The sequence below is a fragment of the Crinia signifera genome, chromosome 4 (assembly GCF_055691185.1).
Source record: "Crinia signifera chromosome 4, ASM5569118v1, whole genome shotgun sequence".
NCBI lineage: Eukaryota > Metazoa > Chordata > Amphibia > Anura > Myobatrachidae > Crinia > Crinia signifera.
In genome coordinates, this window is record NC_139220.1 from 16,493,451 (window position 1) to 16,637,629 (window position 144,179).

The 144,179-nt window shown below is 46.7% G+C and overlaps 2 protein-coding genes across 5 annotated transcripts; both read right to left on the bottom strand.

Moving 5' to 3' along the window:
* Positions 1–12,245: 12,245 nt before the first annotated feature.
* Positions 12,246–92,486, bottom strand: PACSIN2 (protein kinase C and casein kinase substrate in neurons 2). 4 transcript variants are annotated; one of them, XM_083181238.1, is made up of 11 exons: positions 92,333–92,486; positions 51,174–51,308; positions 33,744–33,900; positions 32,172–32,407; positions 30,260–30,415; positions 29,663–29,838; positions 27,477–27,597; positions 26,121–26,245; positions 18,645–18,752; positions 15,635–15,825; positions 12,246–14,478 (listed from the first exon to the last, which is right to left on the bottom strand). In XM_083181238.1, the coding sequence occupies exons 2-11, from the start codon at positions 51,231–51,233 to the stop codon at positions 14,366–14,368; spliced, it is 1,443 nt and encodes a 480-aa protein (XP_083037364.1). In that variant the 5' UTR covers positions 51,234–51,308; positions 92,333–92,486; the 3' UTR covers positions 12,246–14,365. The 4 variants fall into 4 exon arrangements, with proteins under 4 accessions (XP_083037364.1, XP_083037365.1, XP_083037366.1 ...); XM_083181239.1 differs by lacking the exon at positions 92,333–92,486 and adding an exon at positions 70,409–70,584; XM_083181240.1 differs by lacking the exon at positions 92,333–92,486 and adding an exon at positions 68,838–68,856.
* A 21,645-nt stretch (positions 92,487–114,131) lies between these two features.
* On the bottom strand, positions 114,132–142,132 carry TTLL1 (TTL family tubulin polyglutamylase complex subunit L1). The gene is made up of 10 exons (XM_083181242.1): positions 142,000–142,132; positions 139,871–139,987; positions 138,623–138,831; positions 136,795–136,975; positions 134,960–135,094; positions 134,037–134,145; positions 129,212–129,355; positions 121,975–122,061; positions 118,398–118,561; positions 114,132–114,633 (listed from the first exon to the last, which is right to left on the bottom strand). Exons 2-10 carry the CDS (start codon positions 139,981–139,983, stop codon positions 114,504–114,506), a joined length of 1,272 nt encoding a protein of 423 aa, XP_083037368.1. The 5' UTR covers positions 139,984–139,987; positions 142,000–142,132; the 3' UTR covers positions 114,132–114,503.
* Between the last annotated feature and the right edge of the window lie 2,047 nt (positions 142,133–144,179).

Genomic DNA, 144,179 nt, shown 5'->3' on the forward strand with positions numbered 1-144,179 from the left:
AGAAGATGCCTGACGCCGCGTTCTTTAGGTAAGAACGAGTCCTTTCCCTGCTGCCGCGCTGTCACGGCGTACAGGGAATTTAGTACCTGACCTCCCGGCCTCGCCGGACACACGCTTATAAGATACAAGCAACTGGGGGCGTGTGAATGCCTCTGGGACCGTAACGCACGCTGCATGCAGCTGCGGTGGACCCCCAGGGATTCCCTGGTGGCTGAGTCCAGGAGGTGCCCTGCATGCAGCGCCGACCTGACTCACCCCAGCGCTAGTAGACAAGCTACAAAAAAATAAATAAATAAATAAATATATAAGAAAAAATCTTCAGTCTCGTCAGAGAGACGTGCCAGAACCTCCTCCGGACACTTTTTTCCAAAGACTGGAGTCTGAGGGGGAATAGGAGGGGAAGTAGCCAGCAGGACAAATTTTCTTAAAGTGCCGGCTCCTCCAGACCACATCCCAATCCCCATGGTATAAGGCAGTGTCCCCTGCTGGATGTGGGAGAAAATAGTATACCAGGATTGGCGGGTGCCAATCCGGTGCTATCAAGAGTATGGTTACCACCGTTCCCTGCGAATGTGCTGTAGAATCCGAGGCAAGAGCGGAAATGGAGGGAAGATATAGATGATAGTCCCAGAAAGAGCATCTATGGACACTGCATGTGGGTCCCTTTTGCGTGCACAATACAGGGGAAGCTGATGGATGTGTCGAGACGCCATCATGTCTATCTGTGGGCACCCCCACCGATGTACCAACCTCTGGAATATCTGCGGATGAAGACACCATTCCCCATGATGGACGTTTTGTTGACTGAGGTAGTTTAAGTAAAGAAGAAATAGAAGAATTACCGCGCTCCGAGACTGCAGTACCAATGGTCACCCGGGATTACCACTCCCAAACTCTGATACACAAACACTGGTGGTGACAACTATAAATGCACGGTCTCACTCACCTGCTGTCACTCTATATCTTCCCCCTTGCGGATATAGAGTGACGGGCAGGAGAGAGAGACAGCGCATTTATAGTTGGCACCACCAGTGTTTGTGTGACTGGGGTAGTTTGCCTAACAATTGTCCACACCGGGTATGAAAATAGCAGAGATAACTCCGGCGTGGACCTGAGCCCAGAGAAGGATTCGACTGACCTCCTTAATGGCAGCGTGTGCCTCCTTGCTTGTTTATGTAGGCCACGGCGGTGGCATTGTCAGACTGCACCTTGAACACCATTTTCCTGAGTAGAAAGTCCGCCTGAAGCAGAGCATAATACACTGGTGCTGCTTTCCGCCGCTGCTGGGTGTGTGGACAGGACACGCAGTGCAGATCTACTTGTCTGCGGTCCCGACTGGCTTCTGATATAGGCAAAGATAGCTTTCACAAAATGTCCGCCCCCTTACAGCGGACACTATTTGAGGATGCTAGAAGAGCCTCCTCTAGCATTCTCAAAAGTGTCTGCTGTAAGGGGGCAGACATTTTGTGAAAGCTATTTTTGCCATTATCAGGAGCAAGCAGAAGGAGAGCCGGGACCGCAGACAACTTGAAATAGATCTGTGGGTCCCGGCCACACACCCTGCGACGGCAACAGCAAGCAGCGCCAGCAGGGTAAGGCACGGCTGGGAAGCGCATCAATAGCCCCGCAGATCCCCGGCGCCCACACATGCTCAGCACCTCCCCGCAACCACGGGGCTATTGTTATGCCACTGTCCAGGACATTGATTGACAGCCGAGACTCCTCCGGAGTGTTACGGTTTTGGGTGTGAACCCACAGCCGGGACCACTGTTTATAAAGGTCCCCAACCCTACACTAACTCTATTGCCCTCCTCGGACGAATAACCATAATCTGCTGATAGCAAGGCTTCACTTTAAGTCGCCATGTTCGAAGGAGCGTGTTAAGCCCGCTCCAACCCCGATGCAACCAGGTCTTAAGAGGTGACACGATCACGACGATAGTCAGAGGTAAAGTCAAGAGGAGGCCTAACTAAACTGCACTATCTGAGAGGAACACCCTGCTCAACGGCACCAAGCCAAGGACGGGGAATGCGACCCAGTCGCAGACACAAAATAGAGATGGACCGGGGTGCCTCCAAGAAGTGGTGGGATTCAGCCGGTTCGCACCGGTTCTGCAGAACCGATACCTAAGGTTCTATCGGTTCTGCAGAACCGTTTGCTAATGGGCGTGCCATCGGCCTGGTAGAGGCTGAATCCCACCACCAATGTCCCTCACACAATCCCATTGCGTGGCTCTATTGCAGGCAGCAGTGCAAAGTGCAAACCTTGAAGCACTTCCTGCTGACGCACTCACCGGAAGCTGCTGAGGGAGAGAGCTCGTGTTAGGCGTGGGCTGGCCTCCAACACTGCAGCCGCCCTGCCTGAGTCTCCCTGAGGAGGAGAAAAGATGAGCTGCTGCCGGAGTGCAGCGCAAGGTGACCTGTCCCAGGACTGCCGAGAGCTGCCCAGAGCCTGCCTGATGCTGTGGGACAGTCGGCCCCACGTCTGAGGTATGAATGTAGCTGAAGTGTGAAACTACTGTGACCTGCATAAGAAAACGTACACAATGGTTTCACTTCAGCTCCATTTACAGAACATTCAAATAACATATTTTTTTTATGAACCCAGTACCTCTGACATTGCACCAGAGGGGTTGCCGCTGAAAATGGCAGCCTCACTGTGTGCATTTTCTTACACAGATTCACCAGCCTTAGCAGCTGTGATGAGGCAAACCCCCTAGCAATAAGCATGTAGGCAAGTGGCACTTTTGTGGCAATGGGCATCATGGTGTGACATATAATGTGTATTGGGCATCATGGAGTGTAGCACAATGTGTAATGGGCATTACGGCATGTGGAATAATAATTAACAATCTAGTTTTGTGTACCTCCTTTTATTGTTCTTGTATGAGTAATTAATGCATTAATTATTAAACTACCTTTCGGTACGTCTTTTGGTATACTTAAAATGGTCATTAGGACATAGAACCGGTTGTTAATTTATTTGAATCCCACCAATGCCTCCAACTAAACAGAGAGCACACAGTAATCAACAGTACCCCAAAACAAGAACCCAAACGATAATGCAGGGTAGCCGACCCTCCCGGAATTACCGGGAGGATCCCGAAAATCGGGTCCTCCTCCCGGCCCCCCGGAAAGGTGGGCAACCCTCCCGGATTCCGGGGGACCCCCACGCCACCCCCCGATTGCGGCGTCTTCCCCATACCTTTTGGATTGAAATCGTCAATCCGCGGGTGTCAGGGGAAGGGGCGGAGCTAAAATTGCGTCATTTTAGCTCCGCCCCTCCACAGAGATCCGTGTATTGGGGTTTTTTACCGTCATGGGGGCGGGGCTTAATGATGTAAAGCTCAAGCCCCGCCCCCCGACCTGCAGCTGGAAGTCTCCTCTCCGGGCTTCTCCCGGAGAGGAGACAGAAAAAGTCGGCAACCCTGCGATAATGTGAGTTTCTCCACACTTGAGAGAACTGAACCAGGGAACAACAAAGGAATAAGGCAACTTGACAGAACTTTATAAAGAAAGAACAGAACTAGACTACACTGGAGCACTTACGTGGCCTGTAACAGGCACAGCAGGACCATGGGACCTCCAACAGCTCAGGATGTTAAAGAGTAAGCTGGGATAGACTGGAGCAGACGGACAGGATTCTGGAACAGAGTTGAAGCAGCCTGAACCAGCAGAGCCAGGAAAGGCTGCACTGGACTAGAACATGGAGAACAAACGGAGACCAGCAGCCGTTTGGTGAGCTCCTAACTGAGCAATAACCTGACATGTGCCCAACAGGAAACTGTAACTTGCAGCTACCTGCAAAAGGAACAGGGAACTATCACCGGCAGGGCAGTGCTGAGGAGAATGCCTTAAGAAAGGCTCAAGTGATAAATCACCTGGGAAAGATCCAGACAGCTCCCCAGTTCTAATGCTGCACCTGATCTGGGTTAATGAGGTCATTACCTCCCAGGCTTGTACATAAATCAGCTCACAGAAGATTGAGCTGCAATGGCACAGACTCACCACCGGAGGACACCAGAGTCCAATACCAGAAACAGACCACAGAACTGACATGACAGACTTGAGCCATAACAAATGGCTCATGACGCAGAGTCCAAAGACCCTGGAAATGGTGACCCATTGTGACTGATCCCCAGCCTTGGAGACTGTCATCCATAGTAAGGAGGGTCCAGCTGCAAATCCCAAATCTCTTGCTCTCTTGTAGGTTCGGGGAATTGAGTCACCACGCTAGAGAGGACCGAGCTTGTGGAGATAGAGACACTTGATGGTGTAGGAAAGAGGAGAATCCAACCACTAACAAAGGAGGCAGAGTTGAAAAGGTCGAGACCATGCATAGGTGACCGTATTGTACTGCTTCTAAAGCGGCCTCCATCTTTCCAAGAAGACATGTGCAAAGAAGGACTGAGACCTGTCGGTGTTGCAACACCAGACAAACAGACTCCTGAAGGGATTGTATCTTATCTAGAGACAGGAAGACTCGTTGGAGGACAGTGTCCAAGATCATCCTTAAAAACACTAACCTCTGAGTAGGCAAAAGGTGAGAATTCGGGAGATTGAGCATCCACCCATGAGTAAACATGGTCTCCCGAGTCAAGTGGATGTTGTGCAAGAGAACCTCCCTGGACGACGCCTTTAGTAAGAGGTCACCCAGGTAAGGTATAACGGTCACCTCCTGAGCTCTCAGTATCTCCATCATGGTTGTCCATTACCTTATTTAAAAACTTGGGGTGCAGACATGAGGCTGAATGGCAGGGCTTCAGATATACATGCAGAAAAAAGGAAGACATCGGAAGAAGCGTCTACGAGATAACTGAACAGATTCGTGAAGCGGCAGCCTAAAACTTAACAGATCCCCTGTAGTTGGATAATTTCAAGGATTTTGGCGACCTGACTAGCCAAGGCCTCCATAGCCTTGTTGACCCAACAACCCACCTGAGCGGGACGTTGTAAGACTCCTGCAATGGTATAAATGCTCTTAATGGTGCTCTCTAATCATCTGTCAGAGGCACCCTTAAGGGATGAGGCTCCCGGGATAGGCAGAACGGTCATCTTAGACAGTCTAGAGACCGAGGGGTCTACGGATGGAGGTGATTCTGACCGACACAGTGACAGCCTACATCAGCTTCTGCGAGGACCTGTGCGTGCCAATCAAAACAGCACGCACCTTCAACAACAACAAGCCATGGTTCAGCGGTCAACTCAGAAAGCTCCGTCGGGCAAAGGAAGAAGCCTATTGCAGTGGTGATATTGTCCTTTACAAACAGGACAGGAACTCCCAAACACGGGATATCAAGCTGGCAAAAAAAAAGATTCTCAGACAAGCTGGCGAACAACCTGTCAACCAACGACCCCACTACAAGATCTCTCGAACCCCCTCCACCATGCACCAGAAACTAGTGAATGAGCTGAACGATTTCTACTTCAGGTTCGAGAAAGAAGCTACCTGCATCAGTCCTACCCCTGACCGGGGCAAAAAGGCTTGCCCACCTTCCTTCCAAAACTGCCACCCCCAGACTCTCCGGGTGGACCAAACAGAGGTAGAAGGAATGTTCAAGAGGGTCAACCCTAGGAAAGCTGGAGGCCCAGATGGAGTGTCTCCATCTGCCCTCAAGACCTGTGCAACACAGCTCGCCCCTACCTTTACCAGGATTTTCAACACTTCACTAGAAATGTGCAAGGTCCCCACCTGCTTCAAAGGCTCTATTATCGTCCCAGTTCCCAAGAGCTCAACTGCGAAAGACCTCAATGACTACAGGCTGATTGCACTAACATTGGTGGTCATGAAAGTGCTTGAACGTATGGTGCTGAACCACCTGAGAGTTGTGACAAATGCTCAGCCCGACCCCCTGCAGTTTGCCTACCGAGCAAACAGAAGTGTTGAGGATGCAGTCAACCTAGGGCTGCACCACATTCTACAGCACCTGGACAGTCCAGGCACCTATGCAAGGATACTATTTGTTGATTTCAGCTCGGCATTCAACACTATCATCCCTCACATCCTGGAGCCAAAACTCGGTTCACTAGGAGTCCCAGAACCTACATGCTCCTGGATCACTGACTTCCTGACTGAAAGGAAACAGGCGGTGAAAGCAGGCGCATTCATGTCAAACACATGCACAATTAGCACCGGTGCCCCTCAAGGATGTGTCCTCTCCCCCCTGCTCTTCTCCCTCTACACAAACGACTGCACCTCAGCAGAACAGTCAGTAAAAATTATAAAATTTGCAGACGACACAACGGTTATCGGCCTAATCATGGATGGAAACGAGTCGGCATACAGACGGGAGGTGGATCGGCTAACTAAATGGTGTAGCGGAAACAACCTTGACCTCAGCCCCCTCAAAACAGTGGAGATGGTGGTGGACTTCAGAAGGAAACCAAATGCCATGCACCCACTCATAATATCTGACAGAGTAGTGTCGAGGGTCGACTCCTTCAAATTCCTAGGAACAAATATTTCCTGCGACCTCAAATGGGGTCCCAACATCATTACAACTGTCAAGAAGGCTCAGCAGCGGTTGTTCTTCCTGAGGCAACTCAAGAAATTCAACATCCCGCAGGAGCTGCTGCTCATCTTCTACACCGCCATAGTAGAGTCTGTTCTTTGCTCCTTGATCACAATCTGGTTCGGAGGAGCAAATGAGAATGACAGACGAAGGTTGTAAAGAATGGTGAGGATGGCAGAAAAGATCATTGGGGCGGAGCTCCCCACTAGAGATGGGTCATTCTCAAACTAAGCGAATCTTTGAGACGGATCCCATTCAAGAACGACTGAGCCGCCGATCCCAAAAAGGTGATCCGTCGTTCTTTTACTTAGTTTCGTTTTTAATTACAATGCATTTTCCTGGTCTCAGCACTGCCACCTGTGGCAGCTGAGATGTACTGACTCCGGAGACTGAGTTCAGTGCTGCTACTGCAAGTAAAAGAAAGAATAATAAGGCGGCTGCTGCTAGGGATGGCCATTGGTGCAGACGCCATCGATGGCGATTCTGCACCCAGCCATCGATCAGTGTTTTACTCGGTTATGTGTGTTCTTATTTGTTCAGCTCACGGTTTAAAAAAAAAATAAAAAAAGTAAAAGATAATGGGATTAAATGATTGTAAGACAAAGTATGCTTCGTTATTAACAAATTACCCCTTCTTTCAAAGCGAACCGTTATAAAAGATACAGATCTTTTCACTGACTGATCTGCTGGATCCCAGCTCTCACTAGTGACCCATTTTGCTCATCTCTACTCCCCACTGTCCAAGAACTATACCTAGCCAGGGTCAATAAGTGTGCAGGAAAGATCTTGGCGGACAAGCTACACCCTGGCAACCACCTGTTTGAACCCCTTTCATCAGGCAGACGTTTTAGGTCCATCCCAGCAAAGACGAGAAGCACTACAAAAGGCTTCTTCCCAATAGCTGTCCACCAACTAAACAGTATTGAACGTACTAAATACTAACTCGAACTGTTCTAGATATATGTGAAATGTATGTGATGTATGTTTATGCCTCTCTTCCCACCCCCCTTGTGTTCCCTGCTTGATGCTGTACTGTTACCACAAAAAATTCCAAGCATAAGCAAGTATACCTGGCCAATAAAGAAGATTCTGATTCACATAGTTTCTGCTATCCGTAAGAAAAGGATAAGATGAGAAAAATCTCTGAGTGACCTGAAATTTCGGTACTTATGTAGTATTTGGGCGTCCGATTTTGTGATTGTATGCCTTACCTTAAGGCATACAATCAGATGCCATTCGATTTTGCATAGGATTCAATGTTAAGAAGGTCCTGTTCATTTCCCCACTATCCAAGTGGGCATAGAGTTGATTTTATATAGCGTGGCGAGCGCAGCGAGCCACCGAGCCCGAAGTATTCTGTGTCCCCTCGCGTAGTGCACAGTATTCTGTGTCCGCTCGCCACGCTTCGGGCTTGGTGGCTCGCTACAGGTTTATATCCAACTCCATGCCCACTTGGATAGTGGGGAAAGGAAAAGGACTCCTTTTTCCCATTGAATTCTATGTTAAAATGTTGGACTCAGACCATTTTAACATTGAATCCTATGGAAAAGACTATCTTGACCATCGCATCGCATACGATTTGGTCGCATGCGATGCGATTTCTAAATCGGACGCCCAGATACTACATAAGTACCGAAATTTCTTCTCAGAGTGTAAACAAGCATTTAAACTCAGTTGAGGAAGAAAAAACAGCGGACTGTTTTTGTTTCTTAAAAAAACCCTGAAGGACGAACAGTAGTTTGTTCCTCCGCTGCAACATTCATGGTTAGTCTAACAGCCTGGATTAAATCCTCCAACCCCTGAGAAGCCACCTCCAGCTGTTCCAGAAGTGCTTGCTCATCAGAATCCTCAAATTCCCCCCCTTTTAGTCTGGACTACAACAGGAGGGACAGAAGCAACTGGAGCTAATGCCAAGTTAACCTTCAACTGCTGATGCTAGGTCAGCCTGCTGGCTTCTAGCAGTTTCCCTATAACTCTGTGAGGCTGACAGCTCAGAGGATAATTGAGACATAACACTAGACAATTGAGAGGCCCACCCTGGTACCTCCAACCATGGTACAAACACCAAACACTCACACACACAGACTTTAGTGGAAGAGCGGAATTACTGGACAGAAGAGAGAGTCTTTAGAACAGTGAAGGCTAACTTTGACACTCCAGCTGTTGTTGAACTACACATCTCAGCATGCCCTGCATCAGTTTTAGCATGGCCAAATAGTAACTGTAGCAGGGCATGCTGGGATGTGTAGTTCAACAACAACTGGAGTGTCAAGGTTAGCCATCATTGATTTAGAAGAAACTGTCACAGAAGTCAGAGCGCAAAGACTAAGATTTTGAACACAGTCCTAAACGCTCCTGCCTGCTTCTAAACTCCCACTGTGAGATCCGGGTATGAAGCAGCAGCACTCAGAGACACCAGGAGGAGATATCCCACGTGTACACAGCAATGGACGCAACCTCGTGCATCTGCAGCCCCTGTAGGGAGGGCGCTGAGGTATCCGGAAGCTGTCTGAGAAGAGGCCGTCACTCACGCAGTGCCGTGATAAGCTCCACCCCCAAAACATAGTGCTCTTTAAAAAAAAAGTGTTATGGCCACCAATGCATTTACCTGGCCTCACGCTATTGAGGAGTCAGGGTATATGTACCCCTGCCATGCTGGCCGGCAGCTTGGCTGCAGTCTGCAAGGTGTGTTGCATGCAGCGGCATCTGGATCCTCATTGACGGTAGTCCCAGAAGCAGGGGACCCAGAGACAAGCCGCATGCAGTTGCAACGGGTTCCCACCAGAAGCACCCTCGTCACATGCAGGGAGCTACCTGCCTGTCTTCTTGAAGATCTCTTAAAAAAAATACATACGCCCAAAAGTGAGCAGCGATGCGCCCAGCACCCACAGGGCACAATCTAAGACTGCCTGCAAGAGGAAGTAGAAGGGGAGGAGTTAGTCACAGTAAATTTTATTTAAATTGCCAATGCACACTGTGGTCGCCCTTCTATTCCCCACTGTAACTCCAGTGTCACCTAGGGGATGAAGGAGAAAGAGAAATATGTAGACACTAGACATATATAAGAAAGGGAGCGGGTCCATGATCGAAGTATGCCATTACAGAGGTCTTCACCATCCTGAATTTTGTGGGTGCACAAATCCCCTATTAATACTTTCAGTTGAACCAATAGGAAGAACTGTGCAGCATTTAGCATTATTTTTTTTTAATATAGAACAACATACTTCCACATGAAGGTAATGTGGCGGATCCAGTCCAGATTTTAAAGCAACAGCAGGAAAACTGATGTGATCAGTGTTGGGCTGATTAGCAGCACCTGTGCTTTCCTGATATAAGTGTTTTTAAGACAGGAGGTCAATGCTCCGGATGGTGGAACAGCAGCTCAGGTGATAGGCCAGGGTGTGGGCTACAGTAGGAACCACTGGAACATACTGAGGAGTGACATCTGTATGCTGCAACCATCCTTGCTTATGCGGTTTACCTGCTGCAAAACACCAAAAAGACCAACACTTCATCTTATCCAGAGTATGCGATTCCTTGTCACATTACCTCACTGTACAATTTTGTCCTAAGTAGCTCAAGCATAAATTACTCGGTCTTTGAAGTTGAGAGGGATCGAGAGCAAGTCTGACACCGACCATGCTAATGAATGAGAAAACATTACACCTCGATCACTGAGCAGATAAAATTAGCGGCTGAGTCACACTGTTCGGCATTCAAGGACAGAGTAAATTCATGCAAATGCAAGATCCTGTATAATACAAGGCTAACTCTGCTCCTCACCTCTACTGGGGGAATTCAACTGTTTTGTTGTTTAGTCATTTGATGGGCTGGTAACAGGTGTTAAATATCAAAGGTTGAATCACAGATTAATGACCTCACAGATCTGTGGCCAGACTACCCCCTATCCTTATGTTTTATGCCTTCGCCATCATTATTATTGTACAATTTCAGAAACCACGTCCTAGACACCTGTATAAATCTGACTTAATTACGCAGGTGGCAGCGAACGGCAGTAAAAAGTGCAGCCCACTTCCTTTCCTGTACAGCTTGCGGCACCAGTTATTTTTAACGCAGGCTTAGTATAATGGTTGTCCCCTTCATTGGATCTTTAAGCAAAATCTGGAATTCTTCATATGGTAACTTGTCTGGCCTCTACGTCTTTATCCCAAATCATTCCGAGGCACTTTGTAATGTGTGATTAGACGTCAGTCGCCTAGGTAACAGTAATGCTCTGTACATATCGATGTTAAGTTGCTGCAATCCTACACATGGGTAGATCCCACGATGCCCAGCAAACATAACTGACATGATTTGCTTTGTTATTTTAGCTTTTTGTATTTAAGTGCTGGTTCTTGTGGAGCCTAGGGTGAGAATTTACTCTAGTGCTCCGCGCACACACAGCCCACAATGCCTCACACCATAGGCACATAAAGGGAGGGATACTATTTGTCTGGACCCAGGGCAGTTGTAGGGGGCCTCAAACTGCTGCTTATGTGAACAATGTCCCTCTTTGCAATGTTGTGTGCAGGGGTACAGGGCGGATTCGAGACCGGTACAGCCAAGGGGTCGGGACCAGGCTGCTGCTTTCTCCCCCACCACCACTCTTCCCCTCATGTGCCACAGCTTTACAGTATTATGTATGTATAGCAGGGCCATTTTATGGGTTGGTATATTAAGCTGATATTGGACATGTAGACATCATCATTGACCATGTTGGCATGTTATTTTCATTGCAAGCCTAATACAAATGTCAGCATTGTGCTCCTGTCAACTGGGTGACTATATTCTTATAGTATCACTGATCTTTTTCCATGTGAGTCTTCTCCATGACGCAACACGAGGGCAACAGCGAGACAAACTACACATCTGGACTATAGTGAGGTCACTTTCACCCTCAAACATTAACTCAGGACAACAGCGATGTCCTCTTCATACCTCAAAACCAACACTGAAGAGAGCATGAAGCAAACGCGCCACAAGCCAGCTGCCGACCAACGAGGGACAGATCTCCGGTCCTAGGACTTTCCACTGGTGACTGTTCTGTCTACGGTGGACAGGAGTAGATCTGGGAACAGAACCACAGCGTAGGGAACCCGGGACAGATAATAGTATTACTATTGGTAACACTCAGGCTAGACCTTCAGTCATCTTTTGCATATATGGAGAGGTCTATTATATCTACAGATATACAAAGAGGTCATTTTAGAGTGCTAGAGGAAACACGGTGCAGTCTGTGTCCGCTGATCAATCTCCCTGTGTTATACAGAAAAACAAAATGGCTGCCTTTACTATAAGCAGGGAAAAAAGGAGCATTAAATGATTGTATTATAAGGAACCCTGTAGAATATTTGATCCGGATGATAGGTCAACATGGTACAATGGTTGGCACATGAAAAGGATGAAATGAATTTGTTTGAATGTTTTTGTTTTATTTGAAAGTTTTCATACATAAACATCCGCGTGAACCGGAAACACAGCGCCAGCAGAATGAGGTATCCTGCCCTAAACATGGCGACTGACGGAAAAGATGTAAAAGCCTCATGTCTACCTTTTTAGTTGACCGTTTGCTTAGGTCGACGTTTTGAGTAGGACACCATTGAGCATGTTGACCTTTTGGGTCGACCTAGACACTTATCGACCCTTTGACCCATACACCCGTGGTATAGAAGTACATACATACAAATACACCCAAAATCCAAACAATCCAAATGACCACACACGAACGCTTGGATAATTTGAATAAAATATATTTGTATTCTTTTTAATAGGATTACAGCCAAAGTTGGTTGCGTGGCACAACTTACCCTATACCACAATTCAGCTTTATGTAGTTTTGTGCTATAGTTATGCAGTAAAGACTTTCCTCAACAACATATTTCCATATAATGCATTAGAAATGTTCTACTATCGACAACACATCATCATAAATCAGGAGGTCTCTTAGGCCGTGTGTGTGGGGTTGCATCGCTCCCTACGGATTTGCGCGTCGCTCCAAGAAGAGAGGGTTCAAGGATGGAAAGAAGATCTCCCTACAAGTGACGTAGATCACGCACTAGGGATCCACTGGAGTTCCTGATCCATAATGCAGTGCCAGGGACCGTGGCACCCACATTGTGAGGTAAAAGTGGTGGTCTTCTTTCTCGTTAGGAAGACGGCGTGTTTGGTTTAAGAGACCAAGCGAAGGATGCCACCTTCCCGACCCTAGATGTGGAAGACGGTACAGTGTTTCGCTACGGGGGGGGGGGGGGGGGAAGGGGAGGGAATCCACACAGAACGGAAAAGCTTATTTAACAACAACTCACCAAATTCTGAAATTACATTATCATCACAACACTTTTTTATCTTCTCATTTATTACTAAAAATATGTCTCAGAATCACAGAATACTTAAGACTATGATACAGCAAAACCCAGGAAGGATTGAAGGTTTAGAATTGATAACAGTCTCCAGGCATAGTCTGTCATGAAATCCACGAGTCGACATGCGTTAAAAGGATTCTCTTCTGAATATTTCAAATGGTTTTTATATATATATATTTTTATCTATATATAGGCATAAATATAATTTTCCATAGAGACACAAACGCACATAACTAACACAGCGTTTGGGTACTTTTACAGTAGATGACGACGTGAAGAAAGTCTTAGCACATATGTAAGTCTTTATTTAACCGATGACCACAAAAACCAGCTCTTCTTCGAATCAAGTCTAGGTATATATAGTACAATAACCCGAAAGCCCTTTTCCCACCGTTAAAAGCTCTAAATAAATATTATCATGGCTTTGTTGGACCTAAGAATGGGTTCATTCGTAATACTTGTATGCCGACCAACAGTGAAAAGAGGGGGAAACCACCGTTTAGCGTCACACTCAACACGATGGCGGAATGTGATGGGTAAATAGAATAATAGACAACATCTAGGACTCTGTACAACACCAGGGAAGGTTTTCCTATGAGGGAAGGGACCGCTGGTGTTAAAAGACCAGAGGTTACTAACCGCTGCTTCAGATATAGGTTTTGGTAGAGCGTGAAATTCGGTCCTCGACCAATAATAAAGAAAGGGTGTTTAGGGAGGTGACAGGTGCAGGATAGCGGTGGGCAAAACTAAAACATGTTAATTGGTGGACATGAACCCAGCACCAGGATTTGGAAGCGGTGCCACAAAATTTTATAACAGACTCTTGTCCGATGCAACAATAGCAATAAAATGGTTCCCTAGTGCTGGGTATTGGGGTGGCTATACAACAAAGGAATCACATGGTTATAACACAGGGTAAAAATCATAATTTAGAAAATAAAAAGAGCATCTTAAACCCCCCCCCACAAAAAAAAAAAAAAGCTCTCTACCCAGCTTTAAAAAAAAAAAAAAAAAAAAATAATATATATATATATATATATATATATATATATTCCACATTACATAGAAAGGTCACTTCCAACAAATCATATGGATACTTGAATACGTAGAGTCAATGCAAGGCACGGCTCACAATAGCGACCAATACAAATAAGGAATACAGCGAGGAGACCAGAACGGTTGTTCCTTCCTTAACGCGCTGGATTTTCAAATGGGTCGAGACCAGCTACTTGTACTGTGACGGTGCCGCAACTTTGAAGAAAGGGGAGCGGGTAAAAAAAAAAATTAAAAAAAAATTTAAAAGCAAAAAAACACCAGGAATGTCAGTTCTACCTAATGTATTTTGCAACTCGTTCCTAGCGTTAACCGTATCCTCCTTACATTGCAATATATACACGTTACGTCGCATTCAACTCATCCCAGTGAACAGATTACAGGTTTTTACGGGAACTAGGTGTGCGCAGGAGGCGGAGAAAGGAAGCCGTTGGGAGTGTCACTGCACCGACTCTACATAGTTAGCGGGGTACAAGCCCACTAGACCGCCGTCCAGGCGCCCTTTACACCAGCCTTGCTCATCTTCATCTTCTGTTTTCGTAAATTCCTCTCCTGCGCGAAAAAAAAAAAATGGAGTCACATATAAAACAAGTCACCGGTTATTGGAGAGATTTTGAAAAGGATATTCTACGAAAAACATACCTACATGGAAAACTTTTTTTTTATTAAATTAACTTCTTGATAAGAATACAGATCCAAGATACTTTGTTTAAACATGGTTTGGTCCATAATTCATGTAACCAATATTATAGTATTAAATATGGCGGGTTGCTAAAAATATCCATTAAGCTGGAAAGGGGGACAAAGAAGCCAGAGATGGGAGAAGGGAAAGAGGAGATTAAAATCATTCATTACATAGTGTACATCTACACATAGATTTTTGGGAAAGGGCACAATTTATATTTGCCATAAGAATGGCTCTCTATATGGGGGAAAAAAATGGGGAAAACCAGCATGGTTGCACAGTGGCAAGTGTTGCCTCATTTTGATAGTCATGTATTTGATAACTCATAGGATTAATACCGTTCTTCCCATGTATTGCAGAGACAGGGTCAATGTAAAAACTTTGACCAACAATAACCGGTCCTATGTTTTGTATCTCCTCCCCTCACTGCGAGTCTCTTCGTATTTTACCCGAACCACAGAACCCAAAGAGAATACGGGAGGGCAGCGTGGGTCGCCACGGAGAATTCACAGCTTCCACTCAATCTCTATATGTCTGCACTACAAAAGGGTGCCATTCAACCTACAGAACTAAAGCCGGTTCCTAAATCCACGTCCTGACAACGTGAAAGGAGACTCCAGCAAACGGACCCACGGAATTCTGATCTTTGCCACTTTCAGAGGGAGGAGGACATTGTAGCATTGTCACGTGCCATGGCCTGACACGAGCAAATGGTTTGTACTAGTGTTGACTCAGCCCATATCTGTATGTGTAAGGTATCTTGTAGCATATTGATCTGTACTAGTGGCGGATCTGGGGGGTGGTGGCCGCACAGTCCATTTGTATATACATTTTAATCATGTGACCACAAAAAAAAAAAAAAATTTAAAAAAGGAAGAAGAGTTTAGACTAGAAAAAAGGAAAGGCCAGGACAAGAGGGCAGTCCGGATTAACAGAAGTCTTGCTCCATCCATGATCTGCCTTCCAAGACACTGCTTGATTTATATAAACCACCATTTCTCCAACTGCCCATCATCCACTTACCAGCTTTAAAGCTAAGTTCGTCCGTCTCCTGCCCCTCGTAATCGTACAGCGCTCGAACACGAACTTCCTTCCCGCCTGTAGCTTCTTCGTCGAACGGGTTGCTATCTCCGTTGGTGTCGTTACTGGTGAAGGGATTGTTAGACTCATCGTCCGACCACTCGGTGGGATAACTCTTCTCATAGCTGCTGACACTGCAAGATAAGGGGGAAGTCCAGTGAGCACGTCCTCAGGGGTATAATGCAGGCGCCCACCCCCCCACGGACACCGTATAACGGTTCTAAGCTCAGATCTGCAATAGGGCTCCCAGATAAGGCTGCACAAACACTAGAAACAAGCGTGTTAATGGGATATGGTCATGCGGACACGGGCACCACAAATCCCAGCAATACATCTCATACGTTCAGCATGAAACCAACACTAAAAGTGAAGAGAATCTGTAACTTAGAAGTAAAAAGAAAATATTAGGATTATTATAAAAGGTTAATGAAAAAAGTTAATCAAATATCAATATTTCGGCTCAAAGCATTATGTGGTAAGTGAATCCGGTATCGTCAGAAGTGGACCGTCATAAATAAAGTCCTAAAAATAAAAAAGGCAGCTTTGCGGGATTGTCAGGAGGCGGAGCTAATCTCATTGTCCCCGCACTGGATCAATGATGGTGGGAAACAATCTGGCTCTCACAAGCAATAGCAAATAGTATTCAACATCAAAACCCCCCTCTCCCAGTGTCAGTGCATGTCCTCGAGTTCTCACACGTCTCTTCATGTGGACCTTGGTAATAGCCCTGATGTAAGTGAAAGTCTCCATCATGTCCTCTTTCCCTTCTTTGCTCCATACTATACAGTCAGACCATTAAGTCTTTCCAGGTAAGTTATGTGGTGTAGGACATGTACCATTTTAGTTGCCCTTCTTGGTCCCATTTCTAATATATTTATATTAGGGCTGGCCAAACTGGTCCTCGAGATCTACCAACATTTCACGTTTACCATGTAGATCTGTAGAATATATCCGTTCGTAATGACTGCACCTGTGCACCAGCTAGGTGGTCTGGGGAATGTGACAGTTAGTAATGACCACACCTGCGCACCAGCTAGGAGGTGGTCTGGGGAATGTGACAGATAGTAACGACTGCACCTGTGCACCAGCTAGAGCAGGCATGTCCAACCTGCGGCCCTCCAGATGTTGTGAAATTACACATCCTAGCATGCCTTGCCATAGTATTGCTATTAGGGAATGCTAAAACTATTGCAAGGCATGCTGGGATGTGTAGTTTCACAACATCTGGAGGGCCGCAGGTTGGACATGCCTGAGCTAGAGGGCCTGGGGAATGTGACAGTTAGTAATGACTGCACCTGTGCACCAGCTAGGAGTTGATCTGGGAAATGTGACAGATAGTAATGACTGCACTTGTGCACCAGCTGGAAGGTGGTCTGGGAAATGCGACAGTTAGTAATGACCACACCTGCGCACCAGCTAGGTGGTCTGGGAAATGTGACAGGAAGTAATGACTGCACCTGTGCACCAGCTAGGAGGTGGTCTGGGAAATGGGACAGTTAGTAATGACTGCACCTGTGAACCAGCTAGGTGGTCTGGGAAATGTGAGTTAGTAGAACGCACCTGTGCACTAGCTAGGAGGTGGTCTGGGAAATGTGAACGTTAGTAATGACTGCACCTGTGCACCAGCTAGATGGTCTGGGAAATGGGGATTGTTGGTAGATCTCCGTTTGGACACCCCTGATTTATATGCTTCAAAAGATATGGCCTCCAGAAATGGACACAGTAATATAGATAAGTTTGACCTTGACCTTTCTGCTGCTTATCCCTCTCCCTATGCAACCAAGGGGGCTATTTAATAGGATGAGAGATTTGGTAACAAACCACCAGTTTTTTTTTTTTTTTTTAAGAGGCAATCATTTACACTGCAAACCAGTTTAAAAAAAAAAAAAAAAAAAAAAAACAGGAAATTTCTTTCCAAATCTCTCATCCTATTGAATTTCACCCCCAGTATCCGCATTGCTTTCTGCCTCTAGGTCACATGATATAGAGACTCCTAGATCCCTTTCCTCCTTGAACGTTTCCGATCTTAGGACTCTATGAGCTTTTAGATCTCCTAGCAGCCATCTTGGGGAGGAACCAATCCTGGCGATAACGCAGCCTTTCAATACACTACCAAACCAATTTATCGGAGTGAATAAAGTACTGCACTCACAAAACGATCCAGCATGCAGGTCACCTGCTCCGCTATATGCAGACAAGTGCCGGCACAGGGCCTCTTACAAGCGCCGGCACATTCAATTCACATCTGGTGAATCTATTAGTCTGAATAGAACTATGCAGCCGTTGTCTAGGTCAGGAGGTCAAACTGGTATATAGGCCAATGTACAGCAAATCCAGCCTCCAAATTAATATATGCACATTAATAAATTATTATAAAAATGCCATACAAGCAGAATATTAGGTGTCAGTTATAACTACCGTAGTGAACGTAAGAGTGCACAGTGTGATGTTATTCAACAAGGGTTCTCAACCTTGGTCCTAAAGTATCCCCCAACAGTTCCAAGTTTTCCCGGTCACCCTGTACTCATCATTCACTGACACATTTTAAAAGATCCACAGGTGGAGCCAACGACTTCACTAGCAATTCTGTGAGAAGACCAGGAAACCATGAACTGTTGGGGGACCGAGGTTGAGAACCACTGGTACAGATCATAGCACATTGCCCTGTGCAAGGCACATTTAGGCGGAGAACCTAGAAGACCACAAACCAGGAAGTTTGAGAAGCCCCCAGTCTCCCACATGCCAGAGTGAAATAGCGAAGCTCACAGACAAGTGGTGTTAGTGTCCAATGCTAGAGGAGGAGAGAGAACGTTTGTTAGAGAGAGGCGGCGTGGATGTAAACGTGGCCATGCGTGGTGTTCCACGGCTCCGCTCTCACAGCCCCAACTGCCATAACCAGAGTGCACAGAGGAAGCTAGAAGAGATAAAAACCGGGGAACGTGGCATCACCAACTTTTTATTTTTACTGTCTTCCTTCTCAATAATATTGTGCGTCTCCTCCTCGTCTTCAAACGGATTGTTACTCGACTGCGTGGACTGTACTGACTGGACGCTAAGGTGGCTATTTGGGAAGAAGAGAGCAGGAACATCAACTAGCAAATCATGGAGATATATACACTTATGAATAAATATGTAAATCTTATATACACACACACACACACAACCAAGTACACATAGGAGTTGAGACAGCAGAATGCAAACTTAATATAAAGGTCATGTTATTTTTGCATGTATTTCTATGGTTTCAGTTATTTCCTGCGCTAATGGGCGTCTATTAGAGCAATTTTAATGTGAATGCTATCAGTAACTGGTGTCTAAACAGATCAAAATTTCAATTGATCCAATGGACGACCATTAGCATCAGCACCCAGCTGTGCCTCCTGCACAGAAAAGAATTGAATTCCCTCATAAATGTTATATATCATAAATGTAATGTTATTTGAAGGGGTTATTCAATTGTCACATGGGAATTTAGCGCACAGGCTTAAGTAGGGCCTTTGCTGCGGTGCACATATCACAGGGATATCTGTTCAACCCATTTAATCCCACACAACCGCAAACAAATGAGTGGCAGTTGAATAATGAATGAATTGAAGAAAACCAGGACATGGCTCAGGCGTTAAATTCCCATGTAAGAATTGAATCACACGTCTAACGGGTGTTGCAGTAATTGGCTCATCAATGATCTATACCAAAATGTATCAATTGTATTCGCTAACTGCAGCAACACTAAAAGCTAAAATTGTATGGTTTTGCATAAAGTGTAGGACAACATTAGTGGATTATACAAGGGCATAACTACTATAGGTGCAGGGAGTGCAGTGGCTATGGGCCCAGAGCTGAGAGGGGCCACCTTCCCTGTCATAGTTACATGTGTTATATACAGGGGTGTAGCTACCATAGGTGCAGGGAGTGCAGCTGCTATGGGGCCCAGAGCTGAGAGGGGCCACCTTCCCTGTCACAGTTACATGTGTTATATACAGGGTGTAGCTACCATAGGTGCAGGGAGTGCAGCTGCTATGGGGCCCAGAGCTGAGAGGGGCCACCTTCCCCCATCACAGTTACATGTGTTATATACAGGGTGTAGCTACCATAGGTGCAGGGAGTGCAGCTGCTATGGGGCCCAGAACTGAGAGGGGCCACCTTCCCTGTCGCAGTTACATGTGTTATATACAGGGTGTAGTTACCATAGGTGCAGGGAGTACAGCTGCTATGTAGCCCAGAGCGGAGAGGGGCCACCTTCCCTGTCACAGTTACATGTGTTATATATACAGGGGTGTAGCTACCATAGGTGCAGGGAGTGTAGCTGCTATGGGGCCCAGAGCTGAGAGGAGCCACCTTCCCTGTCACAGTTACATGTGTTATATACAGGGTGTAGTTACCATAGGTGCAGGGAGTACAGCTGCTATGGGGCCCAGAGCGGAGAGGGGCCACCTTCCCTGTCACAGTTACATGTGTTATATACAGGGTGTAACTACCATAGGTGCAGGGAGTGCAGCTGCTATGGGGCCAGAGCTGAGAGGGGCCACCTTCCCTGTCAGTTACATGTGTTATATACAGGGTGTAGTTACCATAGGTGCAGGGAGTACAGCTGCTATGGGGCCCAGAGCGGAGAGGGGCCACATTCCCTGTCACAGTTACATGTGTTATATATACAGGGGTGTAGCTACCATAGGTGCAGGGAGTGTAGCTGCTATGGGGCCCAGAGCTGAGAGGGGCCACCTTCCTTGTCACAGTTACACGTGTTATATACAGGGGTGTATCTACCATAGGTGCAGGGGGTACAGCTGCTTTGGCGCATAGAGCAGAGAGGGGCAATGTTATCTGTGTAAATTACATATGTTATATACATTTCTCACATTGGTTATTACATATTGGCCCTTGCAAACTTTTGCTATAGGGCGTACAAATAAATTCGAATTATACTCACCGATAATTCCTTTTCTTCATAGAGATCACATGGCAGCCTACTCTGGGATATTTCCCTTTTCCTAGCTTTAGACAGGTACGACTTTTTCATATAGGAAGGACCGCCCCCTTTAGGTATATAGGTAGCTCCACCCTTCATTCAGTGTCTTTTGAATGTCTCCTTTTTCCAAGTAGTATCATATTATCCATAACTTGGGTGGGAAACTACGGCTGCCATGGAAGCTCTATGAAGAAAAGGAATTATCGGTGAGTATAATTCGAATTTTTCTTCTACGATCCCCATGGCAGCCTACTCTAGGACATACCAAAGCAATAATAAAGGGCGGGAAATTTTTTCAATGCATAATATCATGTATTTTAGAGCACTCTAACACTTTGTCACCAAACTGTTGTGGACATACGTCCAAAGCGTAATATCTGGTAAACGTATGGGCAGACGACCACGTAGCCGCCTTGCATATCTCCGACGTGGAAGCTTGAGCCTTCTTTGCCCATGAGGTAGCCACTGCCCTAGTCGAGTGCGCTTTAATAATTGGTGGAACGGTCCTTCCTTGTTCTTCGTAAGCCAGGGTAATGAGACTTCTTACCCATCTTGCCATAGTCTGTTTAGTAGGAACTAGACCCTTTCTAATTCCTTCTGGTATAACAAACAGTTGTTTAGATTTTCTGATATCTTTGACTTTCTGTAAGTACAAAATAATTGCTCTAACTGGATCCAGCAACTGCCAGTTTTCTCCATCTTCTTCTGTGGACTCAGGAACAAAAGTGCGCAGAATGATTTCTGGATTCAGATGAAATCTAGAAACGATTTTTGGCAGAAAGTCGGGATGAGTCCTTAGCGAGACTTTATCTGGAAAGAATATTAAGTAAGGCTCTTCCGACCAGAGGGCCTGTATCTCACTTATTCTTCTTGCCGACGTGATAGCTATTAAGAAAACAGTTTTCCACGTAATCATTTTCAGTTCAGCTTCCTCCAGCGGCTCAAACGGTGTTATTAACTAACGCTTTTAAGACAACATTAAGATCCCAAGGTGCAACCATTGACTTCCTGGGTGGCCTTATCTTCTTAATGGCTTTACAGAATCTGATGATTAGCTCCTCTTCCGCTAATCTACGTTGTAGTAGTACACTTAGAGCTGCGATTTGACATTTCAGCGTGGAGACCGCAAGTCCCAAATGAAACCCCTCGCACAAGAACTGTAAAAACTTGAGAAGTGGGTATCTCTGATAATGTTGACGGTATTTCTTTCCAGACTAAGAACCTCTTCCATACCCTATAATATGCTGAAGAAGAAACTTCTTTCCTTGCTTTTAAGAGTATATCAATAACTTGTTCGGATACTCCTTGCTTTCTTAACCCATTCCTTTCAATCTCTATGCCTTTAGACAGAATACCCCTGGGTTGGGATGGAAAACTGGTCCTTGTCTCAGCAGATCTGACTGTACTGGGAGTGTCAATGGTTCTTGTATTGCTAATTTCAACATCATCGGGAACCATGGCCTCCTCGGCCAGTGGGGTAATACTGCAATGACCGAAACTTGATCTTCCACTATTTTCTTTAGTACTCAGCTTATTAGTTGTATTGGCGGAAATATGTAGCCCAGACGAAACCTCCATCTCACTGAGAGCGCATCTGTTGCTGCTGCTTGTGGTAGATAGAACCTTGAATAAAACTTGTTCAATTTGCAGTTGGTCTGTGTCGCCATTAGATCTATTTCCGGTTTTCCCAGGTTTCTCCGTTATCATTTGGAAGACATCTGGGTTCAACTCCCATTATCCTGGGTTTATCTCTCTCCTGCTTATGAAGTCTGCCACAACATTGTCTTTTCCTGGCAGATATATTGCCGACAGATGTTATATTTACTTCTGCCCAACTGAGGATTTTTCCTGAGATCTTCATAAGGTCTTTGCTCTTTGTGCCTCCCTGATGGTTTAGATGGGCCACAGTTGTCACGTTGTCTGAGAAGACTCTTACATCCTCACTAGAACATTCCCGAACCACTGGATAGCACGCCACACTGCCAACAGTTCTCTCAGATTGGACGTCATCCGACTCTCTTCTGGTGACCACTTCCCCTGAGCTGTGTAGTTCTGACACTGTGCTCCCCATCCATTTTCGCTTGCATCTGTTGTTAGACAGACACATTTTTGTAACTTTAGGTCTGTAAACCTGTTTCCTAGACCACCAAATCAGGGATTTTCTTAGATCTTGATCTACTCTTATCTTTGAATGCTTGCTTCTTCTTGCCTTTAGAAATGGTAGAAGTCTCCATTGGAGTGTCCTCATTTTCCATTGGGCCCAAGGTATTATCTTTATTGTTGACACCATCATATACCCAACAGTTGTTGGCCCTCTTCTACGGATAAGAAGTTGCCCCTTGCATACCTTGCGGCCAGGCTCTGAATTTTCAGGCATCTCTCCTGGGATAATCTGAATAGGACTGAATTGATTCTTACGCCCAAGAATTGGATATCTTGAACGGGTTCCAACTGACTTTTTTTCATGTTGATTACCCATCTATGAAGCTTCAGGTATCTCATTACCTCTTTTAAAGTGGCCTTCTAAATCTTTAGGCGACCTTCCTACTACCAGGATATCGTCCAGGTACGGCCATAACAGTATTCCTGATTCTCTTAGATGTGTTATCAGAGTTATCAACACTTTCGTGAACACCCTGGGCGATGAGGTTAGGCCAAACGGCAGACATGTGAACTGGTAATGAGCGTTGAACAAGAAGAATCTCTTCTGTCCTTCTTGTGTACAGGGATGTGGTGGTATGCATCTTTCAAGTCCAGGGCTGATAGGAAGTCGTTTCTTCTTAGCCCTGCCAATATGGACGGCAGAGTCTCCATTCTGAAACTTCTTTTTTCCATAAATGAATTTAGTTTTCTGAGGTCCAGAATTGATCTGAAACCTCCCGTACTCTTGCGAACCAGAAAGAAGTTTGAATAAAACCCCTCTTCTTTCTGTTCCTCAGGTACCAATTGTATTGCCTCTAGAGCCAGCAGTTGTGACACGATTGTCTTCAAAGCGTCCTTTTCTGCTCTGCCTTGTGGAGGTCTTGACTTCAGAAATCTGTCTCTGCTTGGACTTTGAGAGAATTCTAGTCTGTAACCTTCTCTTATTATTGACAACACCCAGTTGTCCGTCACTGAGTTCTGCCACACTTCTGAGAAGGCTAGGAGTCTTGCTCCGACCGGAATTTCCTTGGCATAGTCATTGTCTAGGGAAACCTCTGGAATACTGGCGAAAGGACTGTCTGGATCCTGCCATTATACTGCCGCCCCGGCCTGTAGCTTCTGGCTTCTCTTAGGTATTGTCTGGATGAGGTGGGCAGAGGAAACTTGTTCTTTATATCCTGTGGTAAACGCACAGATTTCCCTCCTGTAATTCTTTTTATCATCTCATCATGTTTGGTTCCGAACAGGAATGCCCCCTCAAACGGCAGTGAAGCTAACCTACTTTTTGAGTGTGTAGCCGCACTCCAGTTCTTAAGCCATAGAGACCTTCGGGCTACTACCCCAGTTGCTATTGCTTTAGCTGAAAACGACACAATATCAAGTGACGCCTCACAGATATAATTTATTGCCTTTAGCATAATTTCTAAATTACGCTGGAGGTATTGTCTGGATATCTTATCCTCCATATCCTTTTGCATTTGAGATCCCCACAGTCTTACCGCCCCTAGACGAGGATGCTACTGCCAGGCCCGCCTTTAGTGAAACTGAGGATGACAAGTGTAATTTCTTCATAGAATTTTCCACTCTTCTATCCATGGCGTCCTTAAACGATGCGCCGTCCTCCAGAGGGATCGTTGTTCTCGAAGTGATTTCAGCAATTGCTGCATCCACTTTTGGGACTGTACACCACACGGACAGCTGATCATCTTTGAATGGGTACATTTTGTCTAGTCTTGGCAAGTTACCCAATCTCCTATCTAGAGTATTCCACTCCTTTGATATTAACTCCATTATCCTGTGGACTGTGAAGGATCTACCTTTCTTTTCTCTATCCTCGAATAGAATATCTTGACCTTCAGGTGGAACAACTGTGTCTTTATAATCAATAGACTTGTGGATATTTTTTAACATACTCTCAACTGTATCAATATCAAATGAGCTAATTTCCTCTTTGATCTCTCCGGGCTCTTCCCCAGCACTATGGAAATCCTCTTGCCATTCCTCTTACTCTAAGCTGGTCTGTGACCTGGTTCTTTTAGCTGGCTGCAGTTTAGCTAATTCTTCCTTAGTGACAAACGATTTCTTCATCCACTCTATGAGTTGTTTAACCATATCAGGCTGTGGCATATTAGCTTCATTTGCTGGTTTACTACATTCCTCACACTTTCCTCCTTTGCTTGTAGGTAGCAGAATCTTGCTACACAGCGTACACTTTGTACTTCCATGCTTCTTCTTTTCAGTCTTTTTTCTAGTAGGTGAAACAGACACACTGCCCAGAAAAAACTAATTACTAACTTATCTAAAAACAATAAAACTATTGCCCAAATAAACAAGAAGCAGAGCTTACCTCGACAGGACATTGTCAGGTTTAGGGGAAGAAGGATTCATCTCCCAGCAGCAGCAGCAAGACCTCTTCAGGGAGCTGTTTGCTTTCACTTGTATCAGTGTACAAACACACTGCACATTGCCTGGTTTAAATACCTGTGAGTGTTTCACCTGTTCATCATTTCCGGATTAGGTGTACCAAGATAGCGTCCGCTACTTGTGAGCCCATGCTAATCATTAGAGTAGTAATATGGCCGCCGCAGCACTTCCTCCTCACAGTTTCCTGTCCGGGTGGGTACAGCAATATGGCGCCACATCCGTTTCCTGTTTCTCTGGTGACTGTGGTGTACCAAGATGGCACCCGACTCTTCCAGACCGCATGCAACACGCTCCCGGCGTTCTGCTGCTGTTGTGCCTGCTCCGGGCGATCAGCTGCCCCCCCCCCTGTTCCAGGCTCCAGAGTCTGCTATCTGCCGCTGCCACAGGTAAAACAAGTTTTCAGCGTATCTTTCCCCCAGACACCGCAGGGATCATAGCGCCGGACAATTAGTAGTGTCAGAAAACCAATATAGGGCTGACCTTCACAAGAAACCTTTCCCCATATCTAGTATAAGCTCTGCCAAAATAACAAACTGCCCTACTCTGTCTAGCTAAGGAGACAGGAAAAAAGACACTGAATGAAGGGTGGAGCTACCTATATACCTAAAGGGGGCGGTCCTTCCTATATGAAAAAGTCGTACCTGTCTAAAGCTAGGAAAAGGGAAATATCCCAGAGTAGGCTGCCATGGGGATCGTAGAAGAAATCTAGTTACGCTCCTGATCTTGCATAATTGTTCCCAATACCAATGGGGAATTTATTGTTAAGAAACCATCAACTTAGTTGATAACAATCTTACAGTATACATTTTGGATTGGACGGTAAGGAAGAATAAGAGTTGGGATTCAGGCATGAACAAGAACACGTGCCACATGCAGTAACGCCACTGAACCTACCTGCTGTGTTTATTCTGGAGGGTAGACTGCTCGCCCGCTTGGCTGATTCCAGTTAAGGTGACCCCCTCTCCTGGTTTCTTTTTCTCTCTTCTACTTAAGGTACGGTTTAAGTCGGCAGACCATTCCTACGAAAGGGTGAACAAAAAAACGGAGCTGTGAGGACACTGTGTAGTTCTCGCATTTATCCACAAGAGGGCGCCAAAGCGCAAAAAATGGCAATACAAATTACGTGTGAAAAAATAGGCCATTTTCTTGACAGAGAAGCAAATTAAGTGGAACACCGCAAAAAAACAAACATGCACCAAACACGTGGGGTAGATACAACCATGTTAAAGACTAGTAAGTGAGCAAATACTTAAAAAATAATAAAATAAAAACAACAACATAAAACAGCACAATGCAGACCACAAGGCACAACAGAAGCAAGACGATCATTCATCTATCGGTTGCCATGACAACAGACAGAACCCCGGCATTAGGCCCGAGGTTGCCCAATTCTACCAACTGTACACATCAACAAAAACACAACGGTAGAATTCTGGAAGGTGACGTTTCCAGTGTATATAGCATTCACTATTACGTGCGGCAAGTGCGACATTGTATCCTCATTTTAAAAGTTGTATTCACTGAGAAATGGTGGTACCTATATATCCTTTGGGCTCCCTTTATCAGGGGAGAATAGATAACCTTGTTGCTCCGTGACACTACAAGTACCAGCATACCCAGATGCAACATAAGTAGAGAGTAACCACTGAGCAAAACGCAAATATCTTAATTCTCCCCCATTGCCAACAAAGAGATTTGCTTGTTGTGCTGGGACTTGTAGTTCTACAGCGTCTAGACTCTAGTGCAATTTAAGATGATACAGTACTTACTTCATCCTTGCGTCAGGAAAGGCAAGAAGGATAGAAGAAATAACATAAGCAAGCAAAGATCTAACAATGTAACACTGGGTATAAAACATTTATGGATTTAAATCAGGAAAACCAACAGTGACACCAAACAACCCCCCCCCCCCCCCCCCCTCCCGTAATTGCTTCCTGTAGTCTGCAGAACACCCAGAGCAGTCACCGTGGCTGGGAGGGGAGAGGGCACCGCTCCGTCCTTGAATTCTCTGCATTGCTGAGGGATCAGCCTGACGATAGCAGTTGGGACTGTGTGAAGAATCAGCACTTTTACTACAGAACCCTGGGCTTTGTTGGATTACGCGGGCATGTTCTAGATGCACCATCAATAGAGATCTACAATAGACGCCCTTGGTCTACTTAAATGCCCATTTCATCAAGCCGCAAAATAGGAAATCCCCCTACTAGGATTCGTCAGCACGACGGACGATCCCCATAAACAAACGCTCACCTCAAACTGGGGCCAGTTCATTGACATGCCTGGGCCGTGATTGTTTTTGAACCATTTCAGGTCCTCCAGGACATCGGCTGACTTTATACTGTACTCCAGGTCTCTGTATATTCCGGAGTACCTGATCAAAGGGAAAACATCAATCAGCTCTCTTATAATCCCTCCAGAGTCAGGACGGATAAGGAGTTTATAAAGTGTGGAAACAGAGTGTGCTGTCACTCACAGGCCTCATTACCCGCTAATCCGCCCGTACTGAAACAAGGGCTTTAATTGGCTTTTAAAAAGACAGAACAATCACAGAATTACGTTACTATACTGCACCGACACACGTAACAGGAGTAAAAGGTGGTCATACACATGCAGATTTATCTTCAGATCTGACTGGTTGGAACAAAAACATGGTTATGGATGAGAGCAAATGACAGTTGACCATTTGCTTGGAACTGCTGGAAAACTGCCAAACTGTCACTCAGATATTACCAGGTGATTGTTCCAACCAGCCAGATCTGAAGATAAATATTAATAGTGTATGGGCACCTTAAGCGTTATTTCAGTTAGGTTCTGATTTACACACATCAGATTAATCTCGGACAATATCGATTTGATATCAGTGGCCGCCGGTACCCGGCATTGGCTGGGAAGGACGACGGGAGGTAATGCTGCATTGAACAGCATAGTCCTCCATTGCGATCTACCAGATCAAAGCAGAAATAGAATTGTCTACACAGTCTATTTCAGCTTTCGATCCGGATACTGCAGGGCCGTGCATCAGGATCAAGTGCAACCAACATTGTGTGATTCAGGGTCACTTTCAATTTGATTTTGGACTATATAGTCCAAATCGTATCGAAACACAGAATCGGTGTACAGGGCATAACTCTGAGGTTTCCCAGTATGTTTGGTGATATCTCGCCGACGGACCCAGCAGAGCTGCGTCAGAGGATGCCGGCTTTGGCACGCCCAGAAATGGGATAAGACACCGCCCCACGTTCTGGAACGCTGCCCATCACCGCTCCAAACGTCTGATTGATCTGTACGTGCAATTCTGAAACGATCAGAAATGTGCGTTAACAGTGAATTAACATACATCTCTGAAACAAGCCAAGAGTGAACTATATCGGCAGGGCTGCTGGTAGAACAATATAGTGCATACACACAGAACGATATTGTTTAATGACATAGGTTAGTGATGTCACCATGTCCCCTCCATAGTGAATGAAGTCGCCAATGACATTGTCAACATTGAGCTGCATGCACGGACGACGGAGCGGCTGTTAGCAATGCACGGGAGTGCACATCGTTAACGACACTGAACATACACACTAGACTTTTTAAAATAAGGCATTATCTATTAAAAAAATTGTCTAGTGTGTATGGGGTTTAGCTTCACGGAATAATCAATCGGTTATTAAACATGCTTACAGTGTCCTGGTAACTATCTGTCCTGAACAGACGTCTACTGATGTCATCACTCAGGTGGCGGAATGAGTCTGGTCTATAAAGGTGCCCATACACTAGTAAGATTTATCTTCAGATATGGCTGGTTGGAACAAAAACATGGTTATGGATGAGTGACAGTTTGTCGGTTTTCCAGCATTTCCAAGCAAATGGTCCACTGTCATTTTCTCTCATCCATAACCATGTTTTTGTTCCAACCAGACAGATACATCTGCGTGTGTTTGGCCAGCTTAAGAGTACCTAGTAGCCAACATCACGTATGTCACAGACTTTCGTTTTGCTGCAAACCGCCAACCGGACACTGCAGCCATAAGTTACTTATCTGAATTGCAAGTCATTTATTCAAATAAAATTATTACAAAGTTAAGTCACACACACATTCTGCAGATCGGGGTAACCGGGTTGGTAAATATAGAAGGTGCGTAACCCTCTCCACACCTCTAACATACACGCACGGGCGGCAGTTAGGAGAACCCAGCCCAACAATACCAGGAAGTCACGCCCTCCAATAGGACGGACTTCCTGCACATGAATGGGGGGGGGGGGGGGGGGGGGTGAACCACCTTGATCAACGGCCACTTGTAGAACCGCTTCATGGCACCGAGTACTATAAATCTACCAAAAGGAGTATTTACTGGATATTTCTTTGCTGCACCCAACTAGGATCTCATACTGCGGTCATGCGGTGACATGTTATTAAACCAAACTAGGTAATTCATTTCTGTTACCCCTCCAGATTGGACAGGTCAAGGTGTTTCTCTACGTCCAGGAGCAGATCCCGGAAGAAGCGCAGCCGCTTATCCTCAAACTGCTGGCACTGCTCAAACACCTGCTCCATGTTCTCCATGTACTGCGGAGTGGCCGCATCCAGGTCTTTCAGAGCCTTCTCGTATTTCTCTTTGCTCTGCAAGACAGAAAAGCGGGAGAGGGGGTGAAGCCAAGGACATATTTCATTTAATTTCTTATCCCAAAACCGCATGGTTGGTGTAGGGGTTAGTATTGCTACACACACATAATATAAACTCCCCTTATTGCATGACACTGCCTCGGTCACGTGCATCCCTGCTCTACTACACCCGGAAAGGTCCTAGAACGCACCACACAATCAGCAAGCACCTCCAGAAACAATCAGTGTGTATATCCATGTTACACCTCCACTGATCCCACCACCAGGGAGACCGTATTCTTTCACATCGCCCAATGTTGTCCTTCAGGGTTACTCTGCCTATTTGCTCTGCCGGGCGTTACACAACACGGGCACTGGAGCGCAGCACAAGAGGAAGATTTCCTGGACGAACGGACGATCAGCTGGCACTTCCCCTTACCTTCTGAGAGTCCTGCTTGCTCTTCTCCACCTTGTCCTGGAGTTTCTTCAGCTGTTCGGGGTTGAGGGCAGGGTCGGCCTTGCTGTTGGTCTCCCGGGAGATGGCGAGTTTCTCCTCCTTACAGGCGGCGTGGTAGATTTTCTTACACCCCTCCACCTTTACAGGACGCAGAGCAAAAAATAAATAAAAAAACAAAACAAAAACACTTGGTGAAATCAGCTGGTTGGAAATACTGGAGATTGTTTTAAAACGCAAAACCGGACGGGGACTGTAGGCCATAAGTGGCGAATCCAGCTTAGCACAGACGAGCCTTTGTTACAGAACTAACACTAATGTAATCGCTAAACAAATAAATGTAATGTGTACGGAAGACAAAACAGGGTAACAAAAGCTTTGCTTTTTTTAAATGCCTTGACACAGACGCACAGTTAAATTCTTCAGTTCCTTTGTGTCTAATGCAAATATTAAAAAAGGATAAATGCAAATAAAATTCTTCTCGGAAACTAAACCTTGCTTATAATATGGAGATAGTCTGCTTGAAGAGTCGCCATTGTTTGCCCTCTCCTCCCTCTTAGCTTGAATGTAAAAGAACGACTGCCACTTAATGGAGATTGTTAACATTCATAAATACATATATAAAAAGCAAATGTTTTTAATATGCGGATTCCTTATTACTAGCGTTTGCAGGCTGATACAGACAGAAGAGAACATTTTAGTAATGCTTTGCAAACTGGTACCATCGTGCAATCATAGTAACACCTATGGGAATAGTTCCGCTACAAACAATTATTTTACAGATCATAAAAATCCATTCGCTACACATATAAAACCCCAGTGTATATGCTCTTAGTAGCGGGAACACACAGCATGGGACCCTGGCTAGTGGCAAGGGACGTGTGTGTGTGTGTGTGTGTGTGTGGCATCCTTGGGAAGTGTATGCCCTTTCTGGCGGTGCAGCTAGTTTAGAAGAGGGTGCGATTAAATACGGGATTAACCCAAAATTTGCTCATAGACCAACGCAGATCCTAAAACTACATCTAGCTAGGGGGCCACTGTCACCACAGCTGTCCATGCAAAGTTAAGGGGCCGAATAACATTGGTGCTTGGTTCAGAAGAGGGAAATATGTTCCTAAAGTAAATGTGACCTAATTAGTCTTATCCAGGCAGCTTCATTGTTCTAAAGAGTGAGGACTGGAGTGCCAGATAGCAATTCATTTTATTAACCCATTTGCTGTTAAGGACAGGTGGGATTCATTTTAACCATAGCAGGGGTTCAAATGGACGAAGCCTTACCTAAAGGTGCCCACACACTAGAACGATTTTTGGGCCGATTTTCGATAAATCGGCCGATATTTACCGATAATCGGTCGAAAATCGGCCGATGCTCGCTCCCGTGGATCTTTTGCTAAATCTTCTGATCTTACGTGCTGCACAAAAGATCAGAAGATTTAACAAAAGATCCATAGGAACGCACACGGGATCTTAAGAAAAATCTTTGGTAAAGATGTGCGCTTGCCTGAAATCTTTTGTCCAGATCGGACAAAAGATTTGAAGGCTAATTTATGCGCACATCTTATGATCGCAGATCTTTCTAGTGTTTTCAGCAGCATTAATTTATCCCCTTGGCTGCTGGGCCTGACCTGTGATGGAGAAGACCTTGTGGTAGGTAGGATCGTAGGGGCGCAATCATCTCTAGTTACGCTCCGAATGTCAGAGATACCGGTCCCCTACCCCACACTCAAAAGAACAAAAGGTTAGGGACCCCTTAACGTGTGGATCCAAAAACTGACCTGTCCACTATTTATGGTGGACAGTCTTTGCAGAACGGTCAACCACCAGACTATTAAAAAGGTCACATAATAGAGAAATTGATCATTTCTAGAATACGACGGTTGGCTGGTGGCCCCCTCACCTCTTTCAGTTTCTTCGCCCATGGCTTCTGTGCTTTCCTGAAGCCATCTTCGGCCTCTTTGGTCTCCTTAAACCCTCCCATCATCTGCTTGTGGTAGGCCTCCTTCTGCCAGTTCTTCATCTTCTCAAAGTCGTCGTTCATCAGTGCGTTCTTCACCTCTAGGTGGAGCTCACTGACCTTCTCAGCCTCCGTCATCACAGCATTCCAGGCCTTCTCCACTGTGCCATACTGGGGGCCTAGGGGAAATCAAACAAGATGCGGTTATGGACTACACGCCGAAAGCAAAACTAGCCTTCAAGGTGACCAAGGGGGCGGGTGGGTCGCTTACTCTGAGTATATGTATGTACAACATACGCTGTGGGAGGAGTTTATTTATAGCAGGTGATTAAAGGGTTGTTAAATGATCCAATGGCTTTATTGCACACTCCGCTCCATAAATACGTCTTACTATTGTTTGCTGACTGGTTTACACAAACATTAGCCGCACACTGAAGCCGTACTACCGCCTACGGACGCTCATAGTGGGAGGGTCCCGACCTTACTGACCCGAGGCTCGGAATCTACCACCCTCGCCCACGCTGCTCAGTGTCCATTAGTGAATTGTGGATATAAAAAGGCTCCTTAAGAATGTTAGGAATTATTGTACTGTGTGCGAGGTTCTGTTTACACCATTTTCCCACTGTCTGAGGTCAGCGATTGGGAAATAATTATGGTACTTATGTAGTAGACGGGCGCCCACTAAACAATTTGTTTAGTGGGCTATTCTGCCTAGGAAAAATCGCATCGCATCGGCCCTTTTAAGGGCCGTGCGATGCGATTCTCCTATGTCATTTATTCACTGCTCTCAGCCCCGGGGGATCGCACCTCCCGCAAAATCGCATGCGATTTTATAGGGTGTACGACACCATTACATTAGCTATACAATAATATAATTGACTGGCATACACCCCCCCATTATCCATGCCACCCCGAAGCGTGGCGAGCGCAGCGAGCCCTGCGAGGGGTGGCGGAACGCGTCCTCCGACCTTTTCCTACCCCCCCCCCCCCCATATCCACGTCGGCGTGGAGTTGATTTTATATAGTGTGGAGAGCACAGCGAGCCCCGCGGAATACATGTAAAGTAAACCGCCTCCCCTCGCGGGGCACGCCACACTATGTAAAATCAACTCCACGCCGACGTGGATGGGGTGGGGTAGGAAAAGGTTGGAGGACGCGTAGCGCCGCCCCTCGCCACGCTTCAGGGTTGCATGGATAGTGGGGGGGGGGGGCCCTAAAACCTCATTGTATGTCACACAATGATATTATTGTATAGCTGATGTAATGGCATCGTACACCCTATAAAATCGCATGCGATCACGTGCGATTTTGTGGGAGGTGCGATGCGATGTGATCCCCCGGGGCATACAGAGCAGTGAATAAATTACATAGGAAAATCGCATCCTATTGCGATTTTCCTAAGTTACCGTACGCATGCAAATTGGGCCCCCGGCTACTACATAAGTACCATAATTGTAATTTGCGTCATTTACAAACGGTGTCCTAGTAGGCTCGGAGCTGCCCCCCCTCCCTCACCTTTCTCCACCAGCTGCTTCCACCGCTTGGACCACTCGGTCAGCTGCTGTGCGTAGCCCTTCTCGATCTTCGCCCGCTCGTGGATACAGTTCATTAAGTCGCTGCAGAGTCTGTGGCCATCATCTATACGCTTGACTGCGCGCTTGTAATTACCAATCTAACAAAGAAAGACAAAATAGATTATATATGATGTACAAAAGATGACACACAAAATACAGAAGAGCACATTATATGATAGACAGCGAACGCACCACAGTAATTCCCGCGGTCACCAATATAGTACACCGGTGGTGCAGCGGGAGAACGATTTAGCGCATACACGGTGATATCCTTCACGCTATAGGTCAGTGACGTCACCCGCTGCGTACATGTTGTCTCTGGTGATCTTGCCAGATTAAAAATACACACTGACCGATGTATCGTTAACGATATTGGTATCATGAATATGGTTAACGATATATTGCCCAGTGTGTACCCAGCTTGAGGTTCCTGCAGGAAGTTGCAGCATTCGCACCGGGCTTGGCCACAGCTAATGCAGGCCACACACAGACTCCTACCTAACCTTCCACATGTGGGTATTCAGGAATAGCAACCGTACATAAAGTAGAGTCTAGGCTAGGGTGGTCAAAACACACCCCCCCCCCATGCAGAGTACACCGGCCAATAGGATATTTGGTAACTGCATCAGGCCTCTTTAGGCCAATCACACAACTGGTTATGTACAGCCACCACGATTTACAAGGACATCATTTGAATAGCAACCACTAAGAATTTATAAGCAGCTTCCGTGTCCCGAAACGCAAGCAAACCCTCTACACTAGTATGGAAGTTGCCATCTAGTCACTTGCTGCCACCGATCCCCAATCCTGAGACTGCCCTCCACACAAACCCCAGCCTGGCTGCTCATTATCACCGATTACAATGGAAAGTCTCCTGAACTGGGACCCAGGAATGACACTGCGATTGCGGCAATTCTCAGATGCTGTCTCTTGTACAGGTGTGTGACACAGGGCTGTGAGCAGATTAGGCATACCTCCCTCTGGTTATAGGAAGTTAATAATTTATCACAATATCTACTGTTGGTTTCAGGGTCTACTAAAAAAAAAAAAAAAAAAAAAAGGGAAAGCAAATCTTTACAAATGGTATTCTCATAAATGCGGCCAGTCACCCCCCCCCCCCCCCCCCCTTGCACCTTTGGCTCGAATCGCAGCTGGGGCTCATGAGGTGCCCTGTAATGTGGTAACCCAGATCCCTACCACCCACCAACTTGTGTAAAAAGAGAAAGAGAGAGTGAGAGTAGGTCAAGTACCAGCCAATCAGCTCCTAACTCATTCTTCAAACACTGCCTTGAACATGGCAGTTAGGAGCTGGTATTTTAATCGCTCTCTAAGGGGGGGGGGGAATTCAATCCCGGCCACTATTTGCGACGGGGGAAATCGCGGCGACTGCTTATTCAATGCTGTCTTTCCAGACAGCATTGAAGAGGCAAAAATAGACAGACTGGGCCCGTTTTGTCGATTTTGGCCGTGAATATCGCCAATCCACAGCCGTTTACGCAGACACGGCCCCCTTTTTGCCGATCGCGAAGCAGGACATTAAATCGCGCCTGCCGATCTGCGGTCGAACAAAACGAAAAACGAGTCAGAATCACAGCTGTAGGGCCAGATCGACAGTCTTGACCCAGACCCATGGGTCCACTTACCCCGGCTTTACTGGTGTGTTTTTAAATTTCTTCACAATTACTGGTTCATTTATTCATTCCAGGGATATAATTAATGTAATCCAATTTGTGGCCTTGCATACAAACGCGACTTCTCATCTATCTCATTTGTACTTGCCAAAGGGGCTCTTCAGTGTTGGGGTGAAATTCGCCGGCTTCTCAACTAATCCCGAATAATCGTTAAGATCACTTAAAAAGTTCTTCATTAAGACAAATAAAGCTGCATAATGACTGTATAGATGTACACACATGCAGCCGGCCTGGAGTATCTATGTACGAAGAGTCAGACTGACATCAGCGGTTACTAGCAGACCATAATACTGGGGACTAGAGAGCCAAATTCTTTATAAAGAATGGAGTACACTGTATATAACGATAATGCAGCACAGAAACGCTGCCTTTACAATTTAATAGAATGTGGGCCAATGAGAGCCCAAACTCCACCAGCACAACACAGAAGGATCGGGGGCGGCGCCAATTTATTGGTCGTGATGGGAAAGAGGCGGCACAAACGCAGACGTGTGGTGACCGTTTAAGGATAGTGTCAAAGGCTGTGCATGTGGTCCCACACACGGTCATTATGGCTCTGTCGTCTTACTTGCGACAGTCATTATATGCAACCAGACTGTGCGACATCAGGACGGGGGGCAACACGTGGGAATTAGACACATCCCGAATGTGAACCGGATATGCTGTATGCCGCAAGTCAGGTTTGAGACTGTCACCGGTGCACAAGCTTTCCCCACCAGCAGCAGAGCATGGAAGACCTACTGAATGTGGCAGGCTGGGTATTCAACATGGCAGCCTCCAGCAAATGAGACATAAATAACATGTTTGTTTATCAGACTAAACTGGGTTCTAGGACCCACCCTTACCAGTCACAGACCACAGACAGTGCTGGCTACATATAGTTTATGTTCAATAAAATATAAAAGGAATATGAACATCCCAAAGAGGGTCAAGGTCATATAGTCATCAGCACCACAATGTGACCAACCCGGAAGTAAGCGGCTGTGCGGACGGAGACGGTAAACGCCCACTTTTGCCGCGAAACTCCGGATTACCAGACCTATAAATAAAGAGAAAAAGACCTGCCACCACTACACAAGCCTTGAGAAAGAGCCGCTGGTTCAAGGGTCGAAACGCGTTGGCGGAGTACTGTTGGCAGCATCCCAGACAGAGAAGGACTTAAGGAGTAACCAGAGGCAGCATCTGATCCCCAGCCCTGTTACCCGGGACCGGACTGGTGAATATCTGACTGATCGCTTTGAACTGATTAACACCCAGTTCTGATCCACCTCTTGGTAATTTGTACTTATTCCCCCTACAAGCCTGGATTTTTTGTTTCACGATTTTAATGTATTTTATGATTGTATCTGTGCATTATACATGTTAGAAAAGGGCTTATAATAGTGAAGCCTATTTTATTGTTTTCATGTACTGGAGCACTTTACCCTTCAGAGGAATACATTGGATGCGGGCGGAACATTACTATACGGAAGTATAAGTTTTGATTCCCCCTTACTGCACTTTATACTAGACCCACTCACCCTGGGTTTATTGAGGGCTGTTTGGTATACCCCTCTTTTTCTACTATTGTGTTACCCGAAGGATTTGGGATTTTTCCTTCTATACCCACTTCTGTAGCGACCATTTAGCACAGAACCTGAAAGTTTAACCCCTTCCCGACATTTGACGTACATTTACGTCATGGCCGGGATGTACTTCCCGACACATGGCATAAATGTACGTCATGACTTTAAACTGTCACTGCGTCTCGAGACGCAGTGACAGAGGGACGATGTCTGCTGTCCCTGACAACAGACATGTCCCTGCATGCCCAGGGGGGGCTGCGATGTCGCCCCCCCGTCGGCGATCGCTGTGATTGGCTGTTCAGTGTGAACAGCCATTCACAGCGTTTTCCTGTGTTACCAGCGAATCGGACGCTCGGTAACACAGGTGTCAATCACCGCCGGGCGTCAGGGGGCATGAGGGGGTCATCGGTGACGATGACACCTCACCCCACCCTCACCCCACCTGCCCCCAAGGCTGTGATTGGTCCGTGGGACCCACGGACCAATCACAGCCAAGGCGCGACATTTAAACTACCGGTGACTGCGCTGCAGACGCCATTCCGGTCTGGAATAGCGTGCAGAGCGGTCACCGTGCCCATCTGCCGTGATACTGACCTGATCCTTGCTAATACTTACCTGATCCTTGCAAATACCTTACCTGATCACTTGATCACTGCTTGTAGCGTGCTGGACGCTTCCTGGATCTGACTTCTTGGGACTTCCTGCTGCTGCTGCAGTGTGATAGAGAGATAGAGAGATAGAGAGAGAGATAGAGAGAGAGATAGATAGAGAGAGATAGAGAGATAGTGACAGAGAGAGCTATATTTTGTGTCTGCTACCCCCCCTTTTTGGGGGTGCAGGGGTTTTTTATATATAAATAACTGTCACTGCTGCTGCTGCAGTGTCATAGTGATAGATAGTGATAGATAGTGAGAGATAGTGATAGATAGTGAGAGATAGAGAGATTTGTGTCTGCTACCCCCCCCTTTTTGGGGGTGCAGGTTTTTTTTTTATATATATAACTGTCAGTGCTGCTGCTGCAGTGTCATAGTGATAGATAGTGATAGATAGTGAGAGATAGAGAGAGATAGTGACAGAGAGTGATAGAGAGTGTATATTTTGTGTCTGCTACCCCCCTTTTTTGGGGGTGCAGGTTTTTTTTTATACATATAACTGTCAGTGCTGCTGCTGCAGTGTGATAGATAGTGATAGATAGTGATAGATAGTGAGAGATAGAGAGAGATAGAGAGAGATAGAGAGAGATAGAGACAGAGAGTGATAGAGAGTGTATATTTTGTGTCTGCTACCCCCGCCTTTTGTGCTGATCACTATATCTGAGGTGATCAGCAACTTTTTGGGGGCGCAGAGGTTTTTTTTTTTTATATATACCTGTCAGTTGCTGCCAGTTGCACTGTCAGTTGCACCAAAGGTTGTGCACCTGCTGCCCCTCACTGGTAATCAGTGTTGCATCACTGATCACCTTTTTTTTTTTTTGAGGCTGCTGTGGGTCTTTTTTTAATTTTTTTTTTACACACACTGTGATTTTGTGGGTGTCCTGTGGCCACTGTGCGCTGATCAGTGACGTACATCACTGATCATCTTTTTCGGCACAGGGTTGATCTATTTTTTTTTTTTTTTGATCAAATTCCTGTTGCCTTTGAGCGCTGTTCAGTGACGGACGTTACTGACCAACATCTGTGCTAAATTTTTGGCGCAGGGCCTTTTTTTTTTTTTTTTTTTAACCCCTTCAATTTTTTTTTTTTTAATTGGGTTCAAATTCCTGTATAAAGTATTTTTTTTTTTTTCTACACTACATACACACTACACACTACATACCCCCCGGGTTGAAATAAAGTTTGTACCCCCCCCTACACTATACACGTGTTGAAACATTTCACTACCAGTAACACAAAAATAAAAATGGCATCCCAAATGTCATCCCAAATGTCATCCCAGTCATCCAGAAGAATGTATTCAGCGGAGGAGGCATATGCCATGCTTGCCTCTGATTCTGACACAGCCAGTGAGGCAAGCGGGGAATTTGAAGGATTCATCTTAACCTCATCTTCCTCCTCTAGTGATGAGGGACCCCCTCAAAGACGCCCCCGTAGAGCAGCTGAGACCCCCCCCCCCAATAATTGATCTCGTATGGACCCCACCACCAGACAATTTTGAGCCCCAGGTTCCTGAGTTTTTGGCCATGCCAGGAATCCAATTTGATTCCACAGGTCTCAGAGAAATTGACTTTTTCAAATTATTTTTCTCTGATGATTTTATAAATTTAATTGTGGACCAAACTAATTTATATGCCCAGCAGTTTATTGCTCAAAACCCCACGTCATCATTTGCTAGGTGGACCCCTGTAGATGCAGTAGAGATGATGACGTTTTGGGGTCTGGTGTTTCATATGGGCATAGTAAAAAAGCCAGAAATTAGGCAATATTGGAGTACAGATGTTCTGTACAGCACCCCATTTTACCGTATGGCCATGCCCCGGGCTCGATTTGAGACGATCCTTAAATTTTTGCATTACAACGATAATGCACAGTGCCCACCCAGAGATGATCCCACCTTTGACCGGCTATTCAAAGTCAGGCCGGTCATTGATCATTTCAGTGCCAAATTTGAAGAGATGTACATCCCAGATAAATTCATTTGCATAGACGAGTCCCTTATACATTTTAAAGGAAGGGTTAAATTCCGCCAGTACCTTCCCAGTAAGAGGGCAAGGTATGGCATAAAAATGTATAAGCTGTGTGAAAGCACCTCAGGGTACACCCACAGGTTTAGGGTATATGAAGGGAAGGATTCAAGAATTGAACCGCCAGAATGCCCCCCCTCCCTCGTAGGTGTTAGTGGAAAAATTGTCTGGGATTTAGTGCACCCCTTCCTGGATAAAGGTCATCACCTCTATGTGGATAACTTTTACACCAGCATCCCCCTGTTTAAGGCCCTTGGTTCAAGAGGTACAGCAGCTTGCGGTACTGTGCGCAAGAACCAAAGAGGCCTCCCAAAAACGCACATTGCCCAAGTAATGAGAAGGGGTGAAAGCAGGGGAATATGCACCGAAAATATGTTGTTGGTCAAATATAAGGACAAGAGGGATGTCCTTATACTGACAACAATTCACGGAGACAGTACCACCTCCGTCCCTGTACGAGGTACCAGTACCCACACCTCCAAACCTAATTGTATCCTGGATTACAATAGGTACATGGGCGGAGTGGATCTTTCAGATCAGGTACTGAAGCCGTACAGTGCCCTGCGGAAAACAAAAATCTGGTACAAGAAGCTGGCCGTGTATATCATCCAGATGGCACTGTATAACGCTTACGTGCTATTCCGTTCTACCGGCCAGAGGGGGACATTTATGCACTTTCAAGAGGAAGTCATAAAGGGCCTAGTATTTGGGAACCAGCAGGCAGAGGGCCCCAGTACTTCTAGTACTGGCCCCCGTATTGTACCAGGGCAGCATTTTCCTGATGAAATCCCCTCCACTGGAAAAAAGGGCAGGACACAAAAAAGGTGCAAAGTTTGCTATAAAAAGGGAATAAGAAAGCAAACTATTTTCCAGTGTGACACTTGCCCCGACAAACCCGGCCTATGTATAAAGGAGTGTTTTAAAATATACCACACATCTATGGATTTTTAGGTTCATCATTTCACCGTGCTTCGGGGGTCTTGCTAATGCCACATAGCACCCACCATTCATTCCACCAGAATCTGAGCCGCAAAATCCAAAAATCACTCCTTCCCTTCTGAGTCCTGCCATGCACCCAACTGGTATTTTTGGTCACATGTGAGGCATTGCCGTACTCGGGAGAAATTGGGGCACAGATTTTGGGGTGCTTTTTCTCCTTCATACCTTCTGAAAATGAAAAATTTTGAGCCAGAACTGCATTTTTGTGTAAAAAAATGTAATTTTTCATTTTCACTGCCCAGTTGTATCAAAATTGGTGAAACCCCTGGGGGTTTGAAATGTACACTATACCCCTAGATGAATTCCCTGAGGGGTGTAGTTTGCAAAATGGGGTCACTTGTGGGGGGGTTCCACTGTATTGGTGCTTGGGGGGTCTTGCTAATGCGACATAGCACCCACCAACATTCCACCAGAATTTGTGCTGCAAAATCCAAATATCACTCCTTCCCTTCTGAGTCCTGACACTTTTTGGTCACACATGAGGCATTGCCGTACTCGGGAGAAATTGGGGCACAGATTTAGGGGTGCTTTTTCTCCTTCATACCTTCTGAAAATGAAAAATTTTGAGCCAGAACTGCATTTTTGTGTAAAAAAATGTAATTTTTCATTTTCACTCACCAGTTGTATCAAAATTGGTGAAACCCCTGGGGGTTTGAAATGTACACTATACCCCTAGATGAATTCCCTGAGGGGTGTAGTTTGCAAAATGGGGTCACTTGTGGGGGGGTTCCACTGTATTGGTGCTTTGGGGGTCTTGCTAATGCGATATAGCACCCACCAACATTCCACCACCAAAAATCACTCCTTCCCTTCTGAGTCCTGCCATGCACCCAACTGGTATTTTTTGGTCACATATGAGGCATTGCCATACTCGGGAGAAATTGGGGCACAGATTTTGGGGTGCTTTGTCTCCTTCATTCCTTGTGAAAATGAAAAATTTTGAGCCAGAACTGCATTTTTGTGTAAAAAAATGTAATTTTTCATTTTCACTCACCAGTTGTATCAAAATTGGTGAAACCCCTGGGGGTTTGAAATGTACACTATACCCCTAGATGAATTCCATGAGGGGTGTAGTTTGCAAAATGGGGTCACTTGTGGGGGGGTTCCACTGTATTGGTGCTTGGGGGGTCTTGCTAATGCAACATAGCACCCACCAACATTCCACCAGAATCTGAGCTGCAAAATCCAAAAATCACTCCTTCCTTTCTGAGTCCTGCCATGCACCCAAATGGTATTTTTTGGTCACATGTGAGGCATTGCCGTACTCGGGAGAAATTGGGGCACAGATTTTGGGGTGCTTTTTCTCCTTCATACCTTCTGAAAATGAAAAATTTTGAGCCAGAACTGCATTTTTGTGTAAAAAAAATGTAATTTTTCATTTTCACTCACCAGTTGTATCAAAATTGGTGAAACCCCTGGGGGTTTGAAATGTACACTATACCCCTAGATGAATTCCCTGAGGGGTGTAGTTTGCAAAATGGGGTCACTTGTGGGGGGGTTCCACTGTATTGGTGCTTGGGTGGTCTTGCTAATGCAACATAGCACCCACCAACATTCCACCAGAATCTGAGCTGCAAAATCCAAAAATCACTCCTTCCTTTCTGAGTCCTGCCATGCACCCAAATGGTATTTTTTGGTCACATGTGAGGCATTGCCGTACTCGGGAGAAATTGGGGCACAGATTTTGGGGTGCTTTTTCTCCTTCATACCTTCTGAAAATGAAAAATTTTGAGCCAGAACTGCATTTTTGTGTAAAAAAATGTAATTTTTCATTTTCACTCACCAGTTGTATCAAAATTGGTGAAACCCCTGGGGGTTTGAAATGTACACTATACCCCTAGATGAATTCCCTGAGGGGTGTAGTTTGCAAAATGGGGTCACTTGTGGGGGGGTTCCACTGTATTGGTGCTTGGGGGGTCTTGCTAATGCCACATAGCACCCACCAACATTCCACCACCAAAAATCACTCCTTCCCTTCTGAGTCCTGCCATGCACCCAACTGGTATTTTTTGGTCACATATGAGGCATTGCCATACTCGGGAGAAATTGGGGCACAGATTTTGGGGTGCTTTGTCTCCTTCATACCTTCTGAAAATGAAAAATTTTGAGCCAGAACTGCATTTTTGTGTAAAAAAATGTAATTTTTCATTTTCACTCACCAGTTGTATCAAAATTGGTGAAACCCCTGGGGGTTTGAAATGTACACTATACCCCTAGATGAATTCCCTGAGGGGTGTAGTTTGCAAAATGGGGTCACTTGTGGGGGGGTTCCTAACTTTTAGCATCTTATGGTGCCTAGAAACCTTCATGGTGCCTAAAAAATTATCTCATAAAAAGGAGGCTCCAAAATCAAGTAGGTGCTCCTTCTATTATGAAGCCTGTGGTTTGGTCAACGTGCACACTAGGGCCACATATAGGATATTTATGAAAACAAAAGAATTGGGGGAATCAATTTTTAGTCACATTTCTCTAGTAAAATGTACTGTGTTCCTTAGAAAAATGTATTAAAATTGCAAATCTGCAAAAAAAATGAAATTTTGAAATTTCACCTACACTTTGTTTTAATTCCTGTGAAACACCTAAAGGGTTAACAAACTTCCAAAATGCTGTTTTGAATACTGTGAGTGGTGCAGTTTTTGAAATGGTATCATTTATGGGGGTGTCTCACATACAAGTCCCTCAAAGTCACATCAGAACTGAACTGGTCCCTAAAAAAATCAGTGTTTGAAATTTTCTTGAAAATTTGAGAATTTGCTATTCATATTGTAAGCCTCCTAGTGTCCAAAAAAATGAAAAGGAAGTTGAAATAATGATGTCAACATAAAGTAGACATATGGTCTATGTTAGTTATTAACTATTTTGAGTGGTATGATTATTTGTCTCACAAGCAGAAAATTTAACATTTTGCAAATTGCTAAATTTTCCATTTTTTCACGACATTTTGGTATTTTTCACAAAAAAACACAGACTGTATCGACCCAAATTTACCACTAATTTGAAGTACAATGTGTCACGAAAAAACAATCTCAAAATCACTGGGATAAGTAAAAGCAAAAAAAAGTTATCCCCACTTAAGTGAGACATGTCAGATTTGAAAAAAAGGGCTCTGTCAGGAACGCAAAAACTGGCTCTGTCAGGAAGGGGTTAACATCTGTATTTGTTTTCACAGCATATACAACTGGATAAATGTTCACACTGAGAGGGGTTTTTTTTCCCTTTCTCATTCTTTCGATTTTGTTCTTGTACCCGGAGACCCAAGCCATGCAGCCAAGATGGCCCCCACTGCATATATTTTCAGGCTATGGTAATCATGTAGTGTGCACATAGTTCCTATCGATTGTTACTGGTGTCCCAACAGTCTCTGGTAACTGCAGATATTTAAGAAATGTAGGTTCTGTTTAATGCGCAGTGCTGCAGGCGCCAGTTCTAGGTATGTACTTCTGAGACGGTATTGTGATTTATAAGACGGTTTGTAACAGGGCGATTGTCCGGGTAATTCGGCGGAAGGCTGAGTTACGGGACCACACACAGAATGTACTACGTGCTCATACTGTATAAAGAGGGATAACTTCGTTCTCTAACAGAACATCCATCATGAATATCACTGCGTGTGTATTCTAAATACCTGCAGCTGAGAACACTCTCCCTTTATAAATCATTAACCATCTTGCTTCTGGAATGCTTGCACCAGCTTGTATCCGGTGACCACAGAATCGTGCACAGCGCTGCTCTGTTCCCCCAGCGATCCTGCAGCAGGTCGTTACTGACAGACGGAACTCCTTGAATATACTTATACAGTGTATTCAAGGAGAGAACCTGTACACAGATCTGTACGGGTGCGCCCACACAGTGCGTGTTTTACAGGTCTCCTCACAGAATCGTAAGTTCAATAATTAGCTCCACTTCTGGATCTTTTAAAATGTGTCCATGAGTAATAAGTGCACCTGTCGGGTGACCTGAAAAAGAGGAACTGTGTGGGGTTCTGAGGACCGAGTTTGAGAACCCCTGCATTATCATAGCCACACTGTACAAACCAGAGACTGTGACAAGTCCAAGGACCATAATCACAGCACTGACCTGCGACTAGAAACACACACACACACACACACACACACATATACGAGAGAGAGAGAACATGGCCAAATCAGAGTGTAACTACTGAGGTGCGCAATCAGGCACGTGACTACTAGTGCTGCTGTATGGTATTGGAAGGTGTACCTTTAGCCTGTATACAGTGCGTATCAGCGTTCTCCCTCTCAGACTACATACATGCCAACATTGTGGTCATAAGAAAGGAAAGTGCCTGAAAAGTGAATTATTAATACAATGAATTGCATTTTAATAGGCTTTGGGTTAATGGCAGGTGTGTAAAAAGTTTGGACTGATTATTAACCAGGGCAATAAACTGTGCAACGCAGGTAAAACGCAATAACACGCATCACTAGAACGGATCACCGTGTCATGTGATCAGATGTGAAGCCCACACATACAATGTCATTTAAAATGTGACAGTTGGCGATATACAGTGCAGCTGCCGGGTGACCTTGAAAACATGACCTGCGTCGGGTCCTGAGGACAGGAGATTGAGAAGCACGGATATAGGCTTGAATGTCCCATATCGGTGACACGGGGCTGCGCCCCCTGCAGTTATTTGGGAGCGGTCCCTCCTGACTGTGTAATAAGGGGCTGCAGAGTGCATACTGGGTAACGGTTAGGTGGTTTCCTGCCGGGAGGGGAGGGAACCAGATAATAAACAGTGCAGGCACCGGAGACTACAACCAAATATATGGTGTAATGACGGAAGGCAGGGATCAGGTTGGACAAGTCTCTGCCTGGTTATGTAACCTCTTCTATCCCAGTATAAAGAATGCGGGATGATCCGTCAGCCAACAGAGAGCAGCCCTTGTTGTGTTGCAGCGTCTTGTTACATAAGGGCAGAGATAGAGAGGCATCAGCGGAACACAGTCTGCCAATGATTAATCTAGATGTAGGGTTAATACGTCGCATTCCGTCATGCACCCGATGGCTGCGATACAGGCATTAACCCCGCAGCTGCCATCACATCGCTCCGTATATAGCAGCGATCACAGCTTCCATCATCACTCATGAGAAAGGTGTGAAGTACATACATTATAAGTCCGTCCCTGTTTGTGCACCACGAATCTACCCACGTGTTCATTGCCTGTGTACCCGGATTTATTTATATACACATATGTAAATGCGTGTGCAAAATACCGTATATACACCTACGTACATCAACACCGTCAAGGAATGGCTTTCTTTTAATAAACGTTAGTGCATCTGCTGTGTGGATTAAACAGGTGTTATGCCTGAAAAAGCCGTTTTTATTCCACGCGTTCTTGATCGACAAAGCAAAGCCATTATCCCACCATTTCCGCAGACACAAATGAGGCGCTGGGTTTGCTGAACATTGGGATAATAACGCTGCATCTAAGACTGCTGGAACATGTCCTATTAATAGGATGTCCGGGGAGTGGGAAATACACGAACAAGCCTTTCAGATGCTTTAAGGATAGTGGAGAAACGCGTTGTTCTATGGGCTCTGGCGCATCATTTTATCGAGGACACTGGGTGTGGACATTTGAACATCGGGAACAAGGCATGCTGGGAATGTCAAAACCTGGTGTCAGGAACAGGATAATAAGACGGTGTAGCCAGAGCTGGGCATTTAGAACAGCGTAGACCATATTGCGCTGTACCGGCGCAGTTCTTGCTCTCCGTCCGGCCCAGTTTGTCCTAACTGGATGAGTTAGTCTCTTCATTAGCGACTCCATTAAGATGAACAGATTTCAAATGTGTTTTGAATTTTACCCTTAAGCAACTGACAACCCTCAATTCATCGTCAGGAACGCCGCGAGGATGTGTCCGGTCTGGTAAAAAGAGCGAGAGGCCCCATCATACTTAGGATAAAATTACAAGATAAACATATGCTACCAAGAGACCTGCTGTATCATTACGTTTCCAAATACCTTCCTGGACAAGGGAGAAGCCCCCTACACATTCAGCGCTGACAGCGGAGGAGTTCATGGCTGCATAGAGAGGGTTTGTAGTTCACAGCTGGGCCTCTGTTCTGTGGGATCGGATGCCAGAGAAGTGAATAAATTCACTGAGACCTCGCGCATTCCTCCAGTCTGAATGGGAAGGAAACACTTGTCCTTTTGTGACCCGGCTTTCTCTTCCGTTCTGATCTTCTTCCACGCTGCTCAGCGATTGCTTAAGAAGATTTGCAAAGACACACCTTGAATGCTCCGCCTACAGCGGCACAGCGCCAATGTGGGTACAGGGGCCTCAAACGGCAGGATTTTATTTTATACTGACCCACTTAATATTTAGTGACTGTGACCAATCACATATTCCAGAGTTTATTTAAAAATTTAAATATACTTTTTTTAAAGTGTCAATAGTATGTTTATACCTGTGGTCTTGAAAAAAAGATGGGATTCAATCGTTTTATTGCGGCCAAAGCGCCATTGGATTATTGGGAAACTGTCCGCGACACCTTCATCACCCTCTCTCTCTCGCAGCAGTGTATGGCAACCTGTAGCACTCCAGCTGCTATGGAACTACAGATCTCAGTATGTCCTTCCACATTCCTAGCATATCCCAACGGTGTTTCCGTGGGCAGGGATGCTGGGATGTGTAGTTCCACAGCAGCTGAGGTGCATTGAGGTGGCCTACCTACTACAGGATGGAAGAGATTATGTGACGAAATGGTCAGAAGAGAAGATTCTACAACAGCCAAGACACGACTATATACGGCAACCCGATTGGAGAACGATACTAGATCATCGCAATGTGGGTGATCATCCACTGGAGCGCAAACCAGCCCACGGCACAGAACTGGAAGTAGTGTGAAATGATGTTGCATACCTGACAATTAAGTGCTGGGCAAGGAGGGCGTTTCCCAGAGAACCTACTGTGATGCCAACTGTGACACAGAAGGAGAGATGTATCAAACCTCAGGGACAGAAACGGCCAATATGCCCCTAACTAGTGTTCATTCTAGAAACGCTACAGCAGACAGCGACACCCCAGGCAGGGAAGAGGAACTGCATGGGTTTTCAAATATGGCGTGTGCTAGAAACTACTAACTGTCTTAAGCGCAGCCTGTAACCTAGCAGTTAGGAATTGATTGGCTGGTACTCTCGACACCCCCCCCCCCCCCTCCTCTCCCTTTGTAAGCTAGAAAAGCTCCTGTAGCTGTGATTGAGGATTATACAAGAAAGCAATATACTAAAACAGCCTTTATGGGAAGGACAAGGAACAATTCCAGGCTATAGAAATACTAAAATCCACACTTGTACGCAAGGAGTTAGTAAAACATCTACAAGATATTACACGTATACGGCATCACCTTGTGGAAGCGTTTGCATTTTCCAGTAATAGGTCTAGACTTTAACCTCATTCATAATGGTGAGGCAAGGACCCAAAAGTCAAGCCCAGCCCGGGGAATGGGCAACTTGGTTCCACCTTCTAATAGTCCTGTTATTTCAGACTCATTTGTGACTTAATCTTATTTCTATGACTAATCCGTTGCCTAACTCAGTGGTTCTCAACTGTGGTCCTCAAGGACGCACAATTGCGACGGGCCTTGCGATTGATTGGTGGCGCATATCGTGAGGTGTATTAGTACAATGTGGGGTCCTGCGGGTCGAGAGGTCAATCCTCTGATCATACGTGCTGCGCAAATGATCCGTCGGCTTTGCTTACGGTCGTAAGCAGATCGTATGTGATCGTATAAGGTCGAGATTATTCCCCCCTCCTCCTCCCTTTTGCAAGCACCTGGACTGGACTAATACATTGATTTACCAAATAGCTGATTTTGCAGGAGGGGGTTGTTGCTGTACTTTGCACCTTCTCCCTCTCAATCACTAGATTGGATGGGTCGCTGCCTCTCGGAAGACCGGCATAGTAATCTCCTGTTATGGAATACGATATCCCCCCCCCCCCCCAACCATGAGCGTATTTTAGGGCTTGATGCAGATCCCTGAGGGGGGCACATTTTAATATAGAATGGCAGAATTTGGACAGGATGCAATATATGTGTGGCATATTATGAATATTTGGCAACCCTACATTCCCCATCACTGTCCCACAAACCGCGCCACACGCCCCATCATTTTCCCACGGATCACCCCACTTGCCCCTCCAATACTCCGATATCTGCAGTACTCATCCCCACTCTGCCCAGGAAGATGAGCTGGTCCGCTAAGGGCCGCGCTGTGACTGCTGCCTCCTGCTATTTGACAATAAGAGGGTTGGGTTCCGGCAAACCAAATACTAGAGAGACGGCACCAGGTCTGCAACATCCAATCGCAGCTGACTCCGGAGATTCCATAGGGAGGAGGCTTTACCCGGAGTAGCTGCCAACAGCACAGTGAAGAGGGAGCAGGAGAAGTTCAGCGGGGGCATGGCGCCCTTCAAACAAAGACTAGCGGGAACACCACAGGCACACACGGAACTCTAAGTGCAATTAAACCTTTTCAAACGCAAGTTCTGTGGGTAGGGCTCGAGAGACTTGATTCAGGACGGAGCTTTGCCAAATTCAAAATGCAGAGAGAACACAGAACAGCGGCTAAAGCACCAAAGCTTTCGGGATTCCTTTCTACTGAGATTTCATGCAAACATTCTGCTTGAAACGTTTGGAACTTAAGCCGTATACTGATCTTAGATTTTGCTATGCCGTACAGAGATCATTAGATCAGGGCGTTGGAGAACGGTGATGAACCTGATGATCAGAAGGCCCATTTTCCCATTACCTTCAGCCACGTCTTACAGAACCAAGTGACTTGTTCCATATCTGCCTCCGGAGGCTCAGAGAAAGTCGTTTAAAAAAAGTTTTTGGATTTGTAAACAGCAAACGGAACGTCACAACTTGCTCCTGGCTACGAGTGTTGACAATGACAGAGACTGTATAATCCTAGGTTCGGTTGGTGATGGGAAGGGGTTCGTTGCTGTGAACGGGCTCCGAGCCTAATTTCCAGAACATGTGAAAACACAGAGCGAGCTTCCTCTCGCTCACTAATAAGTTCCTCTCAGGGAGGAATCCTGGGCACATTTCGGCTGATGACTCACAGCAATTGTTACAAGTTTCCTACAAAACTTCCAGATGACCTCACGCCATGATTAGTCTGATAGAACAATGCCGAGAGACGGGAACAAAAAAAACACACAGCTCAGCAGTTCTTAGCTAACAAGATGCAGATGTATCAAGTGGGCAATTCTTCCTTTGTAAACCGATACGAGAACCACAGGGCCTGACTCAATGAGAACGCAGAGGGATACACAGAAAGGGCTGTAAAAAATGAAGATCAATTATGAAGATCCAGACATATTCTCCCCCCCCCCCCCCCAGGGAAAGAAGGGTGGAAGACCTCATGTCTTATGCAGGATGAAAAGTCTGTACTGTGGATGAAGGAATATCGGTGACCGGAACATCACATCATCTGGGAGATGGAATGTAGTCATTGGGTGGTATTCAATTGTTATATCACGCTCAACCTCCCATCTAAAGTGACAGGAGATCTTGGGGGCGATATTCAATAGAGCAATTCAATTGTACTCGAAGGTGAATGCCTTGCAGCTCCGATGGGCGTTGACTTAATGTGCAATCTCGGACTGCATTAAGCACTAACTATGACTACTTTTTCATAAATATACCCCCCAACAGTCTGCTGACTGGGGTGGTTGCTTCCGGTAGTGGCTGGACCTGCACTGAATAGGTCGGAACAGTTTCGCTTAAGATCCGGGACCTGCAGATCAATAGGTTCTACAGACATGAGGATCTAATCCCTGCCATACACCTCTTGGTTACAGCACAAATTGTTAAACCCTTAAATGAAGTGGAAAACCTTTGGCATAAATATTTGCGCGGCTTTAAATTTTGAGTTTAAACCTGTCCAAGAATCCTTTGTAAACACAACCCCAGACACAACAGCACTCAGTTACCGGAACACTTGGCCACCACTGTAGTAAAAAGGTAAATAAAAGATACGAAGGAGGATTTAAATGCAAAAATGGTGCGGCTCTCTAGTTATCCGGTCCAATATATCGGATGCGATATTGGCCGATATATCAGATGCGTAATCCGCGTCCCCCCGCTGCGCTCGCCACACTATATAAAATCAACTCCATGCGTAGTGGATAGTGGGGTTATTAACAGGTACAAAATCGGATCGCATCTGATATATCGGCCAATATCGCATCCGATATATTGAGCGCCCTGAAACTACACAAGTACATCCAGTTCAAATCCACACTGTACAGTCTCCAATATAATATACCTGATCTGGTATTAAAAAAAGGCACCTGCTAACTACGTACTGAACCTCTCAGCAGAAGCGCAATGCATTCCGTAATCAAAGCACAGAAACTAGTGGTTACAAAAAAATTTAAATTAACACAACGTGTTTTACCTCCCAGAAGCTGTCGCTGGACACTTCCACCCCAACAGTGTCGTCGAAGGTTCCAGACATGATTAGCGATGAGAGGCCAGAGGCAGGTGAGAAGACAATAGTCCGGTGTGCTTCCCTTTAGTGCTCAGTCAGTACCTACAAAGACAGAAAGAAAGGTGTTGAAGAATGATATTTCTAGAACATTGTGAAGCATCTAGAATATTGACTAGGACAATAAAAGCAAAAGAAAAAAATATTGTTAAAGTACTGACTGGGCAATCAGAGCTCAATCCACCATCCATAGTTTCCTACTAGACTCCTGCTCCTTTAAAAATGAATGAAGTTCCCCCTTCCTGTCTGAGGTGTGTCTCTGATGTAGAGCTACTAGCACAGTTTGGTCTGTACCTTTCTGCTGAAATACAGATCAGCCTGCGCTACAAGCAACACAGCAGAGAGCGATAACCCAGGTAGGAAAGAGGAACTACCCTAACACATACATAATACCAGTGTATTTTGGGAGTGTGCACCCACGCAAACACTGGGAGAACGTATAAAATGCACACGTGGTTAGGCCTTACTAATGCAGAGGTGGGCAACCTTCAGCCCTCCGGCTGATGTTGGATACACATCCCAGCATGCCCTGCAACAGTTTTGCTATTTCACCATGGTATAACTGTTGCAGGGCATGCTGGGATGTGTAGTTTAAAAGCAGCTGTAGGGCCGAAGGTTCCCAGTCCCTGGACTGATGAGAGAAAAGCAGCGACTGTTTTCGTAAATTCTAAACAGATCGCTTCTAAAAACGAATTGCACCCGTCATGCACAGAACAGATGGCTCTTCATTAAACCATAAAGATACCACACTATATTGTACAATATGTTTCACATTCTCATGCCTCATAAACCCGTCACAATAATGCCCTCCCTACGGAGACAGGATCAGTGCTTTAGGATTTCCTGGTTCCACATTGACTTCCCTTATAATGACTGACATCTGCTTAATGGGTGGTTGCCCGCTGCCCCGATTGAGATTTTGACTGATAACTTTATCAAGGAGAACAAGGCACGTAACTGGTCCGAACGATGTTTACGCACAAGTTAAGGTGACAGCTGGTGATAATCCCTGGAGGCAGATCTATTAAGCTAGGGGCAGCACGGATGGTGTAATGGTTAGCATTACTGCATCACAGCGCTGAGGTCATGGGTTCTATTCACACCATGTGTTCTATATACGGGGCAGTACGGATGGTGTAATGGTAACATTACGGCCTCACAGCGCTGAGGTCATGGGTTCTATTCCCACCATGGCTCTAACTGTGCAGAGTTTGCATATTCTCCCCGTACTTGCGTGAGTTTCCTCCGGGTGCTCCGGTTTCCTCCCACAATCCAAAAATATACTGGTAGGTTTATTGGCTACCAACAAATTAACCCTAGAATGTCTGTGTGTGCGTGTACATGTGGTATGAAATATAGATTGTAAGCTCCGCTGGACTGTGAATGTTCTCTGTAAAGCGCTGCAGAATAGGTGCGCGCTATATAAAATAACTGGTAATAATAATTATGCTACGGTTTGGACAAGTTCCCCATCATATTTGATGAAAGTTTTGAAATGTTACGCTAAACCAGGCTTCATTCCGACTGCCCCTTTTAAGAGCAGCGTTCGTCGGATTTGACAAATCAATGCTACATTGCACCATCCTGGGTATAAGTCACTGATCCGGTTGTTTAACCTGCAGATCAGACATGTTTTAAAAGCCCCATATTAAGGACAAGACGTGGCTGTAAAAAAAAGAGGTGGCCAGTAACAAAATCCTCTGTAATGTCCAGAACATCAAACATATGAACCAGTGCACGCTCTGATAAAGCTCCTCACAGTGTAAATAACCAATCTTGGGTCACCACTTGGCAAATAAATCTGCATTGTTCCCTGCGCCCGGTAATTGTCAGTTATGTCATCTATTTGTGTAGCGTTATCAGATACAAAGCTTACTGGCCTGTAACGCATTGTTTTAAAGGAAAAACACGGGAGGGGGGGGGGGGGTTTAAATACCTGAAATACCTACTGAAGTTTAATAAAACGCACAAGTGTCCATACCAAGACACGGAAAACTACCTTTACAGTGGACTCAAGTTATTGTTCTGTTACAATGTATTTTAATATGCTCCCTGTAGTGTTCCTTAATAGGCTTAAATCCAGTGTTGATGAGTATGGGGGGAACAGAGCTGGGGGGGGGGGGGGGGGGGGGGTGGCAGAGTATGTGTGGTCTGCAGTCAACAAGTGAATTTCAATAAGATATCAAAATCATGGCTACGATTTACAGATAACGATCCTAGATACAAAGGTAGACCCGCTGTACGAAAACACCATTGTGGGACTTACTCCATGACCTGCGTAGACACATGGGACACATAGCGGCCCGACTATAAACGTGCAGTGTCCTGATGTCATCTTGCACACATGCAACAATGATGGAAAGTGACCGTGCAGAAGATTATCCCTGGGAGAACCATGGAACAGTAATTTCCTCAGGTCTACAGAAAACATTGGCTGCCGAACAGGCGCCCACAATCCGGTAATGACTATTTACATTGTTATCATGCAAGGGAGAACAAGGAAGGCTCTCAACCGGCTGTCAGACCTTGCAGGATGATCGCAGATCAGGTCCAGACCACACACACATAGTTTGTCGTAGCCCACAGGGCACGCAATACATGACACGTTAGTGTAGCTCAAGCCACGTGCAGGCGTTGTCACTTTAATCCCAGCATTTCCGGTTCGCTACATAAAAAGTTTCAAATCAAATAAATCCATCACACTGAACTTTATAGGCTTATATATAGAAAGGGCTGATAATTAGGGGTGTTGGGTAATTGTTTCCACATATATTGCACACAGCAGAATATAACGAAGTACTGATCCTTGTATACAGTCACACGGATGTGGACAAGAGGTTCCATGTCTAGGCATCACTAATACGTACAACAGTATCACTACAACATCACACAACCTGGCTTTCATGGTCATTTAATGGTCGCATCTGGCGGGTTCACAGGTCCTACGCCTAAGCTCCTGGGCCTGTACTCTAATGTATCCTAACCATCCCCCCATTAGCTTAACACTAACATTCTAGGCAACATCATGAATTCAGATGTTGACACTGAGCATGACAACATTATTACGGTCTACCTCATTATTGTCGACCTAATGACTGAATCCCAGTTACACAGTGAAAGCAACAGTGAATGTTTGCTAAAGCAGTCTACACGGACACAGCTGTGAGTCCTCTGCGCTTCCCCTCAGCCACCTCTCCTCCTACCCATGTCCAATGGATTTAGCACCCTCCCCTACTTCTAATATCATCAACAGAAGGGACCGCAGGACTCCACATGGGAGATGAATCACCTGAAGAGACGTCAGCACTACTAGTGTCCGAAACAGACCGGTTAGATTTAATTCTCCAATAATTCATACCAGAATGCATTATACACGCGGTTCCTGTAACGCTGAAGCGCGACGATCACAGGGACAGAGGGATAACTGGGTTTTGCACGTTAGCTGGTATATAATCTGGCAGAAGTGGCAATTCGGGACAGGCAGAGATTATATTGGTTGTGCTACGCTGGGTGCTAGGGTGGATGGCTACAAACTGCGCACTGCGATATACTGGCAAGCGTCCGACCTGGCAGCACGTTCATTTAAACTTTGCCACCCTCGGATGAAGAGACACTCTCCAGCCTGTGCCAATGCAGACACTTGGTATGCTAGCGAGCGGCTCCCATTCTGTTACTAGTAACGCAGCTACAGATGAACCGAGTGAAGTAACCAAGCAGTGACGAGGCTGATGCTCTGCACATCTGCCCATTAACATAAGCTTACAGAAACGCACTGTACCACCCCCGATTCCTGCTGCCTCCCATCTAATTAAATCCTATTGACTACAGATCAACCGCTGACGGGGCTTAAGTCACCTGATCGGGGATTTAACAATTAGAAGCACTACAGACGCTCACAGCGGGGAACAGCGTCAAGGTCTTATTGCATTTTATCATGTAGATAATAGGACATCTGGGCAGGACACAATGGGGAACGAGGGAAGGCTCAGAGAAGGGCGAGGACAGGCCAACCACTGGATATGCATTGGTGTGGGAGAACAGATTGGTGCACCATGAGAATGAGGGCTTCTCACAAGGTAGCTGCAGCCCACCATGTGCTCTCACTGCTTCTCCTGCCTGCCGTGCCCTCGGGTCTGGGTGTTATTCTTTATTCCCTCCAAGTGCTTCACATCCCCCCCACCTGCACCACACACATGGACCCTATTCTGGTTTGCAGTGCTGCGTGTGATTTTAACGCCGCCCGACCCCCTCACCGAATTCCCCCGCACAGCTGTAAATGGATGTTTTGCATAAATACCTATTGGCAGCCTTGTGCGGGTGGACAAAATCATTTGAGGGTCCCTCTTACACACACACACACTCTCTCTCTCTCCCAAGCTTCTGCAGGCCACTCGGAAAACTGTTCCAACGTCATCCATAGATTACACTCATGGCTCCTTCTTCCCAAACCTCACTCAGCTTTTGAGTGGTCCGTGCGGTCTGCTGATGCCGCTATGGTTATGTACCCCACACATGTCCCCCATTGCAGTGGATTGCAACCTCTCTCAACTCATGGTATACTCAAAAACATTTAAAAAATTGCAAAAGGTGCATGGACTCTCACAGGTAAAAAAAAAAAAAAACACATTGGCCCCCATATGAAAATACTATCACAGGTAAAAAAAAAAAAAAAAAAGGTACTTGTGAGTTATCCGGGCTGCCGATTTCTAAATCGGGTCGGATCGGGCACATCGCATCGCATGCGACCATCGGATGCGATGCGATGACCCGATTTTTCCATAGGAATCAATGTTAAAATGGACTGAGTCCATTTTAACATGGAATTCAATGGGAAAAAGGGGTCCTTTTCATACCCCTACTATCCAAGTGGGCATGGAGTTGGATATAAACCTGTGGCGAGCGTAGCGAGCCCCGCGAGGGGACACAGAATACCGTCCGCTCGCCACGCTTCGGGCTCGGTGGCTCGCTACGCTCGCCACAGGTTTATATCCAACTCCATGCCCACTTGGATAGTAGGGGTATGAAAAGGACCCCTTTTTCCCATTGAATTCCATGTTAAAATGGACTCAGTCAATTTTAACATTGATTCCTATGGAAAAATCGGGTCATCGCATCCGATGGTCGCATGCGATGCGATATCGCATCGCATCTGATTGTATGCCTTAACTTAAGGCATACAATCAAAAAAATCGGCAGCCCGGATAACTCACAAGTACCAAAAAAAATAATAATGTACGTACATTGGCCCTCACGTGAGTACAAGAGACCAGTGAGAATAACAGTTAAACTGGTACGGATAGTTGAACACTGGATTGGACATCCCCAGGTCTGGTGGCACACTTGAGGACAGCCACAGCACACTAGTGTACCATGTAACAGTGGTTGCTCTATTGTACTCCGCAGTAAGTCAGCTTAAGGTTTTGTTTATTCTTTGATGTACTCCATGACAGGGTGCTGCAGATTCCTTGTGGCACCATATAACACAGAGGATAAAAATTCAACACAAACCCTCTGTCCACCATCACTAAAACGGGATGCAGTTAAAAACCCGGCGGTCGGGATCCCGGCGTTCAGAATCCCGACCGCTGAAATCCCGACACTTTCTCCCTCCACTGACTACTTGTCACACTGACTACATCACCAAATGTAAAAGATTGTACAATGCATTGAGCGGAGGTCAAACAATGAATGAAAGCAGCATGCACCTGCACACCTGTCCGCCTCACACCCCCCCCACCACCGCTGGTACCACGCAGTCAGGTACCCCACATCCAGGCATTCTCTTCTTTTCTACAACACGTGTGCAGAACACCCCAGGCCACCATCGGGCAGCCATAGCAACAGCGGTGGGAGAAGGGGAGTTCTACAGCGAGGTTTAAAAATAACCCAGAGTTTCTAGTGGCAAAGTGTGAGCTGCAGCTGTATATGCTGGAACGCAATTATGAATCAGAAAGCAACGCAGATACACACGTCATGTTGCGAGACTCATTGACATTCGAAATTGCACAAAAAAAAAAAAAACCCTAAAAAATATACTACTACTGAAACTACACAGCCCACAGCCTAACCTTTTTCTGCCTACTCCGAACTTCCACTACATTTTGTACAATCGGAACAGTTTCATAGAACAAACAAACGCACTAGGATTCAAGGCAGCTAAACCTAGACTCCAACTGCCACTATCACCGCTTAAAGAGACCCAGGTCAAAAAGTGACAGCACCCCCGTGTGCCCAAAGACCGGACACATCACTCAATTTGGCCAAAGGAGGAGAAGATCAGGCCAAGTGGTCGGGATCACTTTAGTCTTTGTTGCATAAGAACGCTGTCCACAGATGGTGGTGCTGATCCTATAGATTGAGCAATCTTCAGACCCCTCCAGCCCACAGGAAGCAGGATGTTTTACGTACTGACATATCGGTAATAGAACATTTACAGGTTCCAATTTTCTCTCCTGTAGAGGTCTGGCTATAGAAAGCAGCCGACCAATTACTAAAAGGAGCCATTGCCTGATATAAAAGTCTGGGTGTGAAGTCCCTCAGACTATCTGTACAGATAACCTTCCGCCTTTCATGAAATAGTCCGGCTGCCTCTTTTGTACTTTAAACCTGTCCAGCTTGGCATGAACACAATTCACTTGTTTCAGAACTCTTAGTCGGTTTAATAATAAAACAGATCTATTGAAGATGAAGTGTTTGCCTAAGCTTCAGACAGGCCTATTTCACACAGGCATAGGAAGCACACAGGGAGTCTATATGTTCTCTGCATCTGTGTCACTGTAGCTTAGGAGTACAGAGATGCTGCAATGGCTGCCGTGGGTGTCTGTTCACTAGTGGGATGTTACCACTGGAAAAGGTTCGCTGCTGCGAATTTGAATCATTAACAATGCTAGGACAGGAAAGACTGGACCAGCATCCAGATGGTCAAGACCCTCCGCTGCACTACATATACAAGTAAAAGCAGGAAACAAGGTTTATTGGATGCTTTTTTTCTGGTCTCATTCCCTCCCTCCCCCCCCCGGAAGAGAAACCGGTGACAGATTTATACACGCCTATACAATTAAATGTGCAGATATGAAATTAGAAACTACATTTGCAATTGTGATTCTGGTCTCTGTGTGTGCACCGTTTAAGTGAACACTAACCTACATGCAGGAAGGCTGCCGTCTACTTCCAACCCCCCCCCCTCCCTACAAAGCAGCTCAGCGATCAGATCAAGCATTACGGAAAGCCCCTTGCCATCTGTAGTTGGTTGCAGCTTTGCCCAAGGTATAACACCACCTGGACTCTGTATATAGAAGAAGTCCTGATGGGAGGGAGTCGTGGGCGGGTTTATGGTGAGGGACCGTTTCTTGTCACTGCGATGATGGCGTAGATGTAAAGAGCGTGATTTCATCAATATTGAATATGCCGTCTCTTCTTTCCCTATAGGTACCTGTTGTGCCTTTACGATGTACGTATAAGCGCTTTCTGCTATGCTGTAATAGAAGGAAAAGTCTTTCGAGTGAAATAAAAAAAAAAGAATTCTAGAAAATGGCACGGATTCCTTTTATGGACAGAAAACGAGGCAAGGTCTGCCAAGAACATTGAGTTCATCTAATTATAAGCGGTACACGCAGCCCATGTAAACCAGCGATATGGAACTACTAACATTACTCTGTTGGGTAAGCGCACGAGAAACATTAATTGCATAAATCAAAGAAAGGTTTCAGACAACTGGAAAAAAGAGGTTTAAAAATAAAAAATAAAAATGTATTTGTAGATGTAACATTGAACTGTTCAATTATTCTCCCAATTTATACGCACCAAAACACGGGAGTACTTGTATTTACTAACACAAGTAGACAGTGGGACTGATTCGGACCGGATCGCGGCTTAGCGAATGTGCAGCGGCTAGCAGCCCCACTGTGTTGTAGTGCCACTGTTCGGATTGCTGAAAATTACATGAAAATGTCCAAATTCCAACAGTTATCACAAGTTAGTGGTAAGCCTGGGACTTACTCAGCAGCTGCGATGAATACAGGCTTATGCGGCCTGGAGCCAGATGTCACGCCACCTACCCTAAACCAATTGGGCACTCCTGCGTTTTCCCCAACACTCCCATTGGTTTTTCTCAACACTACCACTTACCACCCGACGTTGCCTACTTCCTGTCAATCCTCTTGCTAACAGCTAGGAAAAAAGTAACCAGATTCCTTCGCTAGCCGGCGCCATGCACTGGGGCCTATATGCAGTTGGGCGCTGTGTGAACTCACTAAGCAGCGCTAATGTCTGAATCTGCCCCAGTATCACTCTGTACGGTAAACTCAGTGGCTACTGGAATCAGACTCCGGTCTAAAAGCTCCCCCTGGGAAACCATTTCTTGAAAAAAGTGGGAGGGAATAAAAAAAAAGTACCGCCATCATAGAAATGTACAAAATCTACCGCTAAAATCCAGTTTCTGAACTCGAAGGCTCAGCATTATATACCCAGCTTATATGTTTTAGTAAATAGTTCAGTATATATGATTGCTTGGACACAAAGCACACACGTGAAAACTTAAAATGCAGATACTGGTCTTCTTGGGGAATGGGAAATCTACCAGTATGTACGAGGTGGAAACCAGCACAAAAAAACGCGGGGGCGGAATCTTCCTGGCAGCATATCAAAGGGTACAAACAGGAACAAGAATCCCGTAGGACTTTCCAGCAACTAAACACCTATAAACATCACTAGCAGCTGAACGACTGAGGGGCACCACGGAAGGATGGAGGATCTTATCCAGCATCTATTAGGATGGTCTTACCACCAGCCACATGTGCCTAACCAGCGTAGGGCTGGTCATGTGACTAGCACAGTAATCCAGTATTCAGCTTCTGGGGTACTCTCCTTGGATGGGGGGGGGGGGGGGGGGGGGGGAGGGGATGTGCGCTAGGGTAGGAGAATGGAGGTTAGACTGCTCCTGGACTGCTTCAAGGTGGATCATTTTCTGTGAGATTAAAACTGTACCTCAGAGGATGTCCATGGTAGGTGCCCAGTCATTGTAGGTTCATATATAGGTTGGAAGCTTGCGCGCAGGGCCCTCCTACCTCCCTCGTAAGTACCCAGCTGGGAGTAGAGAGCATCGGAACCAACAGCGGTTGGCTCACAAGCTCAGTACAGCAAACACTTGGCATAAAACACCCCACTAGATGCTCCAACACAAACCGCACACCTGGACCATAGTCTTCTATCATCACCTTATGATGGGGTTCCGTGATTGAGACCTGGGGCAGTGACCACAAATGAAAGTAGTGGCAGCTACCTAGGAGGGAAATAGAATTCGCACTGGCTGACTCAACTTTCCGCTAGGCCCACAACCCACCTGGGAAATATATTTCTGTGGTCCTGAAGTTTAGTCCAGAATGTACCCACAATTCCGCAAGATTACACGCAAAATACTATTACTATGGAAATATATCACTAAGCTCCCACACAGTGGGATAAGAGCAGGACAGTTTAGTCACAAGCAGATCCAGCACGATTGTGGAAGCTTACAGCCTTTATTATGGATCAGAAACCAGTCACTTCTGGGAAAGGTTCCGTCTCTTCACTGGTCAAAAACATCATTATTAAAGGGGAATTTTTGGACATACTGTAGGTGGATGTATTTTGGTGCGTACACACGGAGCAATATGATCGCTGGCAATATATTGCTCAGTGTCCCGTTTTCATCAGCAACCAGTAATGGTCACTGATAAAAATGACACACGGCCGGGAGAAGAGGAAGGGGGATGTCGCTGGTCAGTGGAGCAAGCTCCTCTGACCACCGACCATTAGGGGCTGAAAACGGGAGCGCCCACCCAGCGATTTATCGCCGGTGCACACTCCAACCGCTGGCAATATGGTCGCTCAGTGACCATATTGCCAGCGATATATGCTGAAATCGCCCCAGTGTGTACACAGCTTAAGTTGCCCTTAAACAGGCCAAGAAGTGTTGCAGTATTGCAGCTGATAACCGCCACCTCCCCTCTGGGAGATAATGGAAGTGGTAGGGACCATCATGCAGCACGGATGGTGTAATGGTTAGTATTACTGGCTCACAGCGCTGAGGTCATGGGTTCTATCCCCACCATGTGTTATATATACAGGGCAGTACGGATGGTGTAATGGTTAGCATTACTGCCTCACAGCGCTGAGGTCATGGGTTCTATCCCCACCATGTGTTATATATACAGGGCAGTACGGATGGTGTAATGGTTACATTACCGGCTCACAGCGCTGAGGTCATGGATTCTATTCCCACCATGACCATAATTGTGCGAAGTTTGTATATTCTCCCCGTGTTTGCGTGAGTTTCCTCCGGGTACTCCGGTTTCCTCCCACAATCCAAAAATATACAGGTAAGTTAATTGGTTCCCAACTAAATTAACACTAGAATGAAAGTGTGTGCGTGTACATGCGGTAGGGAATATAGATTGTAAGCTCCACTGGGGCAGGGACTGATGTGAATGTTCCAATATTCTCTGTACAGCGCTGCGGAATATATGTAATAAATAATAAATATGTACAGTTTAAGGCATGAGGCATTTTAAACCTAGCACCCCTCCATCACCGCCTGATTATTTTAAGTAGGGATCCTAGCATTTTCAGAGAGCACATTGAATGAGGCACAATTAAGGTACTGCATTTACATAGTATGTCAGTTGTGGGGTGATATTTGGGAGGCATGGTGCCCCCTAAATTGCGGTGGTTGAGCTGCTTCAGGACATCACAATATAGCAATTATGTTAGCACTATTAAGCATTCCTATTGCTTATTTTTTATATACGTTACATTTTTCACACAAATTATCTCTCACCTCTATAACACTCCTAACACATGCAGCAGCTGCTCTGTAACTCCTGACACATGCCGCAGCTGCTCCACAACACTCCTGACACATGCCGCAGCTGCTCCACAACACTCCTGACACATGCCGCAGCTGCTCCACAACACTCCTGACACATGCCGCAGCTGCTCCACAACACTCCTGACACATGCCGCAGCTGCTCCACAACACTCCTGACACATGCCGCAGCTGCTCCACAACACTCCTGACACATGCCGCAGCTGCTCCACAACACTCCTGACACATGCCGCAGCTGCTCCACAACACTCCTGACACATGCCGCAGCTGCTCCACAACACTCCTGACACATGCCGCAGCTGCTCCACAACACTCCTGACACATGCCGCAGCTGCTCCACAACACTCCTGACACATGCCGCAGCTGCTCCACAACACTCCTGACACATGCCGCAGCTGCTCCACAACACTCCTGACACATGCCGCAGCTGCTCCACAACACTCCTGACACATGCCGCAGCTGCTCCACAACACTCCTGACACATGCCGCAGCTGCTCCACAACACTCCTGACACATGCCGCAGCTGCTCCACAACACTCCTGACACATGCCGCAGCTGCTCCGTAACACTCCTGACACATGCCGCAGCTGCTCCGTAACACTCCTGACACATACCGCAGCTGCTCCACAACACTCCTGACACATGCAGCAGCTGCTCCACAACACTCCTGACACATGCCGCAGCTGCTCCACAACACTCCTGACACATGCCGCAGCTGCTCCGTAACACTCCTGACACATGCCGCAGCTGCTCCACAACACTCCTGACACATGCAGCAGCTGCTCTGTAACACTCCTGACACATGCAGCAGCTGCTCTGTAACACTCCTGACACATGCCGCAGCTGCTCCGTAACACTCCTGACACATACCGCAGCTGCTCCACAACACTCCTGACACATGCCGCAGCTGCTCCACAACACTCCTGACACATGCCGCAGCTGCTCCACAACACTCCTGACACATGCAATAGCTGCCCTATAACACTCCCGACACATGCAGTAGCTGCTCTTATCTAAGACTTCACTTGCTCCAGTAGCGTAATGCCTTAACGGTTTGTATAAGGAGTTTAGGGGTTTCCCACATCCTAAACTTGAACCCATAGAATGTTAGGGACTTACCCGATGAGGTTACGCTGACCTGGTGGGTAAGCCCATAACCATGGCCAAGATTAAGCCAAAAAAAAAAAAAAATTCCAATTATTGCAGAAGAACTCTGAGGGGATGCATTTGGGTGACCTAGAACTACTGTCTACCAATTTACCAGCAGAGTTGGCCGCACCAGGGTGTAGAATATCCCTTTTCCTCTACACAACAGTGCTCCACGTAAGCCACTTTTACATTGCAAGGAACACAGGCACTCAAAATCGTCTAGTATGAGTAAAAACTAAAAAAAAAAAAAGTGTAAGAAAAAAAAAAAAACTCACACACACACACACACACACACACACACACACACAATCCAGCAAGCTGGGTGTACTTTATATTAGTCAGGACCACATCTAAAAATATTGCAGCTAAAACTCCCAAAATAGTTCTGCAGGCTTCCCACACAGACACACTTCAGAATGACTCAAAGTCACATTAATTACATGCCCATTTAATGTAACCGCAGCCCCCCGTTCACCCCCCCCCCCCCCCCCCCTTCTCTGACGCTTCCCAAGCCGCACCCAGACTCTACAGGGCTCTGCGCAAGAAATGGGAACGTTCCTCTATGGACAAAGGATCAATTAGTACGTGGCATCACAAGGCCAGCCATTAATTTAAAACTCAGACACCACATCCAGGCCGTTTCCACGGCAGAGCCCAAGAACAATAGCGGTACTGTCATTACTTGATTTACATGGAAATCATCATTAACAGTTTGCAAGGAAGATTACAACCACCCGACTGCGTGAAGGCATGTACAATATATACAGTTCTTTAGATTCCAATGCAAGAGGCAAAGTATTATATATTTCATCAGAACCAATATATAGAGCTCACACGAGGAAGACCTGCTTGCTAAAACTCTATTAAAGGAATTGGAGATTTGTAACCTGCTATAGATGCCTACAAAATCAAGGCCACCATTATCCCCATTAATCTACTGGCGAAAAAACTTGGGAAATTGGCGGGTACACCCTTGTATCGGCTTAGTGGCTACAAGGAAAAAGACTCCAGGGGAGTTGTAATAGGGTTCTATTTCAGGTGTAAAAAAAAAAACAACACACATCACAGTGCGATTTTCGGATGAAATTTACAAATGTGTGGGGTTTTTTTGTACATTGTTTTCACAGTAGAACAACGAGAACCAGCGGGCCCATTAATGCCCTGCATGCCGGGACTTGTGATTTTGACAAGTGGGGGGGGGGGGATCTCACTGATCTTTGCATGGTTCTAGCAAACTTGCCGGCCTGGATCTGATCTATTTTGTTTGAAATTTTGGGTAATTTTTACCAAAAAAAATCGCACCCTATTACATTTGCAATTTTGAGGTTTTATATGAGAAAACATCTGGATGCAATTTGTGTAATGTGCGATTTTTTAGACAGGCCAAAATGTGCGATTTTACACAAACGTGCGATTTTCGAAAAATGTTCGATTTCTGATGTTTTTCCCCAAAAAAATAAAAAATTTAAAATTAAAATTGCACGTCAGAAAATCGCATCCTGCTACATTTTACCCCAGGGTCTAGCGACCGGAGATATTATTCTCTAGGTAACAAACAGGGTTTTTAGGGAGTAAAACAAGATAACCGTGCAGTGGAAACCGCTCTTATCCGGGAATTCATACACAGGTAAAAACACAAAAGCTGCCATCGGTCCTTGCTGGCTGTTGATGTAACCACACGTTTTTCTGGCCTTTCCCAGGCTTTACAGGGTTCAGTGGAAAAGCAGGCAACCCCCAAATAAAAAACAGGACTACGGTGCAGTTAAAACGGGGTCCAAGCCAGGTACGGACTGACAAGATCCCGGGTAATAAAATCCCAAGGACAGGTGGAAAAAGGGGCATTAGATAAATACATTTGGATATAAGAGATTACCAAATGCTACAGACAAATATGGGAGAATTATCAAAACCTTTCATAAAACTCCTCCTCCTCCCCCTCCGTGGAAACTTAAAAAACAAAAAAGGGATTTAAAGGGGGCATCCATTCCCCACATGGGGAAAGTAGCATTGGTTCAAAAGTGCCAGCCCACACCTACTCGCATGTCTGGTCACACAATGAACGAGAACATCCGATTGGCTGATCTTTTATTGAATCAAATGTGTACTATAAAATGTCTATAAAACAAACAAATCATCACTTTCACAGTCCGGTGGATCTAAGACACCCGGGTACCGGGACAGATTTCCGGCATATTTAAAAAATATTTTTTGTGTCAAACAGGGAAGGGTTTGGGGGGTTGATTATATTCCAGGAAAGTCTGTTTCACTATGTTAAATTGATTTCTTATTCATTACATCGGCCTGCAGCAGCCACTGCCATTACTTTAAATGTTGCATCCAGACAATTGGATTTAGGCATTCCATAATGAATTGTAGGATATTAGTGGAATTTATGCTTTTAAAAGGCTGTGAATTATTTATCTCCTTACAAACAAGACTAATAAACAGACCAGATCACGGGTGAGAATTCCTTTATCTGTGTGCAAACATTTGCAACTAAAAACCTTGAATTGTATTTAAGAGCAATCTAAAAATCCTCTTTCTATATGTAGTGAGGCATGCAGAACAATTTCGGTTCTGCACTGCTTGCGGCACAGAGCATTTTCTCTGTATGCACCCGATAACCGTTCAGCTTAATGTTTGCTACAGTAGAGCAACAGGAGGACGTCAGCACTGCAGAACCTCTACTGAACATGCTAAGGTGGACTTAGGGCGACATATCCGTCCGTTTCTATAGGCATCAGGGATTATACCTTGGTAAGGGACTGATGCCCATTATCCAATCAGGACCCGTTTTTTTACGGTCTACAATGATCGCAACCGGGCAAAACCACATGGGATTGGACAGCAGTCCCCGATCACGTGTTATCGCAGGTCCTAGCGGTTCCTTAGGGTTCGAATGCCTGAGGCAACGATAACAGCGGGTATCAGGGAAAAGGACACCGGCATCGAGCCAATAGGATGGATTACGATCATCATCATCATACAGAGAACTCTAAACCAATAAAAAGGTGCCCGTACACTAGTACGAACTGGGCCGATATCACCAGATCCCAATGGGTCGGGCCAAGAAATCAGCCCAAATTGTGAGTGTTTGATGTTGATGCACCAGCCAATCAGCTAGGTTTGAAAAATGAGAGTTAGGTGTTGATTGGCTGGTGCGTTATCACCTCCCACTCTCTCTTCACCAGGTGTAATACATCTGCCCCAGTGTGAGCCAGGCTGAGTACAGTGAGGGGCAGAATTGGCTTGTTTAACCCCTTCAGTGGTGGGGATTTTTTAAGGTAGCGCTCCCCACTAGGTGAGTTTTTTAAAGGAAGCATGCTGCACGTCCCTGCATGCGGGAACCCGGCTTGTCATAAGCCGGCGCTGCAGGCTGTAACACAACAGTCGGTGGGCAGGGTGAGGAGGAGGCGTGGCGGGCGGAGAAGGAGCCAGGCAGCGCTGCAGACTGCTAAATTCAGCGATGAATTCAGCAGTGCTGCCTGGCGCTAAACAGTGGCAATCCCAAGAATTTTGCTGTCTGGGCACTAAGGCATAGCCCTGAAAATTCTAGGGATTACCAGTGACGGCGTTAAACCATATTTGTTTTTAAATGCCTTTATTACAATGTAACTTTTTCGGTACTTGTGTAGTTTCACGGCGCCACTAGATAGGATACGATTTAGTATGCGATTTGACATAAGATATCGCATAAGATTAAAGGTGCGTACCCACGGTACGATTTATGTTCCGTATGATATTGTATACGATTTCCCAGGAAAGTCCCAGTAGTCAAAAGCATAAGATTTGTGCTTAAAATAACGTACAATGTGCATAAGATATCATACACGATATGACGTCACAGCTGTACTACACTATACTATCTTATGCTTTCTAGCCAGTTGCATGCTCACCCGAGCAGCTCCCTCCCAGACGACCGGCGGAAGCGTGCATCGTACGTTGGATAGTGCGTACACACGGTAAGATATAGTGCACTATCTAGCATGCTATTCGAAACTAGCTAGATAGTGTGCTAGATTTTGCACTATATCTTACCGTGGGTACGCACCTATAGTATAAGATTTACTATCCATTTCATTACCCCACTATCCACTAGGGCGTGGAGTTGATTTTATATAGCGTGGCGAGCCCCGCGAGGGTACACGGAATGTATTTTATGGAATTGCATGCAAATGGCATGCGATATTGGTGACTTGCTTTGAAACATCCGTGTCCGCTCGCCACGCTTCGGGCTCGGTGGCTCACCACGCTATATATAATCAACTCCACGCCCTAGTGGATAGTGGGGTAATGAAATGGATAGTAAATCTTATACTATATCTTATGCGATATCTTATGTCAAATCGCATACTAAATCGTATACCATCTATCCTATCTAGTGGCGCCGTGACTACACAAGTACCACTTTTTCAAAACCAGCCAATTATACAAAAAAAAACATGTCTAGTGTATTAAACAAGGCTTTAAGGCCAGTGGCTTGTTTAGTTATAATAAGTAGGACTACGGCTTAACATAAACAGGTGCATCAACTGGAGGAGACGCAATTTGACCAAGAGTACTGGTGCTCGCTACATACGACAGGATGCTTCCATTCTTGCGCCGACTGGTATTTGAATACCTCGCAAAGAATACCAAGCCGTCGGAGCAGGGTCAATCTGAGGCCAAAGTGCCAAACACCCAGCAATGTTTGGCAGGGAAGAAGTGATCCCTTTGCAGTAGTAGGAACGCTGCTAGGGGTGAGGGCAAACTGGTGCTGTCCCTGCCATTATGATGTCGCACAATTGCTGCCGAGCCAATTAAAATTTTCTAGGATGCAACAGATAAATAATAGACCGAATCCGATTGGATTCTATGGGCAACATCTATGGGGGGGGGGGTTCCTGAGGACCATGGTTGAGAACCACACTGCTTTAGATGGAAGATCAGACGAGAAAGTTTTTGAATTCCCCCCAAAAGTTGGGCTGTTACAGACAGCTGATTGGTTGGCATTGTTAACACACCAATGACGTTAAGAGCTTGATTTCCAATTATGTGTCATTATGTACCACCAGGCGACACGGTACACCACCCAGGCACTTACAGTACTGCTGACACCACAAGTTATTCCGGTGCGAGGGAAAACATGGTACGCTGGAAGATCGCAATGTGCGGTTCAGGAGTCCACATCACATTGATATCAGGGTTTTCCCACTGGGTACATCCAACATCCATCACTCAACATACATGTAATGTTGATTCCAGCACCCTGCATCTTCCAAAACCAGTGCAGTTACTCTTCCCTGCCTTGGGTGTCGCTCTCTGCTAGAAGCAGCACGGTGTGGTCTGTATTTCAGCACTGATATGCAGACCAGACCTTTGCTAGAATCAATACAGCAGAGAGAGACACCGCAAGCAGGAAAGATGCACTGCAGGGGCTTAAGAAGATGCAGGGTTCTAGAATGATCACAATACATGCGGGTGCACATACGTATACCTTGCTTTAGAGAATTTACACCATAGGCTAAAATGGGGCACTGACAAATGTTATTGACCAATATTATGTGGGGATCCGGACATACCAACATGAGAATCATGTCCGCCAAATGGGGGGTGGGTCAGGAATCCCTAAAAGGGAGAGTAAACCCTGTTTGTTGGGATCGCGACTTTCAGGCAGTTGAACAGTCAGGATTTTGGCGTCTGTATGCTGCTGTCGGGATCCAGACTGTTGACGAGTCATCCAGCACCCCCGAGAGGAGCAGCAGAGCAAGCCACACTTACATGGAGTACATGTGTTTAAATCTAAAAATGGATAACAAAAAAATGAAAAACCTCGATGCAACTTTTAGCTTGTGTAGATCTTTTGAATAGGTCAACAGTGTACAGTCAATGCTACGATCCACACCCGTTCTCTGTGCAGCAATGTGTCTGATGGCGCTATGTAAACAAGTACACAGTGATCCGGTCCAATGAAAGGCAAACATTTACATTTATTCTCTTTTGTATTCCTGCTTTACGGCACCCAACATTGTTACAGCCAGCGTTCACAAGAGATCGCACAACTGTTGTGTGACACACAATCACAAGTATTGTGTGTGCATTAAAAGCTGGAAAAGGCCCATTTCGTCCTGCATTCCGACGTACCCACATACACAAAAGCAGCTTCAATTAAAATGGCTTGGATATGTGGGAGGCTTCACCAGCAAAAGTAACAGAGGATTCAGCTGGCTCACCTGGATGCAGACGCTTCGGGCCTTACCCGCTGGATCAAAACTGGGGTCACACAACAATAATAAAAAAAAAAAAAAAAATCCACATACATAGAGACGATAGAGTCAATCCCACGCCAGAACGATCCCACAAACATCGAGTGAATAAATACTACATTAGCTCAATATATACATTAGCACTACCTACACAGAACAGATGGAACATTCTCATCCTCAGCAGCAGCAGCAGAGAGAGAGAGATATAGGTGGAAGACAGGCAGCGTACAGGAAATCTCCGACACTTCGTACAGAAGACGCAAAACAAAAATAATATGGATGGAACAGGGGGGGGGGGGTACAAAAATGGGGGCGATACAATTTAAGCGATCAAGGGTGAGGTTAGACAGACCCCTTTTAATTTGACATGTAACATTAAGCGCAACACTTAATCCACCTGTATGGTAATAAGAATCAGTCATTATACAAGCAGTACCCATAGGAGGAACGGCAAAAGGCTGATCTGATTCAGAGGGATACACTGCAGCGTTCTCGACAGCAAAGACAAAAACAGATTATCCGAGACTAAATGACAGGGAAGACGAGCTCCCGGTACCATCTTATTCCTATAAATCGCTGCCAGCCTGACCGCACAGATCTGCCAAACGTTACACAAGTGGAATCGGCGAACAAAAAAAAAGACAGAAGGGAGGATGGCTGAAGAGTGAACAACATCTCCCAGCAGTCACTGTCCTTCTGCAGGAGGATCTGTAGAATAACCACCATGTGAATGGGGCAGGCTGGCAGCGAGAGAGACTCATCCGCACCCTGCAGAAGGGATTTCTCTCTGTGGCACCTGAGCCGAGAATTTCTCTCCCTTTTACAGCCTCACAGATGGTGCACTGCCCCTAATGGGATATGTAACACCCAGGCTTCCTGGTACTTACAGGCTGCTGCTGGCGCCGTCGGTGGGGGGCACCTGCATTGTTTGCATCCGATCTGCGGGTACCTGCGTCCTCCTACACAGATTCTGTGACCTTTCCATGCACGGGCACCGCACGTTTCATCACTTCCGCTGTGCAGCTCAGGAGAAGACCATTCCTGCACACTGCAGTAGGAATTCTGCACCCAACCCCCCCCCCCCCCCCCCCCTCTCCTCTCCCTCCTCCTCCATCCAGCACAGTGACATGTTTACATATTGCAGCAGGGACGCACGCCAGCCCTTCCTCCCTCTCACAGGTATAAGGACACGTCAAAACTACTCCCTCTCACCCTTGGGCTGGAATCTTTTTCCAGAGACTGGGGGGAGAATAAAGAAGCATTGATTTGGCCGTGGTTGCAAAGCTTTGCATTTAGAAGATCTTCACGGTGTTATTTGTACAATACAGTCGAGGGGATAATACGTTCCTAACAGGAGATTATTTTGCTGGCACGGTGGATAGCATTGCTGCCACAAGGGGCTAGAGCTATGGGGGCGATTCCGGGATAAAGTCAATATTTGAATATTCACATCAGCCCCTGCCCCAGTGGAGCTTACAATCTATATTCCCTAACACATGTACACACACACACACAGACATTCTAGGGTTAATTTTGTTGGGAGCCAATTAACCTACCAGTATATTTTTAGATTGTGGGAGGAAACCGGAGTACCCGGAGGAATCCCACGCAAGCACGGGGAGAACATACAAACTCCGCAGTTAGGGTCATGGTGGGAATTGAACCCATGACTTCAGCGCTGTGAGGAATATGGAATGCAGACCTAGAATTTGCAAATCTGCAGCGACCCCCGCCAGGTCAATGTCAAAACGACCTTGCAATAGAGAGAAAGAGTGGGCAGAGAAGACAAGGCGACTATTGTTCCCTACCTTTTTTTGCGTCAGCAATAAGTGGAGTATATTTTACAGCTGGAGCTATAAACATGTCACTACAAGGAGGACTTTGTCCTGCACCTACAAGGTGGCCCAGCGCTGGGCGCGAGGCAAGGAACCTGCTGACAGTTTAATAAAAGGTCTGTTTACAGGAAAACACTATGATGCCATCGGAAATATAGTACAACCTCGGCCCAAGGTTGTCTGGTACTAGGGAAGATGACAATACACATTTCATTCAGCTCCAGAAATGCTGAACGCGCAAGTGAGACAGTCGCAGCACAGAACGGCTTTTAAAAAAAAAATTACATGAAAGAAAGTTTGGTGTGACGAGTTACAACGCGGCACCTGAAACTCCGGCTTCATTCTGATCAAAAAGTCAATTATGTCAATTTACAGGTCACAGGAACAGAACTGCGATTGTACTTTAAGGATGGGCCTAGTATTTAAAAGATTAAAAGGAACAGACACATGGTCCCAACACACTTCCTTTCAGCAATGGCTTTCTGCTGTCCCCCTCTTTGGGGGGGGGAGGGTTGCAGGTTGCGTACCAGCTCCAGACACGGATAGGTGCTTTTCTCCACCTTCTCTTCCACCGTTTCCAGTGTCTGACTACCTTTGCGAGGCAAGGTGGAAACAGCAAGTGTGGCCGTCAAAACTGCGAGGTTCACTGCATTTGTGGCGAACCTCACCATTTAGGGGAATCCTCGCTGTCTGGGAAAAAAAAAAAAGCAGACACCACCCCGTAGCACCAAAAAAAAACAATGAGAACTACTGGGCCTTTTGTAGTTTTGAGGGGGGTGGTATAGTCAATGACGACAACTGCCAACATGGATGCCCAATTAGTGTGGCACATACTATTGCCAAGCTCACTTCGCTACTTCACCATTCCCAACTAAAGTCTACGTGGGAGGTAGGAAATAATCCCTACCAAAAATCGTGAAGTCGTGTCGATCTTGTGGTAGGCGACCTAGACAGCGGACATCTATCATCCAGATTGCTTCATAGAATTTGGGAGATGCCAACCAACCATACAGTAGAGATGTATCAAAGCATGTAAAAGTGGAGATGTTGCACCCACAGCAAACACTTAAAATCGATGACATACTATATAGACGGCTTGAATCTGCTTGTTCACTATGGGAAACCCCTCCAGCAGGTTAGTATGACACTCATGCCCCTTTCAGACCGCACTTTAAAAACGGTATATTGCCGTTTTTTTACCGTTTTAAAACGGTAATGTGTGCGGTCTGAAAGGTGCAGGACCACTTAACCGGTTAGAAAAAAACGTTTTTTCTAACCGGTTAAAATGCAGGGTCCTACCTGTTTCAGAACCGGTATTTTAGGCTCAAAATCGGTTCTGAAACGGTATTTAGGACCCAGCCAATGAGCTGGGTCCTAAATTCAGCACAGTGAATACTTAATGAGCGCTCATTAAGTATTCACAGCACTGGAGCCCCCCGCGCGTGTCGACACCCCCCCCCCCCCCCGTGTCGACTTACCCCGTGCCGGTATCTCCGTTGTGGTTCCCGGCACTGCAGCTCAGTATGCTCGGAAAGCACTTATGAAAAAAGTGTCTTTCAGAAAATGGCTGCCCCCATACGAAAGACAGTTTTTTTTAAACTGGGTTTCCTATGGGGCAGCCATTTTCTGGAAGACACTTTTTTCATAAGTGCTTTCCGAGCATACTGAGCTGCAGTGCCGGGATCCACAACGGAGATACCGGCACGGGGTAAGTGGACACGGGGGGGGGGGGGGGGGGGGGGGGGGCCGCAAGCCAGAGATGCGGTCTGAAAGCAGCATCACACTACTATTACGGGTTAATTTAACACAACAATTCCACAATCTGAGTTGGGGAACACAGAGGGTCAGGAGTTGGCTCCTCGCAGTGGCCCTGTAGCAGCTACTACAAGACGCCAGCACTTTCAGTTTTAGAGAAAGGAACAGAGTTCAGCAACAGGACATGGTAGCTCTTCTCCCGGTCACACTCCTGATGAATTATCTTATTGTGACAGGAACCCATTACTAATCCAATCCCAAACACAAGCCGCTGATTACAGGCATTACACAAGTAGTACTATAAATGTACATCAGGGCAATGTTACAGCACGGAAGCACCCAGTAATATTGTAGGGAGGATGACAAAATACAAACCAGCAATTCCAAAATTAAACACACACCCAACGGCCTGACACTCCCAGGAGAGAGGGAATACAGGTGACCGGTGGCGGCAGTCATGTGTGGGCAGACATAAGGAAATGTGACCGGATTTCTATTCTCTTTGTCCTCTAGTTGTATTCACCTTGTAATGTGCAAACCCCCAATATAGAAGTAATAAAGGCCCCAACCATGGGCAGTCCCACTGGCAAGAGTGAAAGCCTGGGAGGGATTCAGCAGATCCTGTAGGCTGGAACACCAAACCTTACCACCGGTATGTTATACACAGTAGTACCACCAATAGAATTACCTGTATCATATGTAGTGTTCATTCTAGCACCCGCTATCTTTAAAAACCCATGCAGTTCCTCTTCCTTGCCTGGGGTGTCGCTGTCTGATGTTGTGCTTCAAGCACAGTGTGGTCTGTATATCAGCACTGATAAGCAAACCAGGCCTGTGCTAGAAACACCACAGCAGACAGCGACACCCCAGGCAGGGAAGAGGAACTGCATGGGTTTTCAAAGATAGCGGGTGCTAGAATGAACAATATATATGTATAAATTGCTGGAATATTACACAGCACTGTACACCACGGAACCGGACATAAAGATACACTGTGGCTGCAGCTACTGAAAAGCCACCAATAAGAGCAGTTACAGTATATGGCGTTTCGCAGCTGATACCGGTGGTGTCGTGCAGCCGGTAACAGCGGGAGACACTGGGTTATAGCTTACAGGATGCACAGGATTCCGTTCTGATCGTCAGTATGTAGCATCCAGGTTGAGCGCATGCGTTATATTCAATTGCTTACTCTGTAAAATGGCTTGTGTTTTTATTTGTCTTGTGATTGCAGCCAGTGACGTCTTCTACTGAAGTCCATGTGCAATACTTTACAGGGGGGGGGGGGGGTTGGCTGGAAGTGGTCAGCGCTGACATCTGACTCACCCTAAAAACTGCCTGGGGACACCAGAGCTACATCTCTGCAATATGAATCCCCCTCTCTAACTCCAAAATCCATCAGTCAAAAGCCGATCATTGGCACCTTGGACTAAACTCACAATAGTCAATTTACACGTCTCCCTACATATTGGGCACCTTTATGCCGCACAGTGCGAGATGCCCAGCGCCACAGAGGCTGGGAGAGAAGAGAAGGCGCATACTGTACTTTTCTTTACATGCACAGTCTAAGAAGAAATGGGAATCGCCATGAGGGACACATCCGTAGCACCTAGTCTTCCATTCCTCCCCCAACCATATTACAGGTCACATGCCTTACCATAACCCCCGACCCCGTATACAGTCACTGGGTACACGATACTAGTTCGACACCAAAAAAGGTCAAAAACAAAAGTGGGAGTAGAGTGGGATAATGGTGCGCATATCACAGCGACACGGTAGATGTATATGGTGTCCGTGTCGACGTATGTTTAAATAGACACCAAAAAACATGAAAAACCACCTTGCCTATGTCGACCATAAGCTTGTGTTGATCTGAGGCAGGCAGGCATGTCCAAACTATGTCCCTCCAGCTGTTGTGAAACTTTACATCCCAGCATGCCTTGCCATAGTTTTAGCATTCCCTAATAACAAAACTGTGGCAAGGCATGCTGGGACTTGTAGTTTCACAACAGCTGGAGGGTCATAGTTTGGACATGCCTGACCTAAGGTATGTTGACCCTTTTTCGTGTTCACCTAGTCAGTCGACCATTAGTAGTCGACCTAGACATTGTCTATCATCTATACTGTAGATCGGTGGTTCTCAACCGCGGTCCTCAGGACCCCCAGTACGTTTTCCAGGTCTCCACACAGAATGACCGGTGTAATAATTCTCTACACCTGTGATCTTTTAAAAATCTGTCAGTGAATAATGACAGCACCTGTGCACCTGCAGGGTGACCTGGAAAACGTGCACTGTTGGGGGGTCCTGAGGTCCTAGGTTGAGAACCATGCTGTAGACCACAGGTTCTCAAAGTCGGTCCTCAGGACCCCACACGGTGCATGTTTTGCCGTTCTCCTCACAGAATCAAGTGAAATAATTAGCTGTGGATCTTTGAAAATGTGTCAAATAGTAATGAATGCACCTGTCGGGTGACCTGGAAAACGTGAGCTGTGTGGGGTCCCGAGGACCGACTTTGACTGCTGCAGACCCATCTTCCAGGTCAGTTACCAGGGGGCTAAACATGTACTTATATTCATTGTCAGGAAAAGCCATAAACTTGGGATGGGCTCATTTTGTATACACAACATAAAGGCGACTTCCCTTAGTACACAGTCTGCACTGCGTATACACACACACACACACACACCAGCAGACTCTCCTGTATCAGTGTCCATCGGAGACCACCACCTACACAACTGCAATCTTAAAAACACTCAAAATTGAACAGATACCTGCAACAGAGGAGGGGCGGACACGTACGGATGACCCTGGACGTCTGACTGACAATCGCAGGGTAGATCAGCCTAGGTACACACTTAATATTTTACCAAGTGCGTAAATTATGTAAGAAGGCCGGGGACAGCTCTCCAGTGTGCGCACAATGTTTCCTTGGAGAAGAAGGTCTTGAATAGAAGGGGAAAGGTGATCGGGAGGTAAGCCGCGCTCGTGGACTGAAGTCTTAGATCGGCACCTGAAACCGCCTCTTGTAGCGTAGAGGGTCCTCATCTCAGATTTTGGAGATATGGAGAGTCTGAAACCTATTTAAACCTTACTATTACCATATATGGAATGAAACAGCTCAAACGTGCATTAACAGGTTCTCTCTTACAACTGGCCAGTAACCCAGACAGTTGTGTTACTAAGGTGACTTACTGCGCGCGGAACAGTAATACACATTTCACACGAAGGCTTACTCATTGGTCAGGTAACCTGTACAGGTTGAGTATCGCTTATCTGAAATGCTCGGGACCATTTTTACAGATTTTAGGATATTTATTTTTTCCATACTTACCTGGTCCCCTGGTGGCACCCCGATGGTCCCGTGGTGGCCATTAGGATCCGCTTCAGGGGGATCTCCGGTCCCAGGGGCGCATTGTGCGAGCGAGCCGGTGATGTCACTGAGGGGACGGGGACCCCAATAAACCTGAAATATTCTGAAAAACCACACGTAAGGGAGACCCGACCTGTATACAGACGGTAGATCTACACAGTGTAAGACAGTCAATAAGGCCACAGGTACAGGAGTTGATAAATGTGTTTTGGGGGTTCTTCATGTTTTCCCCATGGGCTTACTGTACAGTAACACTTCACCCAAAGTGTGGCGAGTGAAGCTAGCCTGTGAGGTTACAGGTTTCTATTAACAGTGCTTCTATCTTCCCAAACTTAAAGTTTTGACCATGGCGGGTTTCCACTCTCTCTCTGCGGAAGTCCTATCCTCACAGCAAATTTGCAGATTAGATCTGAATGAAGGTGAAGACACTTGGGTGGGCGATTCAGTTAGCAACGTGGGAAGGTGGCGCCTGGGATAAACGCTTGAGGATGTAAATTTACTTAGCGCTGTAAACCCGTGATTAGCAGATTTCCGCTCCCATCTTGGGAGACTGAAAATCAATGTGGTGTTCCCATGGGCGGTTTCAGTATGGCACCCAGCACTTAACCAGAGGAGACGCAGTTAAGGTCAACTAATCTCCCAGGTTGAAGTGCCGGGCACATTGCAGCCACCCAAATTGCCCTGGTCATTTAACCCAGGAGCTACATCCCTGCACTGGAACCTAACCGATCATCATTCCATTTATAGCATCATATACAGATGCGCAAGAACAAGTATCTCAGAATGCACACAATTCTTAATATATTAATTTCAACTTAAAATAACGCACCTGGTCGCATCTAGATAAGACTGAAAATAGCAGTCTAGTGTGGGAAAGAAACATCCGTACCTTCACCAATGCGGCAACTACGGTACGCCAGGGCAGATGACCGGAAGACCAGAGGCTGTTCGGAACCTGCCTTGAGCCTGGGAGGGGAGGGGGGCTAGGTGGCAAATACGGTGTTCAATGATAATGCCAATGACTTTGTTATCCGTAGAGATTGTGAGGGCTAAAAATAGCTTTTCCATATTAAAATCAAAGCGGATTCCACAATTGGGACATGTAGAAGTATCTGCACTGTGACCCTGGGAACATCTGATAACTCAGTGCAACAGAACGTGAAGGCTGAATTAATGGGATGCTTCAAAGCATTAGATGTGACCCAGTGTGATACGGCGTCAGTACAGGGCGTGTATGTGACAGCACCGTACCAGATCTGCAAATGGGTAATAAGAGGACACTTCACAGATATCCCACTAGGACCCTGGTTTGAACTGGTATCCAGTTGATGGTTCGACACGTCAGAAAGAGCAACATGGTCTAAGGTGACTGCCAATTTCAGATTTTTTTTTTTTTTTTTTTTAAAGAGACTTGTTTTTATTTCACGATCCAAGAGAGCATAGATGGTGGAAATAAAAAAGGCACCCACAAGGTATATATTAAAAAAAAAAAAAAAAAAAAAAAAAAACACGCAGACTGCACTAGGATTATGCCCATTAAAAATTGTCACACTCTTCTATACTCATTACATATTCTGTCCTAATGACAATTACACACACACACACACTGTAATGCCCCTTACACATTAGAACACACACTATAATGCCCATTACACATGATGGCACACACACTGAGAGTTCTCAATGGGATGTTAGCGTAAGGGTGCACAGTACCACACACAAAACGGGCAGGGTGCAAAAGAAGCAGGGGACACTACTTTTGTTTATCGTAAAGACCACGTGCGTGCCTTTTCAGGGCCCGCTATTACCCTGCCACTAACAGACAGTCTGCACTTCCACAGCAGTCACCCCCCCCCCCCCACAAATAATGTTTAAACATATTGTAAACAAAAGGGAAACAGATTTTATAATCTCACCAACTGTGTGTACAATCTGACACTGAAGCATGAAAACTGCATTTACATTCTACCATTCCATGAAAAGGACGCTCTCTGGCCTGAACAAATGAGCAAGCTGCCTCTGGCAAACCGCGTTCCATTTTCCCAGAGAGACACAGATATCAGATCAGCCAAGGAAAAGACTACATCTCAAAACTGCATCTTAAAAATTAGGAGAACGATGTTCTCATGGTTTCTAGATGTCTACGGTAGTTTATTATGCGCCGTCTGATCTTCAGGTGGACAGGATCCGACATTTTCCGGTTACAACACCCAGCCTGTACAGCCCAATCAGAATTGTGGTGTTTGACGGTACCCCTGCTAGGATGCAAACATTCACTATGGATTTACTGACTGCTTTAAAGATCCCATCTAGGCTTGTGAACTGCACATACATTAGTGGAATAATTCTGGACACTTTCAATAAAAAAAAAAAAAAAAAAAAAAATGTAAAACATTTTTTTTTTTAAAGGGGGGTTTTAGTTGATGCAAAAATTCATAGCGGAAAATTCATATTCCAGTATATCAAATCAATACTTTAATGGTTTTTATTTTAATCTGGTTTCCACTTAATGTGGTAACAGTATTTGTCGTGTTAATGCTTTCCATTTTTTTATTTATTTTTCTTTTTATTTTTTTATAACTAGCAACACAATGTCCCATGATTTAAAATCAACCAATTACGGGGAGCATATGTTTGTTGTAATAACCAATCAGGAAGTTCTTAGCGATCGTTACGAACAATTTCATCATTGTTTTAGTCAGCTGTTGTGTTTCGAAACGCGAAGACGTGAATTTACCGGATTTTTATAGTTTGAACAATTGTCAAAGTGTGAATAACGACTAAAATGGCTCAGAATATCTCGAAGTGCGCTGACTGGTTGCCTGGGAAGAGAGGAATAGCCGAAACGCTTCATGAGGAAGAATAAACCAATGAAGAAATTGCAAAGAGGTTGGGCAACAAAGTCAGGTGTAAGGAAACTCTGCATAAGAACTGGGAGAATACACTCATCTTGTTTTGTATGTGTGGGCTGAGTAGGTCGTCTGGCCCTGCAGGACCATCGAAAATCTGCAAAAGCCATCAACAACATAATGAACCATACGGAATTTTTTTTTTTTATGACAATGGTTTGCGAGCTAGGACTCCGAGAAAGAAGCCGTATATAAACCAGAAACGTATAGATTCGGCATTGGCACAAAAAGGAGTGAACAGAAGAAGACTGGGATAAGATTATTTGGAGCGACAGAGTCCGAAATCAGCATCTTCGGGAGTGATGGCGTGAAACTTGTTCGGCATCGGTCTGGGGAATATCTTTTGCCTGAGTGCACCACAGCCTCTATGAAGCACCAAGTGAGAGTGATGGTGTGGGGCAACATGGCCAGGCATGGTGTGGGACGTTTGGCTGTCGATGTATTAATGCCAAAAAAAGCAGCGCAATTGTTGCCCACTATCGAGGATTTGTTCGAAGTGTATCTTTCAGCAGGAAAGAGCGCCATGCCACACCGCCAAGAGTTCCATGAAGTGGTTCGATGATCACCAAATCACTGTCCTGCCTTGGCCAGGAAGTCCAGACTTAAATCAGATAGAGAATCTTTAGTCAAGGATTTAAGTAGGGTGGCCAATCCCAGGATCGGCGGGATCCCAGGATTTGGCCCCCAAAATGCCGGGATTTCAATCCCAGGATTGGAGATCCAATCCCGGGATTTCGGAAGTCTAATGCCGATTGCCGGGCAGCGGCTGAGCAGGTGCTCAGCCGCTGCCCGGCTTCTCCCGTCCCGGGCAGCGCGGCTCTGCGCAGTGTGACGACGTCAGAGGTCACGCTGCGCAGGCCGCACAGGCTGCCTCCGTCCTGTCCCCGGCGTGAACACCCTCCCACCAACAGACCAGACCGCCCAACCGAACAGCCCGCTCACCCACCAGCGGACCAGCCCCGGCTCCATCAACCCGGCTCGCCCACCCACCCACCAGGCTCCCGGCCGCACCACGCATCTGTAAGTAAATATGCGGGGCGGCCGGGGCAGGTTTTTTTATATTAGGGAAGCCAATCTCGGGATTGAAAAAATGCCCCGGGATTGGCATCCCTAGATTTAAGTGATGGTATCACGAAAAAAATTCAAGTAATGAGAGAACTGATCAAAGCCATGATCCAGGCCTGGAACCACGTGATTCCACCTGAAGATCTGTGATGTCTGGATCACTTGATGCCTCGACGAATCGAAACTGTTCTTAAAAAAACCAGAGGATAGCCAACAAAATATTAATTTTGTGTATTGCTGAAATTGCATTTTTTTCCCCCATAATAAAAGCATACCTGTAAAACAATGATTTTACTGAATATTTCACTGGAAATTTGACAAAATGACAACTTAAAAATAAAACAGTAATGATTATAGTCACATACACCTCCATTGGAAGATAAAATTATAAGTGATTATAATGTAAAAATAATGAATAAAACGCAACATTTTAAAAAATTTCCCACAAGGGTCCAGAATTAATTCCACTAGCTGGACAGACAAAAACGGTGGAGCTGGTCGGATCATTTGCAACGGTAATTATATGCCCACCCCTCCACCCCAATATCAGCTGTAGCGAGCATTTGTGCAACCTATAAATGTAAACCATATTTTGCACAAACCGTGTAAGTCATGTTTTCCACGTCACCTGGGGATTTTTAAAATGTGACAGTTGGTGATATACAGTGCTCTGCCAGGTGACCTGGAAAACATGGCCTGAGGCCAGAGCTTGAATACCACAGGTATAACCGGACTAACTTTAGTACGGATTACATCACCTGCACTTAAAGATGGATATCCTTAAAACCTGTACCATCATCAGGAGTTTGAGAACCACTGGCTTACCCACCAAGCTTCTGAATGGGAAAAAAAAAAAAAAAAAAGGGTATGGGATTACTCACTATACAAAGCTACACAACCCCCCCCCCCTCCTCTTACTAATTTCAGTGTGATACCCATCTAAGAGCTTACCCTTGTTAGAGGTCGCCAAGTCCTTAACAAGTCATTAAATTATTGCACCTTGCGCTGGTTACAGTAATCGAACAGATCGCTAGTCCCTTCATGCGTAAGAAGGCTACGTAGCATTACATAATTAAAGAGGATATGCAAACCGTGTACGTGGATCATCAATTAATGCATACTGGAAGCAGGCTGAATCATGCTACTGAGACTTGGCGGAGTTAACCCTTCCGCTGCCCGCAAGCTTCTGGCGAGGTGACTCTGCAGCAGGTGACAGGCGGGAGCTCATCCCCCACGGTATTAAGTCTCACAAGGCTGCCCTGCACAAAAGGTTACACACACGCAGGCATAATACTACCTATCTGCAGGAACGTGCCTGACATACAGAGGGATGGAGTGGCACCTGGGGAACTGAAAGGTGATGCCAGCGTTGGTTTTTACATAAGTCACGCTGCAGGGTTATGCAAAATAAGAAGTTCTAAACCCTCCCCGCACACAGGGCTGAGCGCCCGTCCAGAGGGCTAAGCGCAGCAAATGAGATTAGTGCATCTCTAAATAGTGGCCAAGTAATCTAATCGTACAGCCGGTGTACTACGGCAGGAGTGTGGATGTGTACGCCAGAGGCCAAACACAAGGGCAGCAAACGATAACAACTCACATCTTACAGCGGCTGCTTAAGACTCAGAGGCCTGAGCTGACATGGAACTACAAATCCCAGCATGCCCTATAAGTAAAAGTCTCTCAGGGCATGCTGGCACGTGTAGTTCCAAAAAAGCAGGAGTACCACTGGTTGCCTACCCCCTTTAAGCCATAAAAAAAATAAAAAATAAATAAAAAGATAGAAAATAGATGAGATACTAGAAGGAAATCAATAGAGAAATAATGGCACTAGAGCAGTGGTCATAGCCTGCGCATACACCACCTGGTTATGGAAGTTATACAATCAATTACAGTTGGCACTCTGCGGTAGCACTCCACTTGTAGTACTGCTTTTATTATTATACTTGTTTATTTATGGTGCCACAAGGGTTCTGCAGCGCCAAAGAAAACAAAATGAGCAAAATGAGAAAATGACTTGAGGGGGATACATGCAGGGCGATTTCTGCCCCTTTTCTAAGCGATATAACTAGATTAAAAATTGAGCACTGAACACTCCGTGCGTACGCTCTGCGACTATTAAAAAAAAAAAAATAATAATTGAACTATTGGGGTAATACAGAGCTGTTTGCAAGACTTACTCTGCGCTGCAGGTAAAAGCAGGTACATCCGGGCAGGAGCGGACATCACACATCCTCCCCTAAGCCGGCTTGGCAATCCTGCATTTTGCCCGACACTCGCAGCATTTTATTAGCACTCCCACTAACCGCCCGGTCACCACCAGGCGCCTACTTACCGTCAATGGTGTTAGATACACTCTATCAGCTTGTATCCAACAGATTACGGGCCGCTAATGCTCTTCCAGAACGTCTGCCAGGGAAAGCCGCTGGAACCGCAGATAAGGATCACGCTCTGAGCCGCGTCACGCACTTGACGCCACTGCTCCAACGGGTCTTCCAGACCGCGGACCTTGTGCGCGGCCGACGTGCCTTAATGTCTGCAGTTACAGACCGTTCTGTATTAGTGCCGCATTTTTGCACGGCACATTGTGGCTGAAACATTTGTTGGAATCTAATTTAAGGAAATAGAACCATAAAATGATCAACCTATAAATACTGCAGAATAGAGAAGGGAAACCGAAACAAGACGTGTCTGTATCTTCTACATGTCCCCCCCCAGATGGGCAGCCACACATGGGGGGGGGGGGGAGAAATCCATTATAGGAGGTCGCAGAAACTCTAACTGCAGCTGCAACCACTGACCAATCAATACGGAGCGCCAAGGGATATAGCAGGCTGTAACCAATACAAAGCATAGGAAGTAACGGGAGGAAGCCGCCGTCACATCTTGGCGTTCTCCCTACCAGTGAGAGAGAAGGAGTCACTGTATGGGGGCAGAATGACACATGACAGAGATATACCGGAGATTAGCCAAAGTTCAAGTGCTATAAATCTATTCTATTATTGACGCCGCTGGAGCCTCAGACAGATACAGCCGCCTGAACCGTCTGCAATATAAAAGGAAGGAAGAGGTAAACCAGATTAGCATCAGCAGAACGCCATCAGTATTGTGCATCAGTCAGCGAGGATGTCACCGGCAAGCCTCAGGAGACCGTGCATTATATTATCACGTTGCCTTAAATCAAGACAAATGGCATTCGCAGATTATACATTCATATACCCAATGTATTAAGGGTTTCTGAACATGCGTCTGTCCTATGCAAAGCATAATAAATCTGTATAAATGTAAATACACGCCATAGTTATTTCATACTGAAAGCTGAAGTCAGATTTGCAAACAAATATAACCATACACATATGAAGCAAAGACGCTTCACCCATTTATCAGGCACTAGAACCGCCGACAAGACGCGAGGTATCAGCTGCCTCAATTATATTAGTGTTCATTCTAGTACCCGCCATATTTAAAAACCCATGCAGTTCCTCTTCTCTGCCTGGGATTTTGCGGTCTGCTGTAGTGCTTCTAGCACAGTGTGGTCTGTATATCAGCACTGATATGCAAACCAGACCTGTGCTAGAAACACCACCCCAGGGAGAGAAGAGGAACTGCATGGGTTTTTAAATACGGCGGGTGCTAGAATGAATACTATATATCACTAGGCTCTAGTGAGCCAACAGACAATACTTGCATAAAGGGGGGCATTCTGATCTGTTCGGTCCCCAGTGTATTCGCACTGGGTCATACAGAATCAGGCCATAGTCTCACCAAGAATACCGTTTTCCCCACTGGAGAGTGGCCGCTATTAAAGCTGTCCATAATAGGGGGCCCGATTCGGGTTCTGTAGGTACTTTGCGTATGCCATGGATCCATACTGTGCATATGCAACACAGGACTGCGACGTCAGATGCAGAGCGAAAACAAAGTCAGTGATTGAAGGCCCCCATCCACTAGGGCGAGGTATGGCATGCAATACAAGACCAACTCACCCGACAGCATGATGGCATATGATATATTGTATGTGGCCCTTTTGCATAAGATGTATCGTATGTGATCCCAGTCACGGCTATGGGCTGCGATAAATATTCACAGCAGCCTGTAGGATTTCGACTGCGATACGTCACTTCACGCGATCTGTCGCAATTGCATAAAAAGTGCCCACATTGCATGCAAGGATGGCGGCCATAACAATCTTATGTCATTGCCGCTGTCCCTAAAACATTTTGCCTTTCGTTTTCGGGGGAGCGACGAGGGGAGGGAGATGGGGGTTTCCTAGATCGGCAGCAGCTAGCTTGGCCGATTGTGTCCCACATGAACCCATGATGAGGAGTGACGCTTGTAAGCAGTGGCAAAAGCCCCTCCAAGCGCATCTGAATCAGGCCTAAGGGGGCGACACTTCTAACAGAACATGCAGGCAAATTCCTGACACCCCTGAATAAATTTGAAAACCACATTAGACCGAGCTTCCGAGCTTCCCCTTACGCCAGGTGAGAGGAGTCACAAGACTGCGCATTTCTCCCGCATTACAGAGAAACTGAAACTTCTGTAAAGATCTGATAATACATCTGGTCGCAAACCTTATTTATAGCTTAGCAGAACTCCTTTCATGCCCGGCATGACGGGGAACTTCCACCTTCACAGAACTCGGTTTTCTAGGCAGATGTGTTTATTAACGTTGACAAAGGCAACTCACACACCAGTCGCATGAATAAAAAGCACGGGTTCTGATTCAGAGATGTCCGCAGATCATACAGCGGGGCTGCCAAAATAGGTTAGTGCCGCCGGAGACGCCTTGTGTAGAGGGACACCTTTGCCAGGCTTCCATGATCCGCTGCTGCATCATCGGATCAGCTGCGTGAGCCTCGGACATCACGACGACACAGGAAATGTCAACATGCATTGGGTCGATCACTGAGGCCACAGGGTCCTAGCCGTCCTATTGCCGCAGCCCATGTGTGAGCCAGCCCTGAACTGTAACTGCAACCTTACGCTTCCTACCTTTATGTCATTTGTAAATGATGTCAGTAATCTGCGGCAGCTCTGCTGGATCTCCTGGGTGACAGCGCGCACGGATCCAGCACTGAAGAACACTAGAGGTTTGATCCGGAGAAGAAATGCAAATTGCAATGTCCACAGACATAAGAGAGGATGACGTGTGCGTCCCAGGCCAGCTCTGTGATCAGTGCGCTGATCTCTGGCGGATTAGCAACGTGAACACAAGGCTGCGGTACAATCACACGATCACTCAGGAGCGTTACTTGCCCTCCAGATAATTACCTCTTCAAGTCAAATAAGCATCTTGTGAAAGGCCTGAAGGCAGAGATGTTAGGGGAGGAACGATCTCTGGTTTTGCAGACATACAGTTTTAGATGGCACCTGTGTGTAATTCTGCCCTCTGATTGGTTCATCCCACAAAAGACGTAAAACCCTTAAATGAAATATTACTGAAAAAAAAAAAAAAAAATAATAATAAAAAAAAAAAAAAAAAAATATAGCACACCAAACTCTTCCACCCTATATAAAAGCCTAATGCTGATCCTCACCTCTAGGTTGTGCCGGTGACCTCTAGATAGTGCCCAAAGCAGTTGTTTGCACGCACCCCTCAGCATCACAGTGCCCCAGCTGCTCCATCGGTTTGTTTCACATAAAAGGGGGAATTCAATTGCTTTTGGGTGCCCATACTTTATGGGTAATATTTAGTTGTTTTGCCATTGGGCGCTAGTGCCCTAGGCGCCCATTTCTATAGCGTACAGAAGCCAAACCAGCATTTTGAGTGCCAAAAAGCCCAACTTTGGGTGGATTCCTGCACATCCCGACTGGAAGCTAGCAAAGCAATCGAATAGCTCACATCGGGTGACCCTTAATTAGGGGCGCCCGAAAACAATCGGATTCTCCCCAAAAGGTCACTGCCAGACCCCAAAAGTTTAGTTGATGCACATAACAGAATAGGAGGACGAAGGCCGTGCGCATGGGAAAGGGGAAACGGAGGCAGAGTTCCGGCAGCTATGACATGGTCACGTCTTCGTCATATACAGTAGTTGCTTTTCCTTTAAATACACTAAAATGGTCAAGGACAGAGTCACTTCGAGTCCAGGTGCAGGCAGATCCCGGATAACCAAACTGACCACATGAAGAGTATGGTCAGCAGCCCAGCGTTCCAGCCTTCCTCAGTCACAGCAGCACGCTTATTATACATCAGCCTATCCAAATAAACATCTCCAATCTAGACAAGCCCACAAATGACACAAGCTTATGAATTTCTATAGCATAACACCGTGGGATCATTTTATGTTGCAAACTATATACAGTAAAGTAACCAGATTGTATAACTTGTGCATTTCTCTGTGCTGCCGGCAAGACATTTATCATTCACAGAACAGCCGAAGAATCCCTGCCCACCACGCAGACACTCACCTTCAGGCGCTTAGGAGAGAACCAATCAGCTTTCTTACCCAGCCTGTAGCATGGCAGATCAGAGCGGACTGGCTGGTACATCTACTCCCTAATAACAGAGAGACCACTGCTTTAGCCACAGCCCTGTCAGCAGGACCATGAAGGAAAGGAAGGGACAGAGGGTGTTAGACATGGAAAATGCAGGTTATGATCCGCAGCTGAATGGCACCGTTCATATAAATGCTATAAATGTTATTCAGGCTGTGACTGGTGAGGGAGTTAGTGTAACTGGGCACTCCCTGTGGAGTAACCTTTTCCAATTGGGATCTCCCTGGCTAAAGCTGTAAAGCCATTAAACATTCCTACCCTATTAATCCATAGCCGGAGTGATAATGCCACGTAGTCCCACAATTAACTCTTCTTCCTACAACACAGATGGATACTCCAGGGTCATCAGTGGTCAAGGTCATACAGCATGATAGCTGGGCACTACACCGTATGCAGTGGGCAGTCTGAGCAAGCTAGACTGCCCGGTCCTCTAGACCAGTGGTTCTTAACCTTCTTTCTCTCTCGTACCCCTTGACAGGCTTTTCATTTAGGAGCACCTCCTCTCAATTTGAAATATCCACAGTGGAAGTGAGCGGTATGCCCGTCCTTATATTATGGAGTAGTGTGCAGTCAGGAATCGGGTCCCTCTGTGTCTGACCGCTGGCTGTGTTCTGTCTCCGTGGCACCTGCAGACACCTGTAGTGTTACTGCCGCTGCTTCCTCAACCCGTATCAGTGCAGGGAACAAGATCACTAATGTCTGATGGCAGCGTGGGTAGCTCCCATGGATTGCTGGTTGGGCAAAAGCAGGAGGAGACACCGCAGACGGAACCAAAAAAAAGTGACACAACGTGGTTCAACTCCATGGTAATGGGAGATTACTTATACTACTTTCAGACCGCAAATGCCGTGTCGCACACGGGATTAGGACACGGGTCCCATCCCCAGAGCAACACGGCAATGCGGTCTGAAAGTTCCGACACCGTCACGGCATATTGCCGAGTCGGTGACGTCACATGGGGCGGAGCCGGGCGGCGGCGCGTCATCGGGGGCTCGGGAGGAGGCAGTACTTGGAGCTGACAGTGCTGCCTCCTCCATACAGTGAACGGGACACAGGTCGCTCGAACCAGGCACCCATTCACACTGCACTTGACACGGGTCATAGCCATGTTCAACCCTGGTCGTTACCAGGGTTGAACACCAGTGTTGCTCGACCCGTGGTGGCCTTTTCAGACCGCACCTTGACTCGTGTTGGGGCCGCAAGAACACGGCAATAACCCGGGTCTAGAGTGTGGTCTGAAAGCGGTATTATTCAGCCATTAACAATATTATTTTGAACTCCCCTCAACCAGTCTGCAGAGTACCCAGGGACTAGCCACATTAAAGTCCAGGTATTAAGTATAGCCATGCTTGGCCACAGGTGACTTAATTCGTTTTCATTCTAGCATCCGGAACTTTTCTAAACCCTTGCATCTTGGGGTGTCACTCTCTGCTTGTGGTGGAGAGACAGACACACAGACAGACACACACCCCAGGCAGGAAAGAGGAACCACAAGTTTTAAAACTTGCAGGGTGTTAGTACCTCGGTTATTTTGATTTCACCAGTCTCTGCTCCAGCATGGAAAAAAGGGGGCCGTGCGATCGAGTGGGCTTATCTCCCGAAGGAGACGGGCCCCGTTTTTCCCCCAACCCCTCTCAACCTTAAGGCCAAAGAGGGGAAAATAGGGAACGGTGGGTCCTCTTCGCCGAAGCTTAGAGAGACCCTCATTCCTCAACCCCTGGAAGGTTTAGGACAGTGGGTCCTCCGCACCCGAAGGTTTGGAGAGACCCTCAGTGGACTTCCCTCCGCCTTGCGGCTCGGGGTCGTCAAACAAAAAAAAAAAAAAGCTTCTTACATCATTGCAGATGCAAAGTAATAAGACAACATTTCTGGAATTCTACAGATCACTTATCTCCACTGGTCAAGGGTGTCTTTGTTACTTGCAGAGAAACCTGAATAGGTGCAGTGACAGAAACACATGGCTTACATATATAATGCAAAAATACAATAAGTGAACAAATTCAAAATAATAATAATAATGAATGAATGAATGAATGAATGAATCTATCCATCTATAATGCAGGATTTCCAAACTTTTTTGAATCATAGCACCCTGGAGTAAGGATATTTTTCACAGCCCCCATTTGTTTCTGTTTGTCACAAGCACTGGTTTGGGTACGGGCCTCTACGCCCTAGTAGATGGTAGGATATGAAATACCGCCTGTTGACACAAGTCGGCTCAAAAAAACAAACAACAAAAAAATCATGTCGACCTTTCCATTGTCGACCTAATTCTTGTGACAACCGTGTGATTTAATGTATGTCGACCTTCAATGTGTTGACAGTCAATAGGTCAACATACCTTAGGTCAACATGGTCAAAGGTCGACACGTGCAATAGGTGGACATGGAGACTGTCAACATAAAAGTTTTCACTTTTTTGTCTGACGACACAGGTTGGCATGGACACCGTATAAGACTCATACTGTCCATTTTATGTCAACACATTGCTTGCGTCAACCTTTTTCATGTGTCAACCAGTAGTGGTCAAACTTACTACGGTCGTCTGCATCCAAACTGCCTATTACTTTAACCACAAATAATTTAACATTTTCCCGGACCACCAAACTGGGGACCCCCCTGCAAGTGTCCCGAGGTACCCCAGGGTTCCACTGCTGTAACAGACTAGAACCCCACCACTCCGGGTTTAATGCCAAATAAAATAAAGTTTACGGGAAATCTTCTCTTGTACGAAACAGAAAAGGTTACTCTCAGTTTTTATTACCATTTAATAGTACTGCCAATATATACAAGACCGGGTTTATCTTCGGGATGTACGGTGTAACAGGAAGCACAGCAGGCCTCCAGACATAACACAGGCTGGGGAATACCCTATAAACCAGCGCACAAACCTACACAGCATTGCTTCCATGTGGGATGCTGACAGCAGCTGAGAGATACAGGGAGGAATCACTCTTCATAGCAAGGTGGTGACATCACTAGGCCGAGGAAACACGGGGAGGGCGTGCGATATATATATATAAGCCCTTTCCTCCTGCCAGTTGCTAACCAACATGAATCACAACTTACAGAGTAACTGGGAGTGGGGATGCTTGTTACCAAGCCAAGTTTCACCGGGATAGCTCAGCCCATCTTCCTGCGGACTCTCGGTGACACAACAACTAGCAATGATACAAGATGCCAAGGTGGATAATGCAACAGGTATTTAGGATCATCCCCATACCTAGTCCTAGCCCAGGCAGCTATTCCATGGGCTGGGAACCAACCTTCATGGAACATTCCCTTTTTAGAAATTAAGGTCTTTAACTGAGCCCCACACCATTCACTGCGCCCCAGAAACCATGGTGCCCAATCGGCATCCAAATTGTTCCGGGGTGGCTATACCGCAGATCACCGCCTTTGGAACTGTAGCCGGGATCCCATCGGTGGAGTTATAATTCAGGGTGGCTGAGCAGTCGGAGGCCTTTCCTCATGGTCCTATAGTGACAGGATCACAGTCATCTGAATACAAGGCAAATGGCAGCTACTGCTCATCAGTGGGCTGCAAGTGGCAGCAGGAATTGCTGATTAAAGGGGTAAGCAATCTGTGGCTCTCCAGCGGCTGGGGAACTACACATCCCAGGATACCAAGACACACAGTTTTTGAATGCAATAACAGAGAACTCTAGAGTGCCACAGGTTAACTGGTCTGATGAGAAGTCCACATAGCAGGATGTCCTAGTGCATTGAGCACCACAGCCGAGCACAATGTATTCTGTGTACCAATGGAATACAGAGCAGCGGAGGAAGGTGATGTGGACAGAGGAACCATCGATCACCATGATGTCAGAGCAAGGCAACAACAGCCCTGACAGTGTGCATCCAACATGCAGAGCATTTTCCTGCCATGGATTGGATTACATACAGGCTGATCACCATGCCAATGTGTTGCAGCATTTAGTGGAGTCTCCCATGACAATACGCCACCCGGCCAGCACACCTTGGCGTGACTTGGATGCAGGTTATGCAGTCGCACATGCAGGACACCTCCAACAAGTAAGCGTGGCAAAAGGATAGACTGGCAGTATGGTCATTATAATGCAATACAGACATATATAAGGGAAATGCACAGGGGGGGGGGGGGGGGGGGGGGGGGGGCAGGGGGTGTAAGGACAGTCCCATAACGGGGAGCACCAGCCACACCATCAGAAGCAATAAACACCATCCTGCGGTAATGCCGAGCACTGATTGGAACACCATCAGGGACAATGACACAGCACTGGCTGCCTGGACAGCGCTGCCTCTATACTGCAAATGTTTAACCTTCAGCAGAATGACAAGTAATGACCCAAATCCAACCTACCATACACAGCAACAGCAAGACGGGCACAGCAGACAGGTTAGCCATGCAATGACAACATATGACCTTTGTACCAATAGATCATACTGCATAGATTACAGTGTCAACTTAGAGCAGCCTGAAATGCTATGTACTAAGCGAATACATGCAATGACATTGACAGCACTGCACAGCGCTGCGTACACAAAAAGCACCTCTGCACAGCACTGCGTACACGAATGACACCTCTGCACAGCGTTGCGTACGCGATTGGCACCTCTGCACAGCGCTGCGTACGCGAATGACACCTCTGCACAGCGCTGCGTACGCGAATGACACCTCTGCACAGCGCTGCGTACGCGAATGACACCTCTGCACAGCGCTGCGTACGCAAATGACACCTCTGCACAGCGCTGCGTACGCGAATGACACCTCTGCACAGCACTGGGTACACAAATAGCACCTCTGCATACGCGAATGACACCTCTGCACAGCGCTGCATACACAAATGACACCTCTGCACAGCGCTGCATACACAAATGACACCTCTGCACAGAGCTGAGTAAATTTGTGGTGCTATATAAATAATAATAATACAGTCAATGCAATATACATAAGACAAATACTTGAGAATAGGGCATATTTTTTGGGGTGCTCATTGGACTCCTGATCCAATGTATATGGCTGGGGGAGGGGTTGTGTGTGTAATATATATATATATATATATATATATATATACACATACATACATACATACACACACACACACACACACACACACACACACACACACACACACACACACACACACACATATACATACATACATACATACATACATACATACATACATACATACATACATACACAGTGTCAGTCACCATAGCTGTATATAAGGTGGGAGGGTGACTGAGGGGACACTATACACAGTAAGGTACAGAACCAGGGTAAGTGCATTATACAGAACAGCAGGCAGGTATAATACATGGGGGGGTAGAGGGGTGTGTGGGGCAGATATTGGGAATGGGGACACACGGACACCCAGCCAGCCCCGCTCCCCGCCTCACCTCGTGCTGTCTCCGGCTCCCCGCCGCTGCCGCTCCCCGCTCGGTTCCCTGTCAGGCGGGAGCTGCTCCAGCATTACCCGGCCACACCCAGATACCACGACTGCTGCCAGGAGATTGGCCGACGCTCAGCCCGGCCCCGACGTCGTCGGTGGAGGCGGGGCGCGCATCCCAAGCCTCGCTATCGTATACCACGTGACCAGGAGGAGGCTCATATGGAACGCAGTCATGTGACCTCCCCTAGCCGCTAAGCTAACAGCTCAGGGAAATAGTTTATACAGTACACTAGTATACTGTAGCTGTGTGTTACTGTATATCTGTCAGGGGAGGTGCAGGAGCATGCAGTAGGGTGTGATAGAGATAGATAGATAGATAGATAGATAGATAGATAGATAGATAGATAGATAGATAGATAAATAGACATATTTATTTTTCCACAGTGTAAAAAATAAATTGATTGCTATGGGCAACACATCCACTTGTCTGTTTTTTTAAGCTTTATTATGTCAACCTCTATTTGTCATCTTACAGATGGTGTTAGAACAATGGCAGAAGCTGATTTTTCGCTATCAGCAACTCCCCACTTGTTAAGGATGCCCATCGGTGGTTGCCCATCGATGGTACCATTAATGGGTAACCTCACTAGTGTGAAACCATCCGCAAGGGAACCATCGATGGTTCCACCCACCGATGGTCACCCCTGCTTTGCTATTCATTAAGCTGAGGGCCGAACAGAGCCTGGGGATGGTGTGTCGGGGTGTTCCAACACCTCAAAAAAATAAATATTTGCTGGTTGTGTATCATTAATGGCAGTGTACCATCTGGTTCTCACCCACTGATGGATAAAACGTTGTACATCAGCCATTGACCATCAATGGTGGTTTGAATTATTGATGGTTAAAGGCCCACTTTTGCTGAAGGGGCTGTGGTGGTTATTCAGAGCTGGTCGCTGTTGTACGAATTCTCAATCCTATCAATTATGAAATGACTGAGCATACGTATGGATCGCAGCACACATGCGCAAGCCCAAATAATGAAAAAAACAATAGTGTATGGATCTAATCACAATCCCCTCACAATTTGACTGACATGAAGTCGGCATTTGGGGATGGTAGCCGCCCATTTACTGGAAGCATCAGGAAAAGGTCTGGGATATCAGTCCAGGCCTCGTTCGGCCTGATTCTGTCGCAGAGTTGTGGAAGGGTCAGAGGTACTCACATTTACACAGACCGGGAAAATCGTTAGATGGTTCGCAAATTGCATATGGATTATTTGCTTTTTGTTAACAATCCATTCGAGATTATGGGCAGCATGGATCGGGTAATGGTTAGCATTACTGCCTCACAGCATGGGTCATGGGTTCAATTCCTTCAATGCTCTGTGTAGAGCAGGCATGTCCAAACTATAGCCCTCCACCTGTTGTGAAACTACAAGTCCCATCCTGCCTTGCCATACTTTTGCTATTCGGGAAAGCTAAAACTATGGCAAGGCATGCTGGGATGTATAGTTTCACAACATCTGGAGGGCTACAGTTTGGACATGCCTGGTGTAGAGTTTGTATATTCTCCCCATGTTTGCATGGGTTTCCTCTGGGCACTCCCACAATCCAAAAATATACTGGTAGGTTAATTGGCTCCCAACAAAAAAAAAAATTAACCCTTGAATGAATGTGTGTGCATGTGTTAGGGAATATAGATTGTAAGCTCCACTGTGGCAGGGACTGATGTGAATGTTCAAATGTAAAGCGCTGTGGAATATGTGTGCGATATATAAATAACGGGTAATAAATTAATAATAAATTCACTCACAGATTTGCAGATGAGCAATCAGGTCTCAATTATATGTTAATTGTTATCGGATATATGGTCGTCTGGGGTCTGATAGTTAAAATAAGGTTAGAGGACAGGCATGTGCTCCAAGTGAAAATTATTTTGACTACCTTTTCAATCTTGCTGTTTTCACTGTCCACTTTGGAGCAAACGATTAATTGCACAAATATTCCAAATGGACTCACCTTGGTCCAATTTTTTCATGCTTTTAAACATATTACATCGTTACCGATATCATTATTATATTGTTAACAATATCCTTCAGTGTTTTATCGACAGATCGTTTATCCGGCCGCACTGCTGATATCGTGAACGACATAGGTGGTGCCGCGAATCGTATAGTATACAACCTGCATTAGAAGCAGATTGGCGGGAGAATCATTTATCATACACAACCAATGTCATTATTCACTCATTGATAAGTTAAGGTCCATACACACTGGGCGATTTTGCCCGGCATGTATGGACATCGATGATGGTGGAAAATCACTGGGCTGAAAATCGCTCAGTGCATACACACTGAGAGATTTTCGCCCTTCTGAGCAATTTTCTCAGGGGTGGACGGCTTTCCATAGCAGACCACCCCATCACTCATCTGCTGATGAGCGGCGACTGCTGGCGATGACGCGGGAGTGTGGATCAGTGCTTACCGCTGGCCTGTACACTAGAACGAGAAAGCTAAGCTGCTTTCAGCTCAAAGTCGCCCAGTGTGTATGGGCCTTTATATACCGCAATATTAAACCAACCGTAATTTCCTGATTTTTATTTCTCTTTGATATTATGTATTATTTTAAATGCGACCAGGATCACAAGTCTGGGCTTCCAGTGCAGCGGGCATGTGTTGCCCAGTCATGTATGAGAAGAGAACTCAGGACTGATTCACCGAAGCATTAAATGGCTTTTACCGCTGTTCTGCCAACATCACAGATTTGCTCAGCGTGACGGCGTTTCCTTGTTAAATGGCTGCGTCCGATTTCCTATCGCTGTATTAAGCGGCTATAGAAAATCTTTTCTATCTCTGTAAAACTATCCGTAGGCCCCTACATAGAATGGGATTTTATACCACTTGGCACACACTATAAAAGATTGCACCATGATTGGAGTTTTTCCTTTAGGTTTTCCGTTTTCATGCCTGTTTCCCAGCCGGGAATGGCCGCTGTCGTCATTGCTGCTATATTTACGCACGTTACTGACAGATTCCCCTCGCCGGGCATTCTGTCATCAGTTTATCAAGATCTCGGCCTAATCTTTGATGTGATCAAGAGACATTTTGTGCATTAGCCTGGCAGAGGCTGTGATGGGTGATGGGGGGGGGGGGGGGGGGGGAGTCATGTGCGCCAGGAAGATGGAACAACTGAAATGAGCAGCTGAAAGGGACAGATGGTAACAGGAGCAGGACGTTTACCGCTAGCTGGTAGCAGAGATAACAGGAGGTCTGTGGATAAGTGTAATGCCATTCCAAATACAACTCAAAAATATTGGAAACGTTTTATTGCAGGGAAGGGGGGGCCTTGAAACGGAGGGAAGATTGTGACTGTAATATCTCCTCTGAACACTGCAGCGCGCGTAATTATCACATACACCATAGCAACTGGCAAATCTCAGTCTATTATTTTTCTTTAGAGGCTCTTTTCATCATGCAGATAGGCAGTTTGTAGCACAAGACAAGTTACATTTGTGAAAAGTGTTAGTATAGAGATATAGTACATCTGACATCACAGTCAGCTTCGTGTAACTACTGTGTGCTACTGGGGGACCGTGACCTCTCCGGATCTTCCATTCCCCTCCTCACTAGAGCCAGCAATAGAAATCTTGGGGCCCTGAACCCTGATGTCTCTCACCCCCGAAAACCTCTTCTTTGACCCCTAGGCTGGAACGTAAGCTAGAAGCGCCCTGTGCCCAGTACTGGAGCGCTAACACATGTACTCACTCACATAACATATATATTCACATAGATACAAATATCATACCTCCTGCTCGGAAATATACCTAATCATATATATATATATATATAGGACGTGGTGGACGGCGGCACTCGGAGTAAGTAAGGAATAAACAGGCAGGAGACCTTGTTGTAACCAACGTTTCAAATCCTGTGCGGATTTTTTATCAAGGTGCAAGGTCTCTTGCACCTTGATAAAAAATCCGCACAGGATTTGAAACGTTGGTTACAACAAGGTCTCCTGCCTGTTTATTCCTTACTTACTCCGAGTGCCGTCGTCCACTACGTCCAGTATTTGTCCCTGCGGGGATATCACACGGAGGGCACCGGCTTCTGGAACATTGTCTCTGTACACGGGAGTGCTACTCACATGCAAAACTATATATATATATATATATATAATAGTCCAAGGGGCTAGGCACATCCAGGTAACAGAGGCAAAATAGAGTCCGGTGCCAGCTGAAAGCCTGACAAGAGGCTTGTATACAATATACTCACGCTGCCCAATTAGCAGCAACAGCAGCACACGGTCATCCAAAGGAACAGTATCACAGGAGTCAGCAACGTTTCGATTTTATTTGAAAATCGTCATCAGGCACAAACATACAAAGGAAATGCTCACCTTATATCCCCAGACTAATGATGCACGCTGTCCTACGTTTCCCGCGCCCCATGGCGTCCATGACACCCACGTGACAAAAACAGCGTCCCGCTGCCTAGCAACCAGGTCAATCAGCGTCACACAGGCATCCAGGTAAACAGTCACACCGAGATGACGCGGCGCGCACAAGCCGGCGGCGGCCAGAGGACGTCCGCATCACGTGCCACACGCCATCCGCATGACGCAATGTGCACATGACACTGAACAACCAATGACCGACGTAGACGCGCTGCCTACGTCACCACACTGGGCTGTAACTGTGACAACCTGGGACGCTAACAGGACCGTCGCCTTGGCAACCCAGGCTCAGCGGACAAAACTAAATTGTATAGCCAGCAGGGGAAACGGAGCAGCGTGATCAACATAAAAACAACACCCATTAAAAACAGCTGAAAAGTGGTAATCGTATGGCAATGAATACCACCAATGGTAGCACCTGGTAGCAAATTACAAATATAATGCAGCATGTAGAAAATACAAAAACATTACATGTATGATATAAAATACACGAAAAATTACAAGTCATGAAGCAATAATAAAGATATACATTATCACATAAAAAATGCAGAAAAAATTCAGAAAAACATCTGTCAATATTAAATATGTATAATAAGACAAAAATCAAAGAAATGCATGAAACCCCAGGTGATCATTAAGGCCAAAAGGGGTCATGGTTCTAAGTCTGTGAATCCAACGGGATTCACACTGTAACAGGGACAATGACCTATTACCCCCACGTAGTTTCTGGGGTATATGGTCAATAATGATATAATGTAAATTGGCCATGTTATGACCAGCCTGAGCAAAATGTCTAGCGACAGGCTGGTCACTGGTCCCAGAGATAAGGGCTGCCCGGATCGCAGCCCTATGCCCTGCCATCCTGTCGCGAAGGTTGCGGTCGGATTTACCCACATAGTGTTTCCCACATGGGCATGAGATCAAATACACTATAAAGCGGGTGGTGCAGGTGACCCTATGTCTAATGAGATAACGTTTTCCACTGAAGGGGTGGCAGAAACTGTCCCCCACCGTCAAACTCCTGCAAGCGATGCAATTGAGACACCGGAAACAGCCGTTGCGTCTCCCCAGAAACCCAGGTGCTGATACATTGCATCCAGTAGTGGTGATATCAGTTCGAACAACCCAGTCACGAACATTCTTCCCACGGGTATAACAAGGCATAAGTGCCACATTGGCCAGACCCAGTTCTTTATCAGAATCCAACAATTGCCAGTGTTTTTTGGCCACCCCTCTAATGGTATTACTAGACAGATTGTAGTGATTGACCCAAGGCATTTTCTTATTAATGGAGATGTCCTTCTTATCCTTGGTTTTCAACAATGAAGGCCTGGGAATAGATAAAGCCTTGCTCTTAGCCTTTACCAAAAGGTCTAAGTCATATCCTCTAACCAAAAATTTACCAATCATTATATCAATCTGGTCAGAGGCATCAATGCGACTACTACAAATGCGACATGCACGCAAAAATTGTGAAAAAGGGAGGCCAAATTTAAGCGGTCTAGGATGAAAACTATCTGAATGTAAGATGGTGTTTCTATCTGTCTCCTTCCTGAAAAGGGAAGTGGATATAACTCCTTTATCCAAGCTAACCGCCACATCAAGGAAATTAACTCTAGTGGGGTCAATTACATATGTAAATTTCAGGGGGGAGACAGACGCATTATGGCCACCAATAAATTCCTCAAACTCGACTATAGTGCCGGTCCAGATGATAAAAATATCGTCGATGTATCTGGCATAGAAGTGAATCTTGCCAGACACATCGACACTATCAAAGAAGATAGCCTGCTCTTCCACAAACATATACGCATTGGCGTACGATGGGGCCACATTGGACCCCATCGCACAGCCTGAGCGTTGCAGGAAAAATTTACCATTGTGGATAAAAAAGTTGTGGGTGAGCAGCATGTGCAACAAATCACACACGAAGTCAGCCGATGGGCCCCTATAAAGAGGATTGTTACTGATGAGGTCTCGGACAGCCTGTACACCAGCATCATTGGGGATGACAGTGTACAGGCTGGAGACATCCACACTGCACAGGAAGCTATTGGCAGGAATGTTGACAAGATCCAAAAGCTTGTTAATAAATGATGTGGTGTCCAGCAAGTACCTGACATGCTGGACAATACACGGCTGAAGCAGAGCATCCAAATACACAGAGCAATTTTGGAACAGGGAACCATTAGCCGCAATAATGGGCCTACCGGGTGGCACAGTCGGATTCTTGTGAATCTTTGGGAGGGTATACATCACAGGTGTAATAGGAAAATTAGGTATCAAAGCCTCTCCCAAAGACTCACCAATCAGACCATCACCAACCGCCCCAGACACCAATGTTTTAAGCAAAGCAGAATAATTGCCTGTAGGGTCATGATCAAGTTGTTCATATACCAGGGGGTCTGCAAGTTGGCGGTCTATCTCTTTTACATAATCAGAAAGGTTCTGTATCACCACCGCCCCACCTTTGTCGGCAGGGCGGATGATGATATCAGTACATTCAGACAAATGTTTCAATGCATGAAATTCTACAGAAGGTAAATTACCACGATACTTGTTATTATGCTGCAGTTTTAAAGCTTTATTCACATCATGGTCTAGCATTCTCGAAAAGGATTTGATAGACACATTGTTACTCAAGGGTTCAAAACGGGATCTTGGCATTAATTTACGTAATTGGGGTGGTATTCCCCCATCATCCGAGGGGGGTCTAGCACTACCCAATGAAGAGTCAGTCTTAAAGAAATGTTCATGTAATCGTAGCTGACGGTTTAAACGATATTTTTCAATCTGCCAATCGAAATTCCTAAAGTTCGTAGTAGGAACAAAAGAAAGCCCACGGCTCAATACCTTGGTCTCAGATGGTGACAGGACGTGTGTAGACAGGTTGAAGATTATCGTGGTCGCCTGTTTAGCGGCGGCCTGCCTGGCTTTCTTTTCTCGCGATTTAGCTCCACCCCTCCTTGTGCGGCGTCGCTGTCGTTTTGGAGCTGTACTCGGGTGCGTACCCCTAAAGGGGCTGAACGATTTGAAGATGCAGAACTTTGCCAATGTTCATTGCTGTAGTCAGAATCACTGGTGTTATAGTTAGAGTAGTCATTTGATCTGACAGGTCGAGTGGTGTTGGGACGACCACCACGTCTCCTAGGGCGACCACGCCCTCTCGACCCAGTGTTGGCATTGGTCCACTGATACACAGTGTTGTGTTCATAATCGTTGATAACTTTCTCAAGCTTCTGGCGCTTGAATTGGAGCAAATCACGTTTGTAGGCAGCCAGGCTTGCCTGTAACTTCTCCACCCAATCAATAGAAGTATCAGCTATAAGTGCAGGTTTGTTGGTAGTCTCAAATGACGAGATTTTTTCTCGAACAACTTTCAATTCACGCCCCGCCTCCTCTATCACCAACAGCATTAGGTCATAGCTACATTTGTTTAAAACGGCTATCCACCGTTTACAAAAAGTCAGGTTGTGGCGGCCGATAGTCGGGCAGTTCCTGACACGAAATCCACGCGGAATGCGCTTTTCTTTGTAGTAGTCGGTCAGGGTAATGCCATGATATAGGAAATCAAGTTCCTTCTGTTTTAGCTTGAGCCACTCACGGTACACCACATCAGTAGTTTTAGATGACACATCATCTGAAGCATCCTTGAATAAAATATCGTCTGCCTCTGAAGCAGAGAAGGTCAATGCGAACCCTTGTGTAATTTTGGCCAGATTGCCACCATCAAGGTCTTCATCGCCAGCCGGACCACCTTCAGCCATAGTTAAAAGCAATGGACCACGGTCCACAAGAAACTGATGAGTAGGAAAATCACTGGAGATACTTCAACAATATATATCTGCCGGGTGCCAATAGCCAGGTACAACCACCCCTGTAGGTAGTAATACCAATACAATAGTCCAAGGGGCTAGGCACATCCAGGTAACAGAGGCAAAATAGAGTCCGGTGCCAGCTGAAAGCCTGACAAGAGGCTTGTATACAATATACTCACGCTGCCCAATTAGCAGCAACAGCAGCACACGGTCATCCAAAGGAACAGTATCACAGGAGTCAGCAACGTTTCGATTTTATTTGAAAATCGTCATCAGGCACAAACATACAAAGGAAATGCTCACCTTATATCCCCAGACTAATGATGCACGCTGTCCTACGTTTCCCGCGCCCCATGGCGTCCATGACACCCACGTGACAAAAACAGCGTCCCGCTGCCTAGCAACCAGGTCAATCAGCGTCACACAGGCATCCAGGTAAACAGTCACACCGAGATGACGCGGCGCGCACAAGCCGGCGGCGGCCAGAGGACGTCCGCATCACGTGCCACACGCCATCCGCATGACGCAATGTGCACATGACACTGAACAACCAATGACCGACGTAGACGCGCTGCATCTTCAAATCGTTCAGCCCCTTTAGGGGTACGCACCCGAGTACAGCTCCAAAACGACAGCGACGCCGCACAAGGAGGGGTGGAGCTAAATCGCGAGAAAAGAAAGCCAGGCAGGCCGCCGCTAAACAGGCGACCACGATAATCTTCAACCTGTCTACACACGTCCTGTCACCATCTGAGACCAAGGTATTGAGCCGTGGGCTTTCTTTTGTTCCTACTACGAACTTTAGGAATTTCGATTGGCAGATTGAAAAATATCGTTTAAACCGTCAGCTACGATTACATGAACATTTCTTTAAGACTGACTCTTCATTGGGTAGTGCTAGACCCCCCTCGGATGATGGGGGAATACCACCCCAATTACGTAAATTAATGCCAAGATCCCGTTTTGAACCCTTGAGTAACAATGTGTCTATCAAATCCTTTTCGAGAATGCTAGACCATGATGTGAATAAAGCTTTAAAACTGCAGCATAATAACAAGTATCGTGGTAATTTACCTTCTGTAGAATTTCATGCATTGAAACATTTGTCTGAATGTACTGATATCATCATCCGCCCTGCCGACAAAGGTGGGGCGGTGGTGATACAGAACCTTTCTGATTATGTAAAAGAGATAGACCGCCAACTTGCAGACCCCCTGGTATATGAACAACTTGATCATGACCCTACAGGCAATTATTCTGCTTTGCTTAAAACATTGGTGTCTGGGGCGGTTGGTGATGGTCTGATTGGTGAGTCTTTGGGAGAGGCTTTGATACCTAATTTTCCTATTACACCTGTGATGTATACCCTCCCAAAGATTCACAAGAATCCGACTGTGCCACCCGGTAGGCCCATTATTGCGGCTAATGGTTCCCTGTTCCAAAATTGCTCTGTGTATTTGGATGCTCTGCTTCAGCCGTGTATTGTCCAGCATGTCAGGTACTTGCTGGACACCACATCATTTATTAACAAGCTTTTGGATCTTGTCAACATTCCTGCCAATAGCTTCCTGTGCAGTGTGGATGTCTCCAGCCTGTACACTGTCATCCCCAATGATGCTGGTGTACAGGCTGTCCGAGACCTCATCAGTAACAATCCTCTTTATAGGGGCCCATCGGCTGACTTCGTGTGTGATTTGTTGCACATGCTGCTCACCCACAACTTTTTTATCCACAATGGTAAATTTTTCCTGCAACGCTCAGGCTGTGCGATGGGGTCCAATGTGGCCCCATCGTACGCCAATGCGTATATGTTTGTGTAAGAGCAGGCTATCTTCTTTGATAGTGTCGATGTGTCTGGCAAGATTCACTTCTATGCCAGATACATCGACGATATTTTTATCATCTGGACCGGCACTATAGTCGAGTTTGAGGAATTTATTGGTGGCCATAATGCGTCTGTCTCCCCCCTGAAATTTACATATGTAATTGACCCCACTAGAGTTAATTTCCTTGATGTGGCGGTTAGCTTGGATAAAGGAGTTATATCCACTTCCCTTTTCAGGAAGGAGACAGATAGAAACACCATCTTACATTCAGATAGTTTTCATCCTAGACCGCTTAAATTTGGCCTCCCTTTTTCACAATTTTTGCGTGCATGTCGCATTTGTAGTAGTCGCATTGATGCCTCTGACCAGATTGATATAATGATTGGTAAATTTTTGGTTAGAGGATATGACTTAGACCTTTTGGTAAAGGCTAAGAGCAAGGCTTTATCTATTCCCAGGCCTTCATTGTTGAAAACCAAGGATAAGAAGGACATCTCCATTAATAAGAAAATGCCTTGGGTCAATCACTACAATCTGTCTAGTAATACCATTAGAGGGGTGGCCAAAAAACACTGGCAATTGTTGGATTCTGATAAAGAACTGGGTCTGGCCAATGTGGCACTTATGCCTTGTTATACCCGTGGGAAGAATGTTCGTGACTGGGTTGTTCGAACTGATATCACCACTACTGGATGCAATGTATCAGCACCTGGGTTTCTGGGGAGACGCAACGGCTGTTTCCGGTGTCTCAATTGCATCGCTTGCAGGAGTTTGACGGTGGGGGACAGTTTCTGCCACCCCTTCAGTGGAAAACGTTATCTCATTAGACATAGGGTCACCTGCACCACCCGCTTTATAGTGTATTTGATCTCATGCCCATGTGGGAAACACTATGTGGGTAAATCCGACCGCAACCTTCGCGACAGGATGGCAGGGCATAGGGCTGCGATCCGGGCAGCCCTTATCTCTGGGACCAGTGACCAGCCTGTCGCTAGACATTTTGCTCAGGCTGGTCATAACATGGCCAATTAACATTATATCATTATTGACCATATACCCCAGAAACTACGTGGGGGTAATAGGTCATTGTCCCTGTTACAGTGTGAATCCCGTTGGATTCACAGACTTAGAACCATGACCCCTTTTGGCCTTAATGATCACCTGGGGTTTCATGCATTTCTTTGATTTTTGTCTTATTATACATATTTAATATTGACAGATGTTTTTCTGAATTTTTTCTGCATTTTTTATGTGATAATGTATATCTTTATTATTGCTTCATGACTTGTAATTTTTCGTGTATTTTATATCATACATGTAATGTTTTTGTATTTTCTACATGCTGCATTATATTTGTAATTTGCTACCAGGTGCTACCATTGGTGGTATTCATTGCCATACGATTACCACTTTTCAGCTGTTTTTAATGGGTGTTGTTTTTATGTTGATCACGCTGCTCCGTTTCCCCTGCTGGCTATACAATTTAGTTTTGTCCGCTGAGCCTGGGTTGCCAAGGCGACGGTCCTGTTAGCGTCCCAGGTTGTCACAGTTACAGCCCAGTGTGGTGACGTAGGCAGCGCGTCTACGTCGGTCATTGGTTGTTCAGTGTCATGTGCACATTGCGTCATGCGGATGGCGTGTGGCACGTGATGCGGACGTCCTCTGGCCGCCGCCGGCTTGTGCGCGCCGCGTCATCTCGGTGTGACTGTTTACCTGGATGCCTGTGTGACGCTGATTGACCTGGTTGCTAGGCAGCGGGACGCTGTTTTTGTCACGTGGGTGTCATGGACGCCATGGGGCGCGGGAAACGTAGGACAGCGTGCATCATTAGTCTGGGGATATAAGGTGAGCATTTCCTTTGTATGTTTGTGCCTGATGACGATTTTCAAATAAAATCGAAACGTTGCTGACTCCTGTGATACTGTTCCTTTGGATGACCGTGTGCTGCTGTTGCTGCTAATTGGGCAGCGTGAGTATATTATATATATATATATATATATATATTTATATATATATATATATATATATATATATATAAAGATACAGCTGTAAGCAGCGCTGATATATGAGTCCAGAAATTTAGGGAGTCCAAAACCCGACTTAAGCACAAGAAGTGTATTAAATGAGCATCAAGTCCAATATAGTGAACTGCAGCAACCTCTCTTATGAATGGGCATCCAGGGTCAGGATGAAACAAATATCTAAAATAAACAGAAGAGAGAGGTGCGCCTCATAGTGCAGATAAATGAGTTTAATTATGAACAATAAAAAACTCCGGTCATAAAAAGACAATTGCTCGTACCATAAGTAAAAGCACTGTGGACTGATTACCACATGATATAGCACATTACCCACAGCAAAACAGCTCCTCTCAAGCCACGATCGTCCTCAGGAACATGAATCACTACAGATGCTGAATTGCGCCGCAGGAGCCAGCACACCGGCGGACGGGGGGCGCCAAACAGGAGAGATGCCGGGACACAAGCAGGAACGGGTATCACAGGTGGGGCATGTTAAATCTGCCCCACCTGCAGTACACATGGTTTTGCCCACTCTGAGAACAAATTTGTACTGCGATCAGATCTGAATAAGGGCCCCTGTCACATGCAGCCCTGTCCTCACTAACACATCACTCATCCCCTGATATACTCTGTGCTGCTGGGGACCCTGCTCGTCCCACTATATAACTCTCAGTCTGTGGCTTCCTGCTGCCTCCATTCCCCTCCTCACATCATGCCACTGCTCCTGTCACATGCAGCCCTGTCCTCACTGACATATCACTCATCTCCTGATATACTCTATGCTGCTGGGGACCCTGCTCCTCCCACTATATAACGCTCAGTCTGTGGCTTCCTGCTGCCTCCATTCACCTCCTCACATCATGTTACTGCCCCTGTCACATGCAGCCCTGTCCTCACTGACACATCACTCATCTCCTGATATACTCTGTGCTGCTGGGGACCCTGCTCCTCCCACTATATAACTCTCTGTCTGTGGTTTTCTGCTGCCTCCCACTATATAACTCTCAGTCTGTGGCTTCTTGCTGCCTTCATTCCCCTCCTCACATCATGTCACATGCACTTGTCCTCGCAGACACACCACTCATCTCCTGATATACTCTGTGCTGCTGGGGCACCCTACTCCTCCCACTATATAACTGCCAGTCTGTGGCTTCCTGCTGCCCCCATACCCCTCCTCACCTCATGTCACTGCCACTGTCACATGCAGCCCTGTCCTCACTGATACATCACTCATCTCCTGATATACTCTGTGCTGCTGAGGACCCTGCTCCTCCCACTATATAACTCTCAGTCTGTGGGTTCCTGCTGCCTCCATTCCCCTCCTCACATCATGCCTCTGTGTTTGTGCATGTGTGAGAGAGAAATATATGTAGTTTCACTCGCTGCCAGCAGATGGCAGTGTTAAGTAGATACACAATCAGACACTATATATATATATATATATATATATATATATATAAAAGATATAGGGTGCGCTTGATGTGATCCACCACCTCAATCAACAATAAATGGTAGACCATACAATTAAAATCAGTAAAGTTTATTAGATCAAAACAGACACGGATTCCATAATCCAATTCTTCCAAAAATGATACCCGATGCGTTTCGTCATAAATGACTTCATCAGGGGTTATGTTCTCTAAACCATTTGAAGTTATATTTAAAGATTTCTTGATAGTGTTAAAGATTATGGAAAATAACTCTTTTCCCGCAGGATAAGAGAATCTCAAGTAGGATAAAAGGATGAGGTACTTGTTTCCTATCTGGGCGCCCACGATTTTAATCGCGGGCATCGGGGGTAAAATCGGGGCCATCGCGGGCATCGCGGCCGATAAAAAATCGGGTGCGATGGGCCAGACGCGATGCCCGCGATTTTCCCATAGAGAACAATGTTAAATGCCTCAATTTACCCGCGATGACCATGATTTACCATAGGAAACAATGTTAAATGGATCAATTTACCCAAATCAGCATAGGAACAATAGTAAATGGGCCAAAAACACACCATAACATTGAAATGTCCCCCCAAAAGTAGTTGACGCCACCCCGCCATCAACGTGAACCCGAAGCGTGGCGAGCGCAGCGAGCCCACGAGGGGCGGCGGTACGCGTCCTCCGACCTTTTCATGCCCTACTATCCACTAGGGCGTGGAGTGAGAATAGAATAGTGTGGCGAGCGCAGCGAGCCACCGAGCCCGAAGCGTGGCGAGCGCAGCGAGCGCAGCGAGCCCCGCGAGGGGACGCGGATACCTTCACAGGTAAACGCGTCCCTTCGCGGGCTTCCCAGGTGTCCGCGTCGCCATGGACACCTGGGAAGCCCGCGAGGGGACGCGTATAACTGTGAAGGTATCCGCGTCCCCTCGCGGGGCTCGCTGCGCTCGCCACGCTTCGGGCTCGGTGGCTCGCTGCGCTCGCCACACTATTCTATTCTCACTCCACGCCCTAGTGGATAGTAGGGCATGAAAAGGTCGGAGGACGCGTACCACCGCCCCTCGCGGGCTCGCTGCGCTCGCCACGCTTCGGGTTCACGTTGATGGCGGGGTGGCGTCAACTACTTTTGGGGGGACATTTCTATGTTCAGGGGTGTTTTTGCCCCATTTCCCATTGTTCCCTATGATAATTTGGGGAAATTGATCCATTTAACATTGTTTCCTATGGTAAATCGTGGTCATCGCGGGTCAATTGGGACATTTAACATTGGTCCCTATGTAAAATCGCGGTAATCGCGTCGGTCGCATCGCATGTCATTATAATGGCATGCGATGTACCCGCGATGGGCGCCCAGATAGGAAATAAGTACCAAGGATGATATTCCCACTATGTATAGTGCAATAACCTGGATCAATGATCTAGCTCCTGTGCTTCCAGTGTCTGAATGCAGCCACTATATATATAGATTATGGGCACCTGTAAATGTGTTATACAAATGTCTCTATATTACTGTACATGTGTTTTATTCTGGAGAGGGTTCAGTCACATATTACTGCAGTGATGTTGGTTGCACCATCAGGAAAGGGGAACCATGTACTTAGCACTGTGTTTCCTGTGATACCTCATAGCAGACTTTGTATTAATGAGTCTGACGCACGTTGTGATTAATCACAAGCGTATCCGGTGTCCCAGAATGCATTTCTGACCCCAAACCAGCGCTGCAGTTGTAAGATGGGCCCAGCGTACAGACACCGTACTAGGTCCTAAGTCATGCCTCCCCACCATCCCGCTCTCAGCGTGGCAGTCCTGCATTTCAGGTACTTTACCACCCGTTAGAGGCACACTCTGTCAATGCTGCTCAGGATGGCACATTGATGCACAGGTCAAACCAACATATTTGTGAGGGTAAAAAAGCTGCAACTCCGCGCGAGCCCCTATGTAATAAACCCACCAATGCAGCCACCGGCTAACTCACGTGTTGCTGCCATGTTTTATGCTAAATGGGTCCTGTGCATGATTTGCACCAGCTGCGTCCTTGCATCTTATCGTGCAAGGCCAAACCCATGCACATTATTCTGCCTACTTGCGTCGAGAATAAAATAGTGCGCAGAAGGCAGCGAGGCCCAAGCCATTCAAGGGGAAGCGAACTATTAGACGGTGTCCATGGTGAAGAGGGTGGGGCACTATGTGTCCCGTGAAGGCGCCTAGGGTGGAGTAGTTTTGCGGAGCTGCAGTTAAGTGAAAAGGGCTTCCTGCTGCCTCCATTCCCCTCCTCACATCATGTCACTGCCCCTGTCACATGCAGCCCTGTCCTCACTGACACATCATACATCTCCTGATATACTCTGTACTGCTGGGGACCCTGCTCCTCCCACTATATAGCTCTCAGTCTGTGGCTTCCTGCTGCCTCCATTCACCTCCTCACATCATGTCACTGCCCCTGTCACATGCAGCCCTGTCCTCACTGACACATCACTCATCTCCTGATATACTCTGTGCTGCTGGGGACCCCCCTCCTCCCACTATATAACTCTCAGTCTGTGGCTTCCTGCTGCCTCCATTCCCCTCCTCACATCATGTCACTGCCCCTGTCACATGCAGCCCTGTCCTCACTGACACATCACTCATCTCCTGATATACTCTGTGCTGCTGGGGACCCTGCTCCTCCCACTATATAACTGTCAGTCTGTGGCTTCCTGCTGCCTCCATTCACCTCCTCACATCACGTCACTGCCCCTGTCACATGCAGCCCTGTCCTCACTGACACATCCCTCATCTCCTGATATACTGTGTGCTGCTGGGGACCCTGCTCCTCCCACTATATAACTGTCAGTCTGTGGCTTCCTGCTGTCCCCATTCCTCTCCTCACATCACGTCACTGCCCCTGTCACATGCAGCCCTGTCCTCACTGACGCATCACTCATCTCCTGATATACTCTGTGCTGCTGGGGACCCTGCTCCTCCCACTATATAACTGTCAGTCTGTGGCTTCCTGCTGTCCCCATTCCTCTCCTCACATCACGTCACTGCCCCTGTCACATGCAGCCCTGTCCTCACTGACGCATCACTCATCTCCTGATATACTCTGTGCTGCTGGGGACCCTACTCCTCCCACTATATAACTCTCAGTCTGTGGCTTCCTGCTGCCTCCATTCCCATCCTCACATCACGTCACTGCCCCTGTCACATGCAGCCCTGTCCTCACTGACACATCACTCATCTCCTGATATACTCTGTGCTGCTGGGGACCCTGCTCCTCCCACTATATAACTGTCAGTCTGTGGCTTCCTGCTGTCCCCATTCCTCTCCTCACATCACGTCACTGCCCCTGTCACATGCAGCCCTGTCCTCACTGACGCATCACTCATCTCCTGATATACTCTGTGCTGCTGGGGACCCTACTCCTCCCACTATATAACTCTCAGTCTGTGGCTTCCTGCTGCCCCCATTCCCCTCCTCACATTATGCCACTGCCCCTGTCACATGCAGCCCTGTTCTCACTGACACATCACTCATCTCCTGATATACTCTGTGCTGCTGGGGACAATTGGGTGACTATACCAACCATTGATTCACAGTATCACTGAATTTGATCAATTATTTTTTAATTATGTCTTATTAAATTTCTAGTATATTTTAAATAACACCTGTTGCATGTGTTATTAAGCGCAGTTACTCCTCTTTTGTACCGGTGTCCATGGTGACTGTGACGACATTCGGGTAAAAAAAAAAAAAAAACTCATGTTGACCTTACCCATGTCTATCTTCAGTGGTCAACTCGATGCATTTTGGCCATAACCCATTCCCCATAGAAGAGCTGCTGACAGACGCAGTAACTTATTACAGTGTGGACTGATCCCCAGACCGTGGGGTGAACGGAAGCCTGGTCTACAGAGAGTTCAAGGTGAGAGCGTATCTCTGTGACATTCCTGGCGTGCTTCTGAAATTCTTCCCTCAGTGTATGCAGGGAACACTTAGGTAAGAATCCTGGCTTATGTATTTCCAGGGCGTCCACTAAGCAAATAGCTTAGTGGGCTATTCTGCGTAAGAAAATTGCATCGCATGCGATTCGATTTTCCTATGTAATTTATTCACTGCTCTCTGGCCTTTGGTGGTGCGATGAGATCGCTTTGCACCGCACCGGATCACATGCATGTGATTTTATAGGGTGCGATGCCATTTAATTTACTGTGCACTTATATGACATACAATGGGATTTAGGGCCCCCCCCCCCCACACTATCCACGCCACCCCGAAGCGTGGCGAGCGGCGGTGGAACGCGTCCTCCCAACCTTTTTCATACCCCCACTATCCACGTTGGCGTGGAAGCATGGCGTGGAAGGGGACGCGGATTACGTTACATGCGTTCGCCACGCTATATAAAATCAACTCCACGCCGACGTGGATAGTGGGGGTATGAAAAGGTCGGGAGGACGCATTCTGCCGTCGCTCGTCATGCTTCGGGATGGCGTGGATAGTGGGGGGGGTGCCTAAATCCCATTGTATGTCATATAACTGTACAGTAAATTAAATGGCATCGCACCCTATAAAATCGCATGCGATATTATGTGCGGTGCGATCCGCATGCAAAAATCGCACGTATGTTAATTGGGCGCCCTGCTAATAGATAAGTACCGAATCCTGCGCTGAAGAGACCATCGCTCGCTCACACAGAACAAAAGCCGAGGTGTTCAGTAAGTCACCGACAATTCATTGCGTTCAATGTCGACACTGCGTCGAAATTATTGATTCGCCAGGCTGGTGTGTAGCTAGACGCTCATTGGTGACGTCATTTGGCAGTTGGGGTACGCAACGGAACTATATTGTCATGTTCTTCAGGGAGGCCGGGTGACATCACTCAACGATGTCGTTAGCAATATCGTTCAGTGTGCATGCGCTAGATCTTGTGCTGACATTAACTATATCACTCATGCAGCATATGTATAGTGCAGAGGTTCTCAAACTCGGTCCTCAGGACCCCACGCAGTTCTCGTTGTCCAGGTCACCCGGCAGGTGCACAGGTGCATTCACTACTCACTGACATGTTTTAAAAGATTCACAGGTGGAGCTAATTATTTCTCTTGAGATTCTGTGAGGAGACCTGCAAAAAAAACATGCACCGTGTGGGGTCACGAGGACCGAGTTTGATAACCTTTTCTGAGCGCACTTGCAGATTTGTACACCATGGGAAAGTCTTTAGGTAGAAGGGAATGAATGACATCTGGCCACTCGGTAATCGCACTCTGTGCCAGCAGCTGTACTAATTATCCTAATTGCAATTATTCTTCTTCTAATGTAATCATAACGTTAAATCTGGGTTGCCTACCTGACCCTCTCCTTCAGGGAGAAAAGGCTCTGTTCCTGAACTTCCCTGGTAATGTAGGATTGCCATCACCTGTGGGGAGCAAGGTAATTAATAATAAAGGTGTTTCCCCACAGGTGACGGCAATCATACATTACCAGGGAAGTCCAGGAACAGAGCCTTTTCTCCCGCATGGAGAGGGTCAGGTAGGCAACCCTGCGTTAAATGTAGAGCAATATTTTTTTTTGTGTTCTCTCTAGTTTGGGCACCGTGCGGTCCGATCAGGAGTCATGTTGTAGGCTCAGAGTGGCTGATCCAATTAAAAGTGATGTCAGAGCCGGTTGAATATACGCATTTAGGACACGTTTCTGTGGTGGACGCAGTGGGAAATGCGGAGGGTTCTTCAATATTTTGCGCACTGCGCATGCGGGTAAGGCAGAGACTGTGCCGGATCAGGAATATGCCGACAGATGGGGGGGGGGGGGAGATTGGCAGATTGATCCATCAGTGAGTGGATGGCGCTTTCAGCAAAATGGAATGTTATGGGCAAAATCTGCTTGTGGGCGCACGGAACGGCTCTATAATTGTCTACAATGTCCTATTCACTCCGAGCTAGCGGAGCTTGTAGACCAGCGTTTCCAAAACTCTGTCCTCAAGTCGCTGGGACGGGCCAGGAGCTATACTTGAACACAGGTTACTTAATTAGTATCTCAGTTATTTTGATTTAAAAATCAAATGCAAACTGTCGGCATTGACAAAATGTTGCCAGACAACAGGTCGAAGCCAGCACACAAAGTAGTCACTTGTAGGGTCGACATTGCTCCCCCCCCCCCAAAAAAAAAACAACAACAATTGTGCCAGTTGGCAGCTGTCAACATGGACCCCCCAATTAGCGTATCACTTCGCTCTGCATGCATGGTGCCCCACTGTACTTGGCACGCTTTTAACATTGGGCTTCCATGCCGACAGCTGTTGACATTGTCACACAAAAAAAAGTAATGTCAACTTTTTTCTTGTGTCTACCTTTTTATTTCGGGCAGGTTAAGAACTCACCACTACAGATCACACTTATATGAGGATGAGACTCACTATTTCCCTATTCAGTTAATGCAGGGATGGGGAACCTTCGGCCCTCCAGCTGTTGTTGAACTACACATCCCAGCATGCCCTGCTGCAGTTTTGCTATTTGACCGTGCTAGAACGGTTTCAGAGCATGCTGGGATGTGTAGTTCAACAACAGCTGGAGGGCCGAAGGTTCCCCAGCCCTGATTTAATGACCGCATTGTAGCATTAGTAATGCTTCCGTTTACACGGCAGTTGCTATGGAGACGGGCTGATTTCATCACATCGGTCTGGTAGAAGCAGGTTAATGTAACTTACGTCAGAGGACAGCTGTGAGCGTGTTACATAGAATGTAAAATTACTATCTGTAAGTGACTTTAGTGCAGGCTGCTTGCTGTTGGATAAGGCTACAGAGCCAGCCTGCATCACTGCCGTCCATAGGGAGCACAATAAGACGTAGCAGCAGTCAGACTTGAAGGCTAGAAAAAGTCTCGGAGATAAAACATCACCATTAAATTATGCAACAGAGATCGCTCTCCGTGTATCCAGCGGGGACAGTGTGACAACACGCATCAGCTTCAGAAAATGTACACAGCATTAGTAGTTGATTATTAATATTGCATGGTGCCAGATACACAGGATATATCGTGTGACTATGGGATTAATATACATCACGTAAGACCGCTGCGGATGGTGGTGCCAGAGCTTTGGTAAGTGACAGTTAAGGGCCGATGTGACTGTTACACCCTGGGGACACTGGTGCCCCCAACAGACTCATTTTATTCTTAACATTTTATGTTAGTTGGGGAAATAGGGTATTATATAACCTGTGGGGACTGACATGGACTGATGTCTTCTGGCATGGGGGGGGGGGGAGTTTGGGGGGACTGACGTGGCCTGACAAGCTGGGAATAACATCTTCTGGCCTGTGGGTAATGATGTGTCTGGGAATGGGGGGAACGGACACCTCCTAGACTGTGGAGACTGACATGGCCTGACTGATGTCTCCTGAACGCTGGGGACTGATGTCTCCTGGCTTGTAGGGAATGAATCAGCCTCACCTGCGGGGACTGATGTCTCCTGGCCTGTGGGGAATGACGTAGCGTGACCTGCGGGGACTGATTTCTCCTGGCTTGTAGGGAATGAATCAGCCTCACCTGCGGGGACTGATGTCTCCTGGCCTGTGGGAACTGATTTGGCCTGACCTGGTGGTACTGATGTCTTCTGGCCTGTGGGAAATGATGTGTCCTGACCAGTGGGGACTGACGTCTCCTGGCCTGTAGGGAATGACGTGGCCTGACCTGCAGGGACTGATGTCTCCTGGCCTGTGGAGAATGACGTGGCCAGATCTGCAAAGATTGATGTCTCTTGGCCTGTGGGGTATGACTTGGTTAGACCTGCGGGGACTGACGTCTCCTGGCCTGTGGGGAATGAAGTAGCCTCACCTGCGGGGTCTGACATCTCCTGGCCTGTGGCTAATGATGTGGCCAGAGCTTTGAGGATTAACATCTCCTCCTGGCCTGGGGGTCTGACGTCTCTTGGCCTGAGGGGGGGACCAATGAAGACTGACTCATGGTCATTAGTGCGGCCTCTCTTGTAGGGAATTCTCCTGGCCTGGGGGTCTGATGTCTCTTGGCCTGGGGGTGGGGGGCAATGAAGACTGACTCATGGTCATTAGTGCGGCCTCTCTTGTAGGGAAATCTCCTGGCCTGGGGAAACTGATGCCCTCTGTGTGCAATGGCATCATCTGACCTAGGGGGACTGATGTGACCTTACCTGTGGGGACTACCATGACCTGACCTGTGCTGTGAGGACTATGGTCACCTGCCCTGTGGCAACCGACATTGCCAGGACCACAGGACTTCCCTTTCTGTCTTTTAGCAACAAAATGTATAAATCAAATTTGTAAATAGACTCCTTTATTTAAGAAATGGTCATTCTTTTGCTATAGATGTGTAACATACCTATGTAACACTGCATAATAATCAGAACAATCCCAGATATAGACATGCAAAAAGGACATTATATATACATTTGAAATCTTAAATAACATTTGTCCGGCCAGTAATCTCCCTATAGGACAGATAACATCGGATTCCACCAGGAATAGACTCGTTTCCTCTTCTCATAGTAATAATAAATAAATAACAGGAGAATAAATAAAAAGGTTCTGTGGGTCACAGCTCGATGGTAACAGACTGGTCCCCTGGTCCTTCAGCTCCGTTATAAATGTAAACAACCATCCACATGGTCCCCGACATCACGTTACTTCCACGTCGTAGGTGCCGACCTCCCGGCCTCTCTTGTCCGACCTCCTTTAAAGCCGAGAGTCTGCCCCGGTCGATTCCTGAGTTCTCGATCAGAGCCGTCGGCCTGCGCTGCCTCTTCATCATATCTGCAAATTCAAATAACTGCTGTCATCCCCCAATATACCTACCCCAGCCACCATTTGTATATATCACCCCAATTCTGAAGCAGGATGCCCCCTACTGCCATTCCCTAGAAACGTATCAATATAAATCCTCTTCTGATCCTCCTGACGCCTACGCATACAGCCTTAGTGATCCCCATGGCAAATGCACCGTCGGGTTACACACCTAGGCTGGTGACCGATGCCCATTGCCCATTGATGGAACCATTAGCCAAACACAATGCCAAACAGCCTGATTAATATTCCAACCACCCATCATGCAGGAGCCTCATCCCGTATCCGTGGGGTTTGGAGAGGTTCGGAGTGGAGCCTTATCCTGTATCAGTGGGGTTGGGAGAGGTTCGGAGTGGAGTCCCTTCCTGTATCCATGGGGCAGGGAGAGGTTTGGAGTGGAGCCTCATCCTGTATCCATGGGGCAGGGAGAGGTTCGGAGTGGAGCCTCATCCTGTATCCGTGGGGCTGGGAGAGGTTCAGAGTGGAGCCTCATCCTGTATCGGTGGGGTTGGGAGAGGTTCGGAGTGGAGCCTCATCCTGTATCGGTGGGGTTGGGAGAGGTTCGGAGTGGAGCCTCATCCTGTATCGGTGGGGTTGGGAGAGGTTCGGAGTGGAGCCTCATCCTGTATCCATGGGGTTGGGAGAGGTTCAGAGTGGAGCCTCATCCTGTATCTGTGGGGTTGGGAGAGGTTCAGAGTGGAGCCTCATCCTGCATCTGTGGGGTTGGGAGAGGTTCGGAGTGGAGCCTCATCCTGTATCCATGGGGTCGGGAGAGGTTCGGAGTGGAGCCTCATCCTGTATCCATGGGGTTGGGAGAGGTTCGGAGTTGAGCCTCATCCTGTATCTGTGTGGTTGAGAGAGGTTCGGAGTGGAGCCTCATCCTGTATCTGTGGGGTTGGGAGAGGTTTGGAGTAGAGCCTCATCCTGTATCTGTGGGGTTGGGAGAGGTTCGGATTGGAGCCTCATCCTGTATCCGTGGGGTTGGGAGAGGTTCGGAGTGGAGCCTCATCCTGTATCTGTGGGGTCGGGAGAGGTTCGGAGAGGAGCCTCATCCTGTATCTGTGGGGTTGGGAGAGGTTCGGAGTGGAGCCTCGTCCTGTATCCGTGAGGTTGGGAGCGGTTTGGAGTGGAGCCTCATCCTGTATCCGTGGGGTCAGGAGAGGTTCGGAGTGGAGCCTCATCCTGTATCCCTGGGGTTGGGAGAGGTTCGGAGTGGAGCCTCATCCTGTATCCATGGGGTTGGGAGAGGTTCGGAGTGGAGCCTCATCCTGTATCCGTGGGGTTGGGAGAGGTTCGGAGAGGGGCTTCATCCTGTATCTGTGGGGTTGGGAGAGGTTCGGAGTGGAGCCTCATCCTGTATCTGTGGGGTTGGGAGAGGTTCGGAGTGGAGCCTCATCCTGTAACCATGGGGTCGGGAGAGGTTCGGAGAGGAGCCTCATCCTGTATCTGTGGGGTTGGGAGAGGTTCGGAGTGGAGCCTCGTCCTGTATCCGTGAGGTTGGGAGCGGTTTGGAGTGGAGCCTCATCCTGTATCCGTGGGGTCAGGAGAGGTTCGGAGTGGAGCCTCATCCTGTATCCCTGGGGTTGGGAGAGGTTCGGAGTGGAGCCTCATCCTGTATCCCTGGGGTTGGGAGAGGTTCGGAGTGGAGCCTCATCCTGTATCCGTGGGGTTGGGAGAGGTTCGGAGAGGGGCTTCATCCTGTATCTGTGGGGTTGGGAGAGGTTCGGAGTGGAGCCTCATCCTGTATCTGTGGGGTTGGGAGAGGTTCGGAGTGGAGCCTCATCCTGTAACCATGGGGTCGGGAGAGGTTCGGAGAGGAGCCTCATCCTGTATCTGTGGGGTTGGGAGAGGTTCGGAGTGGAGCCTCATCCTGTATCTGTGGGGTTGGGAGAGGTTCGGAGTGGAGCCTCATCCTGTACCCGTGGGGTTGGGAGAGGTTCGGAGTGGAGCCTCTTCCTGTATCCATGGGGCTGGGAGAGGTTCGGAGTGGAGCCTCATCCTGTATCCGTGGGGTTGGGAGAGGTTCGGAGAGGGGCCTCATCCTGTATCTGTGGGGTTGGGAGAGGTTCGGAGAGGAGGCTCATCCTGTATCCGTGGGGCTGGGAGAGGTTCGGAGTGGAGCCTCATCCTGTATCCGTGGGGTTGGGAGAGGTTCGGAGAGGGGCTTCATCCTGTATCTGTGGGGTTGGGAGAGGTTCGGAGTGGAGCCTCATCCTGTATCTGTGGGGTTGGGAGAGGTTCGGAGTGGAGCCTCATCCTGTAACCATGGGGTCGGGAGAGGTTCGGAGAGGAGCCTCATCCTGTATCTGTGGGGTTGGGAGAGGTTCGGAGTGGAGCCTCGTCCTGTATCCGTGAGGTTGGGAGCGGTTTGGAGTGGAGCCTCATCCTGTATCCGTGGGGTCAGGAGAGGTTCGGAGTGGAGCCTCATCCTGTATCCCTGGGTTTGGGAGAGGTTCGGAGTGGAGCCTCATCCTGTATCCATGGGGTTGGGAGAGGTTCGGAGTGGAGCCTCATCCTGTATCCGTGGGTTGGAAGAGGTTCGTAATGGAGTCTCATCCTGTATCCGTGGGGTTGGGAGAGGTTCAGAGTGGAGCCTCATCCTATATTCATGGGGTTGGAAGAGGTTCGAAGAGGAGGCTTATCCTGTATCCGTGGGGTCGGGAGAGGTTCAGAGTGGAGCCTCATCCTGTATCTGTGAGGTTTGGAGTGGAGCCTCATCCTGTATCCGTGGGGTTGGGATAGGTTCAGAGTGGAGCCTCATCCTATATTCGTGGGGTTGGAAGAGGTTCGAAGAGGAGGCTCATCCTGTATCCGTGGGGTCGGGAGAGGTTCGGAGTGGAGCCTCATCCTGTATCTGTGAGGTTCGGAGTGGAGCCTCATCCTATATTCGTGGGGTTGGAAGAGGTTCAAAGAGGAGGCTCATCCTGTATCTCTGGCGTTGGGAGAGGTTCGGAGTGGAGCCTCATCCTGTATCTGTGAGGTTCGGAGTGGAGCCTCATCCTATATTCGTGGGGCTGGGAGAGGTTCAGAGTGGAGCCTCATCCTGTATCCGTGGGGTCGGGAGAGGTTCGGAGTGGAGCCTCATCCTGTATCCGTGGGGTCGGGAGAGGTTCGGAGTGGAGCCTCATCCTGTACCCGTGGGGTTGGGAGAGGTTCGGAGTGGAGCCTCATCCTGTATCTGTGAGGTTCGGAGTGGAGCCTCATCCTATATTCGTGGGGCTGGGAGAGCTTCGGAGTGGAGCCTCATCCTGTACCCGTGGGGTTGGGAGAGGTTCGGAGTGGAGCCTCATCCTGCATCCATGGGGCTCGGAGAGGTTCGGAGTGGAGCCTCATCCTGCATCCATGGGGCTCGGAGAAGTTTGGGGTGGAGCCTCATCCTGTACCCGTGGGGTTGGGAGCGGTTCGGAACATTGCCTCGTGGTTCCGGCCAATTGACAAGTTAGTTATTTACTGGAAAATAAACCTTTTTGGATGAAAGATAATATTTATGGATGACCCTTGGCTATGGGTAAGGGTAATAGGGTCGACTGTATGAGGGTCGACATAAATTAGGTTGACCACTAAAGGTCGATAGGGCTTAGGTTGACACAAGAAATAGGTCGACAAGGCTAACCGAAAACTGCACGGGATTCCATATATCGGGATGTTCCGATGTTCGGAATCCCGGATTGAATACCCGACATAGTTATACTGTAATAAATATGTTTATCAGCAAAGCGTTGGTCCGCACTTACAAGATCTCATAGTTTCCCAGAGCCTCCTTGGGTGGGACCTTATTACACTTGCAGTCTGGAACCTCCCCATTGGGAACCACTATATTCAGAGTGTCATTAATGAGGTTGTACTTCAGGATGCGATCGTTAGCTGTGCTTGAGGTAAGAGACGGAGACGCGTTCACCTGTCAAACAGAGAAGCACAAACGGTCTTTTATTATACACGATGGTCCATTAACACATAATGCAATAAATATCAAATGTAGTCTAATGGGACAGAGCAAACCTTTATTGTTTGTAACGCGCTGTGCAAAAATAAACATGGTGGAACACAACTGTCCTTAAGGAGGAATTATGGATCAGAGAAGACCGTTCCATAGATCAGGACTTTAATCCCATTTCCAGGACAGCTGGGAGGAGTGTCCTATTGACAGAGGACGTCTCAACATCGAGTTTACCCACATCGGCCAATCATATAGTATCTTACATTTTTCTACCACAAAATGTACCAAAGCATCTTATTGGTTGCTAAGCAACACCTCCTCAGTTGATATTTGTTCTACAGGCACCTGTAGAACAAACTTTATTAACATCCCAGCTGTCAAAGTGTCTTAACGATACACTGGGAAGCAGTGATAATGCAGTGTCATTACAGATACTGTCAGTTTACAGGACCACAACTGCTGCTAAGGCCTGTCAGGTTTTACGAAAAAAACCTTTCAAACTGCGCCAGTGTGTTTCTGAGTTTTAAGCAGCCAGTTTCAGGCAGAAATAGCATTTGAATTATCAGAAACGATTCTATTATATTAGATCCTAAAACAATGATTTTTGTTGGAGTTACGCTTTCATCTGCCAGTAAATCAACAGAATAGATCTTATCCAAGTAGAGGAAAACATAAAACAAACAAAACTATAATAGCAGGTGATACAGTACTGTAACGTCCCATAGTGTAAACGTCATAGGGTTGTAATACACGGAGAAACAATCTGCCATTGTAATCATCGCATCAGTAATAGGTGAAGGAAACTGTGAGGACAGAGAGGAGCATTGAACATTCCGGAGTGTCTATGGGAACTGCAGGAAGGATAACACAATGCTTTCATTTAACAATGAAATAATCTTAGACACAACATTGAAGACACCATTGTTGTACAGTGCAGTTGTGTCCTATGCTGCTAGATAAGAGGCAGTGTCTCGTGATACACAAATAACAGGGGATGTTATTGTGATCCTCTCGTATTGATATGAAATCTCTCTTCCTCCAGATCCACCGCGTATCTACCTTATAAAGCAGTCAATCTCGTCTTCATTCAATAAGCCCAACGCAGACCCCAATTAACGTGATCCAATTAGTAACAACACATTTAGCTAATGTTTTACAGTATAGTGGAAAAGGACACATTACTGATCTAAGGGCATACTTGCCTACCCTCCCGGAATGGCCGGGAGGGTCCCTCAAATCGGGTCCCCCTCCCGGCCCCCCGGAAGGTGGGCAAGTCTCCCGTATTTTCGCCATAGCCCCTGCTCCCCCTCTCCCTGCAGTCTAAAACGACGAATTTCGCGGGTCCGCGGGGAGGGGGCGGGGCTAAAATGACACGATTCGCATCATTTTGCATCACTTTAGCCCCTCCCCCCATCCCCAGACCAGCAAATTGAAGCGGCGGCCTGTCATGGGGGCGGGGCTTGGTGACATCAGCCGTGCCCCGCCCCCAAAACGAAGCCTCTTCCCGCCCGGACTTCTCCCGGAGAGGAATTTCAAAAAAGTCGGCAGGTATGTCTTAGGGGGGTCTATTTATTAAGCAATTCTACCCTTAAAAATATATTAAAATCACTGGTTCCACATGTTTAGGAGCAGATTCAGAGGCCGATTCAGGTCTGTTCGTACCGGTCCGAATTCGGCGGCATCTCCAATTTTGGGGGTTGCACATGCGCACGGCCGCTCATGCGCAAACACCAAGAGCGAATGCCTTCGGCGCGTTTTACGCTCACCAGGACGTTGGCAAAACGAGTGCCAGGCAGGGGGGCGGCTGCTTGGGTCCGCCCAGCGTTTCAAGGGCGTGTACACAAAAACGGTGGTAGCGCCCATGGAAATGCTGGGCAGACACCTGCGAACGCAGGCCAACCTTCTCCCCTCCTTCCCCCTAACCCTCCTTTTCTGCAACCTAACTCCATCCTTCCCGTCCCGCAGCCTAACCTACTCCAGATACCTGCATTCGGGATGTTGTCTGTCAGAAATCCGGCTTTGGTCATCTGACAGGTGTTGGGTTCCCGGCGCCGGTCTTCTGTCTGAACGCCGGGATGCCAACTACATCTCCTCGTAGCATCTATCCCCATCATTTGAGAATGATAAATCTGAGAAGTGTAGCATTCACCTGTTGCCTTCAATCAAGCAGTCCTGATGGAGAGGGACCACACTATCCCTCTCCAGTAGGCTGGCGGAGATCCTGTCCTTAATGTTTAGGGTCTGGTTGCATTTTATAATAAATCTGCCTCTGAACAGTAAGCCAACTGCTTATCCGTGTAACATGTAAAATAAATATTTACACCATACATTGAACATTTAGGGGGGTATGCAATCCGGGATCATCACGGCTGTCGATCCTCATGACAGCCGTGATCCTTGCCCATTTGCGGTCTGATCGACCGCAGAACGACAGGCTGGATTCAATGTCCCGCCTGCTGCTCGGCGCAAAGGGGGCGTGGAAACGGCCATGGATTGGCGATCTTCGGCTGGGATTGTGAGAATATATACGGTCGTTATCGGCAGAACGGGCACGACAGCTTCTAAAGTTCCAGGATTCTCGGGATCGTTCCGGGATTCTCCACACAAACTGTTTAACCAGGGTTCTCTCAATTCTGTCACACAACAGGCAAATCCATTCAAGAACACTTTAAATGGTGGAGAAGGGGCGTGTGAGCAAGAGAACCAATCAAATGGTGCAATTTCTTCAGTGGCCGTCAGCATGCACACCCCTTGAATTCCCCCCAAAGAGGTGAGCAGCAGCGTTTGGCTTTCATTATTTAGGATTCTGCAGGTTCATACTTACTATTATGTGTCTCCTACTAGTCACGTTATAAGCAGCAAAATAATTCTGTACAATTATCTTTATAATGGTATAATATGTAATTGGCTTTACCAAGCTATAACCTTAAAACTAGGGCCCTCTTAGATACGGATTCCTCTGATTGGCCAGAAAGAAAAAATTATGGTCTGGATTTCAAAGGGGTAAGCGTTTCGGTTGAAACTACCTATTTAGATGTTAGCCAATACAGACAGGCAAAATCTGCCTCCTCTTTGTTACAAAATGCACACTATTCAGCAGAATTTCCTCAGTGGTATGTGACTACCATGGCAACCACAGACATATAGCATAGCACATGATGTAGTGAGCAGAGAGGCTCTGGAACACACCTGTGAGCTCTGTTTTCACTGTGACAACCTACCTCTTCTTCTCACCCCCTCTACCTTCACATATATTTCTGCTAGCTACAGTATGAGCCTGTGTCTATGGCAGACAAGGAGGCTGAGCCACTATGCCAGTTATATAGAAGCCCTGTATTGGGGTATCATACAGCAAAGTCCTGCAGATCACTCACCTCTATGAGCCAAGGCTTCAGCTTGTCATCAATGATGATGTCATACCCATAACACTCAAAGCAATGCTTGTCGTTATTCATCACTGGCTAGAGACGAGAAAGGCGGCGTGTTACAGAGTATATATAGGACAGACATCGGCATAAAAACACACAAAGCTGTAAAAAGAGAACAAAAGTGGTCAATGAATCTCTTCCCCATATAATAATGCCTCCGGGGTCCTATGCCCGGACCCCAAATACTGCATTCAGATGTCCAGTTACAAACTGGAAGAGGCTGTTTAGCTTCCAACTTGCTGCCAGCGGGAGGATAGGTACTTCCTCATGGTTTGGGATCGTTTGGTCTACAGCAAGTTGATCCACAGTCATTAGGTCGACACTGTTAGGTCGACATGGGGAAAGGTCAACATGGTTCTAGGTCGACATGGGTCTGGGTCTACATGGGTTTAGGTTGACAGGTCAATAGGTCGACACAAGCATTAAGTTGACAGTGTATAGGTCGACAGTCAAAAGGTCAACATGGGGGGTGGTTTCGACCAAAATGTCGACAGTCGACATGGACACAGTTTCCAGTGCACCGCATCCCCTCACTTCGCTCGCCATGCTTCGGCACTATTTTATTCATCCACCATGCCCTGTCGACACAGGTTGGATCAAAAAAAAAAACAGGAAAAACCCCATGTCGACCTTTTGACGATCGACCGAGAGACACTGTCAACCTAATGACCTGTCGACCTAAACCCCTGTCGACATAATGATTGTCAACCAACTTGCTGTAGACCCAATGATCGTAGCACCTGTCTCATCTTTGTGGCCACCGCTTACGTTACGGAAGTTACGTAGAGTAATTGTCTACTCGCCTCTCTTCGCTCACCACAACTTTACTAACGTTAATAGAAGGTGGCGTGGACACAGGGTGGTGGTGTGGACACAGGGTGGTGGTGTGAAATTTGCAGAATAGCAGCTAACGTAACTGGCGTAATCGGTGGCCGCAAAGACGAGGAAGTACCGGAGGGTCTCTTATATAAGGATATATACGGTAATAACTTGTGGAATCGGTAGTTACCATGGCAGCTCCCAATATGGCAGCACACCTGCCACACCTGCTAGGTGCTGCAAAATTAAATCTGATGCCCTTTTGCTCCTATGTATCACTGTGTACAGCTTCAGCTACAGGAAAGCGGTACAAACAGTGCAAGTTGTCATTACTGCTGCCATGAAGTGCTGACATGCCAGTCATTTATGGTTTTACTGTTTGTACTGTAATTATCTCACAGATGTGGCTGCCTGCAGGACTCACACAGCTCTTCTGGTCACAAGTCTGTCATCCAATGAGAACGCTACGCGCCGTTAATCAGTTATAGCCCCTTTGTGAGTTCTCTGGGGAGCTGTAATAGAAGATGTCAGAGACAGCGCCCCCACTAGGCTCAGACTGGCTACTGCAGTTCTATTGTTGTACCCCATGCCTCATCGGAACCACCAGCGTGCAGGATATCCCCCCATGGGGATCAGACTGGCATTGCTGTGCATCATGAAGTCTGACAGAGGAGAGACAGACATTGTTATATTCTCTTACTACACTGTGGAGGATATGACCAGATTTCGGCCGCCATATTTGGTAGCTGTAGACCCTGCGTCGCCCACCAGTGACACTATATTACGCCCCCTGTCATACACACCCCCAGACGGGGCCAGTACAGACTAGGTTGTCCGCCCGCTACATCTAGAATGCATAGATCTACAGCAATGTCGTTGAACTCATGGCCCTCCAGCTGTTGTGGAACTTCAAGTCCCAGCATGCCCTGCCACAGCTTTAGCAATCCATTATATAAAATATGTGGCAGGGCAAGATGGGATGTGTAGTTCCACAACAGCTGTTGTGCTGGGAGTTTACACCACTGATCTACAGTGTCTAGATAGACAGTCAATAGGTCTACCCCCAAAAGGTCGACACGCAGTAGATCAACATGAAAAAAAGGGTAGACACATGACTTTTTTTTGTTTAAACCGGGTTGTTCTTACTTCAACCTCCATGTCGGCATAGAGGGAGAATATTATAGTGTGCTGAGCCCGAAGCATGGCGAGCGCATGCGTTAGACTAATTGGGGGTCCATGTCGACAGTTGCCGACACTGACACTGAAAATAATGTGCAAAACTCATGTCTACCTTATTTACATCAACCTTTTGACTCTGTCGACCTATGGCATGTTGACTTTTTTGGGGTAGACCTATTGTTTATCTGGACACTGTCTATCTAATAATCCACACCCTATAACTGCCCATGGAATTGTGGGTGATAAATAAATACACCTCCTCACCTAGTATACAGAGAAGTGATGTGAGTGCGTGGTGGTAATGACAAGTATCAAACTCCACATAGGCAAACGCAGGGGGTGTTTCTGGTTGCCCGGAGGCCCTCTCCTATTGGTAAGTGCCTTAAATGATGACAACAATAGCGCTGGTATATAATATGATCAGTAGAGCTGCCACCACATCATGCAGTGTAAGGGACAGAGCGGAGCAGCGGCACATGCCCAGTGTACCAGCTTCTACCACATTTACTGTATGTGTGGATCTGATCCCTCAAACATCGCAATGGACCAGAGAGCAGCTGCCAAGAGGAAGAGACAGGAGCCTTACCATGAAGTGGGAGATTGTGAGCTTAGAAAGTGCAGTACTGGTTCTATTATGTCTGTGTATTTATTATATGTTTAGCCTTTTCCTGACCACTTATTTAAATGTTTGAAACAGCCTGTACTATAGACCATCTGTACAGTTAAATATTAATACTGTATTCCATACAGTGTCCAGTGTATAAAAATACACATTTTCAGGGCTGTCGCCGCTCCCACAGACTCACGTACTTACTCCAATGCGCTGCAGAGTGGGGGATTTTGGATTACATTTGGAAACCCCTCTCTAAAATTCCTACGTTTGCCACCCGCTCCAGGCATGGATAGTCGCGTCTTTCCCGCAGACGGGTGAATATGGGCATTTATTTCCATGCAGGTAATGCATACTTGCCTACCTGACCCTCTCCATGAGGGAGAAGATGCTCTGTTCCTGGACTTCCCTGGTAATGTAGGATTGCCATCACCTGTGGTGAGCTGGGTAATAGATAAGAAAGGTATCACACAGGGTGATGGCAATCCTACATTACCAGGGAAGTCCAGGAACAGAACAGAGACAAGCAGTCAGCTCTCAACTGCAGCAAATACATTTAATGTCAAACATCTGTACCATTAAGTTTCAAGGTGAGCAAAGGGTTTATAGTAAAAGAGGCAATCTATCCTCAGATAAATGTCTCTATGAGTCTCGTAAACCTGTCTTGCACGAACCATGAAAGGGCCCGTGGTCCTCAACGCCGGCTTCTCCCGTAATGACTGCAATGTGATCCCTGATATTACTCTGCCGGGACTATAAACCACATCACAAGCAGCTGTGACTTAGCCCAGCACCGCGTCCTTCCAGCAGCGGGGACGATAAGCGCTGACATCGCCTTTATTCGGTCACCTGCAACATATTAAGCCATATTTCCAATGATCTGTCATTGCCCTCTTCCTGGCCGGGCATCTCTGCAGATAGGACACCGCTAGGAGCTCCAGGGACTCACAAAAACAGGGACTTTATAATAAGTAGACTTCAGATGCTCAGATTGTACTAGATGCCTCAGCTTGTGCCAACTTTTCTTTTTTTAACATAAATCCGCCAGACAAGGATTGTGGTTAACACACTAGACTAAGAAATCAAACGTTGGGGTTTCGAACCAATGAGAGCTCCTGGGGACTTGGGAAAGTTTTACTTTCCGTCCGCAACTTAAGAACGGCTGATTAACCCACAGCACCCGGAATCGTGGTTCGCTTGGCAGAATAAATATACCTAGATGCTCAGTCTTATGCCGGAACTATGTAGCAGAGATAAACGTTGCATGGTCTTAGTAAAGGTGAACGGAAGGAGATAGCAAAAAGGGATAAATAAAAAAATTGCACCCCAACCGGTGTAGTATCCAACTGCATGGCTGCGCATCAGCTCCCATAATCCTCTGGGCTTACTGCCTGCAGAAGGTCACTGAGAAATGGTTCTTCGCAGGATGGTCACCTGTTAGCTGATTGGCTGAGCTCACTTGGATGGTGAATCATTAAACTGTGTGAATAAGGGTGTGGCCACAATCCATTGCGAATCCCGGGGGCCTGGAGGCATGACTCCGCCTCCTCTGCAGCCTGGGTTCCTGTTAAGTCCTGAGTCCTGGTACTTTGTCCCACTTCCCACCCTCTCTGCACAGGTACATGGGACATGAAAGTCTATAAGCTCCACCCATTTATATATATATTTTTTTTGGTACTCTTTACCTAGCACGGCGCCCATCGCGGGCATCAAATGCACAAAAAAACGGGTGTGACGCGATGCCCGCGATTTCCCATAGGGAACAATGTTAAAAGTGTGATTGGACGCGATTTTACTGTTCAATGCCTCAATGCCCGCGATTTTTCCATAGGAAACAATGTTAAATGGGCCACAGAGCCCAAATAGTCCCCCTGAAGTCTGAAATGGCCCCCACAATTGTTAACGCCACCCCACGATCAACGTGAACCCGAAGCGTGGCGAGCGCAGCGAGCCGGCGAGGGGCGGCGGTACGCGTCCTCCGACCTTTTCATACCCCCACTATCCACGTCGGCGTGGAGTTGAGAATAGAATAGTGTGGCGAGCGCAGCGAGCCACCGAGCCCGAAGCGTGGCGAGCGCAGCGAGCCCCGCGAGGGGACGCGGATACCTTCACAGGTAAACGCGTCCCTTCGCGGGCTTCACAGGTATCCGCGTCCCCTCGCCACGCTTCGGGCTCGGTGGCTCGCCACACTATTCTATTCTCAACTCCACGCCGACGTGGATAGTGGGGGTATGAAAAGGTCGGAGGACGCGTACCGCTGCGCTCGCCACGCTTCGGGTTCACGTTGATCGTGGGGTGGCGTTAACAATTGTGGGGGCCATTTAAGACTTCAGAGGGACTATTAGGGCTCTGTGGCCCATTTAACATTGTTTCCTATGGAAAAATCGCGGCCATTGAGGCATTGAACAGTAAAATCGCGTCCAATCACACTTTTAACATTGATCCCTATGGGAAATCGCGGGCATCGCGTCGCACCCGTTTTTTTAGTGCATGCGATGGCCGCGATTTTTTACCCCCGATGACCGCGATGGACATCGTGGGCGCCGTGCTAGGTAAAGAGTACCTTTTTTTTTGTGCCGACAGGCGGTATTTCGTGCCCTGCTATCCGCTACAGCGTGGTGGAAGAATAAAAATGTGTGCCAAGCGCAGAAAGCCATGCGAGGGGATGCGGTACACTTTGACGGTGTCCATGTCGACATTCGGGAAAAAAAACAATGAAAAACTCTTGTCGACCTAATGCTGGTGTCGTCCTTACAAACCTGCCAAGGTCATGTGTTGTCCTAAGCTCTGTCGACCTTCACTGGTCAACACAATGCATGTCGACTTAATGACCGTTTCCCATACTCTGTCCCAGAGTTCCCAAACTCAATATGCAAAGCACCCTTACATTCCAGGTTTAAGGATATCCATGCTTGATTACAGAGGGTTAAATCCAACAGACCAAGATACTAATTAAGCCATTTAGATATCCTTAAAACCTGTATTGCTAGGGTACTGTGAGGACCGGGTTTGGGAACCTCTGCTCTATCCAGCTATACAGAAACCTTACAGAAGACAGATGTTGGTGATCGCACTTTATTAAACGGCAATTACGTTTTATTTTACTTTAAATCGGCCCTTTAAATGATAGATGGATGAAATCCCGGAGCTGGCCCGATGTCATGGTAAAGAGTGATCAGTTTCTCCTGATGCAGAACGTCAGGAACTCTGCGGCCTATTCCCACTAACAGACGTATTTTCAAGGTCTAGAACCTCCGAATCGGACTGATTTCAGGCTGCGCAGCGAGGCGCCTACGCTCGGAGAAAACATATGTACTTAGGTTTCAGGAAACCACATTAGAACGTGGGCAGCTAAACATGTTCAATAGCTTGTAATTATGTTTTACACACTGTTTACCATCAGCCACATCAACCATAAGCTATGATCTTGTGGCCTCAGACCCCACAACGCTTCCCAGTGGGACTGCAAATGGCAGGCTTCGTCTCACTGGCGCCACCTGCTGACAGCTGCATCTTATACACTAAATCACCTTCAACACCAGTGCCACAATAAAAATGGCTAGATGTATTAGTAACTGGTGTTTATAAAGCGCCAACATACTCCGTCATGCAGTACAATGCCTCCTAAATACAGTTATTTTACATTTGTTTTATTTGATCCCTGACAAGTCAATCAAAAACTCCCCATAGAACTGTCATTAGCCCAGGTCAGCTCATTGCCCATTCTGGAAGGCATCTGGTCCAACACGTGCCAGGCCTAATTTGACACTGGAGTATGTACAAATCTGCAGCATATAGGCTCCATGCCCCGAACCGATACATATGCACGATACGACTGGTCGGATGTAACTCCGACTACCTGACTGCACCGGACCCTGAACATGCATGGTATTCCTATGAGGGGAATAAGGAGGTGTGGGATTAGGCCTGAGAGTAGGGACAACCACGGGAAGGTACAACATGGTGAACAGGCGATGTGAGCAATAAAAGACCACAGGCCTAGAAGACTGGACACAAACAAGGAGGATCAAGCCACTCCCCCTGGGGGATGTCACCATGACAATGCCACAGGCACAACACACAAATTTACCACTCATGATATAATATCAGATAAGCATAATATCACCATTGACTACATATTTATCTACATCGTAATGATATAACTGCAAGTTCTTATTGTTAATACTCGGTGAGAAGTGTTATTGTTCTAGGAAGTTTTTCTATAGCAATTAGTAAAATTGCAATATCCAGGATCCAGACCCATTAGACTTAGAAGGCGTAATAACTTTCTGACAGCAATATCACAGTGTCCTGCCCATTACAGAAGTAGTGTCTATAGATTGTAAGCTTGCGAGCAGGGCCCTCATACCTTTTGACTGTCTGTAAATACCCTGTTTGTTGTATCACTGTCTCCGATTGTAAAGCGCAACGGAATCTGCTGCGCTATATAAGAAACTGTTAATAAATTAATAATAGTATCCTCATCCCTAGTGCTCCCCCTGCTGGCCAGCGATATCAGTGTCCTGCCCAGTACAGGAGTATTGTCCCGATCCCCAGTGTAAATCTCTCACTCACCGCCACGGCCTTCAGCGACTGTACAATAATCCAGTGAATTTCATCAAAGAGTTTAGCAGTGACTTCCCGTCCTCGTGTGCTCTCCAGGTATAGATGCAGGTTACTTACTGTCCATTTGCCGCCGTGGATGTGATTGTAGTCATCCTGGAGAGGAGAAGAGCAGGTTATGTCTCAGCCAGAGCCCCCAGGCTTGTCTAAATGTACTGGAATAAGACGCAGCACTCAATTTCCCTCACACAACGAGCAATACGCCGAGAGCACAGGACGCAGTTATTGGATTATCTGTCCGTGATGGTGTTTGGTACAAATGCTCCGATACTCAAGTTGTTTCTCTCTGCTTTAAAATGAGGCTAGAAATAAAATATATAAAGTTTAAAAAAAAAATCTAAATTCATTAAAAGGAACAGTAACCTCCAACAGTGACTTCATCTGGATTTTCTGCATAAATTACTGTGATTTCCTGTAATAAACCACATGACAGCCGATGTGTCAATGGTCACAAATTGGGCAATTTGTGTTACAAAAACATCTGCAAATTATATATATATATATATATATATATATATATATAGAGAGAAGCAGGGCACAACAGGCAGCACTGTTTTTAAAGTGGCAATCACTTACACTGCAAAACCAGTTTGATTTTAAAGTGTAAATGATTGCCGCTTTAAAAAAACTGGAGATTTCTCACAAAATCTCTCACTTTCTGATTCTCTCATCCTATTACATTTCACCCAAAGTGTAAAAGGTAAATTACAAGTGAAAATTTTATTAGCACATTTTCACTTGTAATTTACGTTTGACACTTTGTTAACACAGGTTGCCTAGGTAACCCAGCATCGCGTGTTCCCGGCGGAAGAGCCAGAAGTGAAACACCAGCTGCTTCCTGCTGCACGCCGGGGCACGGATGCGGGTGACGGACTCCCGCCTCTGCTCTCTCCTACCCAATAAAGGTAAGAGTCTTACCATACACCTGCTGTTACACTCTGCACCTTGAAAACTGGGTATATCCCCGAAACGTCGGTTCCCTGTATGCACGTTTTTATGGCTTTATAAAATACTTTTCTACCAAGACTCCGAGTGCTGCCTGTTGTTCCCTGCTTCTACACATATGTTGGAGGGCACCGGAGCAAACTACCCAGCTGGGATAGAGTGCCGGTCCGCCCCACAGTCTATATATAGATATATATATTTTGTGCATATGACCCGGCACTCCACTATCACTGATGCAGCTGCCCCCGGTGGCCAACTACCCCGAGTTGCGCCAGGCACCTATTGCATATTTTACAGTCCACTTGCTCCCATGTGTTTTTAAAAATTTGTTTAACATGTCATTTTTCAAACACTGCCTGTAACATGGCAGTTAGGAGCGCTAGGACCATTTTTTTATTTGAGTGGCGCTCGCAACCTGATTGACAGGGAGTGGCCGTGTGGGGTTGGATCCCGGCGTTTCATGAGCTTGCCCGCAAAAACGATGGGCGTGCCCAATGAAATCCTGGGAATATCCGGTGAAACACAGAAGGGTACTTGTTTCCTAGCACGGCCACACCGATTTGTATCGGGGTGATCATGTCGGAAAAATCGCGTCGGTCGCATCGCATGCAACCAAATCGCATGCGATTCGACCGACGCGATCGACCTGATTTTTACATTGAATCAAATGTGAATAGGGCCCCTGGGACCCTATTTTACATTGGATTCAATGTAAAGTATTCCCCAGACCCCCAATTTTACCCCCTCAACGGCACCCCACGATTGACGCCAACCTGAAGCGTGGCGAGTGCAGGAAGCCCGCGAGGGGCGGCGGTACGCGTCCTCCGACCTTTTCATACCCCTACTATCCACGTCGGTGTGGAGTTGAGAATATAAAGTGTGGCGAGTGCAGCGAGCCACCGAGCCTGAAGCGTGGCGAGCGCAGCGAGCCCCGCGAGGGGACGCGTATAACTTCACAGGTATACGCGTCCCCTTGCCACGCTTCGGGCTCGGTGGCACGTTGCGCTCGCCACACTTTATATTCTCAACTCCCCGCCGACGTTGATAGTAGGGGTATGAAAAGGTCGGAGGACGCATACCGCCGCCCCTTCGCGGGCTTGCTGCGCTCGCCACGCTTCGGGTTGGAGTCAATCGTGGGGTGACGCTCACAATGGGGTTGCGTAACTTTTTAACCATGACGGGGCCATATACAATGTGAAATGGGTCATATTGGCCCATTTCACATTGTTTCCTATGTGAGATGGACTTAATCAAGTCCATCTCATCTTGTGCCATTATAATGGCACAAGACCGACGCGATGCTCCCGATTTCAATGTTAAAAATATTTTAACATTGAAGCCTATGGCAAAATCGCGTCCATCGCATCGGTCACGTCGGGGGCCATGTTAATGCACGCGACCGACGCGATGCCCCCGATTTTGACTTTGCCGGCAAAATGGACCTGATTTCAAAGGAAATCGGGTCCATCGTGTACCTTAACTTTAAGGTACACGATGGACAAGATTGTGGCCGTGCTAGGAAACAAGTACCCACAGAAGTGTTTATGCCTGCTAGAGTCGGGGGAATTACTTCGGCGCTATCTCAGAAGTAGCCGTTTTGATCTCAGAAACCGAGTGAGTCGTGGGCTACGCCACAGCTGCGAGCACCAGAGAGAAGAGGAAAAAATAATTAGATGATAAATAACATCGGGTAGATAGTGCTATAAAGGGGAAGAAGCAAGCAATAGCTGCGGGAGGGGGGTGTGGGATCCCCTAGAGGTGATCTGAGAAATACCCAAAGAGCATCAGCCTAGTGCGGATTCGCTAGGTGTCTTACCACCTGACCGCTGCGGATGTGCGAGATCTCGCAAACATTATGCCCAGCCTGAGCCCCCCACACAACCGCCACTTGGCCGCCCAATTTTAACACCCGTTCCTGCTGATATCTGAAACAACCATAAGACACAAACATGCACCTTTCATTTTTTATTTACATCTGAATGATTAGATATTTGCAGTTAATGCGAGGGAAGAGCCTTTTCTCTACGTTATCTGCATTTATACATAACAAGACTCAATGTAACAATCAAACCGCGCTGGTTGTAACGCATTTGGCACTTCTCAGCGCTTCTTACATCTCCCCCCATAATCCCTTGCTTCCCTCTGCATCATGTGACCACCCAGTGACTTGATGACTGACTGGTTTCAACTACAAGACAGGATGTAGGCCTGGCGCCTTTACACAGCTGACAGAAATCATGGAACTTTTAATATCTGTAATAAATCATCATGTACAGTGGTACAATACTAATTATTATATTACATTACTAATAGTAACTAATAACACACAATTAGTGTTAGCATCCAAGCACACTAATTAATACCATATAGGATATTAGTTATAGGAGTTTATACACATATAATACCCCTTTCACATCGCACTTTTAAAACGGTATATTGCCGTTTTTTTCCCTTTTTAAAACGTTTAAGCCTGCACTGTGAATGCACCACAGCCAATTTACCGTTTCAAGTTAACTGGCATTTCGAACCGTGTAAAAAGCAGAGTCCTACACGGTTCCTTGCCGTTTTTTGTGCAATGTGAATGTGTACAGTTTGTCTGAAACGGTATTTCAGGCAAACACAAGCACAAGCACAATTTGTGGCATATATATACATACATGTACAGAGACATACAAATATATGTATAATATATATTTATATAAAGAAGGCTGCTCTTGCCCGGCATCCCCTCACCTCTCATTAAAGTGCGGGGATTCGCTCCGGGTGCTGGCCGGCTGGTGCGGGGATTCGCTCCGGGTGCTGGCAGGCTGATCCTGGGCAGCTGGTGCGGGGATTCGCTCCGGGTGCTGGCAGGCTGATCCTGGGCACTGTGGGATGAAGGCGAGCAGGCGGACAGGTAAATGGATGCAGGGCAGCGGACGGCTGGATGGAGGGTAGCATGCGGGCAAATGGAGGGCGGCAGGCTACTGTTTTTTCTGTGTGGCTACTGTGTTTTTCGCTATGTAGTGACAGCTGACCGCCCCTCAGGTTCCTGCCTAGTACATTCTCCGGGGGGCGGGGGGCGCGCATCAGTGTGTGTGATCTCTGGCGCAGACCGGTGCTGCTATCGGTATCGCAGGTGAGAGGGAAGACCCGGCCGACACTGCCACCCTCAATGCAGCAAGGTGAGCGGTGCGGGACCTGCAGTGGCGGCTCTGTAGAGAGCAGGGCTCCCGGCAAAGGACCATTGTCTAAGTGCATCACTTACCACCATTGAGCTGAGCACCGGGTTGCAGGACGCTGCACTACAACATCGACAGCCGGAGACGAGGCTGCAGGTCCTCTCTGCTCTCCGACAATCAAACCCAGAGGAGCTCACTTCAGTCTCGGGGACCACGGAGTAAGTAACTTCGGAGACACGGCGCAGTAACGGTATAATAGTGACAGGCAATCGTCACACACTGCCTTGAAACGTGTTCTGGATGAAACGTTTCAAGTGCTATGTGAATGACACTTAACCGGTATTTAAAACGGTAATCTGGGTCACTGTTAAGGCTCTGACCCGTTTTAATTACCGTTTTAAAATACCGGTTTTTAAAACGTGTCTGCGATGTGAAAGGGGTATAAGCTGCACCTACAGTTTATATCATCCTGCTGCATCATCCATATTAATCTCTATCTTCCAGCACAGCCGCCCTTGATTGACACATACACTGCGCGTTGATTGGTAACTCCCCCTTCCATCCATTCAGCATACAGGCCAAGCAATCCTATCTGCCTGTGTATGAGCAGCATTGGACAGCTGGACGTCACAGCTCGTCGAATCACAAATAAGGTTAAAGACGCTTCTTACCCCGTGTTTCTGAATGGCGACATTTGTTAGGTGCACAAACATGTTGTCCAGCTCGCTGGTGCTTGGCGTGTATTTTACGGTGCAGAAACGGCAAAACCCGAGTTTGTACCTGGGGTGGAAAACATTATACTGGTTACTATTACAGCAGGAACAGGACGTTGTAATGGTTAGCATTACTGCCTCACAGCACTGAGGTCATTAGTTCCATTCCCACCATGGCTCTAACTGTGCAGAGTTTGTATATTCTCCCGGTGCTTACGTGGGTTTCCTCCGGGTACTCCGGTTTCCTCCCACAATCCAAAAATATACTGGTAGGCTATTTGGCTTCCAACAAAAAATTAACCCTATAATGTCTGTGTGCGCGTGTACATGTGGTAGGGAATATAGATTGTAAGCTCCGCTGGGGCAGGGACTGATGTGAGTGTTCAAGTATTCTCTGTACAGCGCTGCAGGAATATGTGTGCGCTATATAAGAAACTGGTAATAAATAACACAACATATGCAGCACTTTCTAGCTGAGCCCGAAGCCGGGGGGGGGGGGTCTGCGCATGCGCGGTTAGCACTGACCCCCCCCACCACTGTCCGCAGCACCAGCGGCAGTGCGATCCATAGCCAATAGGCTACAATGGGCTAATCTCATACAATTATCTAAGTTTCTATGTATTTATGGAGACAATGGGGCCAATAGTGTAGATGAGAGGGTACACGCCCACATTACCCTGGCCACATACAGAACTGGTTACAGCTCCTCCCCTTCTCAGTACAGGCCTTGGAACATTCTGAGCCGCCGCCCCAAGTTGCCCTTATTTCACCCTGGTCACTCCCCTTCTCCTGAGAGAAGCAGGGACCATGGAGAGCAGATTATTTTAGCTTTAGGTTTGATACACCTTGCCCCTTTGTATCCATCAACAAAAACATCTTACATGAAACACTTGAGCGGCCGGTAGGTTGACACCAGAACGTAGAGCCGCAGGTCAAACTTCTTCCCTCCGATGAGCAGGGGGTTATCGATGTACAAGGAGATGACGTAGGCTTCTTTAGAGGACTGGGACACGAACCTGGATGATATAAAGAGCTTTAGACAGTGACCAGACCGATGGATGGATGATGGGTCCATTTCCCAGGCATAACAGTAACACTAGGATATTGTAGGGATTATTAGGAGAACAACATACCGAAAATGTCCGTAAGATATATACTCAGTGTCAGTCTAACCTTACATCTGGGGAACACACCGGACACAAGACGGGACTTCCTGTTATCCTTCTGCACAAACCAACCCCAGCGTGGGATGTCTGGTCTGACACTCTGCTCAGCCTCAGACATATATAGGGGACTTTTGTCACAGGCCACACCCCCAGTGGCATCCTACCCGCCCCTTGCCACTAGGCCACACCCACGTTAGAATTTGGGAGGGTTATTACACGTGAAGAACACGGATCTGTGAGACCATAAAGCATCCTCCTGCTGAGTGGTGACATCACAAAACAGATTTAGGGCTTATTCACACTGGGGTATATTTGGTGCCACAAAGCCGATGATTACAGAGGGCACATGGGTTGTGGGCTAAGCACACTCGACACCACTGTAGTTTCAGGGAAGGAAGGAGGGATGGATTAGTTACCGCAGGGTAAAACAATAGTGAAGACGCCAACCGTGACCTTCAGACCTTCCCGCGTGGGTGTGCAATCACACTCGCCACCACCAACACCCACCCACACAAGTAAGGTATTTATTTTTCTCACTGGGTGTGACCACACCCCCACCCAGTAGCCACGCCCCCTGCATTTGCCCCTGACCTGTGAGCACACAGCAGTGTTGTTCCTTTCATTTGGCTAGGCGAGAAACTCATCTCAGGTGCAGCAAAGATGAGGTTCTCACTGTGCCTCCCGGCCTGGTGCCTCTTCCTGCACCCGCTGCGCCACATGCTACTGATACACTGACCATAGTAGGGAGGGAAGTGTGACATCAGGTGTATGGGATTCCTCCTGCAGCAACTCAGTAGCCGACAGCATTATCAGGGGAGGAACAGGACAGGGGGCATTCAGTCAATTTACCGACAGTCAAACTACAGAGAACCACTGGCAGACAGTCAAAAAACAAACACGTTCAATAGGCTGACATTCGCTAAGCCAACATGGTCAAAATGCTGACGTTTAAAATGTCGACATGTCAAAAAGTGGGCATAAAGTTAGATTATAATAGTGTCCGAAGCATGGCTCATGCGAGGGAACGCAGTACACTTTATACTGTGTCCATGTCGGCCTATGTCGACATAGACACCCTCCACCAAAAAAAAAAAAACACCATGTCGACCTTTTATATATCAGCATTTATGACTGTGTTGGCATAATGATTGTCAGCATTTTTAACATGCCAGTATTTTGAATGTCAGGAAATCATACTGAACCCGGAAAGAGGGGACGCGCACTCTCACACCCAGTACCTATAACCACGCAGTCACACAACGCGCTGCTAATACAGTGATCGCATGAGGTCCTTCCTGCAGTGACCTGATGCTGGGAAGGATTTTTATGGTCGAGTACTACAAATGCCATGACGGTCCGCATATTGGGAAGGGAGGCGTCCGTTTCAGCACATTGGAATGTGTTACCAAACTGCACCAACCTTCTAGGTTGAACCATAACTGTGAGACCCCCCATGTACTGTGAGACCCCCCCATGTACTGTGAGAAGTCCCAATATATAGAACTACTAGAAGCGGATGTTTATGTCCATGTAATGTGTCCAATACTCACGATGACGTCTTACTGTCCCGGGACCACCTCTTAATCTGGGAGAGTTTGTTGATGAGAAATATCCCCTTCCCCTGAGCTTTTCCACAGGGTTTCATGATCCAGGTGCTGGACGGGTTTTTCCGAAATTCTTCTACGAAGAGGTTATAATCTGCCGGCAGCATGAAGGTGACCGGTACAAAGTCTGCAAGAGAGCGCACATCAGCCGCAGAGTTAGTGACGGTGCCCCGTGTGCTGGAGAGGCAGAGACCAGCGTCACATCACAGCCCCTTGGGAAACAATGAACATGTCTCTATAGATCCACAGCTGTGCATTATTATTAGCTGACTTATGTATGTCACATAGCTGGGAGCAACCGATTGGTGAAGGCATTGGGCCAACCGCGCTGATAGGACAAGAGCCACAGCCAATCAAATCAATATGCAGTGTATAAAGCTCAAGCCCCTCGCCGGTCGCTGACACTGGTTAAGACGTACGTCTGACACTTCTCTCATGTCACTGCTGTCAGACCCAATCAGATATGGGCTGCCTTGTGCACATCATTTGGGCAATACTGTACTACAAGACTTATAGACATCTAAAAGCGAAATAATTTTGCCTTGAGAAACGAAAAATAGAAAAACACTGATTTAAAATAATACTATTACTGCAATTGTTTTCTGCCTTAAATAAGCTGTTTCTGAAACATGTAAGTAAGAATGCATGTCAGTAAGAACAATTAACCAACTTCTTACAGAGCATACACATGGTGAGATATGCACTATTTTTCTATTCCATTTTGCACATCAAATGCACATCGAATGCTTTTAGCAGCATTTGATGCAGATTCGATCCCAATGCGTGCTCCCGTGTAGTGCAATGCGAATAGAACACAGGTTCTCAAACTCGGTCCTCGGGACCCCACGCAGCGCATGTTTTGCAGGTCTCCTCAAAGAATCCTAAGTTAAATAATTATATCCCCCTGTGGATATTTAAAAATGTGTCAGTCAGTAATGAGTGCACCTGTTGGGTGACCTGGAAAAGGTGAACTGTGTGGGGTCCTAAGGACCGAGTTTGAGAAACCCTGGAATAGAAAAATAGTATTAGTACGCAGCATTCGATTGTAAAATAGAATAAAAGATTGTAGAAAATCAAAAAAGGACTAGAAAAAAACTTCAGAGGAGGTCGAATAGGCCGTATCTAATAGAAATCGAATCGAAAATGGAATCGAACCGTGTGTGCGCACTCACTGAGGGGCAGATTTATTAAGCTCGGTGAAGTGATAAAGTGTCTGGTTCTTATCACCGGCCAATCAGCTCCTACCTGTGAAGTTACAGGCTTGGTTTGAAAAATGACAGGTAGGAGCTGATTGGCCGGTGATAAAAACCAGACACTTTATCACTTCCCCGAGCTTAATAAATCTACCCCTCAACTCTTTTGTATACATATACGGCATTAATACTGCCACGCGGCTGGTCCCTTGGCGGTTATTCAGACCTGATTGCGATTATTGATAGATAGTACGGATAGTAATACTCATGCGCGAGGGCCGTTCTGCAATAAAATCCTCCTAACTTTTATTAATCGCTGACCGTATGCAAGTTGATTGACAGGAAACTGACGTTTGGGGTGGTAGCCGGACGGATGGGAGTGTCAGGAAAAACGCAGCCGATTTTTCAAAATTTTGCACATTAGCGGACAGACCAGGTTTATGGCCAGTTCTCAGGTTTGTGTGTCATCAGGGACAGCCAATGGGACCCGAGCGCATATTCTGCACAGATGGAACGAGCCCCGCCTTACCGAACCATAACAATTAACATACCCATATCCTAGACCTGGATTCATCACTGACCTAAATACAGATATTTTCCGTTCTCGTCCTTCTCTGCCAGGGGGCTCCCTTCTTTTTCCAGCTCTTTCCGGTATCTCTTGATGTTTTTCACCATTAGATCCTTCCTAGTCAGCTCGTAGTGGTTGGGAAAGTGATTGACAAGCTGGTCATCGGACAGGCGGAAGCCGGTCTCCACGCTGAAGCAGTTCCTGATTGTCTGCACGCTCATCCTGAAACGCGAGGGGTACAGGAAATGATAGCACTGAAGATGCGAAACGCGCTGCATTCAAAGTATACGACCCCAATCCCCGCCAGCTATGAGTTATTGCAAATGGGATGGAGTGTGTGCTGCAGCAATAGTGGGACCAAGAGCGCCATCTTGTGGCTTGAATTGGATAGGCACATTTTGTAACATGATGTTGAGAAGTGTGAAGTATTTACTAGATATGGGGATTTGTTTATCAAGAGATATTCCCGCCACGGGATTTACTGCAGCAATAATATTAAGTGGTTTCTATAACTGACTCGGAACAAATAAACCCTATGATCTACAAAGTTTAAATCAGGCTTGTCCAACCTTGGCGCTCCAGCAGTTTTGAAACTACACATCCCAGCATGCCTTTCAATAGTTTTAGCTAATAGCAAAACTGTGACAAGGCATGATGGGACTTGTAGTTTCACAACAGCTGGAGGGCCAAGGTTGGACATACCTGGTTTAAATAATGCAGATGTTATGCAGCAATAATAGCGGGAATTATATTAGGGATGGCGGCTTAGTGGCAATATGGTTTTCTTTTGAAAGAGTGAGTCTGATTCAGACCGGTTCAATAGAAAGCGTATATGCCTAGAGAACAGGTTAACGCGATCATCAGACGGAGGACCTGAATCACCCCAAATGTTCATTCTAGCACTCTGCATCTTTCAAAACCCATGCGGTTCCTCTTCCCTGCCTGGGGTGTGGCTCTCTGCTGTGGAGCCCTATAGCACAGGTCTGGTCTGTATATCAGTGCTGAAATACAGACAACAATGCGCTAGAAGCACCGCAGCACAGAGCGACACCCCAGGCAGGAACGAGGTACTGCAGGGAGTTTGAAAGATGCAGGGTGCTGGAATGATCACTATTAAACTGCTATTAGACTTAATTGAAGTACTTAAGTAATGATATACTGGGTATATAAGGTCATGTGCTGATAGTACAGTAATATGTCATTCTATAAAGAACAACTGACACCCCCCCCACCACTATTACAGAGGTGCCCTAATACTCACCAGTAGAAGTTCCAGTCCTCACTCTCCGACACCTGGACCCATCCCCTCTTCTCAAAGTTATTAATCAGCACAGACTTCTCAATGTCCGTCACCCACTTCAGCTTCCCAGCCATGACTCTGACAAGGAGGAACGGGTCACTTTCAGATAGAGGTCACTACCTATATCTCACAAGTACTGGTATTATTTATTTATTAACAGTTTCTTATATAGCGCACACATATTCCACAGCGCTGTACAGAAAATATTTGTACACATCAGTCCCTGCCCCAGTCGAGCTTACAATCTATATTCCCTACCACATGTACACGCACACAGACATTCTAGGGTTAATTTTGCTGGAAGCCAATTAACCTGCCAGTACATTTTTGGATTGTGGGAGGAAACTGGAGTACCCGGAGGAAACCCACGCAAGCACGGGGAGAATATACAAACTCCGCACAGTTAGGGCCATGGTGGGAATGTAACCCATGACCTCAGTGCTGTGAGGCAGTAATGCTAACCACTACACCATTCGTGCTGCCGTGAGGTATGTGTAATAATGGGATATTAGCCTTCATTTCTAACTACATTATGCAGCGGTGCACAAGGAAGGAGAAAATGTTTCTTCATCTGCACCAGGGAGCTTACAATCTAATGTCTTATAACGTAATGCACAGAAACACGCACGCTAGGTCCATTTCCCTACTGTTACGGTCAGCACGGCAATACTGCGATTTAGACACACAGCTTTTAAGACGAGCTCCCAGGTTTTTGGAGAGGCACACAAATAGGAATAGTCAAAATGTAAGTCGGGGGTCAATTTACTACAGCTTCTAACAGCCAATCAGATTCTTTCTATCATTTTCTAAGATGCAATAGAGAAATATCCTCTTTTTATTTTTAGAAGCTTTAAGAAATGTACCACTAGTTACCCATAGCAACCAATCAGGATGCAGATATCATTTAATGCCAGGACGCTGACGTCAGATGGGGCTGGGCATAGCGGCACATCATCGGGAGGGAGGGGGGTTCGGGGGAAGAGGCAGCAATTGGAGCTGACGTGTCCAAGCACTGCCTCCTCCATAGTGTGAACACAAAAAGCGCCACAGCCATGTTTCCCGTGGTCGAGCAACTGGCTGTGCTGCTGTGTGTTACCTGTTCATGGCCGGTTGCTTGACCTGGGAAACATGCGGCAGCGCTTTCAGACCACAGATCAACCTAGGTTAACACGGCAATAAGCCGGGTTGATTTGGTGGTCTAACAAACTTTATATACACAAAATCAAAAGTACACTTATTTTTTCCCGGGTATTTAAGGTCAAAGGTCAAATCGTGTGACCTTGAAATAAAGAAGTCAGTTTAAATCTAAACTTATTTTTCGTGAAAATGATGGCCCCTTAGCTTCAAAAGGTATACGGTCACTAGGTGCAAGAGGAAGGTCAGCAGTCATTAGGTTGACCACCGAAGGTCAACATGGGCTACGTCGACAGTCAATAGGTGGACGTGGGGTTTTTCGCCTTTTTTGTGCCGACATGCCGTATTTTATGTCCTACCATCCACTTGGGCGTGGAGGGAGAATAAAATAGTGTGGTGAACGTAGCGAGGCAACGCCACGCCTGCGTTCCCAGGGGAACACCAATAAAATGCTGGGCGTTCCCATGCTACCGCTCCATCAGTGCAAGTGTGATACTTGCTGAAGGCGTTCGCACAGGAGGTCTGCAAATGCACATATGCGCAGGCCCCCACCATTGGAAAAAGGGGTGAATTCGGCCCCGTCCGATCAATCCTGAATCAGGCTGTATGGCAGACAGGATGCTGATGTTGGCATTCGGACCGACGGCATCCTAACTGCTGGTATCTCTTAACCAACCCATATTGTCTGTCTCTGGCTCAACCTCAATACTGCATATTAATATATCGCTGCTTTACATACAAAGGATAGTAACATACAGTAATGTGTAAATATAAGGTAACTTGCTATTGTGAGCGAGTGAATGAGTAATAATACCCTGGCAGGTCACTGCCATGTGCAATGCACACAGATATATGCTACTGATGCCTCCCCTATATACACATGCATGCCACTGATGCCTCCCCTACAGTATGTGCCCGTGCTGCAGGTGGCTGGTGCACCCGTGCTGTATACTCACCCTGCTGCAGTGCAGGCTGCACACACTATCCTCAGCAGCAGCAGCAGCCTCCCTGGGCATTGGCAGCAGAGTCACTTCCGGGTTGTCTCCATGGTAACCGAGGACGCACCAAATCCACCTGCTCCCTTCCCCTGACTCTGCTACATGCAATGTCTGCCTGGCTGCCTCTTACTGACAGCTAGACAAGCTTTACTGACATCATCTCCTGCAGTCCTCTGTAGTATTAAGCACTATATGGGCTGAGAAACACAGGGTTCTGCCATAAGCAGTCATGATTATATATCCCCCAATGGCTCCTTACTTTCCAACAACAAATGTTACAACAGACAGGGTAGCAATAGAATAATGCCATGTAATGATTTCCAGGCCAGGGGTCTACTCTGTTTGGTGCAGGGCATCTTGCCACTCCAGTGAGTGCAGCTGTGCGATAACAAGGCCCTGCAATCGCTGCTGCATATGTGCATGCAGTTGCTTGCATGCGTGTAGCTGCAGGAATTATCATGTCCCATTGAGCTTTACAATTGGATCCCTTTTACTGATCTGGTTTGACTTATGCAACCTCTTGTGTAATGCTCTAGCTCTTGCCGGACTACAAGTCCCAGAATGCCCTTCCAGACCATATCTATGGGGGTGATTCTGGTTCATTTGTCCCTCAGCGTATTCGTATTCGCGTTTCCTGGGCGTGCCCACAAAAACAGTGGGCGTCTCCATGTGAATATAGGTGGGGCGATGGCTGCACGGGACCGAACTCGGCCAGGACCTTCGTAAATAAAAGCCAAGACTGATTTTTATTGGCGAACGGGTAAAAAAAATAATCTGATGGTTGGCGACCATCGAATGCTTTTTCGCCCATACGCCTGCATGTGATTGGGGACATTCGTGCGGCAGGGGGGGTGGTGGGTTTCGCTCGCCTGATGGGCATCGGTTACCCAGTAGCGCACGCAGGGGGGTTTCGGAGTACCCAGAAACCCCCCCCAGGAGTCTAAGGACCCTCAGCTGAAAGCTGAGGGTCCCCTCTTTCCATGGATATAAGAACTGTAAAAATCGGCCCTTGGGAACCGGAGATATCTGACTTCAAAACAGTGGTCCCCATCTAAGCCTTTTAATTGTTATTCCCAGTCAGATATTTCAGGTTCTGTCTGACTTAGAGTTTTTATGAGGCTATATTCCAAAAGCTGGGACTCTCCCCCTTTGATGGACACTAGCAGCTTGTCTCTATTCTTCCCAGAACCAGAGATATCAGCCTGCCAGCAGCTGGTTACTGCTCCAGCTCCACACACCTGGTATGTATTATTATATACTCGTGGGCAGATTGCTCTGCCTCCTGAACTCTGATCCCCTAGTCCCCAATACCATTTGGTAGGTAGGATTCTCTAGTTTTTAATTCCATTAAAATCAAATAAATCTATTTCCGGGAACTGGAGATATCTGCAGTCAAGCAAGCTGTCCTCCCACCAGAAAATTATGAATAATAGGCCCACTCCACTATACACCCCTCCTCTGTGTATTAAACATCCTCTACCACCCTGGAAGTTATGTATCAGGGCCCCTTCATTCAGCCCAATGCCCCTTCTCCTACCTTATCTCCCACCATCTGTGCAGGAAAGGGGTAATTAGTGGAATTACTGATCCAGGCCCTACATGCTGAGCGGTTGATATAATACCCCCTACCACCCACAGGACATCAAAGCTTTTCCCACCCCTACCGCTGGAGGATCGGTAGGGGCCCCAATACATTGCTATGCCCAGGGGTCTACACTGCTGTTGATGCCCCTGTATGTATATATGTATGTATGTATGTATGTATGTATATGTATGTATGTATATATATATATATTTTTTTGTATTATTATTATTAATATTTATATACATTTGGTCTATCTATAATACTTTAACTGACCCGGCATGTACTGGGTCACCTAAGTGTCCATCTCCGTGCTTTGCTCCGCCCTTCTGGAAACCCCCTTCTGAAAATCCTGCGTTTGCCACTGGTTACCCGCTCGCTAAGCAGCAAATGTACGCTACAGGCCCTATGTTTGTTGCCCCACTCTTTAATGTGTGTTGCACGCAAGGATCCATTCGCACACACCGAACTATCAAACAGATTTATTGGTACTTGTTTCCTAGCACAGCCACATATCTTATGGATCGTGTACCTTTAGTTAAGGTACACGATCCAT

What these genes read in the sequence shown, in the direction of transcription:
- PACSIN2 (XM_083181238.1), bottom strand. Translation starts at nt 51,233, where the DNA reads ATGTCTGGAACCTTCGACGACACTGTTGGGGTGGAAGTGTCCAGCGAC. An exon ending in GAAGCAGCTGGTGGAGAAAG is followed by an intron (nt 32,408 to 33,743) that starts GTGAGGGAGGGG and finishes GATTTCCCCTAG; the next exon opens with GCCCCCAGTATGGCACAGTG. An exon ending in GGGCGAAGAAACTGAAAGAG is followed by an intron (nt 30,416 to 32,171) that starts GTGAGGGGGCCA and finishes CGTCCTGTAAAG; the next exon opens with GTGGAGGGGTGTAAGAAAAT.
- TTLL1 (XM_083181242.1), bottom strand. Translation starts at nt 139,983, where the DNA reads ATGGCTGGGAAGCTGAAGTGGGTGACGGACATTGAGAAGTCTGTGCTG. An exon ending in CGGCCGCTCAAGTGTTTCAT is followed by an intron (nt 134,146 to 134,959) that starts GTAAGATGTTTT and finishes TTTCCACCCCAG; the next exon opens with GTACAAACTCGGGTTTTGCC. An exon ending in CTGGGAAACTATGAGATCTT is followed by an intron (nt 114,634 to 118,397) that starts GTAAGTGCGGAC and finishes TTGAATTTGCAG; the next exon opens with ATATGATGAAGAGGCAGCGC.